This window comes from Hemicordylus capensis, chromosome 1 (genome assembly GCF_027244095.1).
Source record: "Hemicordylus capensis ecotype Gifberg chromosome 1, rHemCap1.1.pri, whole genome shotgun sequence".
Taxonomy (NCBI): domain Eukaryota; kingdom Metazoa; phylum Chordata; class Lepidosauria; order Squamata; family Cordylidae; genus Hemicordylus; species Hemicordylus capensis.
The window spans coordinates 138341354-138464358 of record NC_069657.1 but is presented as its reverse complement, the minus strand read 5'-3'; the positions used below and the strand labels follow the sequence as shown (position 1 = coordinate 138464358).

At 44.6% G+C, this 123005-nt stretch overlaps 3 protein-coding genes across 8 annotated transcripts; 1 reads left to right on the top strand and 2 right to left on the bottom strand.

The window, feature by feature from the left end:
• Positions 1-6481: 6481 nt before the first annotated feature.
• On the bottom strand, positions 6482-14337 carry FTH1 (ferritin heavy chain 1). The gene is made up of 4 exons (XM_053285281.1): positions 14086-14337; positions 11407-11553; positions 7627-7752; positions 6482-6793 (listed from the first exon to the last, which is right to left on the bottom strand). The coding sequence occupies exons 1-4, from the start codon at positions 14194-14196 to the stop codon at positions 6629-6631; spliced, it is 549 nt and encodes a 182-aa protein (XP_053141256.1). The 5' UTR covers positions 14197-14337; the 3' UTR covers positions 6482-6628.
• Positions 14338-41626: 27289 nt separating this feature from the next.
• LOC128339970 (inner centromere protein A-like) lies at positions 41627-89858 on the bottom strand. Of its 4 annotated transcripts, none has more exons than XM_053284526.1 (19): positions 88845-89858; positions 82577-82721; positions 81926-82042; positions 70666-71360; positions 70273-70321; positions 69127-69157; positions 67470-67560; positions 63865-63958; positions 62315-62450; positions 62095-62229; positions 61188-61199; positions 60867-60976; positions 60508-60628; positions 57559-57645; positions 56650-56750; positions 54492-54567; positions 53805-53909; positions 44643-44802; positions 41627-41951 (listed from the first exon to the last, which is right to left on the bottom strand). In XM_053284526.1, exons 2-19 carry the CDS (start codon positions 82711-82713, stop codon positions 41746-41748), a joined length of 2463 nt encoding a protein of 820 aa, XP_053140501.1. In that variant the 5' UTR covers positions 82714-82721; positions 88845-89858; the 3' UTR covers positions 41627-41745. The 4 variants fall into 4 exon arrangements, with proteins under 4 accessions (XP_053140501.1, XP_053140502.1, XP_053140500.1 ...); XM_053284527.1 differs by having other exon boundaries at positions 89633-89858; XM_053284525.1 differs by lacking the exon at positions 88845-89858 and adding an exon at positions 86059-86405.
• INCENP (inner centromere protein) lies at positions 89367-121878 on the top strand. 3 transcript variants are annotated; one of them, XM_053284524.1, is made up of 18 exons: positions 89367-89551; positions 94672-94816; positions 96776-96862; positions 98053-98840; positions 100862-100910; positions 101200-101233; positions 105526-105619; positions 110189-110240; positions 110878-110992; positions 111079-111216; positions 115045-115154; positions 115235-115355; positions 116947-117069; positions 117730-117905; positions 118914-119019; positions 119217-119312; positions 120664-120814; positions 121534-121878. In XM_053284524.1, exons 2-18 carry the CDS (start codon positions 94689-94691, stop codon positions 121737-121739), a joined length of 2574 nt encoding a protein of 857 aa, XP_053140499.1. In that variant the 5' UTR covers positions 89367-89551; positions 94672-94688; the 3' UTR covers positions 121740-121878. The 3 variants fall into 3 exon arrangements, with proteins under 3 accessions (XP_053140499.1, XP_053140497.1, XP_053140496.1); XM_053284522.1 differs by lacking the exon at positions 89367-89551 and adding an exon at positions 89613-90124; XM_053284521.1 differs by lacking the exon at positions 89367-89551 and adding an exon at positions 90697-90730.
• Positions 121879-123005: the final 1127 nt, after the last annotated feature.

The window sequence follows — 123005 nt, the reverse complement described above, 5'->3', positions numbered from 1 at the left end:
TTGGCCCTGAGACAAGATTCTTAAATGGGCCCCCCCGCCGAGAAATTTTTTAATAATAATAATAATAATAATAATTCGATTTCTATACCGTCCTTCCAAAAATGGCTCAGGGCGGTTTACAAAGAGAAAAAGGTGCCTCTTTGCCCAGTTAGCAGGGGACTTTTATTCTCACATTTCTGTCCTCATTCAAAACATACAAAAAACAGATGTACAAAATTGAGCAAATGAGAAGACACTAGAAACACTAATTATTAAAATGGGCCCCTTGCTGCAGATTAGCAAAGGAGACTTTCAACCATGCAGGGTGAGCCTATGTTTGTTTTCTCAGAATTCTGAACCAATTCAGTAAAGTTTGATTCCAGGAGGTGTTTCACAAGAGGCTTTTAAAGCCCTTTAACACACATCTCCTCTGGAATGGAGGTGCTGCATTCACATGTTGGCCAGATTTACCCTAAGGGGAAAAAATATAAAAGCACAACACATGCGTCACAGTTCTCACTTATGTCTCAGTTCTCACTCAGACCTGGGTTGCAAAACAACTTGAGCATAAGTGTATTTATGAATGAATGAATGAATGAATGAATTAATTAATTAATTAATTAATACATAAATAAATTTGTTCCAGAAGTTTTTGTAATTTCCTGCCATGAAACAAGCCACTTATAGGACTTTTTAGAGGGTTTTTTTTAAGCCAGCAAATTTTCCAATCAGTTTTAAATTAAATATTCAGAGACTTCTCAGTCTCCCCCACCCCCCATCAAAGCCCTATGGCAAGCAGATCCCTATATAGGGGGTGGGGGGAGTGTAACCACAAAAAGGAATTCATATTCTACCTGGCAAAGGCTGAGCTGTCTGGCCTGGGAAGAGGGTCTGCTGCAGAGAGCTGTAGTGGCCACTCTGACTGCCAGCCTTCTTCCCGGGGCTTGCCAGCCTACTTGAATTCAGGCTTTACTGAGGCCTACACAGAGGCCTCCCTGGAAGCCCCGCCCACCCGCCGATCAGCTGAGAGGCGGGGAGAAAAGCAGCTTGCCTGCTGCTTTGATTTCCGACCAGGAGGACAAGCATGAGAGAGGGCAAACAGCGCAAGTGGCTGAAGGGTCTTGGGGCTGGGCAGGGGGCAATGGGGAGTCATGTGAGGTGTCTCTGGGGGGCCCCTCAAGGCAGTGGGGCCCCGAGACGACTGCCTCCCCCTGCCTAATGGTAGTTACGCCCCATCCCCACTGCCTAAAAAAGCATGGTCCCAACCCTGAGCCCCGACTCATGGTGCAACAAGGGGGGTGGGAAGTAGCATTAACTGGTCCAAGATGCCTGCTATGGTTCTGGGAGCTGATTGAGAAATATATTTATATATACAATCTTTTGCAATGTAAGAGTGGAATGTGCCTCTAGTTTTAAAAGAAAAGACTGGCCAAAAATCTGAGAAAACAGAACTTTGCAAATAAATGTTTGAACAAAACATAAAATAAATATTGAAAGATTAAGGGTCATGGGTTAGAAACCTCTTGTCTGATGATGTTTAAATTATCAGTTTAAATTATCAGTTTAAAACTGTTTAAAAACAGTTTTACATTTAGGTCAGCAGGAGAACAGAAAAGTAAGCAGTTGTGCTGGATTAACAAACAAGACAGTTGGCTTGTATGGGGAAGCTTTTGCACTATATTCCTTGAGCAAACAGCCTAGCAAAGCAACTGTCCTACTTCTAATGCTCATTTGCCTACAATCTATTTCTAAGAATCAGGTGGCAAAAAAACCACTGAAGAAGAAAATGTTCCACTTCCTTCTTACTTAAATAGTACCAGCAGATGCCCCAGGCCTGAACAATGCCTTGCTGATACTAAAAACAGTTTAGAAGGTACTGAACCTCTTGTGCTTTCACTCTTGTGCAGTTGACAGAGCCAATAAACTAGCACTACCAGGAGCAGCTTGCAATTCCTATGACTACATTCAGGGATGAGTGGAGAGTTATCAGTTACAATTTGGGGTAGCAAACCTCTATCTACAGAATCCTGTTTTGTGATAAATACCCTACAATTCGCAGGATATCAGATTTATTAATTAATTCTAATTAATTTATTATTTTATTTTATTTTATTCTCTATATACCACCTGACTCTAAGGGCTTTAGTCAGTTCACAAAAATAAACACAAAAAAAGACAAAATAAAATAAATGGTTAAAATAGCAATTTACAACATTCAAAGATTACTAAAAGCTAGGCTAAAAAATGTCGTAAGGGGGGCTCTTTTGAAGGCTAGTAAAGATATTTTACCTCCAAAAATGATACCCCCCCCACTTATCACTTCGCCACTGCTATGCTATCGGCCAGTTGACTATAACGAACTAATTTGACGCTTGAAAGGGTAGGGCCATACACCAAAGAGGTGACATCTCCAATAGATAGCGTCTGTTCTTCAGCAGACGGTGGCCATTTTTGTGTAATCATAGGAAGCGCACATTTAGATGAACCTCCCACCTACAAGTTGTTTAGTAATGCAACTGTCTGGCCACAAAGGGGGCAAATTCTTCCACTAATACTAGAGAGGCACAAGACAGCTTATAGATCGAGAACAAGGCAGGCTGCACCCCACACACACAGCTTTCAATAGAATAGCCCTACTCATGCTGTATTCAATGCATGTGGTCTGTACAGTATATACATTATGCTCCACACATACAGCAGCCCACTTCCGATCTGTAGCTTGCATTTGCCGGAGCCTGCACCCAGGCTCACTTTTAAAAGGAATACCCATCAGTCCTTGACTTTAAAAGATGTGTACAGACAGAGGACGCTGCCAGCTACTTCATCAAACCATTGGTCCTCTTAGCTCAGTAGTGCCTACTGTGGCTCTCCCAGATTTTGTTGTCCACCGTGTGTATTTTCCCTAAACTGTGAGCTCTTTGGAACACGAAACCATCTTATTTCTCTGTGTAAACCACTTTGGAAACTTTTGTCGAAAAGTGGTATATAAATAGTAGTATCATCTCCCAGCCCTGCCTGGAGCTGCCACAGAGTGAACCAGGAGCGGCTTTCTGCATGCCGACACCTGAATGCACAATGCCTGAATAGGCAAAAATCAGTTTCCATTGGGGAGCGAGAAAAGCTTAGGCTCTCTGCTTATGAACATTTCCTTGAAAGGGTATGGGGCCCCACACAGGCTAAAACCCAAAGAGGATTTTCAGTAAGCATGATAAAATTTATCTTCCATGATAAAGCTATATGAAACAAGCAGACATAATTTAAACAGGGCCACACTTAGGTTACTGTGGCTCAGAATTCTGGCTTGTTTTGAAGCACAGCACAGAAGAGTCTGCCTTTATACAGCCTGGCATTTTACAACCCAGAAGAGCTTCTGAAAGGAAATGGATGCAGGTGTATCACAAAGACTCATGAAGCTGTGTGTCTCCCACCAATTCATTGTGGAGGAGTCCTTTTTACAGCAGTTAATCTTTGCGCTGAACTTCTATTCATTAGAAACCATCAAGATGTCAAGTAACAGCATGTTTTAGGAAACAATGGGACTGTGGATGAGGCAAAAAATGTTGTGCAGCTCCATTGCTTACAGATCCATAAGCAGTTCAAACACCAGCTTTCCTAAAGCATGGGTAATTACTCCACTGGAGCTGCTAGAAAGAGGCTTGAAATACTTGACTCTATGCCCTATTGCCTCAGGCTGAACATTTAGTATGGGTTATGTAAGCCAGTAAGGAGTATGTAGCAGCAATACTGCACCAAACAGGCATTAATTGCTAAATCAAGGGCATAAGAGTGTGTGTCTAGGGGGATGCTGAAACTAAAAGTTGGACTCCTCTTACAGACAGAACTACACATTCATGCCTTCTAGCAAGCTTTTGTGTATCTAAATAAATTGCATTAGCTCAAGTTCCACAGGAGAACCTTTTAAGAAAGATAAAACCTTGTCTTTGTCCTGAAACATAGTCTGGTCTATGGACTTCAGTTCAATTGTTTGAATGCTAGGACTTGTTTGAACCCAGTTCCCCTATCCAACAGTGTAGGTTGCTTCTTGGTGGGGAGCACACGCTCTGCACATTTAAAGACATGTGCTGCAATCCCATGCATGCAAACCCCATGAGAAATGTTTGAGTAGGCATGCATAGGATTGAATTGTTGGTGCTGTACAAGTCCTAGCATTCAAACTGTGTTCAACCCCTGCTAACTTGACTCTCTTTATTTAGCAGGGGGAGAGTAACTGGCCCTATCCACACCCAGCACAGTACCTCCAGTGACTGTTGCTGGTGTCTATCTTATGTTTCTTTTTAGATTGTGAGCCCTTTGGAGACAGGGATTCATCTTATTTATTCTTTCTCTGTGCCCTGAGACATTTTTGGAAGGGTGCTATAGAAATCCTATTATTTATTTGTTTGTTTATTTACACAGTCAGACAGGTGTTTTTGACTGGTTTGTTTTATCCAGACATCAAGTCCTTCCCAAGGACCTGGGATGCCAGCATTTTATTGTCAATGTTGTTGCTGTTGTTATAGATATTGTTGCAGAATATAGGCTGTTCCCAGTAAAATTGCTTTTTGTAATTGGCTGATGGTGATTTCTGTGGCCCCTATGGCATTGAGGTGCTCTTCAAGGTCTTTTGGAACTGCACCCAGGGCGCCAATTACCACTGGGATTACTTTGGTCTTTTTCTGCCACAGCCTTGCAATTTCAATTTGTAGATCTTTGTATTTTGTGATTTTTTCTATTTCTTTTTCTTCTATTCTGGAATCCCCTGGTATTGCTATGTTGATTATTTTAACTTTTTTTTCTTTCTTCTTGACTACAGTTATATCTGGTGTATTGTGTAGCAGATGTTTGTCTGTTTGTAGTTGGAAGTCCCATAATATTTTTACATCTTCATTTTCTACAACTTTTTCAATTTTATGGTCCCACCAAAATTATTATTATTATTTATTACGTTTAAAAACCGCCCCATCCAGAGGCTCTGGGCAGTGTACAATAACTTTTAAAAAGACATAAAACCCACAATTAAAACAATGCTAAAACAATATAAAAACAATTCAAAAATGATTAAAGCTATTTAAAACCAATTAAAATACTTTTAAAAACAACAACACTTTATAAGCCTTGGAAGGCCAGGCCAAATAAATAGGTCTTTAGGGCTCTCTTAAAGGCCAACAACGAGCCTAAACTGCAGATATCTGCCGGGAGTGCATTCCATAGACCAGGAGCAGCTGCAGAAAAGGCCTGGTTCCAAGTCGCCACCAGACGTACCAGACAACTGGAGACGGGCCTCTCCAGATGACCTCAACGAGCGATGGGGATCATACCGAAGAAGGCGCTCTCTAAGGTAACCCGGACCCAAGCCGTCCAGAGCTTTAAAGGTAATAACCAGCACTTTGTATTTCGCCCGGAAACATATTGGCAGCCAGTGCAGCTGTTTTAAGACAGGCATAATATGGTCTCTCCAGGTTACCCCGGAGACCAATCTGGCTGCCGCATTTTGGACTTACTGAAGTTTCCGAACTAAGTACAAAGGCAGCCCCACATAGAGCGCATTGCAGTAATCGAGCCTGGAGGTTAGCAGCTGATGCACAACTGTTTTGAGATCGTTCTCTTCAAGGAATGGACGCAGCTGTCGAATCAGATGAAGCTGATAGAAAGCGCTCCTGGCCATGGCCTCCACCTGAGATACCAGGGTGAGGCCTGGATCCAAGAGTACTCCCAAGCTGCGTACCCGTTCCTTCTGGGGGAGTGTAACCCCATCCAGTAATTGGCAGTGTTATACACTCAACCAACCAGATACCCATCCCTCAAACCTATGAAAGATCCAATTTTTAACAGCAACTACTCCTTTGTTTAGAACTATTTAAAAATGGTCTCTGGAAGATACCAACTTGTGCAATACTGTTTCTCGGTTTGTGGTGGTCAGCAAAGCATCTTGCCAGATTATATAATCTCATTTAGAAAAAGTGTTAGGTAGGTGACAATATAAGGTCCCAATAAAAGACAGCAAGCCTAGTTGAAAAAGCCATATTTTCAGCAAGCCAAGCCCCAACTCCATGAATTCAAGAATATGCCATGGGGTATGGCCTGGTTTCAAAATAAGGTAATGAGGTTCCGCTTTGAGGTCAAACTTGGAACCCAGTTCTTCTATCCAGCAGTGTAGGTTGCTTCTTGGTGTGGAGAACACGCTCTGCACATTTAAAGACACATGCTGCAATCCCATGCACGCAAGCCCCATGGAAAATGTTTGAGTAGGCATGCATAGGATTGCATTATTGGTGCTGTACCAGTCCTAGCATTCAAACAGAAGGAGCATTTAGGAGTTGCAGCCTCATATCATTCACTGTGAGCAGTAGACAAGTGGGGTGGTATTCAGGAGCCCAGGAAGAAGCTGAGGGGTAATAGTTGGGTGCCTTCAGAATGTGGGTTGCGAGCCACACAGTATCTTGTAAGGCTCAGCTTCCTGTACTTTGCATTATTCCTTATATACACACATCATACAACTGAAGCCAGTTGGAACCAAGTCACTTTATTGGGCATGAATTACAACAAAAGAACAAAAAAGTCTGTTGATTTTATACAGTGATTTAAACCAAAGAAACATGCACAGCTGAACAAGAAGCTAGAGTCCCACTGAAGCATTCACAGGAAGCTTTTAGTTCTCACTGTCACTTTCTCCCAGGGTGTGTTTGTCAAAGAGGTACTCTGCCATTCCATGTTTTGGTGCCCCCATCTTACGCAGGTTGGTCACGTGGTCAGCCAGCTCTTTGATGGATTTGACCTGCTCATCCAGGTAGTGTGTTTCAATGAAATCGCATAACTGGAAGACAAAAGGAGACGTATTAAACTTGCCACTATGGATCCAGCCATCAGCAAGTCAAGCAGTTCTCAAGGTGCCACAGAAGAATCCAAGTGTTACTGAAGAAACAATATGAACAAAGTCAAATACCAAGAATACATCAAGAGCAATGGCCATTAATTTAAGTCTGGTTTACAATTCTGAAGTGTTGCTCCACCTTCAGGTTATTTCTCCACACAGATGTACCCAAGTTTTACAAGCTCCATTAATAAGAGCAGCTGAGGCAATACAAGGATATCTACTATAGACTTGGGCAAATCCTGTACGCAGGCAAGCCAAACATTCAACCAATAATAGCTGAATTCTGCTGCTGCCTATATAAATAATTAACCCTGTAGTTTTTACTACTCATGAAAGGAGCAAGGACACCAAATGCCCCCCTGCAACTGAAAATATCTCAACTACTGACTTCTGAAATTTAAGTCAGCATTGCTTACATACTTTCAAGAATTTTTGCAGTCACATGGACTAGCAACTTGTTTAAATTTAAAGCAGAGATTCTCAGGAAGAAAATTTTGCACCAAATCTTCAGCAGTTTGTGCCAAAATTCTATGGAAGCAGCACAGCTCTATCAGCTTGATATTCAGTCTAGCTATTTTGCAGCTCTGGTTCCATTTACAGTTCCTGCCACTCTTCACAAACTCCTCTTCAAACTTGCCTCTTGTGGAATTTCTTTTTAAGGTTCACATGGCAGGATCACTAGACTGGTTTACAGTAGTCCAGGTACAATTACTTTGCATGCCAATGCCACAAATCTCTCTTTGAGCATGGTATTCTCATCAGCCTCCACTTACATGGGGGTCATTTTTGTCCGTTGCCAGCTTGTGCAGCTCCAGCAGTGACTGGTTCACATTCTTTTCCAAGTGCAAAGAGCACTCCATTGCTGTCAGCCCATTCTCCCAGTCATCACGATCTGGTTTCTATTAAGAAAAGGAAGCAGTTTTCACATTAGAGCCAAGTCACTGAAACAGCAAGGAAGCAAGAGCAATTCATTGGTATTCAACAGGACAGACTTAACCCGTTGAGGGCCTTGAACCAAGGTCTTTAATAAAGCACTTTGTATTCCAGTGTACTTGGTTACAGGGCATCTTCAAAGACAAGTAATCTCAGCAGTAGTCTTCCTGAAACATGGAGGGAGATACCAAGGATTGTTAATGTCCCCAAAGGGCACATATGCACTTCTAAACCCATCCCAAAGACTGCTGCATTCAACCCATCTCACTTCCTCCTATGGTCAGAGTTCTCCTCAAGCAACTCCTCAACCGCAAGGTGAGGAAGAGACACTGTACAAGCAACTACAGCAGCAGGAAGTGGGATATCAGCAGCCTGGCATGCATACCCTTGACCAGCCCAGTGCTCCAAGATCAAAACACTGGTTTGAGGTCCTTTCTACAGGCTTAAGCTCTTCATGAATGCATCTTTTCCTCACCAAGGTAACTCAGTATTTTTTTCTTTTCAAGACAAGGCACTTGCTTATCACCTAGTTAACTCTACAACTATATGGAATGCTTGTATTTGTTTATTAGAGAGGTTTCAAGCTTGTTTTGCAAACAGTAGAAGCTGTTTCCAGGACAGTCAGATTCTCGAATCTGCATTTTTGTTAAGAGCAAGGGTATGTCACTGTGGCACATATCCTTTAGCCCCACAATTCTGGAGGCACCAGTGTTTGGCACAACATTAGGAACATAGGAAGCTGCCATATACTGAGTCAGACCATTGGTCTATCTAGCTCAGTATTGTCGTCACAGACTGGCTGTGGCTTCTCCAAGGTTGCAGGCAGGAATCTCTCTCAGCCCTATCTTGGGAATGCCAGGGAGGGAACTTGGAACCTAGATGCTCTTCCCAGAGCAGCTCCATTCCCTGAGGGGAATATCTTACAGTACTCACACATCTAGTCTCCCATTCATATGCAACCAGGGTAAACCCTGCTTAGCTAAGGGAACAAGTCATGCTTGCTACACAAGACCCGTTCTCCTATCCTAAACATTGCTTCAGCCCCACTGAACTTTTAGAACTCAATGAACCATTTCCTAGTGAATTTGTCTCTCAAGAACCCCTGGGTGCTGCAGAGAATTCTGGAGCATTCCCACAAACAACAAGACAGGCCTGTTGGATCTCACTGTTGCTTATGTGCGCCAAGAGTAAACTCTAACTCTTTTTCCTTTGCAATCAGATGTGGAGTTAGTTTTTCAAAACGGAAAATTTTCCTTTTCAAAAAAATAATTCTTTCATAAGATAGTAACAATGAATGGATGCCAATGCAATATTAGGCAAACCTGGCGATTTCAAAGTAGTAAAAGTTTTCAGGTGATTATCCCTAGGAAGAGTACATATGAGTATTCCACTAAAAATTTATTTCTACATAATAATAATAATAATCTTTATTACGGTCGTTGACCAGCACAAGTTGTAAAACAGTAATACTATACAGTAAATGCAATATAAGGAAAGTGTTGCAGTATTACGGAGATTAAAATTGATGTAGCATTAAGACTGAGGGGGAGGGAATCTAAAAATACAATTTAAAAAAAAAACATGATATAAAACACAAACAGAATAGATAAAATGCATGTAAGCTAAAAAGGACTCAGGCAAACACTTTGTTTCAGTCAAAAAGCAGTATAAAATCAGAACAAATTTAAAAGAGGGGATAATCAGCATTCTATGGGGTCCTGCTCAGCACAGAGTCACTGAAAATGCTAGTAAAATACTAGTGAAATAGATTAAAATAAAAGGGCAGCTTATTCCTGCTTATTGAACAATTACAACTCCAAACACAGCTCAGCTCCCAATCTGGGAGGAGATATACAATTCAGGGGCTCTATAAAGTGTTAGCATTGAATTAGCTACTTTAAAGCTGGCAATACCTATCCCCACATGCCCAGCTACAACTAGCCGAGATATGAGTACAAATTGCTCTGGCATTGTGTCGTTTATTTGTCCATTTTTAGGCTCTTCCGAAAGCGAAGGGCTGCACTGCAAAATTTGGCTACCTGTCTAGTGGAAGAGGAATTACTTCCTTCCAGGAGCCTGGCAGTCATCTGAGGTAGATCGAGACCTGGGAATTTGACTGTCAGAGGGTGAATGAAATCCCGGCGCAGGTCTCTGTAGAGCAGGCATTCCAATAGTACATGGGTAACTGTTTCAACTTGACCCTCGCCGCATGGGCAAAGCCTCTCCCCATAGGGGTATTTCTACATAAAACTCTGAATATGTTTCAGCATAACATTTAAACTATATTAAGTGTCTATCAAGCACACACACCCTAATATTTCAGTTCAATTACTTGACTACCTGAAAGACCAATATGGTGGAGGTTTTTGTTGAGGGGGGGGGATAGAAAATATACAAGTCAGACAACATACCAATTCAAATCACAATTTATTTAGGGCAATAAGAAAATTTGTATAACATTTTCCAAGAAAACGTTTTGCAGAATTCTCCAGGAAACCTACATCTTTGTCTACAGTTCAGAGCTGCAAAGTGAAAACAGTGAGCAAACTGCTCCAGGAAAGCTCATTCACCATTACCATTTTCACTGATGAACTCCAGGACTCTCTCTAAAACATTAGTTTTGCTGAACTTTACTACTTCAGACTACCAGGGCATGACAACTGAACCTTAAATGCTTCTTCAGAGAAGTTCACTGAACATTCAAAGTTAGCACATCAAGGGAGAAGGTTCTAATCTTGGCCTCAACATGATCGTTATGAACACTTAACCCAAGCCTGTAGCAGTAAAACCCAACAACAATTACATGGGACTACTAATCATGTACAGACACCCTTAGGCTAGGCCTTGACAAGTTTTATTTGAATCTAGGAGCCAACTCAAAAATTTAGGAGCCAGATAATGGACCCTTGACAAAGTTACCAGACTCAGTGATGGACACTGTGGAGAAGGAGGACAAATGGGGTTTTTTTTAATCCCCTTTATAATAGAAACAGGGATGTCTGGGACAAATAAATATTTTATTTAAATAATTCTGCCTTTGAATATCCTTGTCTAGCACCACAGTTACATTTCTATGTCCCATGGGGTAACCAGAAAAAACACACACGTGAAAAAAGCCCACAAGAAAATTGTGCACAAAAAAAACCCCATCATAAAAGCGCACCAAAAAATGCGCACATGGAGCATTGCTCACATGGAAAAATGCCCATATATATACTGCGCTCCAACACAATAATTTTTCCGTGTGGGCATTTTTCCATGTGGGCATTTTTCCGTGTGAGCAATGCTCTCTGTGTGTATTTTTCTTGTGCGCTTTTATGACAGCGGGGGTTTTTCTGAGCGCAATTTTCTTGTGGGCTTTTTTCATGTGCATTTTTTTCATAGAACCGTCCCATGGCTCCCTGTTGCCTGGGGTCTGTCAAGTCCTGACTTTGGCAGCTTCTGCTTTAAGCAGAAGTATGATTAGCCTCAGACTAGTCATGAATTATGCAGCTTGTAATACATTGTCTCTTCTGTAACACAAGTTTCAGCAGATAGTAGTCCTAATCTGGCTCCCAGCACAAAGCAACAACACTGCCTCACCATACCCTTGAAATGGAGTCTTCACTGGTGCAACTCACCTTGATGTCCTGTAAGAAGATGCGGCCGCCCCTTTGGTTCTGCAGTTTCATAAGTTTCTCTGCATGTTCACGCTCCTCATGGGACTGGTGCAGGAAATACTTGGCAAAGTTCTTCAGGGCCACATCATCACGGTCAAAGTAGTAGGACTAAAAACAAAATTCAGATTCTTGGATGAGGCTATCATAGAGCCATTTATTTCAGCTATCAGTGCTCAACTTACACCGCCCATAGATGCACGTTTTGGAAAGGGTATACAAATACAGTCATCCCCGGCCAATCGCAGTTTTCCCAATCGTGGTTTGAATATCCATGACTGGGAAATTGTGACAGGTCTCACCAACCACAACCTGAGTATTCACTGTTTGGCAAGATTTCTTAGTAATGGTTTGTTTGTTCTGGGGGTTCCCACTCACTCCTCTTGCTAATTGTTGCTGGTTTAAAGGGATTCCGGGTGGTTTTTTGGTGATTTTTTTGGTCCTTTTGCGACTGTGATTCCCCATACCCAGTTTCCAATATATTTCAATTGCTCGCCAACCACAAATTCACCAACTGTGAGGTTTTCCCGGAACAGAACCCTCACGGTTGGCAAGGGATGACTATGGCAAATAAAATTAAGTAAACATTTTTACTTAATCTGAGGCAAGCAGAAAAACTTTCTGCTATCAGTTCGTGAACCTGTTTTCCCATCACGTGATGCTCACTGCAGTACATATTATCTTGGCCAAGCTTGGCCATGCTAAGAGAGTTCCTATGACGAGCATCAGGTGCAATATGCAAGCCTGAGGTTGTAGAAGCACTGCAAGACCAGACAAAATCATACATAGAATGTTTTCAATCCTATTCCTTATAGATCCCGTAGCAATTTAATTACCAAGTCACTTCAAGACAAGAAGTTTAGTTGACATTTTCCCCAGCAGTGCTGGCGCGAGGCTCACTGGCCGTTCAGGAAAGCAAAATACATATGGTCACCAGGAATTCCACAACTTGTTTCCTAGCTGAACAGCCCAATCCCATGCCTATTTACTCAGTTTTTAACACCAAGTTCAATGAGACTCATTCCCAAATAAGCATATATTGTTTGTCAGGTTTAAAAGGAGTTACCAATGTGGTAAAAAACAGCAAATCTATCTTGTCACCATGGTAAGGGGGTACATGTCCTCCGCGTGAGACAATACTGTCCCCAGAATCCAACATTATTCTGCTACACAGAAATTATCAGCTCCAGTCTCTTGCCTCCCTCAAATATAGTGTAGATCTTGTAAGATTAAGGAGAATTCAGTTAACACGAGAGCAGGGAAAGTTCCTTCAGTTTTAAGAGGCAGCAAGATAATAGACACTTGCAATTTCCCAACAATAGTTTGGAAACTATTTCAACTCCAAAGCTCTGTTCTACAGTCACGCTGACAAAAGCTCCAGTTAAAAGAGTTATTCTGCCTCTCTGGACATGACAGCCATGCTGAAATTTAAGCAATGAAAATCAAGGCAACAAGCACGCTAACTCATTTTTAATGTGACCATTTATGCAGAATAAAGCTTGTGCTAGGATAGTCAAGCATTAAGCAGTCTTACTGCCCTTTAGAATACTATCTGGGCCACCAAAGTTCCCCTTGCATCATTACACACGCAGTTTGGCCCGTCAAACAGTTCAGATGACTATTTATAAACAACAAAGTTTTCCAGTAGTTCCTGATAAATCCTTTCCACATCACCATCACTGGCCACAGTTCCCTAGAAAGAACCAAGAGATGCAGCTACCCTGCACTTTAGGAGGTTCAAACCGATCTAGGAGTCCGAAAGTTTCCCCCCCACAAATTCAGGACAGCACGTTTGCCAGGACTCCTGACTATGTACAAACAGTCGAGCACGAGCGCGACCGCCAAGCTTGCTTGGAGAAGTAAACATCGTCTCGGAGTTCGAAAGGCACCAGACCGATTCGAGGGCAATCAACCCTGTAGTACTACAGAAAGAGAAGCACTGAAGACTTTGCACACAACGTTTCGCGGGCGGGGCGGGGGGGGGGCTGTCTCCTAGCCCGGGTTTCTCTGCCACCGCCTTCGTCCTTCGCATTTGCAACGGCGCTGGCTACCCACTGCTTGGTTGCGTCACCAAGCAACGCCCCGCGGATCGTCCAAAGGAGGAGGAATCGTGGCCCTTGGGGAGAACGCAGCCCATGACCCACAAGCGATCGAGTCCTGGGCTGGGGAGGGCAGAGAATGCCAGTTCCCAAGGCCTCCCGTCCCCTTTCCAATCCGAATTAACATGCGCCACGCGGTGGCAACCCCACCCGCAGATGGGTTATGGAAGCAGAGGCCCCTTGAATGAAAAACACTTTCTGGGAAGGCAGTGAGCTGGGGGGAGGCCCGTCTGACCGCGTCAAGGGCAGCATCGGATCCTTGGACTGGAGAGGCGGGCTGCTTACTGCGATCCTTGCCGTTGGGGCCGCCACCTTCTTACACGCCCCCCGCGGGATGTCAATCCAGAGGGGCCGCACCTCCCGCAACAAGCAGGCCCGGCGGGCTCCCCAAGGACACGCCGCCGCCGCACGCACATAAACATACTGAGGCGGAGGCTTGTTCGCCGGCGCTTCCATGTATCTCTGCGCCTTCCAATCGGCAGCACGGAGACGCAGTACTCACTGCCCTTGGCCTGCCCGCCCCCTGACTAGAGATGGAGCTCACCATGCTGAGGTACACATACGACGCATACAGCTCCAAGTTGATCTGCCGATTGATGGCGGCTTCGCAGTCCTGGTGGTAGTTCTGGCGCACCTGGGAAGGAGACGAAGCCATGGCAGCCCGGCGTCGCTAATGGGAAGATGCGCGGAGACGAGGGGGCCCAAACAAGGGGACAGTTCCGTCCAATCACTGTTGAAGCAGGAACCTCCTCGGCTGGGTCACGCAGAACGTTCTAAACACAGCCCGCTACGCAGCGCCAATATATGCTCCGAGCCTACGTCACAGTCAGGCCGCGATGTCCCGCCCACCGTGCGGTAGAGTGGAGGCGGGTGACAGAAGGGAGTGGACTCCTCCCTGCCGCCGGAGAAGCGCGCTTCTCTGGAGTAAGCGTGACTCAGCGATTTACTTCTGGGTTGAAGACAGCGCTCGAGAGGGTGGACCAGAGAAAAATGTTTCCAAAACTGAAAGGAAATGATGAGTCTCTATTGTTTGAGTGGCAAGGAAGAGTTGCTTGAAATGAAATAAAGATCCTTGTGCATTATAGTATTTCTGAGAGATTTATCCATTTTTGTGAGCAGTTTGTTGAGTTTTTGCCCATTCTAGTAATAACTTTTATTTACTATTGTATTTTAACGTTATTGCCTGTTTTTATGGCTATTTAATAATTGTAATTACAAAATTGTAATAATAATAACAAAATTCCACTCTGATAGCTGAGAATGCAGATGATCTGCAAACTATAGTAATGAAAGTGAAGGAGCTCAGTGAAAAAAATGGGACTGCAACTAAATGTCAAGAAGTCTAAACTAATGATAACAGATACAGCAACCAGCCTCAGAATTGATAATGAAAACACTGAAGTGGTGGATAGCTTCTGCCTTTTAGGATTGACCATCAACAGTAAAGGATCCAGCAATCAAGAAATGCGCCGCAGACTAGCACTTGGTAGGGTTGCAATGAAGGCCTTGGGAAGGATACTTAGATGCCGTGATGTGTCTACACCTACAAAGATTAGAATCCTTCGGACAATGGTTTTCCCTGTGACACTCTATGGATGTGAAGCTGGACCTTGAAGAAGCAAGATAGAAAAAGCATTGACGCTTTTGAACTCTGGTGCTGGAGAAGACTTTTGAGGATACCATGAACAGCCAAGAAAACAAACAAATGGATCATAGACCAAATCAATCCAGAATTTCCACTCGAGGCACAAATGACCAGGCTCCAACTATCATACCGGACACATTATGCGAAGATCCAGCTCCCTTGAGAAGTACATAATGCTGGGAAAAGTTGAAGGAAAGAGAAGAAGAGGACGACCAGCAGCAAGGTGGATGGACTCGATTACAACAGCAATGAATGCACCACTGAGAGACCTCAAAGGCCAAGTTTAAGTCAGATCATCCTGGAGAGAATCTATCTATGTGGGTGCTAAGAGTCGACACAGACTTGATGGCACTTAATCAATCAATCAATCAATTAATAATAACATCAGTCTGGGTTCTTTTGGATTCTGTTCCATCTACACGGACTAGTAGCAGCTCTCCAAGGTTTCATGCAAAAGTTTTCCCCAGCTCTGCCTGGAGAACTTCTGCATGCAAAGCAGATGCTCTACCACTGAGCTATGACCTCATCCCTTAAGGCAGGGGTGGGCAAACTTGGTGCTACAGCTGGAGGGCCAGGTTTTCTCACCCTTGTCCTAAGGGGAATATTTTACAGTGCTCACATGTAGTCTCCCATCCAAATGAAAACCAAGTGAAAAGGAAGAAATCCAAATGAAAACCAAGGCAACTGCTGCTTAGCAAAAGGTTCTTGCTACCATAAGACTAGTTCTTGGGTTTTCAGAATAAGGTTAAGGGAAAGCAGCACTGCCCTGCCATCTGCCCTGGAAGAGGGCTATAAAGAAAAGACCGACAACAAGACTTGCAAGATATTTCTCTTTATTTATGCCTCAGGTGTACTGAGTCAGCCACCCATTGCCCCAACTGGCCCAGTATTTTGCATTGACCCCCTTCAGAGCCTCACCAATCTGCTCTGGAAACCTAGTGGCTGAAATATGGGGTATAAATACTGTTGCAAATAACCGTCAAAAAATCAGATAGTAAACCCTGGACTTGCTCTGTGCAACTCATGTGCTCTGCTATTAAGCTACAGCCTCTCTTTGTTACCAAAGCAGTTTTTAGAAGCCATGAGGACTAGGAATAGAAGGCTTTTTAACAATATATACTAAAAATTTCTCAGGATACAAAACAGCCAAGTCTGTGCAGGCTCAGACACACAATAGAACACACATAGAGCCCTGTAGTGACTGCTGGGTGTATCCTATGCTTTTAATTTCTAAGTAACTCTGCAAGGATGTTAGCCTGCAGATGCTCTTCCACTGAGCTACCCTATGCCCATCCCCTAAGGGGAATATGCTCACATAAGTAATCTCCCATTCAGATGAACAATTCCTGCTCAGTACCACAAATACCAGCTCTACTTTGGAGAAAATTGCCCCTTAATAGAAAAGTCGTAAGTGGTGTTTGTTGTTGTTGTTTGGGGGGAAGTGTGTGTGCTAGTTTGGATTTTGATTGATGTGTTGTTTTTGTTTGTTTGTTTGGCTGATGGAATTCCAGAGTGACTGGGCAGAAAATTCTCAAAATTCATATGGATGGTACAGCACATAAGGGCAGCACTGAATTTCAAGTAAATGGGTCGACCCGTCTATCAGTATTAAATGGATTTATTTACTCATGAGGAAAAAATACTGTTAACATTACACTAAATAATCCATTTCTTGTTTGCAAATTTAATCTTTCTTGCCTTCCAGCCAGCCACTCCAGAGTTGATTGAAAGTTATATACCAAGGAGGACACCCCACAGTCCCAGTCCAGCTCTGGGGTCTTAAGCTGCCCAGTGCCCCAGTCACCAGCCCACACAGTCCAGCATTTATTTATTGCTAGATCTATATGCCACCTTTCATAAAATTATTATCCCATACCATATAACTGCCTCCCCCTCAAAATTAATGTTGTGCAACCTAAGCACCACACAGATTAGCAAGGAACAATGCCTCCCCCTACCCAATGGTTTTGCCTACCTTGGTGGTCAGAGTAGCAAGCAGCACAGGTAATCTGGGGCTTAGGGGCAGCAGATGGCTGAATGGTTCTGTTTCCCCCACACAGGCACCGCACACAGGGTCACTGTCACTGGCAGGCACTGCAGCCGCCTGCTTCCTCGACGTCATGGTGGCTTTCCAGGCTTGTGTATCTGCTCTGCTGGGCATTGGGCAGCAGTTTGTGGTGGTAGAACTTGGGCTGCCTTGCCTCCTGTCTTCTTCGCCTGGCACTTATTCTGCTCCCAATCCCAGGATGCTGCCAGGTCACCAACCACTGCCATGCCAGTCTGCACTGACCCATACTCTTTTCGCACTGCCGTGAGAGTGTGCGCCAGGGGTGTGACTATAATAGGGCAAGGGGAGACTGTTGTCTGGGGGCCCACTGCCTTGGGGGGCCCCCAGAGGCAAGTCACATGACTGACTCCACCAGCCATGCACCCTCCCGGGCTTCCTCCAGTTGTATTCATCCTCCAAAATTGATGTGAGTGTCCATAATTTACAAAACATTTTAAAAAATAATTTAGGATGATCTATTGTGGCACATAGGATATATATATATATATATATATATGTGTGTGTGTGTGTGTGTGTGTGTGTGTGTGTGTGTGTGTGTGTAGATATAGATACACACACACACACACACACAAATACATACACGCACTATGCTTTTTGTTACCACTACTCAGCCTCATTTAAGATTTCTTTACTTCATGAGCTGAGCTTCAGGGGCGGGGGGCATTTTAAAATCTTGTCTCTGGGCCCACTCCAACCTTGCTATGCCCCTGGTGTGCGCAATTTAATTAAGATGCAGCCAGCTTCCCCGCCAGGCGCCAGCTGCCACTCACAGTCTGCCATCCACCACTGCTGCCTGGCATGGGGCACCTCTTCCTCACCCCCTTGCCAGCTGCTGAACCCCCAGGGCTCAGATGGCATCTGCACAGGGGCCTACTTTGGCCACTGCTCAAATGGCCTCCACACATACATGGAGGCCATCTGAGCCCTGGGGGTGGAGCAACCAGCAAGGAACACAGGCTTGCTGAGGCATGGGCCAAGCCAAGGCACTGGGTCAAGGTAAGGAGGAGGGTGTGCACCATGCTGGGGTTAGTAGTAGCAGGCGGCTGCCTCTTGACTAAATTGTGCACTGCTCTCACAGTCGTAGCGGTCCCAAAAATTAGAGTGAAGGCTGGCGCAGGGAGGTGTGGGCAGTGGGGGGGTGGGGCGTGACCTATTTATTTATTTATTTATTTATTTATATTTTATTTTATTTTTACATTTATATCCTGCTCTTCCTCCAAGGAGCCCAGAGCGGTGTACTACATACTTAAGTTTCTCTTTCACAACAACCCTGTGAAGTAGGTTAGGCTGAGAGAGACGTGACTGGCCCAGAGTCACCCAGCAAGTACCATGGCTGAATGCGGATTTGAACTCGGATCTCCCCGGTCTTAGTCCAGCACTCTAACCACTACACCACGCTGGCTGACCTAGCAGCAGCCCGGGACTCAGAGAAGTGCTGGGTCAACAAACATGCCCCACCCCACCTCACCCCGGCTCCACTGTACCAGTGGTCTTAACAGTGTGGAAATATGTTTCACATATGCCACGCTGCAATGTGAGAAGCTATAAGGAATGAAGCCACTATTGTGCACCATACTGTGGCACAATATACAAGCTATGCACAATACACATGCATTGTGTATTGCTTTTAAAAGGCTAGAACTAATTTGGCAATGGTTTGCCTGCATTTTGATGAAGAATTCTGTGTAACCTGAAACATTGAAACTTCTACAAGCTACTAAAGTTGGTCCCAAAACAAATAATAATACACCACCTAATTTAAGTTTCTGAAAAACTGGGCGTGTTATACATTGTAACTTCATATGACAAATCACAGGTTATATGAAAGTTAAATTCCTGCTCAGAGGGTGGAAAAATACAGAGACTGGAAAAATACTGACATAACGCTGTTATCTTCTCTTCTGTGACTGAGCCTGATCTGAGTGCAATGATCCTTAATGTGAGAAGCAGGACTTCCTAGCAAGAGACAAGTCATTGTCAAGGTAATCTTGGACCCCTCCAGGTGGGCATCTTGTTGAGTCCTGAAAACAGAGTACCAACCCACTTCCATTCTTTACAAACAAGTATACTAAAAGATGCTGTATATGTTGTCAGTTCAGAGGGGTTAAAGAGGCAACTGCCTATTTTTCATCAGTTGTTTGCTCCCCTGAAAACCAGGAAATCACTCCATTAAACATGTAAGTTTGGTTCTAGTTCATGTGGATCAGTATTTCTTAATTGTCCAGTTCCATTCCAGTTCATACAGAAACTGAACAAAGTGATTTGGTAACAGGTCAGACGCTCTGAAGCACTTTAGATACATGGAAGGCAGAATAATATCAAACTCTCTCGCTTACAGTGCACCTGTAAAATGAATACCATTATAACTATTGAACTTGAGAAGATTTATTTTTAAAACTATTTATTTTAGAAATGTAAAGGCGTTTACTAACAGAATTACAAGAGAAACCCATTTTTAAAGGCTGCAAAACAATCATACAATTGAAAACTGAATGCCTGAATATTTAACCACTTGTTTTGAACTAGCCGTTACTATTTTGTGGGGTTAGGAGTCTGGTTCTGGTTCATATTCAAGGTGGTCAAAAGAGTTTTGGTTCCGTTTCAGTTCTGGTTTAACTGGGGAAAAGAAAAACCCTATGGGCTTTGGGGTCTTAACAGGAAGGAGTCTTAACAGGTTAGCTTAACAGCATACAGCAACCTACGGTAGCTGCCAAAGAAAGCATCCTCTGGGGATCCACTGCTGCTGAGTACCGGGAAGGACTGAGGCCAGCAATCAGTGGCTGCTGACTTGATAGCGCCCCCCCCACACACACACACACCAACCCTTACTATGGCAACCTGTGCATGTTTCTTTCATCCTTGGTGACTGCAGCAGCAGCAGCAGCAGCAGCCTTCTAGCCAACAGCTGCTGCCCTCCATGTTTCCCCACCGCCTATAGTGCCCCATGTAGTGTTGTGTTGAAAAACCACATACAAAGTTATCATTGTGTACACATAGGCAGCAAGCTGAAATGAATGAGTCACTGCTGGGAGGTCTGGTGACATGCTCCATCAAAGTTTGTTTGTTTGTTTGTTTGTTTGTTTTTTGGTGTTTTTTTTTAAATATTAGCTTCCAAAATATATTTTTTTCCTTACATGTGCCAGAAAGCACATTTGCTTACTGATGAGTTGTAGTTTTGGTCACACATCGTTCTCAATATGCTTACATTTCCAGAATTTTGAAATCCTGGACACACTCCTAGCAAAGTTCTGAAATGCAGTTCCTTCCCACATGAGGAAATCTGTGTTTTAGCTAAACTGATAGGGTTAGCTTAGCAGGAAAGCTACAGTATTGGGTATTAATTCAGTAATAAATGGTAGAGCAGGTATAGATAGTCAGGAAACAGGCATTGTACTTATTACATAGATACCCTTGGGGATTAGAGGTACCATTACATTCCTGCACTGCCAGAGTTGCCAAATGTTTGTTATTCCAGAATGTCCCAACTGGATAGCATATAACGAGTAAATTTACTTTCAGAAACAAAGAAGGAGAAATAGACTCTAAAAGTATTTACAGTCTCTAAAAACAGAGACTATAAGAAGCAAACCTAAAGTGGGCACTGAATGGAAAGGTTTATTCTTGTATAAGAAAATAAGAGGAGGACCAAAGCGTTTCAGTAAAGTATTTGTCGTGGGCAATGGATTTGATCCCTACCTCCCACCCACGCCAAGTTATCTTGTTGGAATTCCTTTCTAACATGATCCCTCTCAAAATAGTTGCTTAGTTGAGAATCTTTAGTGAGATGGTCTTCTTTCCTTAATGGGTGCCCTTTTACAAATCTCTTTTTGGAGCTTGTGTTTTCTTGTTCCAAGATTTTTTTAAAAATCAGGTCTACAAACTTATTCAAAACTAACTCCAAGTGTCCATCTATGGGCTGCTGGTACTTCAAAGTTTTGTCTAATGTTACAGTTTCCAACATGACATTCTTGGTTGGAGATGAAGAGCAGTGTGATCTTGCCCTCTGCTTCAAGATGGAAGCTAATGTTTCAAATCAGTTATATGAATCCTACTTAAGTGAATGGTTTCAGAAATACATTCTGAATGCTATTACATTTGATAACAACAGGAAATGAAAACCAGATTCACGTTGCTGAGACTAGCAGGCCATAGTGGAATAAATGGATGAACAAAAAGCATGACTATTGACTTGAGGCAGATTTTACTGATACAGCATTAGCAAGGAAAGTCAGGATAATCCAGGGGCTACATATTTTGGCGAGATCTGGATTTCAAGCACCAGTTCAGATAAGAACTCCCAAGTTCACTATCTCTTTGGTTCAAGTCTCCTTATCAAAAATAAGTATGAATAATACAAAGTTGCTGTGGAGACAGGAAATCAGAAGTAAACCACCTTAAATTGCTGGTATAAAGAGAAATTCTGGCTGTCACTTGCCTCTCTCCAAGATGTCCATATTATTGATTGAACTGCTGTGATGTCATGAAATTTTCACAAACAGCTTCCTCCTGAGGGGGATCAACAACAGAATGGTTGCAAAATGCTAGTGTTTGTAAGAGAAATGAAAATTTGGTTAGGAAAATCATACACCTAGGAACAAAGGACTGGAGAGGCTGTGCCAGACAGGGAAACAGAGGGCTAGAAAGTAGGAATAGGCACAAGTAGGAAAGCTAAGAAACAGAGAGGGAAGAGAGAGAATCACTGAGGGCCAAACCACATTACATTATATGCTAAGTTTACCTTGACATGCTTAGTTTTTCTGTGCTAAATAGTAGCAATCTGAATCAGGAGGAGGATTAACCCTTTCCCCCTGCAGCCATCTCAGTCTAGATTCCACGCCACCCAGCTGCTATTTGACTTGTCCACATAGCAGCCACAGGAGTGAGGTTGGGGAAGGCAAATGGTTAAAGCACCCCTGACTTCCATAGTCCCAAACTAGAGGCCTTGGCTGCTAAGTACAGAAAAACTAAGCATGTTGGACAAAGCAGTTTATAAATGTAATGTTATTTGGTCCTAAAGGAAGTTAGACAGAGTAGGCACTGGTAATGGGTCAAGAAAGAAAAATCTGTAGAAGGGGAAAACAGAGCTTTCAACAGAAGAAAAGCAAATCTGAAAGGAAGCTGAGAAAAGGAGAAACCAAAGTGTTGGCAGAAACGAATTGGCAAAGGAGCTCTGGAGGCTCTTAGAAGGCCTGTGGGTGAGAGAAGCCAAAGAATCTATTGGAGTGAGAGAGGCTAAATGTCACATAATGATTTGAATCAACCAGCCACAGCTTTGGCTGCCGTTTTGTGTAAACAACAACATTACAGCTACTCACTGAGTGGCTTTGAGCCAACAGAGCACTTCATGGACTGACCTTACAGGTGTTTTGAGAGGGAAGTAACTTTTTATGCTGCACAGAACTGCTATGCTGTTTAGCAGGATGTTTTGAAGTTGAATCTGATGTCATGTCACCCAAACAGGAAAGGAGTGTGGACAGACACTCCTTTGCACAATGAACAGGGCTTAAAAGTGTCATTGCAACAGGGAGTGACTTCATAAAAACAATGTTGTAAAGGAAATTCCTGTAATGATCAGGGGGAAATATACTGAAAAATGTCACCCTGATGGGATTGGCCTACAGCATACTTAAGGTGTTAGGAAAGCAGGCTGGGCTTTTTAAAGGCTTTTAAGAAAAATGCGCACAGCAAAATGTTGCATCATGTTCTGGTTTATACATTAGCCAACGAGACTATTGAAGAGTAAGGAAGTAAAGCTACCCTCACCATACAAAGACAAAACTGGGAATAGGGAAGTGCAACAAGGAGGAGGAGATCTGGTCTTGTGGTAGCAAGCATGACTTGTCTGCTTAGCTAAGCAGTGTCCGCCCTGGTTCCATATGAATGGGATACTAGAAGTGTGAGTACTGTAAGATATTTCCCTCGGGATGGAGCCGCTCTGGGAAGAGCATCTAGGTTCCAAGTTCCCTCCCTGGCTTCTCCAAGATAGGACTGAGAGAGATTCCTGCCTGCAACCTTGGAGAAGCTGCTGCCAGTCTGTTTAGACGATTCTGAGCTAGATGGACCTATGGTCTGACTCTGTATATGGCAGCTTCCTACGTTCCTAACAAATACTACTGAAAGAGGAAGCCAACAGTGTTGACTAACTGACTTGGTCAATTGCTCGCCTTCCATGACGCAGAGCGTTCCTGGTAAGAATGTGTACTTTAATTCCTGACACCGGTCAGGATTACAAAAGACAAGGCCTGTCACACTCCCATAGAGTCAGTGAGAAGCTACTGCAGCCCAGCTCCAAGTGTGGGCCCCTTTGGGGGCAGGCCCCAGAGGACTGACCAGGAGGTGACAGGCAGCAGTGCTCCTCTCAGAATCATGGGACCTTGGCAGGTTTACCAAATGGTGGCAGTGGTGGTGGTGGCAGCAAACCTACTCCTCTCCACACCGGTAGAGCTAGAGCTGCTATTTTAATGTCTTCATGATGGCTTCCATGTAGTGTCACATTGGAGTGAGGATGATTTTAATTATGAGGAAATTAGAGTAGTGGCTCTATTTGTGTCAGAGCTGTGAGGAGTGCCAGGAAATGGGGGAGGACATATTTAAAGCCAACACTAGGCCTGACATGGAGGAGGAATGTGATGGGGGGAGAAGTGCATGGTGTAGTGTTTAGAGTGTTGGACTAGGACTGGGGAGACCTGAGTTCAAATCCCCATTCAGCCATGAAACTTACCATATAGCTCTCAGCCTAACCTACCTCACAGGATTGTTGTGAGAATAAACAGAAACGACATACTCTGCTCTGAGGTCTTCAGAGGAAGAGCGGGATATAGAATTTAAAATAAAATAAATAAAAATATGCCACCTCCTCACACGGTGGTCAATGTTTGCTCCCCACCCAGTCAGTCTCCCTCCCTCTGTCACCCTCACACACAAAATTCCCACCCACCCACCACCACCCAGCACATCATGACTGAATGCACACACAAGCCATCCTGTCCCCCCTTCCCCACTTACCGCACCCAGCAGTGCACAAGCCAGAGCCACCCTCCCCATCCTCTATGCCTCCACTCCTGCCCTGCATTTTGAAAAGCCAGGAAAGGTGGCAGCAGGAAGAGGTGCTTTGAGCCAGGTAGCAGTGCTGGCCGCAAGTGTCTCCACAGAGATGCTCTAGGGCAGCTAACAGCACTCCATTCGCGCAGTCCACCTCCTTCTCCTCTCTTTGGTGGCCTCTGCCTTTTGCAGAGCAGAAGTGGAGACAGAGGAGGAAGGCCACCCTGGGTAGTGTGGAGAGCTATCAGGGCAGGAAGGGGTGTTGGCACCCCAAAAATCTGTTACTCAAGGCAGCCACCTCAGCTCATGGAAGGCCCATCCCTGCTGATAGTTTATCATTTCCAGTACTGGAGCTGTTAAAGACTGAGATCAAAATACAAAGCCTTTCACGGATGAGAAGGATATTGTGCCACTTATTTACTTACTTACCTACCTACCTACCTATCTATCTATCTATCTATCTACCTACCGCCCTTCCAAAAATGGCTCAGGACAGTTTACAACAAAATTAAAACAAAACAATAAAAATCCACTCAATTAAACAATTAAAATCATTTAAAACCAACATTAACATTTAAAACCATAGATCTAATTAAAAGTCTGGGTGAATAAATGTATCTTCAGTGCATTTTAAAAGTTGCCAGAGATGGGGAGGCTCTTATTTCAACAGGAAGCACATTCCAAAGTCCCAGGGTAGCAACGGAGAAGGCCTGTTCCCAAGCAGCTGTCAAATGAGTTGGTGGCAGCTGCAGGCGAACCTCTCTGGATGATCTTAACAGGTGGTGGGGCTCATGGTGAAGAAGACATTCTCTTAAATACCTAGGGCCTAAACTGTTCAGGACTTTATAGATAATAACCAGCACCTTGTATTTTGCCTGGAAACATATCGGCAGCCAGTGTAGTTCTTTCAACACAGGAGTAGTATGGCCTCTCCTAGATGACCCAGAGACCAACCTGGCTGCCGCTTTCTGGACTGGCTGCAGTTTCCGGACTATGTACAAGGCAGTCCCACATAGAGGCTAACATATATACATCATTTCCAGAACCCTCATGGACTTGCTGATCAAGTGAACAATATCTTGTTCTCCGGGCTGGGCATATTTCTAGAAATGCTGGCCTTGCACTCTAGCTTACCAGAATATACATTTCCAAATTCTTACTCCCCCTGTTGTTCCCACATGAATACACAAGGCACTCTTGATAAAACTGAATGTCAGGTTTACTGTTGACTTTCAGTTTTTACTTGTGCAAAAAAAATATTTTTTTAACTGTTTATTTACAAGTATCATAACATCTAGCAAATGTGTTCTATTTTGTTTGTAGTGTTCAAACAAAAAAGGAAAGAAAACCCCAACAGTTGCTTTGGGAAATTATTTGATGGAGTGCCATACCAAATTAAAAAGGAACAAGTCTGACATAGGAGAGCAATATGCCATCATATTATTACAACTCATGATCATTAATCATATAATTACAATGCAAACTCTAAGATAGCACTGCTTTATCTTCATAAATTACCAGATATATATGCCATTCAGGCATTCTGGCCTTTTATATACATTTTTGTTCCTACTTATGTAATTCAAAAAGGGAAGCCATCTCTCCAGAAACCAATCTTTATAACGTGAACCTATCGTGCTCTTGATTATAGCAGAAAGTTTGTCCATAAACATTCGTTCCCATATTTTGTCTAACCAAGCTTTGATACGTGGTGTCCCTCTGTGAAGGGAAAAGTCACACTGTGAAATGTTAATTTCTATATAATATTCTTAAAAATGCAGTTCTTTCCATTACTGAACAACCCCAAGCTAAAGCTTTTCACTGGACTACATCCAATTTGGTATACATAGGCCCCTCACATTGTCCACAAACCTGTGATCCAAATCAAATAATTTGTGATATAGCTCTGTTTCTGGATGCTTTTCCTTTTAATTTTGCTATGAGCCCAGCTCTTGTGTTAACTAGGTGTCTATAAGGAGCTTCAGCCAGTATCTTGATCTAAGCTCTTTTAATTGTATTTGCTACAATAGGCTGTATGCTCACTCTTGGCCTTTGTTCTTTACTAATTTGTCTGAAACCCTTATGTGAGCTAGAGTATGGGGGCTTTTTCTCTGATTGTTTTTTAATACTGTTATGTTGTGAAACTAATTTGGAACATGTTTTTAAAAGGAGTTCACTCATTAAGGAAGTGATTCCCCTAGTCATTTGGGCATGCCTGCCACTTGCTTGAGCAGAGAGCAAGCAGTGATTTCTTTGTGTTTTAATCCTTGTGGTGCATTTTCGTCGCTATAAATAACTGACAATTTCACACTTGGAAGTTTTGTTTTTGGTATAAGGAACTCACATCATCACATGAACAGAACAGAAAATAACTGGCTATGTTTCCATCTAACTTGAACTGCCGTATCAAGACTCTAAGTCACCTTGAGCCCTTTCACACAACTATGTGGGGGTGGTTTGGGGGTGGGTGAGTAAACATCTCAGACCCTGGTAGGGATGTGCGAAACATTTTGGGTACAGAACGATCTGTACACGAATCTGCCTGTTTCGGGCGATTTGTGCACAAAACAAATTGCCCCTCTGCAAGTCCCAAAAGATTCAGCTCCAAAACAAATTGCCTGAATTTTGGAGCCAAATGTTTTGTTGTTTCAGACTTCCATTTTGTGGCAATCTCCGTGTAGTCTCCATTTTGTGTTTGACATCTATTTGAATTTCCCACCCTTCCAAGCTTCAGATCAGTGAACGAAAGCATGGGCTGATCTGCTGCCAATTCCCTTCTGGTTCCAGATTGGGTCTTTTGGCTCTTGCCACTCCTGACTGACCCCACATTGGCCAGGGGAAGGGTTGAAGAAGGGGCAAGGGGGGGGAGTTCAAGGAGGGATTTTAAATTAGATTTTAAGAGGTAGCAGCCACCATTCTGCCTTTCTGCTTCGTGGGAGGAGAGAGAGAGAGAGAGAGAGAGATTTGCTTTGCTTCGCCATGCCATGTCATGCCTATTGCCTTCTGCCTTGCCAGCCTGAGCTCAACCTGCCTTGCCACCCAGCCTGCTTGCCCCTGCTGCTGCATACCAGCCTGGGAATTGATTATATCTGTTGCATTGCTTTTTTGTTCCTGAGAAATATTTTTTCACCCCCTTCCTGCTGCTGAGAGAATCACTGCCTGCTGTGTCTGGACCAGCCACTGGCCAGACACCCCCTCCCCCCCCCCCCAGATTTTCCAGGCTTTTGTCCCAGCCACCACCATCCCAAAATTTGAAGACTGAAGGAGAAGAAGATTGAAGAAGAAAGAGTAGACTCAGAGACCAGTCCACAGAAGTGAACTGAACATGGGTGAAGCCCTAGATTGAGTGAGTACCGTATTTTACGGACTATAAGACGCTACGGACTATACGACGCACCTTAAATTTAATCCAGTTTTTGAGAGCTTTCCTTCTCTGAGCTTTCCTTCTCCCCTCGCCTCCATCTCCCCTCTAAGCCCTTCCACCGCGCCCCGCTCTGTCCTCTTGCTTTCGTTCTCTTGCGGGGTGAGCAGCAGCCAGCCCACGTTGGTGACCTGCGGCGGCGGCAGCTGCTGGTTGTTGTTCATTGTGGCCGCTGGTGGGCAGCAGCCTCCCTCACTGCAGAAGCATCGGAGCGGTAACCGGAGGGAGCCTGGGGAAGGGGGCGGCGGGCGGGCTGACTAGGACGCTCCCGGCAGGCCCCAGTGAGAGAGGAAGGGAGGTGGGAAGTGAATCCTCCCTGCTTGCCCTTCCTCCTCCTCCCCCCCCCTTTCCCGATAAGCCCAACTTCCAACTTCTCCCCGGAGTTCAAGACGCACCTGAATTTGGGCGGTTGTTTTTCAAGGAAAAAAGTGCATCTTATACTCCGTAAAATACGGTATACCCATTTTAACACACACACACACACACCCCTCTGGAATTGTGTATTCTTAGGGCCTTTTTCCTGTTTAGAGGGAGGTTTTGGGTTGCAACTGAATTTTTAAAGTTGTGTGTTTAGTTTACAAGAAGTTTAAAAAGAGGTTCTGTATGGGAGGGATCACCACTACTCGGTGGTTAGAAGAGTAGAGTAACCTCGTGGTTTTAAAAAACAATTCTGTCTTTTTTCCCATTCCAAAGATATATATTTTTTTGGCATTTTTAAAAAACAGAAGCCTGTCCTCCAGCCCTCTGTGCCCATAATATAGCAGTATTAATATTCTCTGCCCAGCAGCCTACAGGCTCTGAATGGGCAGGAAGGTACAGACTCTAGCCTCCTCCCTGCGCCCATTTAACTCCCACCCCCAAATGCAGCCCGTGTAGCCACAGCACTCTATTGTCAACATGGCTGCTGCTTCCTGAGACTTACTAGCAAAACCACATGCACCCAGATAACCAAAACATCATGGTAGGTGAGCTCTCTTTCCATTCTACCTGAGTAAAGAGAAGGTTAAGGAACCCTGATCTGGGATACCCAGATTTGAGTGAGCTGGGTTGGAGGAATTCCCATGGGTCCACATGAGTATGAATAGTTTACTGCTTTGTACTCACTTCATAATGGTTGTGTGAATGGGGCCCTTGTGAATCTTTACAAGTCACATATGCAAAATAAATTACTCAAGAAATAGCTTCCTTCATCACTACAGCTCTGTGTTCTGAAAAGGCACACCTGATAAGATTCTGCCTTCAGTACAACTTCAGTATTGGAGACCTCCCAGGTTCTATATCTACACAAGAGTGCTTGCATACAAGTCTTATATACTGTGCTCACACAAGCACTTTACAGTGGGAGGGTAAATCCAATGGCAAACCAGTAACAGCTGTAGCACAACTTACAACAGATACTTTTGTATTAAATTTAGCAACCACCACTAAATCTAACAGAGATTCTGAGTGTCCCAGATAAAATACTATGAAACTAGCCAACCCTGCACAGAACATCTATGCAGCGCTTTGGGGCCGGCTGTTTCCCCCTCCCTCTTCCTCCTGCCCTGGCCCCCAATCTCTCCTCTCTTTCCCTTCCCTCCAGCCCCGCGCTCTCTAGCCCTCCTCCCCTCCCATTCCTCCCCCCCACACAGAGCCTCACCGGGCGGTGGGCGGCCCAGAAGGGCCCCTGCCGTCCACCCGCCGCCATTCTTTTCTCCCTCCTGTCCGCCTGCCACCACGGCTTTTCTCTCCCACATCCGCCCGCGGCGGCTTCTCTCCCCCCCCCGTGCCCGCCCACCCACCCGCTGCTGCTGCTTTTCTCTCCCCCCCTCCTCTGCCAGCTGGCCAGCCGCCACTTTCTTCCCCCTCTCCTCCTCCCTCCGCCGGGCCTCTCGCCGGAACTCTCGCCGTTTGTCGTGAGAGTTCGGCCACCAAATCCTGGACATGCATGCCGGATAAGAGAATTAGTTCTATAGATGGAAAGTTCAGTGTTGTAAATAAATAACAATAATAGCTGACATACTAACACAATGTTCTGTCTGTTTTATAATGAAACAAGCGTACAGTTGTGCATGAGTGCCATTGTGCAAAATGCAAAAATCACAGTTTCACAATGGATGGCCATTGAAATTAATGGTCATCCATCACACAACTGGCTAGATTCATATAATAGCACTCTTGTGCAACTGTGCACATTCCGTTATAAGGCAGACAGACCATTGTGCAGTATATCAGCCAATAATAATAAATCCACACAACTACCACCTCACTCCCAAGCAAAAATTGTTGGCAAAATGTGCTTTTCAGCTGCAGCATTTTTCACATTCCCTAGGTCAGTGAGTTATGCACTGTATAGTATAGCCACAGCATTCTTCTCAGGTTTGTGTTTATATTGGGAGGGTGGGGGGATCAGTGGAAAATGGAAACAGTTAGATCTCTGTGTGTGGATACTACAGAAACTGAATTGTTAATTCCAAAGTTACTCCAAGAGCAGAAAAAGGCATATAAAAAGTGCCACACAAATATTTGTTGCTTTATTGAAGTGTTTTGAGTGATGCTGTTTTATTTCAGTTTTAAAGATGCTTTATTTAGTCGTTGTAGTTGCTCTTAAGACATAGTAAGGTCATTGACATAACCCTGATGCCACAGCAGGGAGGGTTGGGGGTGAAGGCAGGATTGTACCTACCTCCCCCCCCCCAGATCTTCATCTTTCCTTAGGCTTCATTGCTTGCACGCCCACACAAGCTGTGCTACTGGGAGTAGCACAGCCATCTGGAGGCCAGGCAAATGAACCCCGGCCTCCAGAAATCCCACAATGCACTAAATGAGGAGCATGGTGTACTGGGGGACTTCCATACTGCCAGACACTCTAGCCACCCAGCTCTGTGGCTTCTTGGGCAGCCATACGACCAGGGACTGGGGTAAAAGGGTGTGAGCATGCCATTCTGCCTCAGTAAAAACCCAGGCAAAGGACTTAGGCTACTCAGTGGGGAAGCACCAGGATTGAGATTGATTCCAGCACTCCACACGAGCAGCCCTACCCAGCTAGGGCTGTGCAAGCCCAGGTAGGGCTGCTCACATGCATGCCCTCAGTGTGCTGGATTCCAGTTAGTGTTTGTGTGAGCCAAACAACAATTCTGGCCACACAAGAGAGGAGTGGGATTTCTGCCAACTCCTCCTCGCCCCCCACATATCCCAGCCTATTCCTGGGGAGGTTCCCTGGCCATTAGGGTCATTTTTCAGGGAGACATTGGGGACTGCAGGGTGGAGGAGGAGGAGTAAGGAAGCTCCATTCACTCATGGTTCTCTGGATCCAAACAATAATCTTTAATTAGGCTAAATTTTTCTAAGTTTCTGATTTTGTTATCTTGTATCATATTACATTAATGCTGCTTTTGTTCCAGATTAAAAGGTAAAGATTTGAAATAGGGATACAACAAGAAACGAGGGTTTCACTGACACAGTGGCGTGCCAATGAGTAACAAGTATATATGGGTAACATGGAATACAAAAACCCGTTATAAGCTAGTAAAGTCCTATGACTTGTTTGCAAGCCAAAATTATCTCATTTCTGCTTAGTCCTACTTTACTTCACACAGACACACAATATATATTAAGCACTCTCCCCCTCCCCCCGCCAATCTTCTTCTACTCCTGTATTTAATTTGTATATTTACTGGTGCTGCAGTGTTTTCATTTTGCTCCTTCAGTGGTAAGCATGTCTGGTCCTCACCCAGAGACTGTGTCCATACATTTCAATCCTTTGGGAGGTACTGAAAGCAGGATGCCGATATTTTACCCTTACCTTGTTCTTCTGCAAGTTCCTCTCTTGAGGCTTGCTGCAGATGGAGAAGGTGAAGACACCACTGAGAAAATAGATAAGAAGAAACCCCTCCATGCTCTCTCAGGCTTTGGAGCATTGAAAACGTACAGGCATCTCTTCAAGGCAAGGACCAAGGAACCCTATACTGGGGTTCTTAAATTGGGTTTGTAGATGCTGTTGGACTACAACTTCCATCATCCCCAGCCACAATGGCTAAAGGAGATGATGGGAGTTGTAGCTCAACAACATCTGAGGAACCAACGTTTGAGTACTCCTGCCCTGCACATCACAGAATATTGGTCAGCATTCAGTCAGTAGTAGTAGACCAGATGTCCTTCAGGCCTAGTGATGAGACTGTTTAGGGGGAAATTCTAGAATTGAATCCAAGAACTCAGCAAATGAAGGGAAGAGACTTCCGTTGCAACGCCATTACAGAGAGTTTCCACTCTCTCTAACCAGTGCTTCAGTCCCCTTACAGATGCTACACCAACTCAAAAAGTAAACAGTGAGGCTGACTGGCTCGTTGTGTCTGTGGAAACCTGGACTTCACTGGAACACTCACTAGTTATTCAGAGCAAAGAACTGGGGCCTCTTCTTGTCTATACAGTTAGTCAATCAGCAGTTCCAAGTGCCAAGAAGAGCTACACACACACACACACACACACACACTCTGCGGGGGGGGGTCCTGCTAAAAACCTTAATCTAAGCCCTTCTAGTTCCCCCACTCTACTTGCACACAGACAAAAGACTCCCACCTCAAGTTTGCTGACAATTTTTATCAATTTTCTGCCTTTTTATCCATGTCCTTAAAATTTGGGGACCCTGTAGGCATTCTAAGGTTCTGCACCTCTGAAATACAGGTTATCCTTGCAATGAGCGGAAAGCAAGTAGTAGTTTTTTAAAGAAAAAAGAGTAAATAATTGCAACTCTGTAGAAAAAGACAGCTCACATCACAAACAGTGCTGTCATTTTTCTACAATGCTGCTGTTTTCCTTGTTATTTAGGGGATCCATTGCAGGACATGAGAAAGAGACACACAGACAGACAGACATTCATCAACCACCATGGGCAGAGTCCAGTTAGTTGCATCACACAGAAAGCCCCAGTCTGGCCAAGGCCCCACTTCTGTAATTTACCCATGAATTCTAAAACATCAAGTCTTCTATCCAAAAGCAGAGTATTGTGGAATTTTAATAAATTTATTATGAACTAGATTTGGACTTTTATCATGGACTTTATTATGGCTTCCATGGACTAGAGCCTATTTTCTTGATGTAGGTTTCATACAAAGTAAATTCATTCTTAAACAAAAGTGGGTCTACTGTAAGAGTCTAATCTTTATATGAAAGGTTGTTGTCTCTCTTCTGTGGGGGAGGGGTGAGAAGGGGCACCATTGCTCATTTAAATATACAAGCAACAGTGCTCAAGTGGGGTGTGTGTGTGTGTGTGTTTGTTTGTGTGTGTAGAGGGGATTAAAACCTTCTCAATGTAATTACTAATTTCAGACATCTAACTGAGGTGGGAACTGGAACAATAGTTTAAAGAACTGTCTTATTCTGATTATATTGATCAAATATAATATTTTGATTATATCCAATTACACTGATTATATAGATAGTAGCTTAGACCGCAGATACTTTTACAATGGCTTACTATTTATTTAGTTTTGCCTGTAGTGCAATTAGTGTTTGTTGGCTTGGTACTCTTTTGTAAGAGATGCTTGTTATTGCCTCATCACACTGTTTTGGCTAGAATTTGACTCACGAGAGACAGTGATGGATCCTAATTCACCATTTGGAAAATACTGCTCCAATGTCCATATAGTATAGAAGTACAGAGGCGGTCCCAACACCCACAGCTTCGCGTACCCACAGTTGGGCAATGGAGACCCGACCTTGGTATACACAGTAAAACAAAGGATTAAGACCTGTGTATCCGCAGTTCCTAGATGGCTAGAAATGACCTCCAACGCCATCTTTGACCACCATTTTGCTTTAAGGAGCCATTTTGTGGCCATTTTTTAAAATCCACATTTAAAAATGGAAAATTAGCCAAATTGGGAGTTTGGGAAGTCATCACTGGACAGCTGGAGACCTGGAGAGCATGATACATTGCTTTTTTGCTCCTATTTCTGCCTTCTTTTGCTCTCCAGGAACACAGAGAACGCAGTTTACACAGAGAAATAACAAACAAATAAGATGGCTCCCTGTCCCCAAAGGACTCACAGTCTAAAAAGAAACATAAGATAGATACCAGCAACAGTCACTGGGGGTGGATAGGGCCAGTTACTCTCCCCCTAAATAAAAAGAATCACCATGTTAAAAGGTGCCACTTTGCCAAGTTATCCGGGGTTGTAGGGCAGAACAGAACCCCTGCGGATAAGAAGGTCAACCTGCACTAACACACTCTTCCACTGGTTTTCAGTCTTCTTCAGGGGCGTAGCTAGGGGAGAGGTGGCCTGTGTTTATCCCTCTTTCTGGCAGCCCCCCAGACTGAGGGAGATAATGAAGAAAATAGGGAGGGATGGAGCTGGAGGGCCCTCAGGAGCTGGGGGCCCGTGTTCTTTGAACCCTTTTGTTCAATTATAGCTACGCCCCTGGTCTTCTTACACAGCAAGAATCCTTTCTACACCTACCTTTCTGCTAATAAATCCCTATGTTCTAGAAGATTGTCTTAGATTAAAGAACACACACACACACACACACACACACACACACACACCAAAAATACATGGTCTAACCGACCTTGGGATACCTCACCCATTCCCACTAAGTGCATATTCTAGAAGTGTGCTCACTTACATACTGCAGTAGGTATCAGGTTTTAGCTGGCAGCTCAATTTTTATCAGGAGATTCATTGCATAATTGAGCTGACAGATACAATTAGTATCTTGTTAGGTGACGAAGGCTGGTAAACACAGTCACGCAGGTACTGCCTCAAGTGAAATGTGCATAGAAGCAATACTAAAACTCTGCGCATGCAAACACACACTTTTTAGTTAATGGGGTACACTATAGAATCATTAAATTGAAAATGCAAGTATTGCCAGAAGGACAGAGGCGTATCTAGGGAAAATAGCGCCTAGGGCAAGCACTGAAATTGCGCCCCCTGTCCAAACATATGACACCCATCTTTCAGATAACTTTACCATAATATCAGCTCAAAAATACAAGTCAAGCTTGTTAATCTTTTAATATTTCAAAAACTATTTAGCAGTGGACGTAGCCAGACCAAGAAAATGCTGGAAAACTACAAATTTCAGTATGCTGGGGCTCATGAAATACCCAAATATTATGCGGCGGTGTACTTGGAAAAACTAAATAGAAGTACCTGTCTAATTCTCTGCTATGCATTGTAGCATCATGATTACATAAGTTTTAAAAATCAATGGAGAATTTGACTTTTCCTAGATACTCTGAAAATAATTAAACGATATGCAGAGTAAACTGTGTCACTGCTTGGAATATATTCAAGTATTTCAGAAAGATAGTTAAAATGAGAGAAAGAGCAAGAAACTCCCAGTGGGCCTTAATACTAAGGATTTCACATTGATTCAAAGACAAACTCACCATTAATAGCCATATTATTAAGACATCACATTTAACTCACTTATCACAAGAACCAAAGTAAGAGCAAATGAATACAGTCTTAGCTCATAAACTTCAGCTCAGTATTCACAAGCCCTGATTCTCTGTACATAGTGGCAATCTGAATATGTGTACAGTGACTTATATTATATAAATTAAAAATAAATAAATCCTGTAGCCCCTTTGGGGGACTTCCTAAAGGCTGTGGGGGGTCTGCAAAGTTTTCCCCTCCTCCCACTGGCCTCTAGGGCCTCACAGGCACCATTTGAGCATATGCGGTGGTCATTTTTAATTTTTTTTTTTAAATGGCCGCTGAAAACAATATGGCCACCACGCTTGCTCAAATGGCCTCTGCGAGGCCTGGCATGGCCTAGGGCCTCACAGAGGCCATTAGAGCATGCCCAGTGGCCATTTTGTTTTTGGTGGCCACTTTTAAAAATTTTTAATTTTAAGAAATGGCGCCCCCCTTTAAGTGGTGCCCAGGGCACGTGCCCTGCCTGCCCCACCATAGATACGCCCCTGCAGACGGACACTTCATATTCAGGAAGAAATGCTACAGAGAATATCATTCCTGTCTTTTCATAGCAGCTTCAAGAGAGAACAAATGCCCAAGTGAGAGGCTTCATGGTGGAGTGGATAATGTAGACTTGGACAAATTAAGCAGATCTGAGACTAGGCCTTTCATGTGCTTAATCCTTCAGTAGGAAGACAAACGTTACTTAGATCTGGGTAATGTTTGCTTAGGTTTCCTATAACAGTAACTAAGCGTAAAAGAGGCTTAAGCCTGGCTGGTCTCCTACATAATGAAAGATTTCAGATGGAGAAGTCCATACTATGGCTTAAAGGTGCAGCAGGGAGAAAGGAAGAGATTGTACTCATCCCTGGGTAAGATGGCTTAGCCATTGGAGTTACTTCCCTCGCTCCCAGTCCCCCACCATCTCATGCTCAAGATCATTCACAATCATTTCAAAAACCTCAAGAGCTACCACTTTAGTTGCTCACCAGGAATTAAGTAACAGAACAAGGAAACACCCAACATCTGTAGTCTTAATGCAGACTAAGTGCAAATTACATCTGAGCCTCTGTGGCACAATGCTGAACAATTTAGATAGAAAAAACACACTGAAGTCAAAACAGGTAATTTATACAGACGTCAAAAGAGATTCAAGGCATTAACAGGTCACCATGTACAAGTAGTAGGTTTCAGTTCACATGCCAAAGTTGTCTCATTGCCAAGTCAGCTTCCTTTCATTGAGACCAATTCATCTTTTCCTTCCCTCTGGCTCCATCAATAGGCACTCCCAAACCTAAAGCTGATGGGGCAAGATACTTCTGAGGTAAGAGATGCAAACATTAGCTTGACTTGCGGGCTCCCTTTCAACAAGAAGTCACTTAAATAGGTTATTGTGCCACGATCTTCATCTTTGCAAATACCCATGTTTATGTGCAAAAAGAGGTTGGGTTTAGGTGTAATACAAAACCATGGTTTTATGCCAACCACTGTTAAAACTACACTTCACAATGTGATTGTCCAAAGTGATGCACATTGGGACAAAAAACCCCAACTTCAAGTATATTTTGATGGGATCTGAGCTGTCGGTGACTGACCAGGAGAGGGATCTTGGGGTCATAGCTGACAGCTCGTTGAAAGTGTCGACTCAATGTGCAGCAGCTGTGAAAAAGACTAATTCCATGCTAGGGATCATTAGAAAGGGGTCTGAAAATAAAACTGCTAATATTACAATGTCCTCCCCCTCACATAACACTACAACCAGGGGTCATCCCATGAAATTGATTACCAGGAAATTTAGGACCAACAAACAGAGGTACTTTTTCACACAATGCATAAACAGCTTGTGGAATTCTCTACCACAAGATTTGGTGACAGATAATAACCTGGATTACTTTAAGAGGGCTTTGTATAACTTCATGGAGAAGAGGTCTATCAACGACTACTAGTCGGAGGACTATAGTCCTACTCCAGCCTCAAAGGCAGGATGCCTCTGAGTACCAGTTGCAGGGGAGTAACAGCAGGAGAGAGGGCATGCTCTCAACTCCTCCTATAGGCATCTGGTGGGCCACTGTGTGAAACAGGATGCTAGACTAGATGGACTTTGGGCCTGATCCACAGGGATCCACAGGCAAACCATGCTTTAGAGTAGTGATGTGCACGGACTGGTCCGGAGGCCATTCTACAGGCCTCCGGACTGGTCTGAGCATGGGGTGGTTTGAGGTTCAAACGGCACGGGTGTTTGTGTTCCTTTAAGGGCGGGGGAGGGTGTACTTACCCCTCCTGCCGCTTTTCCCCTGCCGGCATGCCTTTTTTGGTTAGCATTTGGGGCAGCAGTATACCTCCCTGCCACCCCTTCCCTCTCTTGGCTGCAAAAGGCTTCAAGAAGCCTTTTGCGTGTGCGCACGTCATGGAGACGTGACGCGCGCTAGTGTGGGAAAAGTGGTGGGAGGGGTAAGTACACCCTCCCCCCACCCTTAAAGGAACACCCACCCCAGTACCAGACTGCAGCTCCGCAGTTCTGTGCACATCTCTACTTTAGAGTGTCTTGTCTGCTTACAACTATTTCATAAGGGTTACTAAAAGACCTGTGCCCCCTGAGGGGAAGGCAAGAAAAGAAGCCTACAGGACAGAGAGATCTTGTCCTTAGCTCCTGAAAAGACAACACCGCTTTTTAAATCTACTGTAGCATGTTTTTTAAACAATTCCTTGACCATACCTGTAACCATGTGAGTCATAAATGCCTGCTTTTAAATATTTTAAATTGTCTAAAAATACATACTTGTCTCATTTACTTGACTGCAAGTCTACTAACCTCCTGGTGAAGTTAACCTGTATGTTCAGATCTGGGTAAGCCCAATGGGCTTTTTGTCCATTTTTAAAAAATAAAGCAGTGTAGCTAATAAATAATAAAACTAATAAAGCAGGAACAATGTCTCACGGCTAGAGATTATGGGAGTTGTAGTTCAGCAACATCTGGAGTACCAGTTTGGGAACCCCTGGACTAGAAGGATGGTCTAGTTTATAAATGAAGGCAAGAGAGATATTAAATAGTGAGAGATCCGAGATTGGATCTCCAACTTTTTTAAAAAGAAGGTCAAAGGTGCCATATAGGAGAGAATCTGACTAGGGCAGCAGTGCTGGAAGACAGGGACTGGAGCATTGGTTACTTGCCATGAAGGCTGCTTCTTGCTGCTGGATTAGAGGACAAGTCATGTGGGTTATCCTTTCCACATGCTTCAGAGGGAGGACTATGCAATTCAGGAAACTGGAGTTGAAGTCGAAAAGGGACCCATGGCTTCCTTCTCCCAACTCCGGTTCCGCAGCACTAGCGTTGCATCCAAATGTTGGCACTGCAGTTTCGGCCCCATGGAGCTGGAGTTGAGGGAGGCTCCTCCCTCACTCTGGCCCCATTGGCTGCACAGGCTGTCCTGTCAAGAAGGAAGCCCATACAGCCAGCTTCTCCACTTCTCTGCTGTCTCATTGACTGCATATGATCAAAAGTGGATTTGTGGGGGCAAACCACGGGTCCATTGGATTTGCATTACATCTGAAGGAGGCCAGAGAAACTAGGTTAAGCCAATCTAGAGAAGGAAAAAAGAAGTATTTGTGTAAGGTGCTCCCTCCAGTAACCCAGGCCACCATGCGGGCTGAGATGTCCTCGAATACAACAGCAAGAAGTTGCCTTCACGGTAAGTAACCAATGCTCTGTTCTCTGCTGCTGGATCAGAACATCTCGTGTGCATGCCACAGTCAATCTCAGGTGAGAGTGCACTACTCTACTGAGAAAGGAGAACCTGCTGCCATACTCATCTGCTGAAGGTGGCTTGGGCAGAAAAGCGTGTATCCAGCTTATAATGTCTGGTAAATGTTGAAGGAGATGGCTAGGTTGCTGCTCTGCAGATTTCCAGGAGAGAAGCAATGGTGAAGAATGCAGTTGACATGGCCACTGTCCTAGAGAGTATGCAATTATATGAGGTGGTGGAAGGTTTTGTGCTTCATATGCAAGGGCAATACAAGCTTTAATCCATCTAGCAATAGTAGATTATACTTCTTGATCCATGGAGGTGGGCAAGAATGAGACAAATAGAAAGTCTGTCATACAGAATAAAGTGGTATGCTGCAGGTAGATCTTGAGGCATCTATGGAAGTCCAACATGAGCATAAGAACATAAAAACAGCCCTGCTGGATCAGGCCCAAGGCCCATCTAGTCCAGCATCCTGTTTCGCACAGTGGCCCACCAGATGCCACTGCGAGCCTACAGGAGGGGTTGAGAGCATGCCCTCTCTCCTGCTGTTACTCCCCTGCAACTGGTACTCAGAGGCATCCTGCCTTTCATGCAGGAAGTGGTCCACAGTCCTCCGACTAGTAGTCGTTGATAGACCTCTTCCCTATGAAGTTATCCAAAGCCTTCTTAAAGTCATCCAGGTTGTTAGTTGTCACCACATCTTGTGGCAGAGAAATCCACAAGTGGGTTATGTGTTGTGTGAAAACTTGTGCCATGCCTGTTTAGATAGATGGGCCAGTTTTGGACAAAAAGCAGCCAATATTGTGTCTTGAGAATGGTGGAAGACAAAAGGTGTCTTTGGAATGAAAGGATGGCCAGTTTTTTTGGGAAATGCAGATACTTGTTTATTGATAGAACTTGAAATTCAGCTACCCACCTTGCAAATAATCACAATCAAAGAAGCTAGTTTAAACAACCTGAGAAATAATAGATCAGATAGGTTGGAATGGAGCTTAATGGAGTGTACGTAGAACTGTGTGTAGGTCCCAGCTTGGGAAGCGATGGGTGGTTGCAGGAGAGAGGAGTGTGGTTCCCCTGAAGAAGTCTTTTAAATGAGGGTGAGAGGGAAGTCCCCGTTTAGTGGAACCAGAGAGGAGACCTACCAGGGAGGCTGCTTTTCTCTTTAGTGTGCTGGCTTTTAGTTTTTTATGCAGTCCATCCTGGAATGAGAGCTTATTGATGCCACAGCCACCTTTTGGTACATTATCCCTTTTACACCATCAAAGGAATATGCTCCAAACGTATTGATAGATACGGTTAGTGAAGGCCTTTCTGGATGCCAGTGCCAAGAACTTTAGGGGAGTACCAGTGCTGACTCAAGAGGTTCCTCTGTGTCTCCAGGTGCCTAGCATGAACCAAGCTGGATCATGGTTGAGTATCTGTTCTTGATGTAACAGGTCTGGGGTGACATAGGAATCAAGGATCTGATACTGTAAGATTTAGGATTTTAGGAAGCCTTGGCAAGTAAGCTGTTACCAGGATGAGCTCCGCCTTGAAGAGATGTCCTTTGCGAAGAAGTTGGCTAAGTAGACCAACTGGAGGAAAAATGCATAGCAGCACTTGTGGCCATGGTACTGACAGGCATTGACTGCTTCCACGTCCTCTCAGGGAAAGCGAGCGAAGAATCGGCTTAGGTTTGCATTGTTTGGCACAGCGAAGAGGTTGACTTGGGGCTGTCTGGAGCATATTGTCAGCACTGGATAGCAATGGTGAGGGCCTAATGGCTCTTGGCATGCTCCATTTGGAGCTGGCCTTCCTGGATGCTATTTTAAAGGTGACATTGTGTAGTGGAAAGGCAGTCCATTCTTCCTCTTGGGAACAAGGACGTCCCTAACTTTTGGTTCAAGGCATTCCATAGCTAGCCAAAGACAGGGACATGAGAGGGCTGAAGGGCAAGGGGGAAGAGAAAAAAGCTCTCTCTCTCTCTATATATATATGTATGTATGTATGTATTTTAATAGCTGCAAGAGAAAAAGTGGATGAAGATTAGCAAAGGTAAGAATGGGGAATGAATGAGGTGAGATAGGCCTGGGTGGGGTTCCATTAGCTTTTAGTTAAAGAGAAGGGCCGTCTCTGGAGCTGGGTGCAGGCCTGAAAGAACTGGGTGGGGTTTTCCTTCCCAGGCTCTTAAAAGCTTCTAGCTAATTTGCATAGTCCTGCCTCTGGAGAAAGTAGGAAGGATAACCCACATAAGATGTCCTCATCCAGCAGCAGAGAATAACCCTTCTCTCCCCCTTTGGGGGTGGGTGGGGGGAAAGAAGAGCCATATAGGTCTATTTCAACTTGGCAATGTCTACAGAATTGCAAGATCTAATTCAGACAGTTAGGCCAACTGACTCCCCCCACCAGCTTTCCCTCTAACAGGGATTCCCAAATGTTGTTGACTATAACTCCCATAATTCCCAAGCAAAAGCCACTGCAGCTAGGGATTCTGGGAACTGTAGTCAACAACATCTGGGAATCCCTGTTAGAGGGAACACTGCTCCCCCCCCCCAATTGCTTCTGACACAAGAACAGAGAGAGCACCTGCAATTCCACATACAGCAAGCAGATTTCAGTTACAGCACTGTTCATACCAGTTGCTATCATGGGAGGAGACAAGTGCAGCAGTACTGCAAACCACTCCATCTTCTTCTATCTGCATAAAAACAAATCATTGCAACACACACCTTGAGCAGAAATACACATGGCAAAACTGTCCTAATTAGAAGAGGCCAGGGGATTTTCAGAATTTAAACTTTTATTGCACAAGATATAAAATATTAAAATTGTTTACAAATGTGTCTTGCATAGAAATTACAAATAAAACCAGTTGCCAGCAGTAAGGAGTCTACCCAGCCTTTAAATCTTCATGCTGTTGGATGCATGCAATGCCGTTTTGGGATCAGGTGGGGATTGCCAGACAGCTGAACTTGTGCGCTTGAAATACCTTGGCTTACTTTTGTAGAAGATATCCTCGAGCTTAGGGCTCAAAATTAGCCCAAACATCAAGTTGATGTCTGGAGGATTGTAGTATTGGTATGTGACAGCTTCATTCAGTTGAAGTCCTGAGGAAGAAATAATTATCGGGCTGTAAGTAATCCTTTCAAGCAGAAGCACACCTCCCCTTAAAATGACTAAAACACTCTACATAGGAAAGAATATGGAATCCACCCATAGTCTGGACTGCAGTTAATTCTGTTGGGACATTTGACTAAATTTAGGTGTATCTTTGGCTACAATATTACAGTTCTAATCACTGAATGGGCTCCATCATGCAAGCACACCCCATCCCCATCCTTTATTCTTGCATAGAGAGACAGGCAAGTAAATATTAGTTCTAATATGAAAAGAAAATTCACCAATGCATTAATTAGAACTGAAGAAATTATTCTATCCATTCTATTAAATGCACTGGAGAATATTCTTTTCTAAGAGAAAATTTGCCAGATGTCCAAAAAGAAGATGAAGAAACGCAACAGGGGAGAGAAAGAGGCACTATAGAACAGGACAGTTTAATGACTCCTCATGGTGGCAGCCTAACTATTAGGATTCATTTTCTCCATTCAATTCCAGTAGTGAAACATCTCACTGGCTCTGGTTTTGCTCTTACTGTCAGCACTCCAGAAGACTGTACATAGCTACGGATACATAAGCCAGCCTAGGCTCCTTGGGGAATTCTTCTATATTTCCTTGAGAAGAGAGCAACAAGGCTAACATGGGGTGCTATAAGGTTTCAGCTCACATGGTGCTGTGTGATCCCAGAAATACACACTACTAGGGATGTGCAAAATGTTTCAGGTACAGAACGATCTGTACCCAAATCTACCTGATCCGGGTGATTTGTGCACAAAACAAATCGCCCCTCTGCAAATCCAAAAGATTCGGCTCCAAAACAAATCACCCAAATTTCAGAGCTGAAGGTTTTGTTGTTTCGGATCTCCATGTAGTCTCCATTTTGTGTTTGACGTCTATTTGAATTTCCTACCCTTCCAAGCTTCAGATCAGTGAACAAAAGCAATGGGCTGATCTGCTAACGATTCCCTTCTGGGTCCAGATTGGGTCTTTTGGCTCTTGCCACTCCTGACTGACCCCAAATTGGCCAGGCGAAGGGTCGAAGAAGGGGCAGAGTTCAAGGAGGAATTTTTAATTAGACTGAAAGAGGCAGCCACCACCGTTCTGTCTTTCTGCCTCATGTGAGGAGAGAGAGCAAGAGAGCTTTGCCTTGCCATGCCAATTGCCTTCTGCCTTGCCAGCCCGAGCCCAGCCTGCCTGCCCCTGTTGGCTACTGCATGCCAGCCTGGGAATGGATTATTTGCTACATTGCTTTTTTGTTCTTGAGAAGAATTCTTTTTTCACCCCCTTCCTGCTGCTGAGAGAATCACTGCCTGCCTGTGCCTGCTGTGTGTGTGTCAGCTGCCAGCCCCAGCCCCTGTGGCCACTGGCCACCTGGCCAGCCAGCCCCTTCCCCCCAGATTTCCCAGGCTTTTGTCCCAGCCCGCCCCCCTGCAAATCTGAAGACCGAAGGAAAAGAAGATTGAAGAAGAAAGAGTAGACTCAGAGACCAGACCACAGAAGTGAACAACTGGACACACAACATGGGTGAAGCCTTAGACTGAGTGCCCATTCTAAACACACCATATACACACACACGCATACATCTCTGGAATTGTGTATTCTTGGAGGATTTTTTCCCCCTGTTTGGAGGGAGGTTTTGGGTTGCAATTGAATTTAAAAGGTTGTGTCTTGTTTAGTTTAGAAGTTTAAACAGGGGTTCTGTGTGGGAGGGATCCCCGTTAGCTGGTACTAGTAGGTGGTTAGAAGGGTAGTGCAGCCTCGTGGTTGTTTTTTTAAAAAAAAAACACCAATTCTGTCTTTTTTCCCCATTCCAATTTTTTTTGGCATTTTTTAAAAAAACAGAAGCCTGTCCTCCAGCCCTCTGTGCCCATAATATATCAGTATTAATAACACTGAAAGTGAATCCACTCTCATTTGCTACCAGGGAATCTATACTCAGAGCATCTCAGAAACAACAAAGCCCAGTACCCCATGGGGGTGGTTGAGGGTGGTTGGCACCCTATGTGCACTACACCACCACTTGCTCTGGGCCACCCCAGTGCCCCCCAAGTGGAGTTATGGGGCTGCTGAAACCTCCATTATTCCCTATGGGGGAAAAGCTTAAAGTTGCACAAACTTCACAAATTCTTTAAAAGTCAGCCCTTTGCCCAATTCCTTTGAAATCTGGGTGGTAGCTTCCTTGCATCCATTGGGCACTGCCACCTACCACAACCTGCCCTGGGCCACCCCAGTGCCCCCCACGTGGAGCTATAAGGTTGCTAGAATCCCCATTATTTCCTATGCGAAAAATCTTAAAGACACATAAACTTCACAAATTCTTTAAAAATCACCCCTTTGCCCATTTTATTTGAAATTTGGGTGGTAGCTTCCATCTGTTGGGCACTACTCCCACCCCACTCTTTTGGCCCCAGGACCCTTAAAAAAAATTTGAATAGATTCAGATTTGGAAATTTTAGATACAAATCAAATCTGGTGTGATTTGGGGGTCAGATTCAGACCCAAAACAAATCAGGGGTGTTTCAATTTGGGTATACAGTAAATCGAAACAAAAAACAGATTCATGCACATCCCTACATACTACAGCACCAGATGGAAGTTCCCAGACATGTTCAGTCCCCATACAGAATTCTTTTAATTACAAGGATATACGTTTGCAGCATTAAGGAGAGATCCACACATACCACTGGCCCAAGGAGGGATGGGCTTACGGGGCTGGCTTTCATCATCTGTGGAGTCATCACTATTCAGATCCATCCCATAGTCATTGAGATTGACCTTGAGGGACTTGGTATCCTTCAGATCTTGAGGGCTCACTTGGCTGGGGCTGTCAACAGGAGATTTCTGAAATAGTAGACAACAACTAATATTTATATACCGCTTTTCAACAAATGTTTCCAAAGCAGTTTACATAGAGAAATAATAATCAGACAAAGAAAGATGGACCCCTGTCCCCAAAAGGCTCACAATCCAAAAATGATTATAGGCAAAGAAAATGAATAGTTAATATTATATGTGCAGCAGTTTTGGCAGAATAGTTTGCATTTCTAAGATCTAATCCTGTGGCTGTTCCTTTAGTTTGCTATTATCTGTCCCAAGATCACTACTGCCTATAGAAGGCTTGTGGTCCCTATACTAGTAGTATTTAATATGGGAGATAAATACTCAAGTGAATTTGAAATTCTTTGCCAATAATATACAAATGCCACACAAAACATATACTGAAAAATAAATAGGTAGGGAGAGACAGATGACTGTGAGCCAAAGACTGTGAGCCAAAAGAGCCCCTGGTGGCGCAGTGGTAAAACTGCCGCCCTGTAACCAGAAGGTTACAAGTTCGATCCTGACCAGGGGCTCAAGGTTGACTCAGCCTTCCATCCTTCCGAGGTCAGTAAAATGAGTACCCAGAATGTTGGGGGCAATATGCTAAATCATTGTAAACCGCTTAGAGAGCTCCGGCTATAGAGCGGTATATAAATGTAAGTGCTATTGCTATTGCTAAAGAACCCAGAAGAATCAGCGGTGTAAGGCAAGTTCCTGAAATGAAGGGAGAAGGGATTGGTAGAGGCAGCTTTTCCACCCAAGAGGCTGCTTCAAGAATAAAATGACTACATAACATGAAGACAGCTAATTATGCTATGTGTCAGAACACAGCTTGTTCTAACATGCTGAGTTTTGGACTGGAGAGATGCATGAGTGCAGAGCAATAGTATTTACCTATGCACATTACAGTTTCCTCCACATTTCTTGGTTTCAGTTATTTCTGAAACCAAGAAATAACTGAAGGTCTCACTAGAACTATTTTTGACCATCAGTGATCAATCCTTGTCTTGCATGTGTGCAGAGCACTTTCTTGTGCCGATGGCCCATCCTAGCATTCATAACAAGGAGATAGAGGGATAAGACCTGAAACCTGGATCTTGCCGTTACCAATCCACCTTGGAATACAGAACTGCAGGCTTAAGATCCCATTTTCATTGAGTGGCATCTGATGTTAGATATTGATCATTTGTTAATTATACTAAAAATTAAAATTACATGTACAGACTTTTCTGGCATTTGCCAACCAGCAAAGGGCCACCTGAAACTGGATCAGATAGGAGCACTGGTTACTGACCACGAAAGCTTCTTTTTGCTGCTGGATTTGGGGACATCTCACATGGGTTAGCCTTCCCACATGCTCCAGAAGGTAGGACTATGTAAATTATGCAATGCCTTAGAGCCTGGAAAATATAAACCCCACCGTTCAGATGAGCCAAGTCAAAGGTACAGAGGAAAAAAAGATGTGAGAAAAGTAGAAAGATACACCAATAGATGCAGACACCCTGACAGGTGGGTCGAGATGTCCTAAAAATCTAGCAGAAAGAAGCAGCCTTCACGGTGAGTAACCAATGCTCCTTTCTCTGCTGCTAGATAAGGGCATCTCATGTGGGACATGCCACAGCTAAGAACCCCAGTGGGGGCGTCAGCATCTACTGGGGCAGAAGAACCTGTTACAGGACATGCCTGCCAAAAGGCTGCTTGAGAAGAGCAGTGAATGTTAAGTTTGTAGTGGATGGAGATGCCAAGGTGGTCTCTTGGCAGATTTCATCAAGGGAAGCGTTTGTGGAAAATGTGGCTGACATGACTGCTGTTCTTGTAGAGTGTGCTGTGATGTTGATGGACAGTTGTAGGTTCTGTACTGCAGGTATCAGATAAACAGAGTCAGGCAAAAAGAGAAGCAGCAAAAATTGGGGGCAGCAGAAAGAGCATGCCAGCACAAGAGTGGAAATACTGTAGCTTAAGATGAGGGTATGAGTGTAGCCCTTGTGTTGTAGATGTGAAGAGCAGGTTTGCCAGAGATGCTGCTAGATGTTTTAGCATGTTGGCCTTGAGGCCTTTATGCAGGCATCCCATAAGTAAAAGGAGCAACGCAGGGAGTCTGCAGTCTTCTCCCGAGAGCTTGTGACAGCACAGCAGCACCAGCATAGGAACAGCTACCATGTGGATTGGTATATGGAACATAAGAAGCTGCCATATACTGAGTCAGACCATTGGTCTATCTAGCTCAGTATTGTCTTCACAGACTGGCAGTGGCTTCTCCAAGGTTGCAGGCAGGAATCTCTCTCAGCCCTATCTTGGAGAAGCCAGGGAGGAAACTTGGAACCTTCTGCTCTTCCCAGAGTGGCTCCATCCCCTGAGGGGAATATCTTACAGTGCTCACACTTCTAGCCTTCCATTCATATGCAACAAGGGTGGACCCTGATTAGCTAAGGGGACAAGTCATGCTTGCTACCACAAAACCCGCTCTTCTACCAGTTTACTGAATCTCTTCTGGATGCAAGGAGAGTGTCCAGATCCTTCCGTGTGTATCTTGGCTCAGAATGTTCCACTCAGTCACCATGTGGCTAGCTTGAACTGCACTGGATCATAATGTAGCATGGGACCCTGGTGGAAGAGATCTGGGGATACTGGTAGGAACCAGCTACCAGCAACAGCCAGGTGTACTTCTGTGAACCACGGCTGCCATGGCCAGTGTGGTGCTACTAGGATCACGTGAGCCTGCAGAAGACGAATCCTGGGAAGTAGACAGCTGGGGGTCAGGATTGGAGAAAAGGCATACAGAAGTCCCACGGACCATGGGGAGGACAGATCATCCACAGCCTCTGTCCCTTCGCAGAGAAAATCATGAGAAGAAACTTGGAAGCTTTGTGTTGAATGGGGAGGCAAAGAGATCCCCTTGAGGCCTACCCAGGGTCTGGATCAGCAGTTCAAATGCATGGTCATGTATACTCCATTCTAATGGGTGTATCAGTCCTGCTGAGCCAATCCATTTGTGTATTCAGAGATCTGCTGACATGATGCACAATGGAAGGAGGCCAGGTGAGACCTTGCCCATTGAAGTAGGAGGGTTGTTTTTGATGTAGGGATCTGGATCCTCCCAGCCAGTTCACATGTGCCTTCACCATAACATTGTCTGTACATACTAGTACATGCTGGTTCAGCAAGAGGGAATGAAAGGTGTGGAGGGCAAAGCAGATGGCTCTGAGCTCCAGCCAGCTGATGTTGTGGGACTGCTCCTGGGGTGTCTGTTTTCCCTGAGCCGAATGGCGTAGGCAATGGGTCCCCCAACCAGACAGACTGGAATCCATCGTCAGTATAACTCTGGAGGATTCAAGGCAATCCTGCCTTGGGAAGATGTGACAGATGAGTCCACCAGTGGAATGAGTGGTGGACTTGCGTCGGTAGCTTGACTTTTGGTAGGGCTTTTCACTGCTATGTTGGCCTGATAAGGCAATAGGAACCACTGAAGTGTGCATAGGTGGAAATGGGCCCAAGGCACTGCTTTCAGAGAAGTCACTATCGAGCCCAGCAGCTTGGCAAGTGTGAAGACCGGCACTGTGGTGGTGGTGGTGATCTGACGGATCAGCAGTAAGATCTTCTAAACATGGTCTGGAGAAAGAATGATGTAGTCTTGAGAGGTATCTATTATCACCTCAAGGTGAATCTGGTTGGAGGAGATTAGACAACTTTTGGCCTCATTTACTAGAAATCCATGATTGGAGAGCACCTGTAAAGAATTTCGTACATCAGACTCCACGTTTTTAAGGGAAAGAGACCTGATCAGGAGGTTGTCTAGGTATACAAATAACTGGATGTGCTACCAGGAGGGGCCAGGAGCTTCATGAAGATCCTGGGTGCCGATGAGAGACCGAAAGAGTTCTGTACTGGTAATGCGCTGGCCCACACACTGGAAGCAGAGGAGTGGCCAACTCATGGTATGAATGGGTATGTGTAGGTATGTTTCTGTCAGGTCCATGGATGCTAGGAAGTCAGAATGGTGTAGGGACTCTGCAATGGATCCAAGGATCTCCATTCTGAACTTTCTGTGTTTGATGAACTTGTTTAAGAATTTCAGATTTAGAACTGCTCTGAGCATACCATCTTTATTGGGCACAGTGAATAGAGTAAATGCCCTTCCCCTTTTGCTGAACTTGTTCTATGGCATTGATGGATTCTAGATGACAGATTGTGTAAACCGCCCTGAGCCATTTTTGGAAGGGCGGTATAGAAATCGAATGAATGCATGCTTGAAGAAGGTTTGAGTGTTTGGTAGGTGAGTATGACTGGGGGGTTGGTAAGAAGCAGTCGTTTGGGAGGGAGGTTAGCTCTATTTTGTAAACGTGCAAGATAGTGTTGAGTACCCATTGGTTAGAAATGCTGGCTTCCATGCTGGGAGGTGATGAGTCAGGATAACAGCCTGGGCTTGTATTGAGGAGCCAAGGCCTGGCGTGGCTGGTTAGGAGGCCTATTGTTGCACTGTTTGTTCTAAAAGTAACGTTGCATCCTAGAGTCTTTATCCCTGGTCTGAAAATGTGTTGAAAGGACTGGAGGGGTCTGTGTGGCCAATGTCTGACCCCCACCCTGCGAGGGGCTCAAGGGAGTGCCTTCCTTTTGTCTTCAATCTTGATGAGTACCTCTTGAAGTGCTTCATAATTTTGAAAAATTTTTTGATGCAGTATACAATACTGCTGCGAGGTTAGTGTGTGGGGCTGTGTCAACTTGCCAGTGTTTAAGCCATAGATTCCACCTCGCATCTTGCCATAGAGTGGGAAGCAAAATGGATCGAATCTAAGGTAGCATCAGCTACGAAAGCTTGAGCTTTTGGGACTTTTAGTAGTGTCTGCTTTTGGCAGGTTATGTCTTATTGGGGGTGGAATGACAATTGTAGTAACTCATCCACCCACAGTAGAGATGCTCTTGCTATGATGCAGCAGTAGAGGCACATATGGATAAGGAAGCTATCTTGTGTCCCTTCTTTGGAGCTGACTCTATCCTTTTCTCATTGGGGCCTCCCAAGGGAGTTGTCCCTGTTGAGGGAGAATTGTGGCAGACAGAAGGACTGCCACAGGCCCATAAGTGGGGTGGACCTGAAACAGATCTGACGCTTCCCCAGAGAGATCATAAAGCTTGTTGATGAGGGGAATTTGCTTCCTATTTGCTGCTGGAGCTTTCTATTTCTGTTGGACTATATCAGCAAAGCAATTGGGGAAGGGAAAGAACAAGCCTTGTGGCTTGGGCATTGGGAAGACCAGGGTTTCCCCTGGACTGGGGGGTATGTGTGAGTTAATCTTGTTGGAGCCCCAGAGTGTGAATGGCTTTGTGAAATAGCTACAAGAAGTCATCTGGCATAAAAAACCTGAAAGATTTGGAGGACGACATGAAGTTTTGATCATCCAGCCATTCTTTTTCTTCCCTAGAATCTAAGTCTAATGCTCAAGAAATTCAACCAGGCTCTCAACATTATGGTTGGGTCCCAGGTTTGGTGGGTCCAGATCAAGCCCACTGGGGTGGGAGTCTGGTAAGTCATACACTGAGAGGGCTGAAGAGTTGGAAGGAGAGCCCCAATCCCATCTAGTTTTGCGGTGTTTAGCCCTCTGACTTGTTTGGGATTTTCTGTGCTTAGATTTATCTCCAGCCCTTTTAGGGGAGCTGTTTGAGGATGAGGAGGAAGATGAATTCCTGTCCGTAGCCCGCTTTTTGGAACTTTTGTCATGCTTATGTTGCTGAAGTGACTGATTCAACATGCCCAGGCTTGCCATGCAGTGGGAGCCTCTGAGAGAATGGTAGGCATGGGGCCAGGTGCTAGTATTGTTCTGGTATCTTTGGCCCTGCGGGTGAGAATGGCATCTCACCTCCTGACTCTCTCCTTAGGTAGGCAGGCCGGCTGCAGAGGCTGAAAGGACCCATCCATTCTTTCCTTGGAATGCCCATGGGCTTCTTCATTGGCTTTTTTGGCTAGCGGAGGGGCTATGCCGCTTGGGACTGGGATCAGCCAGAGGAGCACTCCCACCGGAGGGCATCTTCTGGCAGTCTGGGTTAGATTGAGAAGCATTCTACAGAGCCCCCAAAGGGGGCACTGCGTGTGTGAAAGGCTCTGCCAGCAGAGATGAGGCTTCTCGGCACAGCTGTTTAGAAGGCCACATGGAGGGCAGGCCAAGCCTGTGGCAGTAGAACAGAGGGGTCCGTTGCTGGTGTAGGATGGCCTGGCACCAAGGCTTGTTGTTGCTTCCAGCTAGGCCTATCCACAAAAGCTGATGGACCCAACAGCCCTTCAGGAAGATTGGACCCACTCCCTCCATCAGAAGGCACCGGTGAGGACCTGTTGGTTGTCGGCAGGGATGTGGTGTTGGAGCAAGTCAGCACCACCTGGTGATGAGGTCTCCCAGCTGGGAGGAAGATGGAGGTGGTCTTACTCTTTGGAAGGAGTAGGTTTCTGATCCTGCGTAGCATTTGGGCCATAGAGGTGGAGGGACAGGGAAGAGGAGAGAGAGAGGAGGGTTTTCTTTTTAAAAAGATAGAGAATTAAGGAGTTAAGATAAAAAGAAGTAATAATGAAATAAAAGAGAAAGAAGGCCTGGCTATGAGTGAAAATGGCCATCTTTGGAGCAGGATGCTGGATTAGAAGAGCTGGGTGGGGTTTCTCCTTTCCAAGGCTTTAAGGGGCTGCATAATTTACATAGTCCTGCCTTCTGGAGCACGTGGGAAGGATAACCCACACAAGATGCCCACATCCAGCAGTAGAGAAATGATACTTCTTACCTACAACCCCTCCTCTCCCTGAACATCACTCACGATGGTCAGGGTTTCATAACATTCAGTTTGAGTTATTGATTTTGCATAGCAATCTTAAACATGCCCATTCAGAAGCAAGTCCTGTTGAGTTCAATTGAACTTAGGAACACGGGCAGCTGCCATATACTCAGCCAGACCATTGGTCCATCGAGCTCTGTATTGCCTACACAGGCTGGCAGCGGCTTCTCCAAGGTTGCAGGCAGGAATCTCTCTCAGCCCTGTTTTGGAGAAACCAGGAAGGGAACTTGGAATCTCAGATGCTCTTCCGAGAGCAGCCCCATCCCGTAAGGGGAATATCTTACAACGTTCACGTTGCTCACTGCCAGGTAAGTGTGCTTAAGACTGAGGTCTTAACTGCACCTTTTCTACTTTGTCAAATTTCTGATTTCCCTGCTCAATTATCTTAGACACACTTTTCATGTATATCCAATTTGTATCATGAAGCCACCTAATGGTGCAGCGGGGAAATGACTTGACTAGCAAGCCAGAGGTTGCCGGTTCGAATCCCTGCTGGTATGTTTTCCAGACTATGGGAAACACCTATATCGGGCAGCAGCAATATAGGAAGATGCTGAAAGGCATCATCTCATACTGTGTGGGAGGAGGCAATGGTAAACCCCTCCTGTATTCTATCAAAGATAACCACAGGGCTCTGTAGTCACCGACTCAACAGCACACTTTACCTTTAATGTGTATCATGGGAGGAGAGCTGGTTTTGTGGTAGCAAGCATGACCTGCCCCCTTTGCTAAGCAGGGTCTGCTCTGGTTTGCATTTGAAGGGAGACATGTGTGAGCACAGCAAGATTCCCACCCTAGCATATCCAAAATAGGGCTGGCTCAGTGAGTCTCCAGCCTGCAACCTCGACAAAGCTGCTGCCAGTCTGTGTAGACAATACTGAGCTAGATGGACCAATGGTCTGACTCAGTATAAGGCAGATTCCTATGTAGTTTTAGCCACTGAGAAAAATGGAAAGACAGCTAGGTTTGCTTGTTAAGGAGCCCCATGCCTTCACACTCTTTGGGGGCAAGAATAGAAGTTTTTAAGAAATGAAGGATGACCGACAGAACTGCAGCAAATCTACTTGTGTTGATTCCACCTGCATGTCAGAATTATAAAGTTATACCTACAGGGTAATACTCTCTTTTACATTAATAAATAGCTTTGTTCAATACTTTGGTGAAACACAAACAGCTCTGGACTAATGTTGGTTTAAACACCCATATAGACACTGCCTAGAGAGATCTGTTTGAGGTGGTATGAACACATGATAATATAGAAGGATTACTGCTTCTGTCTCTCACTCCTAAATGCTCGCGTGTGATTTGTAACACATACTTTTAGTAGTGAGAGGTGTGGAAAAACAAAAGGAGATTCAAGCATTCAGTAGAAGTATTCATATCTTGTTTGCAAAGTGTATGAAGTGGACTCCAGAAAAACATTCTTTGGGATGTATGTTCTCTTGGCCACCATTGTGTGACTGGCCTCACCAACCCTTCTCAGAATTCCAGCAGTGCCTGCATCAGGTTCCACAAAGTTAGGGACCCACCATCTATAGAGTATATGCTGTCCAGCATCATCTGTCATGCAATGATGCCCTCTTGTGACCATTTACTAGAACTGCAGCAAACTCAGAATGCACAGCATGAAACTGGATGGAGGTGTGCAGTCTGAGGAACTGTTTAATTAGATCACTGGTATAAGAAATACTGTATACCAGTGATTGCCAACCTAATCCCAATGTTTTGTGCGCATGGGCGTGCTTAAATAGTCACCTTGCTGGAGGCACTCAATATCACCACTATACCTTTCAGAATAGGCAGACCAAAGGCAGCATTTATCCCACTGCACCATTCATGGAGTATGAGGCTAGAGCTGCTTGCACTACAGCTGACACCTGCAGGGAATCCCAGAAGCACCACCACTACTCTGAAAACATCAAGTATCAGCTGACTAGGCAAAGTGGGGGGCATGATGATGGACGACAATATTAATTGGGCTCACTCCATTGTTCTGAGAACTAACCAGAGAAAACATTCCGGGGAGTATGAGAGGGAAGTGTGCCTCCAGTTTTAATACTGGGGGCAACTCTGCCCCAGGTTTCAAAGGTTTGGAAAATGTCAACTTTGGCATGGAAAACACTTTCTATCCAGACATAATATTGGACTATGGGTCTCAATCATTTGGTTATGTTCTCCTCTCATGGAAGAAGACTGTGAAACCTAGCACTCACCTGGGCAGTTATATTCAGCCATTTACTGGCAGCAGGAACTACTTCCACCTGCTCAGCTTTGTTTCCCTGCTGCAGCTGTCCCAGACAGGCAAGACTGCATTCCTCCTGTGAGCGAGAACAGATTTTTAGCTTCTCGTTCTACAAGGATATTCATTTCCATTCCTGTTCTTTAGCAGCATGAGCTTTCCATTTAAAGCTAGCAACAGGTATCTGCAGTCAATAAAAATACAAAACTTCTTCAAACCAATCTCTTCTTAGAACTCCATTCCAGTAGAGTATAGGAACAAAAGACATTAGCCTCATAAGCTTATAACTGCCAATTGTGTGCTGCAAAGAAATAACTGCCTTCTCTTGGCTGCTTTTCTTCTTCACATTTACTGTAGGACAAAAAGAATTATGATTTTGAGTAGCAGCACAACTGGACAGCAGGAGTTAATGCATCTTTGTTGGTTCATTATGGTGGAAACATAACTGCAAGTCTGAGATCCAACTCAGAGTGCATACCATCCCCTTTTCAAAAACCTAGGACTGTGTCAAGTAAAAATACTACCCATGCATGCCGTGGTCATAATAAAGAGATCAAGCAGATATCCTGCACTTTGAAAAATTGTTTACATATTTGCCACAAACACATTATTTCCTGTTCACCCCTTCTTTGAATCTTGGCTTCCCAATTCTGTATCACACCTTCAGATTTTCCTCTTCTTCTGAAACCACTCCCAGGGGTTTCACCCATTTCTCTTTGTCTTGCTGTCTGTGGACCCTAAAACAACATCATAAAATGTTAAGAGTCAGAAGGGACCTTGGAGATCTTGTTACCAAGAGAGCCTGTTTGAGGGCTCCCAGGAGCACCCCTATACCTGGTTTGGAACTACAGGCTTGTAGTTTCCATTTTTGCTGTTCAGATCTCACAGGACGATGAGATCTCCATTCAGGTCACATGAACTCACTCATAGGGCATGTTGCTTGGCGTGTAGCCTGGGAAAAGGTGGTTCTCAAGTCAAGTTTAACCTGGGGCTGCAGGAGGACCTTCCCTGTGCTCGCCCCCTTGATTGCTTTCACGTGAGGAAGCCAGAGTAGGCGTGAGTTAATCAAGCACTATTCTTTTCAAGAATTAGCCTAGTATTATCCCTATGTTGGCACATCGGATCAGGTCAAGTTATCACCTCCTCAGGAAGGAGCGATAAGAGGTAACACGTCATCTCCTCTGCTAACAAGCGTGCTAATGGCAGGCTGGAGCACAGGAAGCTAGCTTTTTAAAATTCCTAATCACTCCCAAGGTATTCTAAAAAAACACGAGATAAGCCTTTATGTGCTCATTATGTTTCGCCCTACACTGGTCTCTCAGACCTATTCACCCTTTGGACTGAAAGGAAATACAGTCAGCAAATTTTAATAGGATGAAGATGTATTCTTTGCCCTGTCCCTTTTGTCCACCTTTTCAGAAAGGCGTGGCCAGCATGTTGCCTCAGGGCAAGATAATGGCTATTTCTAGTTAGGATACAATCAATCGGTGTGTCTCTTCCTCGGATTCACCAGCTGCCTATCGTCATGCCTTGGCACTGGCACCTCCATCTTGCCTTGACTGGACTTTTGCTCCTGTCCTGTTTGTCACCTCCAGACCAGCCCTTTTTCCTAGCCCGGTCTGCACAGCACTCTCAACTGCGAGATCCTAGTCTCCCAAGATCAGATCCCCTATGGATTTTGTCTGGTTCCTGGACCCCTACCTGCTCCGTGGATTCCTGTTCCTGCTTTTTGCCTGCCTGCCCTGGAGGAGAGAGGTCCCTCAGTATTGACCGAGATTCAAGGGTTCAAATACTGCAACGGAATTAGGTAGTATCTAACCTCTGCTCTCAAGTTTCTCACTCCCCTCCTTTCTTGCTCCTTCCAAAATCCAAAGCGGTTCTCTCCAAAGACCGTTTCTCTGGTCGGCCTTGAGTGAATTGCATTCAAAACTCAAGCCAAATCGTCTCTTTGTGAGCCATAACATAGTCATATTGATTCATTAGTTAATACTGTGTTGCTCATTAATCATTAGTTTCTTTTCCTGTACCCCTCAACGCTCAAATAAATCCGATTCTGTTTTTGAACTCAATCTCTCTATCAGTTCTTTCCAAGACTGAAGCTTTGAACAAATTTATTCTGAGGTGGCCTGCTCATTAGTTCCCCCCACACAAGCCATTTATTCTGAGGTGGCCTGCTCATTAGTTCCCCCCACACAAGCCCAGAACATAGCCAGGGGTATCTGCCAATTCCCCAAGAGCAGGACCATTATCAGTTTTCTAGTCCAACATCCTGTTCAACGCAGGAAACTACTACAGCCTCTCCCCGACAGCTGGCTGTCCAGCTTCTGTCTGAAAACTTCCAGCAAAGGAGAGTCCACCCCTTCATGAGGCAGGCTCTTGCACAGCTACTACAGTTAGAAAACCCTTCCTAATGTCTAGCCTACATGCACTTTTCTTGCCATTTCAACCCACTGGTTTTAGTCTTGCCCACAGAAGAGAATGTTGAGCCCAAGAACACACACGTAGCACAATCCTATGCATGGTTACTCAGAAATAAATCCCACTCTGTTAAATGGGACATGCTCCTTAATACGTGCGCTTAGGATTGCATCTTAAAGCAGAACTCAGTATCAAGTAGATCTCCTGGAAGTACATAATGCAGAGAATAGCCCATTACAAGCTTTATAGTCTTAGGATTTGCCATTCAACATTTTTTTTCAATTTTGGAAGCTGACAGTGTATTCACCTCCCATATTCCTCCACAGATTTCCCAAACTCTGCACTACCCACAGTGCATTTCAAGTTCACCATTCTTGTGAATCAGGGAGTGAAGACCTTACCTCTCTTTTTCCTGTTTGGAGCTATTGTGCTCTAGCATTTTCTTAATTTCCCCAACTGTCTTCCATTTCTCTGGCTGCTCTTCACGTTTTGGCTCCTCTTCCTGAAACACAGAGAATGAATCAGAGCTCTCCATAAGAGTGAAGAGCACAATGTGGTGCAGTGAGAAGCAGTCAGCTCCTTAGCTTGCAGTCATTGTTGCATTGCACACGCATCTGTTCTACATGGACTAGGACAGTTCATAAGACATGGAACTGTCCTGGATGATGTGATCAATACGGTAGTAATTTGCATTTGGGATGTTCATGTCAAACAAGGGACACATAAAGGCCAATTGTATTCTCAAGCATTTCTGGAGAATGGTACCCCAAAGAAGACTTTAGTTGCCATGACAAGTTTTATTTAAACCTGTGCATGATGTTGATATCACTTATCTAATCTCATCCCTTTATGCAATGGAATCAGAAGCAGGACTTGTGTGCTTCCTCACTGCACCAAGGTATTGCCTAAGCTAGGAGATTCCGTATACATTATATCAGAACATGCCCATCCAATATACAGAAGGGACAGAAGCCATATGGATTCAAGAAAATTGGCTGCAAAGGCATTCTGGTGGGTTAAAAAAAAGTTTTGTTCCGCCCACCCGCCGTGAGCTAGGCATATTTGCACTAACCTCCATCTCTTAATAGGATGAGGGTAGAACTAAGTCAGCAGGATTTTATATGCAATCTTTCACTAGCCAAGTAGTCCTATTCACTTCTATATTTCAGCCGTTAGCAAAAGTGTTCTCAGAATTACAATCCAAGTTTTTCAAGAGGTTACAATTGCTTTCCCTAGCACACAGAGCCTTCATAATTGCATTTTATTCGGCACACCCTTTTACCAATAACCAAGTTTAATGCAGTGCTTACCATTTGCTGCACTTTCTGTTTTCGAGTTTCCACTTCCCCCATTTTCTTAGCAGATATTTTTTTCTTTGTCTTTTCTTCCTCTCGCACCTATGTGAAAGATCTTTTAGAATTCTAAACATTCTTGACAGTTTTTAGGAAAAAAGTAAAGATGTGGCTCTTCACCCAGGCTTGTGAATGAGAGTATTGTTTTTTTACTGCTGCTGCTTTGTGTTATGCATTATATTTTATGGGTTATTTCATTTTTATATAGAGATTTTTATATTTATATTATCTGTATTTCTGCATTATGTATTTTAATTTTTGAGATCTGTATGATTGTAAATTAATTATGCATTGTTTTAATTATACTGTAAAATACTTTGATATTATTTTAATGAAAAACAATATATAAATTGAACAAGTTCTAGCTTGCCCTATTCCAGGAATCAGTATAGAAAGCCATACATCATAACTGCCCATAAGTTCAACGAACAGGAACACTGGTACTTACCATGAAGGTTTCTTCTTGCTGGTGCTATGACAGTCACCCAGGATGGATTAATTCCTCCTAAGCCCTCCAGAGGCAGGACTATAATTCAGTATGCATTTAAGAGACATTTGAAAGACAACTCTCCCAGGTTTTTTTTTTTTTAATGAAACAGTCAATAGAAGGACAAGCAAGGAAGAAAATAAAACCAGAAGACATAGTGTTGTGTCAATCTCTCTGTGAGTAAAGCAATCCCAGTATGAAATTGCCCCCAGACCTGCTGGGTGGGTCTGATCCAGACCATCCTAGAGAAACTGCAGGAGCTCCCCAAGCCTACTATCATGTAGTGGAGGTTATTCTTTTTGTACCATGTCATGAATACCTTCCACTTGGCCTCACAGATAGACAACTGTGCTTTGCTAGAGCTCATTGCTCAACTGCCACACAGCTAGACAGAGCCAGGCTAGGTTGGAAGGGATGGGGGGCAGGGGGAATCAAGAGGGCCCTGAGGAAGTGATCCTGTGGCTGGGAAAGGGCCCAATATGGCTCCATAACCAGCTGGACTAGGTCTGAAAACCAAGGCAAATAAGGAGCTACTAGAATTAGGTCTGCCTGTTCTAGAGGTGCCTTTTTCACAGGCCAGGCTATGAGCTAAGTCTGTGGGGACCCATGCTAGAGACCTTATGGCCGGGGGACATTGAAGGAGTTGTGAAGATGTGTGGAACTCTGCACTTCTGTGGAAATGCAAACGGTTCCATCAGTGTGTTTCAGATCCATTCTAGATGGTCTCAAGGATCTGGGAACAGAAATTGCACTCAGCTGGGCCCAGCTCTTGTTGACTGGCCAGGGTGCTTGCTTTTTTCCTGCAACAGTGTTGTGGGGATCAGAAGAGTTACAGAAGAGTGTACTCTACATGCTGTATTGTTGGCTGTGGACTTTGCCCTTTTCTTCCCCCTTTCCCTTCTGAGAGACGTGGGCAGAAGCAGGAGAAGAATAATGCAGAAGGGGGATGAAGAAGAAGAAAGATGCCTCCAGTGTCTTTTTTGGAGTGGGTTTTAAGGCCTTTACCCTGCAACTCCTCTTTAATTCTGTGGAGAAGCAACCTTCAAAATCAGGGGCTTTAAGCCCCTGGAGATCTGGGTCTGTTATCTTCATTGTGGAGAAGGGGGAAGATTGCTGGAATGTGCAGGAAAAGCAATCTCCTTTGCAGGAACCTTTGAATTAGCACCCTCTGGTGGCCTGCCTGGAAGAATTACAGCTAGAGATATTATTACCATTTCCCTCTGTAGTCCTGCCAACACCCAAGGAAGTGGGAAGGAGGTACTCACTCAATCCCAGGGGCCTTGGCTGGTGGCCTCTTTATGCTTTGCAGGCCCAGGGGCTGGTGATGAGGCCAATAAAACTGTTGGGATGTGTGTTCCTGAAGGAAGAGGAGCATGACCAGCTCCAAGCCCCTCAGAACACGGGGAGCCATTTGCCTGTTGCTGATCTAGTATGGCTGCCCTTTGCCCTTTGGTGTGCCTGTGCATCTCCTCATACTGCTTCTTGAGAGGCTTGTAAATGGCTGGCCCTAAAGGGCTCTGAGGAGGAACGATCAGGCTCCTCGTGGGGCAGCAAGAGAGGCCAATTTAAAATCACTGGTGATTGCAGAGCGCATCACCCCATTATATATGCCTGTCCTTGGGATCTCGTGTGAAGATCTAGTACCTCCAAGTCAAATCAATGAGTGCTGTGGGAGGACTTAAAATTTGAGAACATGAAAGACGACAGCATGTCTTGGGTCCCAACCTCCTTCAGGGACCCAGAGGGCACATGGTCATGGCATTCCCTACAAACCCCAGTGAAGGCCAGTATTATGCGGGCAGGGATGGGATGGTGACTACCATAGAAGAGATGCACCTGTTTCAGCAATGATCCTGCGTGCGTCTCCCCCCATCTCCTTTTTTTGGGGGGGGAGGAAAAGTGGGAATAGGACTGATATTGGGGGAAATTATTTTTCAAAAGTTAAAAATACAAACAAGGCAGAAGCTGAAAGAAAAAAAGCACAAAACAACTCTAAAGGGGGAGCTAATTGATTTCTTTCCTCCCCCAAAGGCCTAGCAAAGAGGAATCCACAAGTGAGGCACCTCTGGAGCAAAAGGACAGAAAAAACTGAGAAGGTTCTCCTCCAGCAGTCTCATAAAGGGTTACTAATTTACAAAGTCCTGCCTCTGAAGCAAGTGGGAAGAGTTTACCCATCCTGGACGACCTCCTGAACCAACAGAGAAGTGTGGGGCAGGGAAAAGAAAACCTTAGGCTTTGTCAGATCACTTATTACCTCTCATGAATTATATAACCTCACAATGAATCTATGACTTTCAGGCGAAGGGGTGCAGTCTCACCCCTTCACCTGCAAGGGGTGAAATATCACCTGTCTGATTGCTCTGTCAATTGTCATGAGAAGTTTCTGCGGCCATGTCACAAAAATGAGAACTGTGTCCTACCTTCTCAATCCTTTCCTCGTGTTGAGAGAGCTTCTGTTCCATTCTCTTCCTCTTTTCTTCTTCTATCTGCTCCAGTCTCTCTCGAGCTTGCAGTGCCTTTCTTAGCCGCTCTTCACGCTTTCTATGGGGCGTAGAGACCCCTTCGTTTACACAGATCAAACACCCTTTTACTAGTGTTAGCAAAAATTGATAAGTCCTCCTGTCCTATTTGCAATCAGGGGTTCTCTTCATTTAGTGCCAACTGGGGCTGCATCAGTCTATGGTGTGGCTTCACAAGTATTAGCTAGCATTACAGTTGGTTGACTAGACAAACCTTTACCATAACCCCAGATTCAATGAGGGCACAAACGACTACTCACAGTCTTATCTCTTCCAACCGTAGTCGCTTTTCTTCCTCCACTTTCTGCTTTCTCTGTTGTTCTGCTTCTTGTTTTTTCCGCAGATTCTCAAGACGCTGTCGCTCCTTTTCCTAGGGCACATAGAATGTTTATAATATCCCTGCAATTATTTACTGCCCCAGTGGCCAATAACACACACGTTTATCACCAACCCCACTGCCTCAGGGCACGTAACACCATCCCTAGGAATGATCAACAGTGGCGAGTGCATACAGAGCAGTTCTGTGTTTTAAACAATTCACTTGTGGAAGCTCAAAGAGAGAGAAAAAGATAGCTACTTACAACAAAATCCCCCTTTGTAGGATGAACATGAAAAGAAGAAGAAAAGACAATTCAATTACAGGAAGCTGTTCTAATGTAAATGCTTGCTGATTAACCAATTGATTAAAACAGCAGTTTTCTGCCACTGTGAGCAAGTGTGACTTGACACCAGTGCCAGGCAAGTAGCTTCTTTTGCCTACCTGAACCAGAGTAAAAGGCAGACCAGACAACTGCCTTAATGTGGTTCAAGATCCCTAGTCATGTGGCAGATACAGACTTTTAATATGAAACCTGCTTGATTTCCCCCAAGCTTTAATATAAGCAGATAGACAAGCTGAATTTCAGAAGAGGCAGAAGTCTGAGCAGCACACTCAATTCCAGCTTTGAAGGGACCCTGGATACAGACCTCATGGGCTCGCTCCTAAGTCAATGGGCTCTTGTGGGCTTACTAATAATGTCTGTAACATAGTATTGCTCTAGAGCAGTGCTACACCAGGGCATTATGGGCAAACCAGAGTGGTGGCTCCAGCCACTGAGAGGAGCATTAGGAGTCCTGGATAACCCCACTTTGTCATTTCATCAAGTATCACAAGATCAGAGTTAGTCTTGATCAGAGCTCTATAAAACCATCACAAGCGACCTAACATGGAGTCAGGCCCTCTGGTCCAATGCTGCCTACTGTAACTAGTATTGCCTCACCAAGGCCTCAAGCCGAGGTCCTTCTCTGCCCTGCTACATAAGATCTTTTAAAATCTAGAAATGCCAAGGACTGCCACTAAGCTAAAGCTTTCCCTATAGATCCGAGACACAATTTCAGTACTTGGACAACATTGCTGACATTTATTATTCCTAAACATACATGGGAAAATGTAAGTTTGGGGCAGTATAAAAATATGTTAAATAAATAAAACCACCCTCTTCCTCTTACCTTGGAGTCAGGTCTACTGCGAGTGTTACGCTTGATAAAAGATTTCATACCACTAGTATGCCCCGTTGGCCCTGGGGATTTGAGGAGTGGGCTCTTCTGCATCGTCTGGAAGAAGTTTTTGAATGGCTGTTTGATCTGAGAAGAGATAACAGATGTTCTGGGTGCCTTGCCAGTGGTGGACACAGAAGAATGCATGCCTGTGTCCTTGACATTTACTTACCTTGGCAGAACCAGATGTGGGTAGTACTTTGTTTACAAGAGGGGGTGGGGTTTTGTTATCAGAAAGGGAATATCCTTCGTCTTGTGCATGCTGGTCAGCGGGCACTTCATCCAGTGCTCGTTTATAACTTTGTCTCCTGAGAAGAAAGAGCATGAGGTGTACACAGTGATTCCAGTTACCAAAAAAATCCAGAAATCTAAAGGCTCTTCTCCATGTACTCAACACAACCAAAAGGACAGTCATCCTTTTAAAAAGAGTTGCTTTTCCACAAGCCCTTTGTTCACCAACAAGGAGAGGAAAAGCCACATACACACAATCTGAGATCATAGCAACATTACATTAATGCATTTTTTTAAAAAGTCCATCAAAACATTTCTACAACAATCAACCAGGAAAAAAAATCACCCCCATTCACAATAGCAACAGAACAAGACATCACCAATGTATAGTATAGGAGAGGGATCTGGTGCCTTTACATCAATTTCCCAAGCCACTTTCTAAAGTAAAGTCCACATGCTCTTCAGAAGCCAAGGTGACTCAAAAGCTCTCCACAAGGACGTGAAGACCCAAAAGTAAAGATGAAAAATTGCAGGGGACTTCTCCACAGGGCAATATTTTTTTTAAAAAACCCCACTGGTCAAGACCTTAAAAATATCCTCTGTGTGTGTTGAATCCAAATGTAGGAATCATTTCAGCAGATTCAGATTAGAGAAAACACTTGAGAGAGTAGTAGTTTTCAGTAAGTATTTCTTATCCTCTGTTTAAAATGGCATACTAGTGGGTAGTTTTTTACCTACAACATTTTAACACTGAGTTCAATCCCTTCATTATGTGATCTGTTAGTTATATTGTAGGGATATTCATTTCAAGCTTGTTCTGCTAAAAATCACGAGTCTCTTTGGTTTCTGAAGGATAAGGCTGAGGTCCCCACAGCAGAAGTTTGTCCAAACACAAACTTCCCTTTTTGTTTACCACAACGTTATTTCTGCTTTCAGCTTTCATTTATCTCTCACTCCCATTGGACAAGCTTGGAAAAGGCTTAGGTAGCTTTGGGTACAACAGCAGCCAGCTCCATCTCAAACAGTAGGAATGTGTGAAGGAATTCAGCATTTCATAAACAGAGCCATATGGTTTGTGTGCTATAATTCAGCAAGAATTTCCATTCTTCTCAATTTTATTTTGGGAAGTCTCTAGTGCCTACCAATGGGGAACATCTACCCTTCCGAGTTGCCAGAAGCTTTGAATTTACAACTCTCCACACAATCCAATACTTAGGGAGCTGGCCACTAGCCTTGTAAAATATCCTCAATGCCCTATGGCACTAACCATCCTATACATACTGCTAGAATAGAGGTAAACTTTTGGACGTCCTTGTGCAACAAAGCCCCTGATCCAAGAGAATGAGGGTTTTTTTTAAGCTAATGAAGCTTTTGATGGCCACACTGATTGGATATAGATGTGTATCTATCAGAAGCTGAAAAGAAAAAGGAGCCATTCAAGCTTTTCCCACCTCAAGAAGAAGAAGAAATAATGTGTTTAAAGCGACGTACCGACTATTTTGTAATTGTCCATGCAGGCAGTGGTTCTGGGTTGGATCTTCGGACCCATTGACCTGGGAGTCAGTAATTTTAGTTTCAAGTATTCCTGCAAAGAAGGTACAGTTAGTTCTTTGAGGGGTATTTCCTCTAACAGAGACCTTACACTACTCTATACATTATGACAGAAATCACCAGGCAAATAATTACAGCTAAGCTTAAGCGAACCTACCATAGGCACAACCCGAACTCCAGGTAATGCCAACTAGTGTAGCAGATAAATGGTGAAAATAAGATCACTTATGCACTTTGGCTTACAAACATGAGATTTTGGCAGAAATGTTGTCCTATGTGTGTGGTTTTAGAAAGTAAATCAGGGCAACCCAAATATCCAATATGGCAGCAAGAAATCCAATATGGCACCACAATACTAAATGTTTAAGATCACCAGAATCATTCAAAAAGTAATAAAGACCTGAGATTTGGCAGACATGTTGTCAGAGGTTTATGGTTATAGAAAGTAATTTTAGGTACCCAGTAAAACCAATATGATGGTTAAAATTCCAATATTGTTAAAAATAAATATGGTGTGACAATGTTGAAATATGCAATTCCGTGCATATCCCCAGTCAGGGAACATTTTAGAAAAACAATGTGCAAGACATTTGCATCTGAAAGGTTTTACAATCTGTGCTCCTGGCAGAGATACAGTCAAATCCAAGTCATCTAATTCTAAACCTGAAGTGTACTGTTGGGCAAAATTAGTTCTAGAGCATAAACAGTGTACAAACCAACAAGTTGTGGGGGGTGGGGGAATAAAAATATCTATTAGGAACATAGGAAGCTGCCTTTTACTGAGTCAGACCATTGGTCTATCTAGCTCAGTATTGTCTACACAGACTGTCAGTGGCTTCTCCAAGGTTGCAGGCAGGAATCTCTCTCAGCCCTATCTGGAGATGCCAGGGAAGGAACTTGGAACCTTCTGCATGCAGATGCTGTTCCAAGAGCAGTCCCATCCCATAAGGGGAATTAGCTTACAGTGCTCACATATAGTCTCCCATTCAAATGCAATCCAAGGTGGACCCTGCTTAGCACAGGGGACAATTCATGCTATATGAAGGTTGATGGAAACACTTTGAATAAAATTATCCTAGTGCATTCAGACATGCAAAACAGAAGGAAAATGTGTTCTCTCTTCATGTGGCCATGTTATCATAGCAATGCCATATTTATTTTCAGCCACCATGTTGGATTTTTGGGGTGCCAATCTTTACATTCTAAAACCATGCATATCTGACAATATGTCAAAACTCAGGCCTTTATCACTATCTGAATGGTTCTGGATCTTAAACATGGAATATTGTGACACGATATTGATTATATTGGCTCAGACTTAATCCCTCCAAGACTGAGTTGCTTTTGCTTACTCAATGATCTGGCCAATTGCCGAATCTGAGTCTCTCCCTAGATGAGATTGTGCTGCCCCTGAAGGAGGTGGTCCGCGACTCAGGGGTCCTCTTGGACTTGCGGCTCCTGGTCGAGCAGCAGGTAGAGGCCATGGCCAGAGGTGCCTTTGCCCAGCTTTGGCTGGTCCACCAGTTGCGGCCCTATCTCAACTGGCAGGGCCAGTTGCGGCCTTATCTCGAGTGGCAACTCATGCCCTCGTCATCTCTCGTTTGGATTACTGTAATGCGCTCTACCTGGGGTTGCCTTTGAAGACAACCTGGAAGCTTCAGTTGGTCCGGAATGCGGCAGCCCATCTGCTTATGGGCAGATAATTTGACACCTCTCTTGCGGTCGCTACACTGGTTACCTATTTGCTTCCGGGTCCAATTCAAAGTGCTGGTTCTTACCTTTAAAACCCTTCAGGGCTTAGCACCTGCTTACCTGCAGGACCGCCTCTCCCGGCCAGTGCTGTCCCGTCCTGTGAGATCTTCTCAGATTGCCCTTCTTTCGGTCCCTGTTCTCAGAGAGGTCCGTAGTACTAGGGCCTGTGGAACGACTTTCTCTGTTGCTGCCCCTTCGCTTTGGAATTCTTTCCCCACCCCCCGATTCAGTCTGCCTCCTCCCTCTCAGCCTTTAAAATCTTATTGAAAACATTTCTTTTCCTCCAGGCATTTGTCTTTTAATTTTTGTTATTTATTTTCTGGTGGTTTAAAAAAAAAAAAATCTCAGATGCTATACATGTTTGTACACCGCCCTGAGTCTGTGGATTGGGCAGTATATTAAATCTCTAAATAAATAAATAGATAAATAAATAGCCACCAGATCTTGGAGAGGTTTGTGATAATCACATATGACAGCCATGCATGTGAGTGATGCAAGACTGGATCTTTTCACAAAGAAACAAAAAACCTATTTTGAGATTCTGCCAATGCTGGATGCACTCTTACTGCACTCAAAGTGAGTTTCAGGAAAGGTACCAGGCAGAAATAGTATGGGGCCAACAACTACATTCCAACTGAACCTAGCAAGTCCCACTGAGTGGGGATGGGGAAAGGGGGTGGGAGGAGGGGAGAAAGAGATGGAAAATTCTTTCAACGCCACTTCCACCTGCCATGGAATGCAGCAAGGAACTTGTAAGATGTGTCTGCAAAACTGATAGCAAAGGAAGATGTACATGTTTCAGAATTATACAAGCAATTATACATGCTTGGATTAGAAAGTTATCATATGTTTTTGTTTTATTTCATTAATCCATTAAGTCAGCTTTGCCATTTAAGTACTTTTAAAATAATTCTAACAGATCTGCTCATAATCAGTCAACTGAACTCTATAATAATGTAAGCATTATTAATGATGGTAAAGTTATATTAGCTCAATTTCTTAGGAAATGTGCTCTGCTGCAAATATGTATGCACCATTCCATCAAATGAAAATCTATTCTATATAGTCTGATGGATATTTTTTCAATCTGAATGATTCTGAAGGTTTTCAACATTTAACATTGTGATGCCATATTTATGTTTAGCAACAATATTGAAATTTCAGCCACTATATTGGCTTTATTGGGTACCTAAAGTTACCTTCTAAAACCAAACACATCTGACAGCATGTCTGCCAAATCTCAGGCCTTCATTATATGGTGATCTTAAACATTTAGAATTGTGGTGCTATATTGGATTTCTAGCCACCATACTGAAGTTTTGGGTTGCCCATTTTACTTTCTAAAATGACACATATCTGACAACATTTCTGCCAAATCTCATGCCTGTAAGCTAAAGTACACAATAGCATCTACTAGCTGCCCCACTAAACACTAACCCAAGAAAAGAGGGTGCTAACATTCAGTACCATTTTATTATTAACTTTTTAAGGCTACTTCTCAGCATTGCTTCCAAAGCAGCTTACAATTAATGATTCAAAAAAGATATTATCCAGAGAAGCACATTAAAACAAGAACAGAGCCACAAAAACCTAGTCAAGGGATACAAATCAGCTCAAACTGAAGATTCATCCAAATACAATGGTCTTCCCAAACTCCAATTTCCTTTATTCAAAACTGCAAGACTATCCATTTCAAATGAAACTTACAAAGAAGAAAGATGGATTGAGGGAGACTTAAAACAGTTTTCAAATTCTGTGTTACACTTGTAGTAGGAACCATGTATGTCATTTACCTTTACTGTACACCTCCCCTTGCTCCATCATTTCCACAGCACAGCTAACAACTGGATTAGGGGAATCCAGTTTTTGCTGCACATTCAAAACCTGTAGGAAAAATTGTTTTAGCACAACTAGAGCGACAGGCCTCCCAAAAGTTTCCAAGCTAATTAAATCCTTTAAGCATTAGTTATATTAAGGTTGTTTCACATGTTTAACTTTTATTAGCAAGTACCTGTGGGGATCAGTAGAAAACATTAACAGAATGCTGGAAAGTGTCATCCTCTCAAGCACTTTCTCCATAGAGCTCTGGTGGAAAAGAGCTGGAAGGACTACACTTCCCAGCACTCCATGTGCACTTTCCAAGATGGTAATGGCACTCAATTTCACTTAAAGTCCTTCCCACCAGTGCTGAGAAATGTGCAGCACAGTGTAGGGCTTGGTGTGGTGGAAAATGGTCCTCACATTGAAGGTTTTCTGCCCAAGTGGCCCCTGCTTAAAAAATGTGAAGGCCACTGCTTTAGCTGCTACATGAACAGAACACCTAACTGGTAAGTCAGAAACAACATTAAGGCCCATCCACAGAAATATCATGCAAGACCAGCCACTATTTTACTTCATGACATATTAACTTTGCACACTATATAGAAAAGTGACTCATCTGTTCCATTGTAATGTATGGTGCCACTCACATCTGCAGCAGAATGAGCATCCATCCTTCTCCATAAAGAGAAAGAGGAGAGGCAGAAGAATCTTAATTTTTCTACTTCCAAGAAAGTAGCAATAAATTTATACCTCCCAGTGAGGGTACCCAGTCAAGCACATAGGAATAGTCAGATAGCAGATTATAGATTCAGTAGATCAAATACAGTTTTTTTCCCTGGACTGTTGCAGGCAGTGAGAGTATGTGTGGACAGAGAAGGGTTGCATGTTCAAATGTTTCCTTGTGAGCTCTCATGCAAAAAGGCTTGAATGTCAGTGCAAAGGGTTCCGTCTAGCTGTATACACTGGCCTTTACTCAACAAGCATACAATGCTCAGAGAAGACCTGCTTTGCTTTATATTTACACAATATAGGGAGGTGGCATCTTGTTTAGGCAAGCAGAGATTAAGCTGATTATCCCAGCACAAAAGCAACTGTCAGACACCTTACAGACTTTATTACTTGCCTTAGCATAGATGCATGTCGTTAGTTCTGCGCAGTAGGGCTACTAGTGTACTTTAATACACATTCCTGGAGCCCCTGTAACTACTTGTAAATAAGTCTACTCAACACAAAATGGAAATATCAAACGGAATGTAACTTTTCAAGCTCCAACCCAAAGTGTGTTAAAAAGCTGAGTCGAACCCACAACCTCAAACCAACATGCAATGACTTAGGTTCTCTTTCTATCCAACTGATCCAAGGCAGAATGAAGTGCACATAAACCCATTTATTTCAGTAGGCTTAAACATATCTAATTCTGCATAGAATTGGGCTTGCATGCATTCTGATATTTAATTCAAAGCATCAGCAACTTGCCAGCAACCTCAATAAGACTGTCAACAGAGTAGCCCCATCATATTTTTCAAGTGACAGATGTTTATGAGTTTATCAACTAGTATCTTGAATCCAAGGAACAGCAAAGGTAGCAGATGGCAATTCACCACGTGTAGCCTCCCACCAAGACCTTACCTCACTAGATTCAGCATTCCGTATCAAAGGCCTAAGGAGAGGCATTTTGACAGTGTTACACCCATTCCAAATAAGACCAAAAAATACTTTTTAAATTTTGTTTATGTCCCCAGAACTAACATAATTTATGTTATTTGTGTCATTTATGCCCCCTAGGGAATGAATGCCTAAGTCTGAACTTAAGACCTTGTTTTTCTCATTATAAATGCCTTCTTTGCTTAATTTTCAACCTCTGCCAGTGAAAAAAGGGCTTTTGGCTTGTTTCAATTACACAGTTGCCATAGGTAGCAGAGGAAAGGCAAACCTGCAGGTATTTTGCTTACTGTAAGTGTCTACCTACAAGACAGTAGCAGCAAGCACATTTTAACATGACAGTGGGAGCACAAGTTAAGGGATGTCCTCTACTTAATATTTTGCCCTTCGAATGAGCTTGCAAATCCCCGATCTAAACAGGTTGCAGGAGGAATCCAGACTGGAGCCTTGCAAGCAGAACTGGTCTAGTATACCCCACTAATGAGGCGGTTGCTTCAAATACTGCTTAATCCATCTAGCAATTGTAACCGGGGGGAAAGGGTACAAGGTAAAATAATTTCTAAATAAAATCATATGTTTAGCAATGAAGTGGCAGCATGCAGTGTGGAGGAGAAATTTATAATATGTATCCAATTATATCTGTACCACCTCTTTCGTAACCCAACATTGGTGAATTGGTTTTGCAGAAATCCCACCCTGATAAACTCTGTTGGTGCCACTGAAACCCCTTAAACTAATAAGCAGTCACCAAGGAGAGGCCAAATCCAGCCTTCTACATTTTCACCCAGAATAACTTATGTCTGCTGTGATCTTGTTCTGAACTGTTCCACGCAAAGCCAATTTCGTCTGCCACCTTGTACGTGCCAGTAGAAAAGCAGGCTATAATACAAACAGCTTTGCTTATGTCACAAGCTACCACAGGGGTCTTCAAACTTGGGTCCCCAGATGTTCTTGGACTACAACTTCCATGATCCCCTGTCACAATGGAAATTGTAGCCCATCTGGGGGCCCATGTTGGAGGACCCCTGAGCTACAAGATTGAAAATGTGGCTTAAACAGAATCCTCCAACGATTTTACTTTAAGTTTCTGTATAATGGCTCGTGGTAGCTCACCCGTGTTTGCTGATCTCATCATCCAGAAAAACTTCCAGAGAACTGCAGCCTGGGAAATGAGAATGTTAAAAAAAACAAACCATCAGTTCATCAGCTGCTGAAGAACAGTGGCCAACACCAAACGTAGCATCTTTGTGAGGAGCTCTCTCCCCTTCAACATCAATTTTCTCTTCTGTGCAGTTTTCTAGTCTACAGAAAGATAGATACACTATCTGCACTAGGGATAGTTATCTGCTTTTAAGGCACTGCAGTTAGGAAGCAACCTAGTCCCTTCCATGCAGAGAGCATATTGAACATTCCTACTTCTTTCACACTTGTCACAACCCAAGGCTACATACTGATAAAGCCAACAGAACCTGCCTTGAAGAATTGTTCCACTGTACCATTACTTACAGCTTACTTGACTAGAAGCAGATGAGGAGTCCTGAGCTGCTTTTTTCTTGGCAATGGTCCTGCTGATTGATTTCCGAATGATGCTTTGCCTTTTATGCGTTAGTGAGTACCTCTTCGCAAGTGACATCCTCCTGCTTTTATGTGGTCTACTTACAGGAGGTCGGCCCAGTTGGGAAGCTCCAGAGATTTCAGCGCTCTCTCTTAAGTCATGGGGAAATTCTTCTTGCACCAAACTGTTATTGGGGTTTGGGGGTGGAAGTTCCTCTTCTCCACACGTGGATTTCCCATCTAGAGACGCTTTTGGAGTGGATGTATTGATTAATCTGGAGGCATCCCAGTCTCTCTCAGTCTTTGCTGGGCCAACAGTTCCTGGCACCAACAATGCAGAACCATTCGTTCTACCTGCAGTCTCTGTATCCCCAGTCCCATCAACAGAGCACACAGTGAAGATTTCAGGGATTCCACTCATCCCTTTAGTCTTTAATTCAATGTTTTGGCTACAATGGGTACCCAGTACTCCTCCTGCTGTGGGAAGCACAGCTGTCCTGTCACACTGGAATCCTGATGCTTCTTCAGCAAGAGGGCTTGTCTTTAAATTAGATGCTGCTACCCAAACAAGGTTGTTCAGTCCATCTTTGTTTTGGGAAAGCCTCTGGAAGGATGTTGGCTTTATATGGCTTTGTCTTCCTGAGAGTCTTAAATACAAACATCAATGAAAGCCATTTTAGAGGTCAGAATAATCTTAATACAGTAATCAGATTACACAGTTTCAAGTCACAAGGGGGCACCAGAAACTGCAGAACAAATTCCAGATATTCTTTACAGAAGTGGAGTCAGTTTTCATGAAACACACTCACATTACAACTCCAAGTGATCATCCCTATATTTCCTCAGTGTCAGTATTTTCCATTAAGGATGTGCCCGAATGGTCTTCGGCACCGGCGGGGGTAGTACTTTAAGGGCGGGGGAGGGTGTACTCACCCCCCCTGCCGCGTTTCCCCCACCGGCGCTCTGCAAATTTCAAGACCCTTGGGGCGGCAGCGTTCCTCCCTGCCGCCCCGTTCCCCCCATCGGCCGGAAGTTGTGCGCGCGCGTGTGTGCGCTCACAACTTCCAGCCACTTCCAGCCGACGGGGGGAACGGGGCAGCAGGGGGGAACGCTTCTGCCCCAAGGAGCTTGAAATTTGCAGAGCACCAGCGGGGGAAACGCGGCGGGTGGGGTGAGTACACCCTCCCCCGCCCTTAAAGTACTACCTCGGCCGGTGCCGAAGCACCGAATCCCGCCCCAGCGCCGAAACGTTTCAGAGGCCTTTACAATGGCCTCCGAAACATTTCAGGCACAAGCCTATTTTCCATTGCAAGGCCTCCCTTATTGTTTATTAGGTCTCTGTGAAGCTTTGGCTGAAGCAGAATACTCTACATTCCCCAACTCCCCGGTACTATGCGAAGGCAATAGTTCTCTGTGCTGCACTTTACCCAGTGCCAGTTAGGGATGTATGAACCAGTTCAAATTCAAACTGACTCAACATTGAACAGGCCCAGTTCAAGGGCTCGACATAAAGCTGGCACGGTTTGGCTCAAACTCAAGCCGAAACCCACCCACCTAGGCCAGTTTGGGGGTGCACAAAACTGAAAATGCCCAGTCCAGTTCGAGTCCGGACCAGACTCGAACTGAACTGGGCAAACCGATTTTGTGCACTCCCCTAGTGCCAGTAGGATTCCTTTAAAGGAAATAGAACTCTGTTGAACCCCAGCACCATCCTAGAAGGCACTCACGGAGTGCTGGAAAGTGTAGCCCTTCCCAGTGCTTTCTCCATAGAGCTCTGCAGGGAAAGTGCTGGTATGGACTACACTTTCCAGCACTCCGTGCATACCATCCAAGCTGGCACTTGGGCTCAATTTATCCTGAAGCTCCTCCCCTTGCAGCACTAGGAACTGTACAATCCCGCATGGGAGTCAGCATTGCCAAAGTGGCCCCCACCTGAAAAGTAGTGAAGCTCATTCTAGGTATTATTCTACTGCATAGTCACTGGCATTACAATCAATAACTGGGCACAACATGTTTGTGCACACCACTACACAAATGAAATTATGCTTAAATGTATTCTAGGATATAAGATAACTAGGCAAAAGAGATTAGGATTGGAATTCTATGCACATGTTTTAGCCTGCTTTCCAGTAGGCTTATGGAGATCACCCAGCATTCCATGTTTGTATGTGTGTGTCCGTGTCCCGCACTATCAACTTTGCAATTCCTGAACCAATATGAACCAAATCGGGTACACTGTAGGGACACCTCAATGGCATAGTTTGTGATGTCATCCACCCCAATTCAAGATGGTAGACTCGTGAACCCCAATACTATAAAACACTATAGAAAATGCTAAACGTTGAACTGTAAGACCATGCATTGTGTCAGGTCATGTAGCAAAACTGAACCAAATTTGCTACAGCTGTAGGGACACATAGAGATGCTTCAACTGGATAATTTGTGATGATGTCATCCATCCCAGTTCAAGATGGCAGATGCGTGAACATTCGAGGCTCAAGATGGCTAACTTGTAGACTGCCTAATTGATTTGAACCAAATTTGCTAAAGGTGTAGGGACACATAGGGATGGCTCAAGGGTGTAGTTTGTAATGATGTCATTCAACCTGATTCAAGATGGAGGACACATGGGAACTGATTTGTACCAAATTCAGTACAGTTGTAGGGATAATGAAAGAAAGGTAAGCAGGTTAGTTCATACTAGAACTTTTTTTTAAAGCAACAAGTCTCTGAACAAAATGGATATCCCAAATCCACCAGGGACATTTGGGATATCCAAATCCACTTGGTGCAAACAAAAACATTCCAATCACCCCCCCTGAAAAGGATAAATGGTAGGAGTCTGCTCTTAACAGCAATTCATCCAGATATAGTTTGACTGGTTCACAACTTTATCTAGAAGGTACATGGGAGTTTTATAAGCATAAAACAGTATTTTATTTATTTATTTGACATATTTTTATACCGCCCAAAACTTACATCTCTGTAAACAAAAATGCCAATGCAGAACATTTCAGGGGAGAGAGTGGGGAAAAATGCAGGAAAAAAGCACAAAGGACCAGGCTGCACAATGCGTTAAGCCCATCATTAAGGGTTTGGGTACCCTCTGCTGGGTAGAAGCCCAGCAGAAAAGAGGAAGAGACTGTCTGCTTCCCATCCAGTGCTGCCTGGGCTGAGAGACTGGGTGGGTGCTGTTGGCTCCTTTTGATGCTACCTACCTGCTCTTGCTTCCCCTGTGAGGCTGTGGCCTGCTGACTCTATGTAACATCTGTGGTGAGTGTGTGCAGGACTGGGGCCAGTTCTTGAGTGACTCAGCAGAGCCTCGTCTTGCTCCTTTGTAATGCCAGGTCAGTCCAGAATAAACCCGAAATCATCCATCATTTGATTCTGGATGAAGGGGCTGATCTGGTATGTATTACAGAGACTTGGTTGGGGGAGTCTGGTGGCCTGGTCTGATCCCGGCTTCTCCCTCCAGGGCACTCTATTAAGGAGCAGAGGAAGGGATATGGGCAGGGAGGTAGAGTGGCTGTGGTCTCTAAGAACAAAATCTCCCTTGCCAGAATCCCTGTCGAAGTGTGTGACCATATTGAATGTGTGTAGCTAAGTTTGGGGACCAGGGATAGACTGGGACTTCTGTTGGTGTACTGATCACCTCACTGCCCAACAGAGTCTCTAACTGAGCTGACGGACTTTGTCTCAGGCTTGGCGTTGAAGTCTCCCAGGCTTGTGGTGCTGGGGGACTTCAATTTTCACTTTGAGACCAATTTGTCCAGGGTGGCTCAGGTGTTCAGAGTGGCCATGACGACTATGGGCCTATCCCAAGTGATCTCAGGACTGACGCATATTGCTGGTCACACGCTTGATCTGGTCTTTCTCTCTGAACAGGGTGGTGTTCCATGGGTGGGGACTCCTGTGATTTCCTCATTGTCATGGATGTACCACCATTAAGGTTGGACTCATGACCACATATCACCTCCGCAGGGGCAAGGAGCACATTAGGATGGTCAGCCCAAGAAGGTTACTAGATCCAATAGGATTCCAAGAAGACTTGAAGGGATTTAGTGTTGGCTGTGCTGGTGACCCTGTTGACACTGGTGGAGAATTGGAATAATCAACTCATCAATTCAGTGGACACAATCGCTCCTAAACATCCTCTCCAAGCCGCTTTGAAACTGGCCCCTTGGTATACAGAAGAACTACAGGGGCTGAAGCGGCGAGGCAGATGACTGGAGCACAAGTGGAGAAAAACTCAACTCCAATATGACAGATTATTAGATAGAGTGCATTTGAAGGTCTATGCTCAGGCGATACATGCAGCAAAGAAGCAATTCTCTTTCTCCGGCACCACATCCGCAAGTTCATGTCCAGTGGAGTTGTTCAGGGTTGTGAAGGAGCTAAAGTGCACCCCTTCCCCCTTGTATCAGTATTTGGAACCAACAATTACTTGCTGTGACTTTTTAAATGTGTTTTTGTGGACAAAACCTCTTGTATTCGGGCCAACTTAAATTCAAACTCCACAATTGTTACAGGGTCTGATGACGAAGAGTCCAGCAGCTCCTCTTATGTGATGACCCTGGATCAGTTTCAGTTCATGACTCGTGAGGATGTGGATTATAAATGCTTCTCTGATGGCAGGATGCCTCCTTGTTTTAAGGAGGCAATCATTAGACCACTTTTGAAGAAGCCTACCTTGGATCCCTCAGAGTTAAGAAACTACAGGCCTATCTCCAACCTTCCATGGCTGGGCATGGGGATTGAGAGGGTGGTGGCCTCCCAGCCCCAGACAGTCTTGGAGGAAACTGATTATCTAGACCCATTTCAAACTGGCTTTCAGGCGGGCTATTGGGTGGAGACTGCCTTGGTTGGCCTGAGGGATTATCTCCAATTGGAAATTAACAAAGGGAGTGGGATTCTGTTGGTCCTTTTGGATCTCACAGCAGCTTTCAATACTATTGACCATAGTATCCTTCTGGAATGTCTGAGGGGATTGGGGGTGGGAGGCACTGCTTTGCAGTGGTACTGCTCCTACCTCACGGACAGATTCCAAATGGTGTCCCTTGGAGACTGTCGTTCTTCAAAATCTGAACTTTCATATGGTGTCCCTCAGGGCTCCATATTGTCTGCAATGTTGTTTAACATCTACATGAAACCGCTGGGAGAGATTGTCAAGAGATTTGATGCAGGGCGTTATCAGTATGCTGATTACACCCAAATCTATTTCTCCATGTCAAAATCATCAGGATAAGGAATAACCTCCCTAAATGCCTGCCTGGAGGCAGTAATGGGCTAGATGAGGGATAACAAACAGGATGAATCCGGAAAAGACAGAGGTACTTATTGTGCAGGGTCGGAGCTTGGGAGACAATTTCGATCTGCCGGTTCTGGATGGGTTCATGCTCCCCCGGAAGGAACAGGTATGCAGTCTGGGGGTGCTTCTGGATCCGAATCGCTCCCTTGTGTTCCAGGTTGAGATGGTGGCCAGAGGTGCATACAGTAGTACATACACTGGTAACCTCTAGGCTGCATTACTGCAATGCGCTCTATGTGGGGCTGCCTTTGTACGTAGTCCAGAAATTGCAGTTAGTCCAGAATGCGATGGCCAGGTTAGTCTCTGGGTCATCTAGGAGAGACCATATTACTCCTGTGTTGAAACAACTACGCTGGCTGCCGATAAGTTTCCGGCCAAAATACAAGGTGCTGGTCATTACCTATAAAGCCCTAAACAGCTCAGGCCCTGGGTATTTAAGAGAACATCTTCTTCGCCATGAGCCCCACTGCCTCTTAAGATCATCCAGAGAGGTTCATCTGTGGTTGCAGCCAACTTGTCTGGTGGCTACTTGGGAATGGGCATTCTCTGTTGTTGCCCCTGGACTTTGGAATGCGCTCCCTGTTGAAATAAGAACCTCCCCATCTCTGGCAACTTTTAAAAAGACACTGAAGACACATTTATTCACCCAGACTTTTAATTAGATTTATAGTTTTAATATTGGGTTTTAAATGATTTTAATTGTTAATTGGTTTAATGTTTTAAATGATTTTAATTGTAAACCGCCCAGAGACGCATGTTTTGGGCGGTATAGAAATATTTTAAATAAATAAATGAAAAGACATGGGATGGTATCAACAATCCCCCCACCCCTTCTGTGACATGGTCTCAATCCAAGTGCTTGGGTGCAGGGGCGGGAGCAAAGTTGCTGTGACTGCTTTTTATGAAAACAGGACAGTCCCTCTCTTTAATTGTATATTTTGGCCCAAAGATATCCTTGACATGGCACTGTAAGAATCAAACCCAAACATGGCATTAAACACACCCTTATTCATAAACTAGTAGCTATGGGGTTTGTTCGCATGGAAATCTGGACTGGGACTGCAACATGCAGGGAGGGAGCATTTAACACTTTCCCTCCTTACATCCAAAGAATACCCCCACTACCTGTGACTGCTATTATCCCCAGGTTAAACTGACAAGTCCTAAGATAATTTTCAAGATTCTGCAGCGTTCCAGTGATGACTGTACAAGACAGGTCAAAGCATGTTTCTGTTTGTTCAGGTTTTCCTGGCTGAAGGGTATACTTATATAAACCGGGAATGTGTCCAGTATATACAACTGACTTTTTCAGAGTCTAAATACTACCAATCTGGCAGATACCCTAATCAACTTCTGTAAGTATACCATGTTGCACATTAAACAAATGTGTTGTGAAAACCTTTTCCTAGCTCCTTATTTCTTGAGCAAACCAAGTTGCATCGAAAGAGAGCCCACCTACAGTGATACCTTATGCTGGTCAAGAAATCAGGGGGCAGAGGGAAAGATAGCAAAACACAAAAGAAAACTACTTGCACTCGGAAATAAATTCTGAAGCAAATGTCAGCTATCTCCAGCTCTATAAGCCAAATCCAATAACGCCAGGCAGAAAACAAGTATCCATGTTGTGAAACAAGGTCATATTGTGAATTCAGTCAATGGCTGGCCTATAGCCTTGGGACTGCCATCTCCCATCACTGCTGTTGTGTATAGCCTCTGTGTCTATCTTTTTTTTAGATTTAACTGCCCAATTGTACCTCTTGCACTGTATGGTCATTTAACACACATACCCGCTTACATACAAGTGTGTCTGCTAACTGAGAACTAATCTCATGCTAACTGGGCAAAGAGGCACCTTTTTAAAGTGGTGATTCTCTTTATTTCGCAGGGGGAGAACAACTGGCCCTGTCAACCCTCAGCACAGTATCCCTCTTACAGCTGTTCCTGGTGTCTATCCTATTTTATTTTATTTTTAGATTGTGAGCCCTTTGGGGACAGGGAGCTATTTTATTTATTAGTTCTCTATGTAAACTGCTTTGGAAAGTTTTATTCAAGGCAGTATATAAGTATTTGTAGTAGTACAACATTCATTCATCTGATAAAGTGGGCTCTAGTTCGCAAAGCTTATGCTATGAGAAAATGTGTTATTCTTTAAGATGTTAGGAGATTCTCTCGTTTTTCCTACAACCTACATCTACCCTTCTGCAAGTGCCTTATATTGACACATCTGCAAATCCACATAAGCACCACTTGAAACTGTGATTTGCATGGGCTAAGCAGCACCATTAAAAAAAACACCTAAGTACACTTTTCTAGTAAGTGTTAACAAGATCTTTAAAAAGTGCAAGGATGGGCACTACTACTACAATATCCTTGAACAGAAGAAGGGGGGCGGGATGTTGAATAAATAAAAGCTAGCCTGGGCTTGCACACTCTCTTGCCTAGTCTGCCTTATAGATTTTGCCAGATCATTTTGCATACATGATGCTAGAATGCCAGACAACCACATTGCCATTCTGATCCCAGGTTTTCTGCTCAACTGCCCATCTGAGAGATAAACAATGATTGATACAATTTTGAAAAACAAAGAAGCATGGGGGTTCTTACAAGGGGGGCAGACAGACAAGCAAAACCAACAGGAGAAAAGAACATAACATAGGTAACACCTGGGGGCAAACACTCTACAAGGGTCAACAAATGTGGGCTGGTCTTTGCAGTCAGGAATTTGCAGGCACAAGAAGTGATCTTGCCCTTCCCCCAAGGGACAGGATCTGCTTCCTGACCTAGTGCAGCACTAACGTTCCTTCTAACAGGGAAACCCAGATGTTGTTGACTACAACTCCCAGAATCCACAAGAAAAAGCCATTGCAGCTGGGGATTCTGGGAGTTGTAGTTAACATCTAGGAATTCCTGTTAGGGGACTGTGCAGCACCTCCGAAATACAGCACAAGGCCAGGGACAATCCCCTATTTAAGCTGAAGATGGGGACAGGGAACATCCCTATGCTGGCACTACAGAAGGCCTTCGGAAGCTATTACAGGGACCATCTTGCCTCTCCAACTAGAAGCTAAAAAAGACAGACATGATGTGAAAACTTGATGTGCAGCTTTGGAGAGGAAGGCTGGACCTTGCAAGTTTGACTCCATGCTTCCAAGTTGCTCCAAATACCTCAGAAACAAAGTGGTCATAGAAACGTAAGAATAGCCTTGCTGGATCAGGCCCAAGGCCTATCTAGTCCAGCATCTTGTTTCACACAGTGGCCCACCAGATGCCTCTGGGGAGCACACAGGCAGGAGATGAGGGCATGCCCTTATCTGCGGTAGCTCCCCTGCAACAGGTATTGAGAGACATTGTGCGTAAGAGGCTGGAGGTGGCCCACAGCCACCAGACTAGTAGCATAGATAGACTCTTCCTCCATGAACTTGCCTAAGCCCCTTTTAAAGCTATCCAAGCTACTGGCCATCACCACATCCCATGGCAAATAATTCCATAGATTAATTATGTGGTGTGAAAAAGTACTTCCTTTTGTTGTTCCTAAATTTCCTTACCTTCAGTTTCATGGGAAGACCCCTGGTTCTAGTGTTATGAGAGAGGAAGAAAGGTTTCTGTGTCCACTTTGTGCATAATTTCATACACCTGGATCATGTCTCCCTGTAGTTGAGACATGATTGAGAAAGCTAAGGAAAACTAAAGAGCCCCAGATGCTGTAGCCTTGCCTCATAAGGAAGGTGCTCCAGGCCCCTGATCATCTTGGTTGCCCTCTTCTGCATCTTTTCCAGCTCTATAATATCCTTCTTAAGACACGGTAACCAGAACTGTACAGAGTGTTCCAGATGTGGCCGCACCATAGTTTTGTACAGGGGCATTATAATATTAGCATTTTTATTATCAGTCCCCTTCCTAATGATCCCTATCATGGAACTGGCCTTTTTCAGCTTCCACACACCAAATCAACACTTTCAAGGAGCTCTCCACCACAACCCCAAGATCCCATTCCTGATCAGTCACTGACAGCTCAGATCCCATCAGCATATATGTGAAGTTGGGGTTTTTTGCCCCAGTATGCATCACTTTACACTTGCTTACACTGAACTGAATTTGCAATTTTGTAATCCACTCCCCCAGTTTGTAGTGACCCTTTTGGAGCTTCTCACAATCTGTTGTGGATTTCACTACCCTAAATTGTTTAGTGTCATCTGCAAATTTGGACACTTTGCTGATTACCCCAATTTCTAGATCATTTATGAACAAGTTAAAGAACATGGTCCCAATACCAATCCCTGGGGGGTCCCCACTTCTTTCTTCCCTCCATTGTGAAAACTGTCAATTTATTCCTATCCTCCATTTCCTGTCCTGCAACCAGTTACTGATCCACAAATGACCCTGTCCCCTTATGCCATGACTGCTAAGTTTACTCAAGAGCCTTTTGTGAGGAACTTAGTCAAAAGCTTTTTGGAAGTCCAAGTATATTATGCCAACCCAATCATCTTTATCCACCTGCCTCTTGACATTCTCAAAGAACTCCAATAAGTTAGTGAGGCAAGACTTTCCCTTGCAGAAGCCATTCTGGTTCTCCTTCAGCAGGGCCTGCTCTTCTTTATGTTTAACAATTTTGTCCTTAAGTATGCTTTCCATCAATTCCCCCAGCACCTGGCTAAATTGGCCAGCACATATTTTTGCTAGGAGTCAAACAAGTCCCTGCCAGCAGGGTCAGAAAGAGTGATGATGACTTGTCAGTTTGGGTCTGAATTTCACCCAGCAGCCAGAAAACCCATAGGCTTCCTCCAAGCCTTGGAGCTTAGAAGAGGGCAGGAACCTATTACAGGGTTCCAAGGAGCTCAGAAAGTGGAACAATTGTGGGACGATCCACACTCTCCCTCTGTGTTCTAAGATTAGGAAAAATACTGGGGTTCATCATACTCAGAGGGCAGGACAGCGCATGCACAATGGTAAATAAAAATGCAGAACCCGGCTCTCTAACATCTTATAATTCTATGCCAGACAGGCACACAATCAGTGTAGCTCTTCTATGCAGGGATAAACACTAGGGGTGTGCACGGAACTGCCACACTGCGGTCCGGCACTAGGGTGGGGGGTAGCTTTAAGAGCGGCGGGAGGGTTTACCTACCACCCCCGCCGCTTTCCCGCTCTGCGGCCGTAATCTTCAGAGTAATTGGGGCGGCAGGATACCTCCCTGCCGCCCCTTCCCCGCTGCTGCTCGGCAAACCTTCCCAAGAGTGCTTTGCGTGCGCGCACATTGTGCACGCGCTTCACGTCTCTGACGTGCGTGTGCGCGCAAAGCACTCTTGGGAAGGTTTGCTGAGCAGCAGCAGGGAAGGGGCGGCAGGGAGGTATCCTGCCGCCCCAATTACTCTGAAGATTACGACCGCAGAGCGGGAAAGCGGCGGGGGTGGTAAGTAAACCCCCCCGCCGCTCTTAAAGCTACCCCCCACCCCCGAACCGAACCACCAAGGTCCAGACCGGTCCGGAGGCCTTTACAATGGCCTCTGGACCGGTCCGGGCCCATCCCTAATAAACACACAGGTAGCAGGAAACTCTGCAAATAGGCTGCTGTATACACAAATCCACATGTATTCATGGATCTGATATTTATAGGACAGTGAATCCAAATTACAGAGCTCAAGCTCAACCCCTGCTAACTTGGCAAAGAGGCACGTTTTAACGTGGTGATTCTCTTTATTTAGCAAGGGGAGAGTAACTGGCCCCATCCACCCCCAGCACAGCACCTCCAGTGACTGATATCTATCTTATGTTTCTTTTAGATTGTGAGCCCTTTGGGGACTGGGAGCCATCTTATTTGTTTGTTATTTCTCTATGTAAACTGCCCTGAGCCATTTTTGGAAGGGTGGTATAGAAATCAAAGTAGTAGGAGTAGTTTCTATTTACCTTTTCCTAGTTAATTCCTTATTTTCATCCCTAAAAGATGAAGAGCGCTTCTTTTTCTTCCGCAGCTTCTTCTGAGATGGTGTTCTGGGCATCAGCTCAGGCTCAGCACTGAAGTTGCTGCTCAAAAAAAACTGAGTAACAGCAATTAACCAGAACATGGGGGTGAACCAGGCAGCACCTCCCTGGTCTGGGAGCAAATATTATTTTAGCATCATTACAGCAGACTAGAATATGTAACAATACTAGCCTGCCAGCTTATTGAAATTACATGTTTACTACAATAATAGCAACAAAATACACATGCACAAGGGTGGTGTTTTTTTTTTAAAGCTCTCAAAAACCATCAATCCCAAGTTCTTGATGCAAATCCAGAATTCATGCCAAAGGCAGGATGGAGAAAAAGGAAACACATGTGCCATAGGTATCTTTGCTTTCCCCACTGTGAACTATGCAGTTTGCTGGTCACTTCTTTGGCAAAAAAATTAACAATTTGCAAGGAATTAAACATATTATTCCATATAACCTCCATACGGGAATAAAAAAGAAAGCTTCAACATCATTTATTGCACCAGTGCAAAAATCAATCTTTTTGTTTTGTTTTGGAAACCTCATAGAGAGTTAAGGGCCACCCTCTCCAAATCCTGAACCTACCTATCAAACATCTTCAGGGCTTCCTCCTCAATCTCCCGCAACCATACCAAACTTTTATGTTCCACATTGAAGAGGAATTCTGAGAACTTCTGATTACAGACTTCTAGAAGGTGACTGGGACCTCTTGCCTCTGCCATGACACTGACTAAGACACAAGAGAAGAAAAATAAGTGAACCATTTCATTCTACATTGTTTTACAAATTCCCCCTCATAACCTCAATAGACACAACTGACAATTGGACTTTTAAAATATTCTTAACTTATTTATGTACAACAAAGCTAAACTAAAACTAAGCTAGACAAATTAAGTTTAAAAATTGGGTACCAAATACATTCGTATAAGTGCATCATAGCATGCAAATTAAAAATATTTGGGGGTGGGAAAGATCAACAAGCAAATGCAACCCCCACCCCCGGGAAACAAACGGCCCCAGAAGGAAAGAACCTCCCCACAGATATACAGGGAACAGAAAGGATTGGAAATAGCTGAAAGCGGACAGAATCACCGACAAACGAGCGGGTGGGTCGGATGCCATCCACACTTCTGAGGAGAATGACCATTCAAGTAAGTGCCAACGATTCATTCTCCCTCAGAAGAGGATGGCATCCGAGACTATTATGGGACATACCATAGCCGCTAACACTATTGGGCAAGAAGCAGTGAGTCTGGTCCTACATAGGAACTACCCGCTGCAGTACGCGCCTGCCAAATGAAGCATCAGCAGAAGCCCAATCATGGATTTTATAGAATTTTATGAAGGTAGAGAGGGAAGCCCAGGTGGTCACCCTACAGATGTCAGCCAATGGCGCCATAGTAGCAAGGGCTGCGGATGACGCGGCGCTACGGGTAGAATGAGCAGTGATGCCCTCTGGCTTTGCCACCCCAGCTGACGTATAAGCTAGACGAATACATTGACAGATCCAGCGCGCCAGCGTAGAAGTAGACACCTTCCGTCCCAAAGTGCAATCCTTGAAAGAAACGAAAAGAGATTCAGAGATTCTAAAATCCTTAGTACGCCGCAAATAGACGCGAATCGCTCTGCGGACATCCAGAGCATGCCATTCCCTTTCTTTAAGGGAAGAAGGCTTAGGACAAAAGGAGGGAAGAACTAACTCCTGGGACCTGTGAAACAGGGAATTAACTTTAGGAAGGTAAGTAGGATCTGTGCGTAAAACAATGTAATCTGAAAACACTAGGCACAACTGCTTCCTGACAGATAAAGTTCCCAGGTCAGACACTTGATGGGCCGAGGTAATGGCCACCAAAAACAAAACCTTTAGAGAGAGAAATCGCAATGGTATCGACCACAATGGTTCAAACGGAGCTCTGACCAGCGCTCGGAGAACCAAATTCAGGTCCCAGGTAGGAAAACGGTGGACTGGAGGGGGCTTAATGGCCACAGCCCCTTTAAGGAACCTCTGAATATGAGGGTGTCTTGACAAAGGAGGGATGCCTGGGACCTGAAGAGTAGAGGAGATGGAAAACATCTGCTGTCTGAGTGTGGTGGGCCTAAGGCCCTTATCCAACCTGGCCTGTAAAAGCCTCAGAACCTGACCGACCAACGGTGACAGAGGGTCAGTGCCGGCCGAAGCACACCAGGTCGCAAATGCCTGCCAGGTAGATTGGTATACCCTGAGGGTTGACGGACGTCTGGACACGAGGATGGTGTCACGGACTGCAGGAGAGTAGCCGCAGGCAGCTAACGCGCTCCGCTCAATCTCCACGCATAGAGATTGAGCCATTGTGGGTCTGGATGGTACACCGGCCCCTGGCGTAGAAGATGAGGATGACAACCCAGTGACATCGGGGGAGCGAGAGACAAGGTGATCAGATCTGAAAACCATGGGCAACGCAGCCAATGCGGGGCCACAAGAATAATCTCCGCCCGCTGTTGGAGGACCAAGCTGATTGCCTGGGAAAGGATGGGTGGAGGGGGGAAAGGCGTAAAGCAGGCCCTGGGGTCAGGGTGTTAACAGCGCATCCACTCCCTCGGCCCCAAGCAACGGGTACTTGGAATAGAAGCGCGGTACCTTGGTGTTTGTTGGAGTCGTGAACAAGTCCACTAAGGGTTTTCCGAATTTTCTTACGACCCCGTGAAAAACCTGCTCATCCAGCACCCATTCTGCTTGGTCCAGCTATGTCCGGCTGAGCCAGTCCACTAATGTATTGGACACTCTGCTGATGTGCGCTGCCTCCAGGGAACCCAAGTTCTCCTCCGCCCAGTGCAGGAGCACAAAGGCCTCGCGCATTAGGGACCATGCCCTTGTCCCCTCTTGTCGGTTGACGTGGGCTTTGGCTGTTGCGCTGTCGGTCCTTACCAGAACGTGACGGCCGAGAATCAGAGGAAGAAATTGGACCAGGGCATACCGAATCGCCCGGAGCTCCAGCCAGTTGATGGACTGGAGCTGTTCCTCTAGGGACCAGAGACCCTGTGCCACTTGATGTTGACAGTGGCCTCCCCACCCCTGCAGGCTGGCATCTGTCGTTACCAGGATTCGGCTTACTGGCAGAAAGGAGACACCCCTGCCCAGAGCTGGAGATAGCCACCAGTCCAGAAACCTCTGAACCAGGGAAGGCAGATGGACCTTGGCCCGGGACTGGCACACCACCAAGTCCTGGAGAGGCAGAAGTAACCACTGGAGTGGACAAGAGTGGAAACGGGCCCAAGGAACTATTCCTATGGTCGAGACCATCATGCCCTGCAGCTGGCTCAGAGTGAGAACATCGGACTGGACACGGAGACGCACCTTCCGACATGCAGAGGACAACCTCCGTCTTCTCTCCTGGGTTAAGGAAACAGTGCCCCTGATGGAGTCTATTATGGCCCCAAGATGCTGGATCCAGTTCAGAGGAATAAGGGAGCTCTTCTGGTGGTTCACCAGAAACCCGTGGGTCTGAAGAACCAAGAGGGTCTCCCCAACATTCCCCAGGGCCTTTTGGTAAGACAGCGACCTTACCAAAAGGTCGTCCAAATAAGGATACAGGTGGATCCCCTTTGTCCTCAAGTGCGCCACGAGTGCAACCATGATTTTGGGGAACACGCATGGCGCAGTCGACAGAATGAAGGGGAGGGCACGGTACTGAAAGTGGGACTCGGCATAGACAAACCGAAGGAACTTCCTGTCCTGGGAGTGGATAGGGATGTGAAGGTAGGCCTCCTTCAGGTCCACTGATGACAGGAAATCTCCCCCCTGGAGCGCCATCAAGATGGAGCAGAGGGTCTCCATCCGGAAATGCCTTGCCCTGAGGAACCGGTTCACAAATTTGAGATCTAGTATGGCCCTCCATTCCCCATTCTTCTTTGGCACCAAAAAAAGAATAGAGTACACGCCATACCCTACATCTTAGGGAGGAACGGGTTCGATCGCTCGAATATCGGCCAGATGGTGGATGGCTGCCAACAACAGGGCGTGTTTGCCCTGCTTGTGGGAATGTGGAGATGCCAGAAAGCGATCTGGAGGTTGAAAGAGAATGTCCAACCTGTAAACTTGAGCCACCGTCTGGTGAACCCAGGGATCCGTGCAGGTCGCTGTCCATGCTTGGGCGAAGAACTGCAATCTGCCGCCCACCTGAAGTTCCGGAAGGCAGTCATTGTGTCACAGGCCACTTGAAGGCGGGCTTCTGCTGGTGACCGGGCTGACGAAATCTCGGCTGAGCGTTGTCCCGGAAGGAGTTCTGAGGCTTTTTCAAGGAAGTAAACCTGTCCTGCCTATCCTGATGGAAATGAAAGGCAGACCTGAAGCCCCTATAAGAAGAGGAATTGGGAGTAAATTGTTTACGTTCCTGAAGCTGCGCCGAAGAGGGCATTGCTTTTTTCTTATCTTTGCCCTCAACCAATACAGGCTCCAAAACTTCCCCAAACAACTTGCCCCCTTTAAAAGCTGATTTAGCCAAATTGGATCTGGATTTCTGGTCAACTTTCCAGGTTTTTTAAGCCATAAATGGCGCCTGACTGTCACATCAGAAGCCATCGCTCTAGCTGACATCTGTGTCACTCACATCTAAGGAGCTGTCAGCCATGAAAGCGGAGGCCTTGTGCAACTTGTTGAGGCCTTGCCTCAGAGCAAGCAGCTCAGGAGGCACCAGGGGAAGAAGCTCCTTAACCCAAAACACTGAGGCGCGGGCGAAAATGGAATTAGCAATGGAAGCCTGCATAGCCAGGGAAGAAGCGTCGTGTGACCTGCGCAAGGCAGCATCACATTTTTTATCATCAAGGTTTCGCAAAACCTCATCCCCGTCCTTGGGCAAGACAGCCCCAGTCACCAGAGCTGCCACCTCGGCATCCACAGGGGGCACCTGAAGTTTATCCATCACTACCTTAGCATTTGTGTACAGACTCTTGACCCTTGCTCTCGGTAGGGCGGTCCCACTCAGAGTGAATGATGTCCAAAAAAAGTTGAGGACAGGGTACCACAACCTCAGGCACCTTCAAAGAGGGCAATACAGCGGGATCACCTTCAGAAATATCCTGTGGGTCGGGAACCCCCCCCCTCCAGTTTCAAAGTTTTACGGGCCTTGTGAAGAAGGACTGGGAAATCAGAAGGTGAAAACAGGCGGTATGGGGCATGAGGTGCGGGAACAGCCTCATTCTCATCCCCCAAAAGCTCGCCCTCCTCCCTATTGGACTCTGAGTCCTCAGACGGAATGCCCCCCCCGATGGGGGATTAAGGGGCTGGTGACTCCGAGAGACAGTGTGGCACGGGACACTCTGGAACAAAACCGGAGGTCTAAGCCCCGTGGGGCAGGCAAGTGGTAAGAGAGCGGTGACCGTCCCGACTTCCCGTGCACCCAAAATGGCGGCCACCGCGTCTTCCTGCATGCCCAAAATGGCGGCTGCACCAGCTTGAGCGGGAATATGCCTTGCTAGGGCGGGAACCAGCCTCCCAAACTCCTCTGCAACAACACATCACAGCAGGGCGGCAAAGCTTGGAGGAAACTCCTCCTAAAGCGCATCCACGCTAGCGGGGCACGATTGCTTGGCGGGAGGCTCTGCCGAAAGGGAACGGGGCAGGGAGACAGGAGCGGGAAACACTTGCACCGCAGAACTTGATGGCTCCATTGGCCTCGCCAAGAGAACAGCCAATCGACTCCCTTCTCCCTCTGCCGACGCGGTAGACTTTGAACCACTGCCCTTGGCCACTTTGGCTGCCACCGTCCGCTTGTCCCTTGAGCTTTTCTTGAGCTTTTTTCCCTTAGGCACATGAGTGACGGGCATGGGGTAGGTAGCCGCAGCCCACTCGTCGCGACAGACTGCCAGCGCCATGGAGTCCTCTGAGGGAGAAACCTCCCTCTCAGGGCGTGCAATTGTTGGAGCTGGCAAAGATGACATTATAGCCCCGAGAACTCCAAACCGCTGTGGGAGAAGAGCCGCGAGTGGCGTGCGCGATCTAGGCAACTTCCCTGACCCCTTTGTTAGAAAAGTACTGTCCTGACTGGAACAGCCCAGCCAGAATATGGTCAAAGGTATAGCCAGAAGATAGACTGATAATCAGGCTGTCCCAACTGGAACAGCTCAGGATAGATTGGTAGATAAACAAACAGAGAAATAGAAGTAAATAGAAATACTAGCCAGAGCAATATCCAAACAACACCTGCCGGAGCAAGACAGGGCAAAGACTGAAGCCTGAGGGGATTGCCCCTCTCTCCAGAGAGGAGAGTAAAGCTCTCTGATTGGCCCTGTCTCAGAGCAGGAGGTCGTGGCAACCCATAATAGTCTCAGATGCCATCCTCTTCTGAGGGAGAACTTCTGATTACAGACTTCTAGAAGGTAACTGGGACCTCTTGCCTCTGCCATGACACTGACTAAGACACAAGAGAAGAAAAATAAGTGAACCATTTCATTCTACATTGTTTTACAAATTCCCCCTCATAACCTCAATAGACATAATTGACAATTGGACTTTTAAAATATTCTTAACTTATTTATGTACAACAAAGCTAAACTAAAACTAAGCTAGACAAATTAAGTTTAAGAATTGGGTACCAAATACATTCGTATAAGTGCATTACAGCATGCAAATTAAAAATAATTGGGGGTGGGAAAGATCAACAAGCAAATGCTGCCAAGGGTGTCAAAGCAAGGAGGTGGTGGTACCAGTTTTCACATAAACTTACTAGACTTTATTTAAAATGTTTTTATCCCATCCTTCCAGTACACTGCCCTCAAAACAGCTTGCAATAAACACAGTAAGATACAACAAGCACAAAAGGACACCAGGACAGATCAATGGACAAAGAAGCTGTTGTATACATTTAAATAACCATACCTAAAAGGAGTAAGCAACGTTTTCTTGTTTATATGGGGTTTTCTTCGGCGGAGTGAGAAAACCTTCCGCTTCCTTTACGAGGAAGAAAGGAGAAAAACCTAGTACTACCTCGTTATTACTAGCGAGATATAATAATGGAAGGCAAAAGCAAGGAGTAAAAATGTTCAGAAAATACGACTAAGAGCAGTTCTAGCAAGATAAAGAGCCCTTTATCTTTTCCTTTGTCAATAATCGGAAGAAGAAAACCAGATTTCAGTCTACCCAAGACAACCTTTTACGCTATAAAAACAAGGCTTTCCAATAGCTGAGCAGTGCTCTCTCTATTAAAAACACACGCCCCACCCAAAGTGAGCGCCCGGAGTTCGAAATGAGCAGCAGCCCCGCCCCTTTGTAATCTTCCTCTTCCCAACTAAAGCGAGTAAGGGCGGAGCATGAGAATAGACTATGCTAATTGGTGGTGACGCTTGCCATTTAAGTCCCAAGCGGTTCTTAGGATCTTGTTCTTCAGTATATCATTGTAGATGAAGAGGAGTACGCACTTTTTTGTTCAAGCCTCGGCCGCGTTTAGAGTTATAAAATGGCTTAGAGTAGACCCACGGTTTCTTTGCCCGTGAACAGGGTTAGATGGGTATATTTGGTGCCACGTTTTTGTTTTGTTTTTCTCGTGGAGTTTTGGAAAATAGTGAAAAAAAATCCAGGACTTGATGGTAATGATTACGCTGTAAACCAAGTTAAACTGCTTTCTGCATTGTACCAATCTCCCCCGCCTCCGCGTGGCTTTTACTCACTCTCGGGCTGCAATCTTTCCTTACTTGACAGTATGCGCCACTGAATACAGTAAGACCAAGTAAACGCACGGAATGCACTAGCAGCGTCCAAAACGGAGATTGCGAACCAAACCTAACATCAAGGAGAAGCGTTTCTGATCTTTCTAGCTCTCCTGGAATCACCATTTCCCTTTGCCTTTTAACGCCCTTTCAAAGAACACCGGGGGGGGGGGCTGCGTAGCCCTCTGCCTTTGCCTTCTCTCCCTCTACCTAGCTGTTCTCTCGATGACGCCCGTGACGCCTCAGCCAATAGCAGGCATAATTTCTAAACATTGCGCCTCTGATTGGAGCGCGGGGAGATGTCGAGATGACGATTTTTGAAATCAGAGCGGGCGCCGCCGCTGCTTCGATCAGCTCGGTGCGTTGCTGTGTGGCCGGTTCTTAACGTGCTTCGACAGATCGCGCTGCGGCTGGACGAGCCGGACACCGTTTCGAGAGAGGCCGCTGTGGCGAGTGAGTCGCGGGGAGGGGGGCGGAAATCTGATTAGGCTGGGTGGCTGTTCGGCGTGCGTTTGGCCAGCAGCGGGCAGCGGTCCGGCGGACCTTTGTTTCTGCAGCCTCAACGCTTCCGCTCTTTCGTTTCCTCTCGCCTGGACTCGGGCCCGTAGCTACAGGGTGGTATGAGCTCTCTCGCCCCCCTGCCCTGGCCGGCCGATTTGTTCCCAGTGCTTCTCCTTGGCTGAAAAGAAATGCTTTCTGTCTCTGCTGTAGAGTATGTTACAGCTTTCTTCTACTCAGACAGCAGAAGAAACAAAAGGTGTTTTCACGGCGGAAGCGCATTTGTATGCTAACTAAATAAAGAAAGAGGGAGGAAGAGGCCAGAGTGCTCAGGAAGGGCGGCCCCGCCGCGGTCCTTCAGTAAGTAGGGAGCAAGCTGGCAGGAAAGAGAGTGAGCGTGAAGGCTCTCTTTCTGTTGGCTTTAAAAAAAAAGCCTTACATTTTGTACTAATTACTTTTCAGCTCCTTTCAGTATGAAACAGTTTTTTGCTTTAAAAATCCATTCATTGGTGCAGAATGCTGCATGCTTTGCTAAAGAGAAAATGGGAGCTTTTTTGACTGGTGAGTGCTGGCATGTATTGTCCCATTTTGCATTTGTAAGGTATTCTCCCTCAAGGCAGAGCTGAAATATTCTTTCAAAAAGCAACAATATTGCGTTTGAAAGCCCAATCCTGCACAGTGTGCACGCACTCAGAAATAAATCATATTGAATGGGCATAGTTGCAGTCAAGGAAAGCTTCATATACTGTACTTAAAAGCAGAACCAGTTTTAAGTTCAGCTTTATTAGCTGAGACCAGGCTGCATGGCTCCGTACAAACAAAAAATTAAAACCTTTTCCCCAATGTTTCCTGGTGTAAAAAGTAGTGCCGTCAGCTAATTTCGGTGGCAAGGTTATTTATTCAAAATTTGGTATCTGGAACTTTATTTCACACAAACATACTCACAAACAAATTCTTAAAAACATATAATAGATGTCTGTTGCTTTAGAACTTTTTGTGAAATAGCAAATCCTGTATAAGAACATAAGAGCCTTGCTGGATCAGGTCCAAGACCCAGCTAGTCCAGCATCTTGTTTTCCTGAGAGGCCCTCCTGATGCTTTTGGGAAGCCTGCCACAACCAGGAGATGAAGGCATGCCCCTTGTCCTGTAGTTGCTCTCCTGCAGCTGATATTTGGAGGCATGCACTGTTCCCTCTAAGGAGTGTGCACTTGTGGGCGCTTACACATTCTCTGATGTCCACTCAGTTAATCTTAGTTCCCGCTCAGGTTGAATCAGGAAGGCTGCACTCTGAATGCTAGTGCACACATATTGCCTTGATACTGCTGCCCAGAATAAAACTCATTCTGCACACAGATGAAAAAAATTAGAGACCACTGGAGGCATCCTGTCTCTGAACCTGGAGGCAGCCAATAGCCTTCAAGACTAGTAGCCATTGAGTGACTTGCCCTCTATGAGAAGGACAAGTCTTCTGCTCGAGTTTGGAATTTCAAAGTAGAAAATCTCTTGGCTTATTTGTGTTGTATGGGAGGAACTATACACTTCTTTGTTCTAAAACGTAAAGCTACAAAGATGTCTACAATAAGAATGCTAAGCTTGCCAGTTCTAGCCACTGCATGTTGCTTCTGGAAAAACGCTAGGGCTCTGGCAAATCACCAGTTCTTGGTATATGAGCTTCTAAGGGCTAAGCTGAACCTGACTTTACCACTAGTACATGGATGATGCACAATAGGGGTGTGTGAGCCATCTCTGATTGAGCCAGGCTAGAGCTCGAGATAGCTCAGATTGAAGGGTTGGAGTCAAACCAAACTGGGCCCAGTTTGGTCCAAGGTAGAATTGAACCAGACCAGGATCAACCTGAGTCACCTCGGTTGCCGCTTTGCCCAGGGGGAGGGGAGCATCTGTTAGAGTGGGTGGGAGGGAAGTAAAAATGTACCATAGATGTGCCGCCAGAGTGGTGGCGGCTTCACTGAGTAGCCTGGGCTGGTTAGGGCCTCTGTGCAGACATGGAAGTCACGAAAACGGCCTCCATGCCTGTGCAGAGGCCTGAATTGGCCTGGGCTACTCGTGTGGGGGGCAGGTGCTGCCCCTGCCAAACACACCTTGCTGCTGGCAGCACTTCTAAGGTACACTTTTACTTTGCTCCTGCCTGCTCAATTTTAACAGAAGCTCTCCTGGCGTCTCACCCCACCCCGCTTACTGGTAAAGGGGAATCCTTACCGGATTCCCCTTTACCAAAAGGCCTCCAAGTCTTTTGAACAGGCGTGGTTCGAACCTGGTCTGGTTTGAGTGTGTACAGGGTCAGGTCTTTTCCGGTTCAAATGCACAATTAGAACCTTCAGCAAGATGCAGATCCTATGAATGTATACTTGAGAGTAAGCCTTTTCGTAGTTGGTGGCAATTTAATTCTGAGTAAGTCAACACTGTTTTCATGCATTACAGTCGGTCTCCTTTCTGCCCTCTAAAATATGATGTGACTGCATGCTTTTTAAAAGCAAGCTTAAACTGTATGTATGGAATTCAAACACTTACCAGGAAGCTGTAATTGAACATATAAAGTAGTTTTACACTGAAGCAGACAACAAAAAATGCATAACGGGATCTCAGATCTGTACAAGACAAGAAATAAAAAAGATCCACCAAAAATATAAGCTGTACATTTAGTACCTCGTATTAAAACAGACACACAAATAGCATTTCTTGGATAATTGGACATTTATGTTGTGAGCAGTTCATTCACTTGGAAAAAGATATTACCTTTCAAAACAGGCATACATGGGGTTACCGTTGTGGATGTTTATGGATATTCATTTATTTGTGGATTAATGTGCTTATATTTGTGGAATTTTTTATTTTCATGTATCCATTTTGGAATTATTCTATGTACATGATGTTGGTTTACATATCTTATTTGGGTCTATTTTATGAGATTTTAAATGTACAGTTTATATTGTTGGTGGGTCTTGTTTGTTTCTTACACTTAAACACTCTTTCTAGCTCAGAATTATCTACATGGCCTGGTACCTGCTGTCCACAGTTTGACAGGGGTCTTTCCCAGTCCTGCCTGGAGATATTGGGGATTGAACCAGGACATGTAAAGCAGGTGCTCTACCACTGACCTTGACTGTCTGATGCACTATACTGTATATATGACATATGTGCAAGACATACAGCCCTCATACACACTATGGCAGGATTCCCAACAGGGGTACTCAGAACCCTTCCTATGCTGCAGTCTTGCTGTTTGTTCCCCATCTAAAGATCACTGTCCACTGTGGAGGGAGGTATGCGCCCCTTCCTTCAGCCTGACTGACAGGTGTTCAAAAATTAGCACAGAGTACTCCCAGTGAAAATTGTCCCATTAATTTCAATAAAACTAAAGTTCTGCCGTCGAGTCAGTGTCGACTCCTGGCGACCACGGAGTCAAGTGGTTTCATAAGACTACTTACAAGTAACTTAGTCTGGATATAAACCAGTGACTGTAGTACCTGTTCTCATTTGTGCTCACTCTCTCTCATTTATTTATACACACATTACACTTATGAAACAGGCTACTCTAGCCATTGTTCTACATCCAGATTAGGTTACTCATAAGTATTTTTATTGAAATGGATTGGATAAATTTACTTGTCCTATTAATTTCAATTGGAATACTCATGAGTGACTTAGTCTGGGTGTAAGCTAGTAGCCTGTCACATAACTGTAACATGAGTGTGTATGTGTGTGCAACAGAGAATAACACTTGCTTTATATAGGAACATAGGAAGCTGCCATATATTGAGTCAGACCATTGGTCTATCTAGCTCAGTATTGTCACAGGCTGGCAGCGGCTTCTCCAAGGTTGCAGACAGGAATCTCTCTCAGCCCTATCTTGGAGATGCCAGAAAGGGAACTTGAAACTTTCTACACTTCCCAGAGCAGCTCCATCCCCTGAGGAGAATCTCTTAGAGTGCTCACACTTCTAGTCTCCCATTCATATGCAACCAGGGCAGACCCTGCTTAGCTAAGGGGAGAAGTTATGCTTGCTACCACAAGACCAGCTCTCCTCTTTAAAAGTTTGGGAACTCCAGCACTATGGAGTACAGGTAGGTGCCTACTGCTTTAACATGTAAAATGGGCCGTGAGGGAAGGGCAGCAGGAAATATCTAGCTGGTCAAGTCTTGATTTGTTGGTATTTGTACCCTGGAGGCTCCAGGAGTGCAATGTGATTTGTGCACTAAATAAAGGCAGAAGTAAAGTGCTAATGCCTGCTGAATTACTTGTGCTCTAAAGGCTCTTCCATACAAATGCCTTGTGGTGGTTACTTTTGACTTGGGTTGGAATGAATGCAACTGGATTGTTAGGGTTATTTTGCTATGTTGAAGAGGAATGGGGGAGGAGATGGGGCTTAGAGGAGTCCGGCAAGTGCTGTGACCTGATTTAGACTGAAGCACAGGAACTGCCATTGGGGATAACAGACATCTGTTCTGTGGCTTGGGCAAAAACTCATTGTTGCCTCTTGCAGGCCAGGCCATCCTGAAGATGTTGGACTTGTTAAACTTGGAAGTGCTCTGCAAGAAGAAAGTCTCTGAGTTCTTGCAGAATGTGGACAACACAGACCTTGTGTGGCTGGAAGAAATTAAAGTAGAGGCTTTCAAGATGTTCAGTGGGTAAGAGGTTGAGATCTGGAAATGGTGCTGAACAACTGTACAGCTTGGTCTATCTGTGTAGTGGAAATCTAACCATTTAGAAGCTGCATGTAAGCCCTGGATAGATTTAAATCAAGATTATCTAAATAAAGAACAAATGCAAACTTGATTGAAAAAAATCCTATTTGAAAATGTATATGTGGTCTAGACAAGCATGCGTAGTAACGACTTGTTAGAAAAACAAAAACATAATTGGTTTGCAACTAAACAGAACGCATATAGGACATAGGGCCTAATCTAGAACCTTTGGCCCTGTACCTTTTGCACATGCTGAATAACATCTGCTTGGAACAAAGTGCCAGATTTCTGTTTAGCTCTTACTGTAGATATATACAAGGATACTAAGCAAGATCATTTATATGAAGGCAAAGGCTAGAATCCTATGTCTATTTAATTGGAAGCAAATCCTATTAAACAAAGTGGGGCACATCTGATTAAAATGTATGTGATCAGGTTGTAAGTGTCCAGAACTTTCACAAAAGCAAGGGCTGGTAGTTACTGAGCAAAATAGTCTACTATATTAGCCTGTTTGGACATTATGTTGTACATGTACCTGTGAATGGATGTTCATTTGAAAAGTGGGCCTGTGTACAGGCCCTCTCCATTGTGGGGAATAGAGAGGAAGTGTACTATTGTATGTGCATTGAACATAGGTGTATAACTGCACCTGTGTACTGATCCGTATGTGCATACACTATACACTGTATGTATGTGTGAACATAATGTACAAAAAGGACTTGTGTCTGAAATACCTGCTTCTAGTTGGGTTTGTCAAATTTTCATAGTTTAAAGCCTGAAAACTGAAGCCCACACTAAGAAATACAATGCATGCCTTAAGATCTTTCACCAAAGCTGACATTTGTATAGAAAAGCTGCTTTGAACTCAGTGACTGGTAGATGAACATAACTCGGTGTTAAAAAGATAAATGTAGCATGATTGTATTAGCATGATTGTGTTTACCTGGTTTAAAAGGAATCTGAATTTATTGTTTGAGATATTAACTATAATAGAAGCTAAAATTTAAAAAGTGTGGCTTAATTTATTGCTTCTTATTTGCTGTGAACAGCTGTTTCTGTCCTAAATGGGCTCACAGTCTTAAAAGAAACACAAGGGAGGCCCCAGCAAGAGTCCCTGGATGGACATTATGTGGGGATAAAACAAATAGTTGCTGCTTTTCTACTAAATATGAGTCTCCTCTTTAAAAGATGCCCCTTTACCTAGTTAGCAGGGGTAGTTATTAATACACACATATGCTCTCCAGACACGCATACAGAGACATGTGCGCTCACAGCATCTGTCAAATGAGGGCAGTATTTTATGCTTCTAACAAAGTGAGCTCTTCTTCAGGAAAGCTTATGCCAAAGTAAGTGTTAGTCCTTAAAGTGCCGTAGGATGCCTTGTTTTTTGTTCTGGCACAGTGGTGTAACATGCTCCAGATTGCAGCATAGCTTGTTCCAGTAGTGGGCCTAGTTGGGCACTGGCCTATGGCTATGAAAGGTGCCTCCTCAGGAGCAGCCAGACTCCAGATGGATGGTACTGGGGAAAGACAGCAAAACTGGTATGCTTTTCATCTCTGCTGTTGCCTTCTCTCAGCTGGCAGCCATCTGCAAATGGAAACATTGCCCAGAGGCCCTAGTTCTGGCTGAACTATCTGCAATTTTAGGTTGTCAGTAATCTACCCCACCCCCACCCCCAGCAAAGTGTTGGCAGTCAAAGCCAGAAATAGTTGGCCTTCAAGGGCTTGCATGAGGGTGGATCTCCTAGTTGTTCAACTCTTGGGGCATGCAGTACATGAGTTCCAATTCAGAAGTGGCTGAGCTTCCTATACTGAAGATTTGGCAGTTTAACTAATGCTCGGCAAAGGTATCTAACCATTCAGGGATTAACCCATTGCTCTTATCTCTCATGTGTCAAAATAGTAGTTCTGATGGAGAACCAGAACTGATGCCAAAAACACCATCACAGAAGAATCGCCGGAAAAAGAAGCGGCATTCTTCTGCTAAGAGGTAAGCTGAATGGTGATTTGAGGTCTGTTCAGCAGCTGTCGTAAATGGCAGTGCTGCAGTTTCCCGGTGGTACATAAGGAAAACGTCAGGTTTAGGGTTGCAATGCTTATTGAATCTGTCTGTTTAAAATGTTTTCATCATTAAAAGGTCCCTGATTAACTGAGCAGCAGTTCATCAAATTTTAATTTCTTTTTCATAAGCGGGAATGTGCCTCTGGGATATGTACATGAATAACCTGCAAATGTGCTTTTTTTCCCTCCAGGGTTAATTTTATTTATATATAAATGTGTCTGAATGGTGGGTAGCATCTAGACTTCTGCAAACAAAAGAAGTTCCACTCATACAAAGGAGGGGGAAGGGTGATTTTCACCTAGCTTCCATTCCTCTGCTGCCCCCCCACACTTGCTGCCACCCGCCTCCATTTGCTTCCAAGGGTCCTTCAGCTCTGTGGGACATATATTCAGAGGGAAGGGGTTGGATCTATGAAAATCACACACATACCCCACTTTGCACAAACAGAATGTTTTTGGTTTGTGTCCTAGTCTGGATGCTATCTTGGCTATTCAAAATATATTAAAGCAAGTTAGTTCTGAAGGCCTGAGGATCTCCCTCCCCCCTTCAATTTTTTTTAAAAGTTCCACCTTGGCACGAAAGCTTCCCTTGGAGATTAAAGTTGGTTTCCACTGATAAATCAACTAACCAGTTAAATATTGCATCCCTAATACTTATGCTTCTGTCTGTTTGTCCAGGGTGTCTTCATTTCAGCTACACAATTGGCCACAGCAACATAGGATGGTAGAAGTCTTGTAGATCGGTTTGTGCATGTAGATGTGAAGAAATGTTTTTCTTTTTGTACTAAAGTGTTGGCTTCCTATGGTATGAAGGAGTAAATAGCCATTTGAATCTGTTTGTCCCCTGCTAACTAGGCAAAGAGGCAGCTTTTAAAAGTGGTGTTTCTCTTTATTTAGCAGGTGGAGAGCAACTGGCTCTATCCATCCCTAGCAAAACATCCCTCCAGATGCATTTGGGGACAGGGAGTGATTTTATTTATTTATATCTATGCAAACCACTTTGGGAACTTTTGTTGAAAAGCAGTATATAAATATCCATCATATTTGTATATTTCTGTTATTCTGGTCTGCAGTGAACTTGATCCCATTGCATTCCTGGTAATGTGTTTCTGTTATCAGATTCTCAAAAAGATGTAGTAACCAGTCGCAGACTTCCATACGCAGTTCCCAAAGACTTCGCAGTTCCCAAAGACTTCAGCGCAAAAAGGATTTGGAAACTGGAAAGGCTGACAAAGACAAAGAGAACGTCTACCCTTATCGTATGACTAGATCTCGGGTTGCCATGTCTACCGGGCTGCCAAATACTGCTCTTAAGATCCCAACTATTGACTTGGCCAGAGGGCAAATACCACTGGTAGAGATCAATGCTGATGAGAGACACAGTGCAGAACTGCATATGGAAAAAGCAGCACCTCAGACAGAGAAGGTTGCTTTTGCCTTTGTATTGCCGCCTGATGAATCCCACAATAAGAAATCACAACCTTTGTCTAAAGCTTCTTTACTTGTGGTCCCAGACACCCCTGAAGCAAAAATACCAAAAGACGGGCGGGAGGCATGCAAGTTGAAAATAGCAAATGTAGCCATTGCCAAGCCCACTGAAAATGAAACTTTGGGCACTCCCAAGGAGAAATTACCTGCTCCGCAACAAGAGAAGAGCCAGTCTCCCAAAATGGAAGCAACTCACAACTTAAATGAGAATCCACAGACTCCCACAGCTCCAAAAGCAAGCTGTCATTCTGTACGTCGAAGTCTAATGGGCAGGAGCTCCATGTCTACTCGAGCCTCCCTGAATGAGAGATGCTCACTGAGTTACCAAAGAGAAAGGAGGACTCTGAGATCTATCAGCAAGACTCAGTCGAAGAAGAAAAAAGTTCAGGAGTCACCGCCTGCTTCTGGGCATGTGAACTGTAAGTTTCTAAAGTATGCAAGACAATGGTTCCCTTTTCTCCTCACTTGCCCCACCTCTTTTTCTGACTGCCCTGTTTTTAAGACAAGTTATTCTGGTAAGAACTAATCTGCCTACTTTCCTTTCACTATAATCTTAATATATAATCAACATCCTCACAAGTTAGTCCACTTGCGCCTCAAACATTCACATGTCTGCCATCTTGAATTGGGGTGGAGCCCCTCTCTCAGATTAATCCATGATGACATTACAAACTATGCCATTGAGGTATCCCTATGTGCTGCTTACTACAACTGTACCAAATTGATTTCAGATTGGTTAGACAGTTCAGGTTAGCCCACTTGCACCTCAAACTTTCACAAATCTGCTGTCTTGAATTGGGGTGGATAACATTTCAAACTATGTCATTGAGGTATTCCCATATGTCCCTACAACTGTACCCAGTTTGGGTCATATTGGTCCAGGCATTGTGAAGGTGATAGGGACATAAACACAGAATGCCAGGTGATCTCATTACCTCAAGGAGGAAAGTAGGCTAAAAAGCACTGTGGATATGGACATAACAAGTACTCTGTGGGGAAATGGGTTCTTAATGGGAGAGAAACAACTAAAATACCCTGCTTAGGAAAGTTGATACCTTTTGCTGGTGTCCAGTGAAATTGATTTTCAAATCAATTTGCCTAAAATGAGTGAGAGGTAGAAAGCAACTCTGGAGCCCAATCTTTGCATTTTTAAAATCTGGAATAAGTTCCATTTTGTTCATTGAAGTTTACTCCGGAATAATCTGCATAGGATTTCAACATTTGTAAGATAAATGTAATATACTAGGAATGTTATGAGTGTTGCCCTTGAAGGGTAGAGACGATTCGGAGGTTATGTGGTGGAAAGGATTATAAATTTGCTGTGGTGGATAGTGAAATTGTAGGGTTCTAATGGATGCTCTCAGATCAATGTAACTGCAACATATGGCCGGGGTATATGTTGGTACCCCAAGTATCAAGTGCTAACTGTGGCCCACATGATGCGCAAGGCAACACCAGTATTTGTTCTGATTGTTCTGATTATTTGTTATGAAATTGTTCTGATTATTTAATTGTTGTTTTATGATGTTTTTAATTGTTAATCATTGTTTTATGCTTTATAATTTTTGTTTTAATTATTAACTGATTTTAATGGTGTGTTAATGTAAACCGCCCTGAGCCTTTTGGAAGGGCGGTATAAAAGTTTTAATAATAATAATAATAACAACAATAATAATAATCTTGAACAGGTGGTGCTGCTATACATATGAAAGCCAGCCCTGGCGGAGTTGTGCAAGTTCATAGCTGCGCAACTACATAAAACACCACGCCTGCACTTGCATAAGTGGTTGTGCAGCTGCACTCTTGCACAGCACCATCAGGACTGGCTTCCCAGCTGGTTGAGAATGTCAGCATCGTCTTGCACATCATGAGGGCCACAGTTAGCCCTTGACACTTGGGTAACAATACAGTGTGGCCCATGCCTGATTCCACAAGAAGGCACATGGGCAAGAGATGTTTGTGGTGCTGACTTTGATTTCCAAATTAATATTCGATTGGATAGTAGACACCACCAATTTGTATCCAAAGGGCTACAAGAAACCAGTGCAAACCTATAGACAACTGTGTGAAGCAGGCTAATTCTGTGCAAGCGACAGTCTTCTGTGTTACAGACATTAGGGATATGAATTATGGTTGCTAGGTATCGGCCTGAGAAGACATCCTAGCCTTCAGGCCACATAAACTGCAGCTTGGAGGATTTGTTGCAAACTTTATCCTTCTAGTGCTAGAGTCCAAGATGCTGCACGTGCTCTCTCTCTCTCTCTCGCTCTCTCTCTCACTCACACTCACACACACACACACTCTCTCTCTCACTCACTCACTCACTCACACAATACAGGGTACAATAGGAGACTAGGCCTGTCCACAGATATTTGATTTATATTATGGTTGCATATGCAGTGTTGGAGATATCACTTTATTTGTGTGTTCTTCCCTTCAGGTGAAACTGCTACTGATGAAATAGAGGGTGAAGAAATAATTGGATCTAGGTGAGCTTATTTGATTAAAATCTTAGCTTTCTTACTGGTGAATTTCTATTTGAAAGCAATAGCAATTGCTGAAGTACCTCATGGCTGACTTGAGTCTAATACTGAATGGGGTCGAGTGCTGCTGACTAAAGTCAAAGGTGCAGGACCAATTGATATAATAATATGATAGTAAGATAAAATCAATCTAGCTTGATAGAAGAAGATAAAAACATATCTAGCTTGGTAGAAGCTTGAAATGAGTTTGGTTTTGCCACTGAAGAACTATGTGACTCTTCTCTTTTCGTTCTAGGCCAGTATTGGAACCTGTTTCTCATTCCCAAGAGGTAAGTTATGAAAAGGGCTAAAATAGTCATAACAAAACTAGAGGTATTGATTGTGAAAGCCTTTATAGTTCAATTTCTGTATCTACATCTATTTATTTATTTTATTTAACATATTTTTATACCACCCAAAACTTGCCTCTCTGGGAGGTTTACAACAAAGTAAAATAAATGACAATAGAAAATGTTAAAACATTAAAACAATGTAAAATTATATTTTAAAACAAAGTAAAAAATATTGAATTAAAAGCCAGGGTGAACAGACGTTCCTTGAAAGACTTTTAAAAAGTTGTCAGAGATGGGGAAGCTCTTATTTCAGCAGGGAGTGCATTCCAAAGCTTCGGGACAGCAGTGGAGAAGGCCCATCCCTGAGTAGCCACCAGATGAGCTGGTGGCAACTACAGATGGACCTCTCCTGATGATCTCAGTGGGTAGTGGGGTTCATGACCAAGAAGATGTTCTCTTAAATACCCAGGATCCAAGCTGGTTTAGGGCTTTATAGGCAATAACAAGTACCTTGTATTTTGCTTGTAAACCTATCTGCAGCCAGTGTCGCTCTTTCAATACAGGAGTAACATGGTTTCTCAGAGATGACCCAGAAACCAACCTGGCTGCTACATTCTGGACCAACTGTAGCTTCCGGACTACGTACAAGGGTAGCCCCACATAGAGTACATTGCAGTAATCCTGTCTGGAGGTTACCAGCATATGTACCACTGATCTGAGGTTGTTCATCTCAAGAAACGGTTGCAATTGGCATATCAGCCAAAGTTGATAGAAGGCACCTCTGGCCTTCTCCTCAACCTGGCACACCAGGGCGAGGCTTGGATGGTCAGCCTGATGGATGATCTCCAATTGAAAATTGTCAGATGAAGTGTGACTCTGTTGGTCCCTTTGGACCTCTCTGTGGCTTTCAGTACCATCGACCATAGTATCCTTTTGGAGCGTCTGAGGGGGTTGGGAGTGGGAGGCACTGCTTTGCAGTGGTTCCACTCCTACCTCTCGGGCAGTTTCCAAATGGTGTCCCTTGGAGACTGTTGTTCTTCAAAATCTGAACTCCGGTATTGTGTCCCTCAGGGCTCCATACTGTCTCCGATGTTGTTTAACATCTACATGAAATCGCTGGGAGAAGGAACCCAGAAGGAACATGTATGCAGTCTGGGGGTGCTTTTGGATCCAGTCTGAAATGGGTCTAGATCATCAGTTTCCTCCAAGACTGCCTAGAGCTGGGAGGCCACCACCCTCTCAGTTACCTTGCCCAGCCACGGAAGTTTGGAGACAGGCTGTAGTTGCTCAAATCTGAGGGATCCAAGGCAGGTTTCTTCAGAAGTGTTCTAATAATTGCCTCCTTAAGACAAGGAGGCATCCTGCCTTCCCTCAAAGTAGCATTTATAATCTCTACCAGCCTTCTACAACAACCCCCCTGCCAGATAGTATAAGCCATGTCGGGCAAGGGTCAAGAGAACAGGTGGTAGGCATCATCGTTCCAGTCAGCCCGTCCACATCCTCAGGAGTCACAAACTGGAACTGTTCCAACCTAACTTCACAAGAGGATTTGCTAGACACCGCCACATCAGACACTGAAGTAATTGTGGAGACAGAGTCTCACAAAGAATTCATTAAACATGTCACATTAAACATGCTTCTTGAAATCCTATTGGATCCAATAATCTTCTTAGGCAAACCATCCAAATGTGCCCCTCGCTCCTGCAGAGGTGGCACATGGTCGTGAGTCCAGCCTTAACCAGACATGGTGGTCTATCCATGACAATGGAGAAATCACAGGAGTCCCTACCCACGGAACACCATCCTAATCAGAGTGATAGACCAAATCAAGCATGTGACAAGCAATGTGCATCAGTCCCGAAACTACTTGGGATAGGCCCATAGTTGTTATGGCCACTATGAACTCCTGAGCCGCCCTGGACAGATGGGTCCTGAAATAAACATTGAAGTCCCCCATCATCACAAATCTCTCCAACACCAAGCCTGAGACAAAGTCCGTCAGCTCATTTAGAGAGACTGTTGAGCAGCGGGGTGAGCTACGCCAACAGAAGTCCCAGTCTATCCCTGGTCCCCAAACTTAAGTACACACATTTGATATGGACTGGCATTTCAACAGGGATCTTGGCAAGGGAAATGGCCACTCCATCTCCCCGCCCATGGTCGCTCACCTACACCACAACAGAGTACCCTGGAGCTGGGACCAGACCGGCCCACGAGCCTTCCCCAGCCAGGTCTCTGGTCTGTTCTGGACCGAACTGGCATTACAAAGGAGCAAGGTGAAGTTCCAAGGGTGTTTGGCACTGTTCCCCAAGGTCAAAGAGCTGGCAGGATAGCTGGAAAGGGAAACAGCTATTAGGTTTCCAATTTCCCTTCTCCTGTAATGGCTCACTGACCTGCCAACATTACTACTTTTCCCCATCACCACCAGAATAATGTAGAACACGGTGTATTAAAAATGGTGTTTAAAATGATTTTTTTTTTATTAGGGCTACTTATTGGATGTTACTACTTCCTTAGCCTTCTAGATGTTTTATTATCAATCGAACTTTATACAATGCAACTTTAGTAACTGGCCTCTAAACAATGTTTAGTTGCATCGATGATAGAAACTCCGTAGAAAACATATCAGTAATTAAGATTCCAAGAGGCCCATTAGGAAACACCTGAACATTCTGACCTTTCAAGTGTGAGTTTGTCACACATTCTACAAGCATGCCTATTCCATGTAACTATCCTACTCTGCTATTGGTCTTTGTCTCTCGTAACTTGCTAGCAATTGCTCCTTTTTTAAGCACCTCTAGACATAGAGGGAGCCCCTGGTGGCGCAGTGGTAAAACTGCCGCCCTGTAACCAGAAGGTTACAAGTTCGATCCTGACCCAGGGGCTCAAGGTTGACTCAGCCTTCCATCCTTCCGAGGTCGGTAAAATGAGTACCCAGAATGTTGGGGGCAATATGCTAAATCATTGTAAACCGCTTAGAGAGCTCTGGCTATAGAGCGGTATATAAATGTAAGTGCTATTGCTATTGCTATTGCTATATGTAAATCTTGAAACTGCTAGATGTCAGTGTTCACTAAACTTCTGACACTTGTTAAAATGGATATATTTCTGTTTGTTCAGCACAGTTGCTCTTTTGGATAACTCTCAAGTGCAGACTGTATTGCAGTATGAAAAAAGTTAGTCAGGATCCAGATGAGATTCTGATAGGATGGGGTCTATGTGCAGTAGAAGAGTAGGATGATAACTGCCCACCGGGAGCAGCTGTCCTGCCTATAAGCCTGCTTGGTGCCCACATATGTTATGATATGTTTGGATAGGCTCTACAGGCATGAAGTCCAATGAATGTAGGACTGATTTGCAAAGGTCATTCCCTATATGTTGTTAATCATGTCTGTACATATTAGATTCTATGTGCATAGCTCCTGTAGAAATTTATTTTCTGCTGCATAGACATCCAGTCCATTTTGTGGGCAGGCAAAAATGATCCTCTACTTCAGCTGAGTATAGGTTCTGTTAGAGGGAGCTTGGTCTGGTACACTTTTTAGTCCTGAGCAGCGATCAGTTCAGTGACACATTCTTTCCCCTTCTGACCAGATTAAACACAAAAGCTTAGTTATATGCCTGCTAGGTGAAAACCAGCCAGCTGTAAATCTGTGCTCTTCTAGTATTTTGAATGGAACTGTGTGTTCCTTTAAGTAATAGGGTCATGGTCATTTTTTGTTTGTCTTGCTGCACTTCTTTCCACCAACACGCTATGTCTGTTTTCCCAACAGCTGTGCTTGTATACTGCTGGATGGAAGGAGCTCTACAAGTAACTGAGCCCTTTCACAGAGAAGAAATCAGAATAAATGTAGCTTCCTGTCATTCTGGCATTAGGTTCCCCTGCTGCAAAGCAGTAAGACTGGCTGGTATAGAATGAGAGCATATGGATGCCAGGCAAAAGACATCCTCTTTCCACCCTGTTGGAAGGATCTTGTGATTGTGCATTACATAGTTACTGCTTATGCTGGAAGACAGTGAAATAGAGACTGCTTCTTAGTCATAGATCTGACAGCAGTAACATACGAAACATTAATGAACCAGAGGACCAACTTGGAAACACAAATGGCTTTTTTCCCTAGGGATCTTTCATTCACTAAAATATCAGTGTTGCTATCTTTAAGGCTACTGTATGGGGCTTGGTCTTTCTTAGAATTGTGTTTGTGTTAAATTGTCAGTGGGATCACTGGAACCATGTGTAGTCCTTAATCATTCATCTTGGGAGGGGAATATGTTTGCCTTTACTGCAGATTGATGAAAACCCTCAGATGTCCCTTCATTCTTGCAAGACCAGCGTGCTAGCTATCAAACCTGCAGAACAGCAGCAAGAAGAGAAAAGCAAAGGTGAGTATATTGGGGCGTTCCTGATTGGGTGAGTAGCAGGGAAGACGAGCTATGAGGCAGATGGAACATCTTCAAGAAAGAGCAAGCTAGATTAGATATAAACCTTTTGGTTTGGTTTGGTTTGTTTTTAAAAACAACCACCAAGATGCTGGCTCAGTTACACAAACAAGAATAATAGATACTCTGCCAGTGTGGTTTAGAGGATGGGGTGTTAGTCTCCAGGTGGGGAGGACCCAAGTTCAGGTTGCAGTTTAGCCATGAAGCTCAGTGTGGGCTGGTTACTATTTCTCAGTCTTGCCTGCTTGTTCTCCCCCCCGCCCCCCCGCAACTGATGTGTGCTTCCCTGATCTCCTTGGAGGAAGGGTGAGATTAAACAGGTCTAGGTATGCCATAAATGTATTCCCTTGGACATAGCTAGAAGAAATGATTGCTAGTTCAATGTTCTTCATGTACACAACTGATTCCAGAATGTGGACATTTAATGAAACTATAGTAATGTAAACCCAGTACATGGTGCTATGTATGAATGAAACAGTTCTTTAAAATTGGGATAGTACTATAAAATCAAATTAAGTTTAACATTTGAAGTTCTGGCAGGCCAAAATTAATTTAAATTGAATTGAATTGAACTGAATTAATATTCATTCTAATAAGATACATGAATGTATTTTTTTAAAAAAAATAACAGCAGAAGCTCCATGGATTCACATCCCTTCTTGATAATTCACAAACTTGAAAATAGTGCATTTGTAAGGAAAAATAATACAAGCCCCCATGGTTTCACACAGCTTATTCACACAAATCATCCCAATTAATATGGATCACTTATAAGGAAAAAATAGAACAGTTTTTCTATTCTGAATTTTTGAATAAATCACAAGGATTTATTATTTGATTGATTGAATTTCTATACTGCCTGGTATAGAAATCTTTGATCCTTCAGTACACACTTTTTGATCCTTCACAATAAACCCCTCACTGGGTGGTGGGGGCAGGGTGGTGGTGGGCACAAGCTTTATGAGACTGGGCGGGGGAGAAAAGGGGCAGGAAAGGGAAAAAGAGAGGATGGGGCAGGCTGGGCTTGGTGAGAGGGGGCAGAGTGATGGTGGGTGCAAGCTTTACGAGACTGGGAGAGGGAGAAAGAGGGAAGGAAAGAAAGAAAAATAAAGAGGGTGGGGCAGGCTGGGTTTGGTGAGAGAGGGGGCGAGGGGATGGCAGGCACAGCCTTTACGAGCCTGAAAGGGTTAAAAAAGTGGCAAAAGGGATGGGGCAGCCTTGACGAGGGGGTGAGAAAGGACTGTGGGGTGGAGTCTTCAAACAAGGACAACCAACTGCATTTCAGCCACACAGTGCAAATAGCACCATCCCACCCCCATGTAAAAGCCAAATCTGCCTGGCCCTCACCACCCACCCATCCCTGCAGCTGCTGCAACCCAACTCCCATGGGCCAGGCTGGCAGGGAAACAGTCCAGAAGGGGAGATGTTGGGGAGGAGGCAGGAATCATGTGCTTCACAGGACTCGCTGCTCGCCTCCCTTTGGCTCCTGAGCCCTCCATGGGGCTAGCTTTCTCCCCACTTACTTCTCCCCACCCTCCGCTCTGTACATGAAGGGGAGGGTGTGCGTAAAGGTATGGCTCCCTCCCAAGGCCATCCTGCCTCCCCAGGAGCCTCCTAAAGCCCCTGGAGCTACGTGTTCAGGGGCAGCTGGGAGATTCTTGGAGATGAGGGTGTGCGTGCATTCTGCAGCAGATACAGGGTACACGCATGCCCTCAATTCTAGGAAGCTCCCAGCTGACAGCAGCCGAGGGGCTCAGGACAAGCAAGTGGGGAGAAAGCAGTCTCCATGGGGGGGATCACAAGGGAGGCAAGTGGCGGGAACAGCCCCTTGGGCCGAGAAAATAAGCTTTGTGGGCTGGATGCAGCCTGTAGGCCATATATTGTACAGACCTGGCAGAAGTGGTTAAACATGATTTTACCTGCTGTAATGCTTGCTTGGTAAAATAATATACCAGCCCTGCTCTGATTAGTAAAAACTGAGGTGGATCAGAAGTTAGAAACATGCATCATGAATGGAGCTTTCCTCTCCTCACTGGGCAGAGTAGTTCTCTTCATGCTCTTTGGAGCTATGCAGTGGCCTCGGCAAGATCGCAAAACTGGAGAGGAACTCAGAAGCACACAAGAAGAACTCAACTCAACTCAACTCAACCACCACTGACAAAAGCTGACCCGTATAAGAAAGAATTTTGTGTTTTCTTAGTCTGGCAACTAGAACTCAGAAACATTACGTATTAATTAAAAAGTCACTCGTTTATCTATGCACCATCTGGCCTGGAGGTTGGGGAAATGGCTCAAGTCTTTTAAAGTCTCTAATAGGGAATAGGGTCAATATTTTGGAAAGCTATTGACTTGATGCTCACAGAGCTTGCTGGACACTGGTGAACCACTTTACATAATGTCTCACCTATTTGCAGTGATGGCTGAGTACTTAGCAGCAGTTGTGTTAGGTCTCTCTCCCCCAGTGTAGGAGGGTATCCTTGAATACGGGTTGTACTGCCCACTTGCTCCCATTCGACAGGACTGAGGCATTTAAGAATGGGCCAGAAATGCCCTCCTATCATATTAGGGTGGATTTGATTTAAATCAAATTGATTTAAGTCATGATTTAAATCACTAGTCAGTAAGACTAGATTTAAATCATGGTTTTTTACATAAAGACTCAAATTAAAAACTAATCCTTATTTCATGATGAATACCTTTGGACTATAATGTATCTTAAATAGAAAACTATCTTTACATAGATTTTTTTTCTTCAAAAAGCATTTTATTTAAAAATGATTTAAATAAAAACTGATTTTTTAAAATTATTGTTTTTTTAAATCATGGATTTTTATCCACCCTGTATCATCATGTCCTCTCCTGAACAGAGGAGGAGGAGAAAACAGCCTAGCCTCCGGCCTACAGGCCTGCCCTCGGCTCCCTCAGAAGCTACAGAAGGCAGATCAATGCTCTCTACGTTTCCTGTTGCTCAATTGGCTGGAGCCAGGGTGGTGCTTCAGCCTGAGGCTTCCAATCCCCATGCCCCCGAGGGTGACAGTGCCCAACCAGGTGCACTTCCCTGACTTTCTCCCATTCAGAGGAGGAGGAATTACTGAGTGAGGCTCATCATGCCCTGAACACGTTGGGAGGGGAGGTGTCGGCAGAAGATAAGTCAGTGCTGGAACCCAACCAGCGGCTAGATCCTGACTCAGATGCCGCCTCAGCAGCCTTGCAGGACAGCATTTTGCGGCCTGTCGATGCCCCCCCACCACCACGGCCCTGGTGCCCCTCGCCGGCCCTGCATGAGATCTTCCCACTGGCCCTGCATGATATATGCCCTGTCTTAATTCCATGGGGATAGACTGCTGCCAGATCTCTCAGCCTCTATTAGGGACATCGTGGCAGGAGAATTTAGGAGACGCAACAGGTACCAGGCAAAGACTTAATTCTCTACCACTACCAAATCGGGTCCTGGCCAGTAACCCACCACCGCCATATAATTCTGGGCCACCCAGACCTCAAACTATCTATTCTGATTCCATCTTCCAACATTGAGTCTGACCAGGTTGAGGCTGAGGCTATCCAAGAAACAAATAAGGAAGAGAGAGAGTGGTCAGTGGATGAACAACCAGGCTTCGCCAATACATACACACTTTTCAAACATGAGGACTTTGACATTCTGCTGGCCAGAGTGTAGGATTACTGCAAGCTAATAAATACATCAGCTAGCACTGCAGATCCTAGTTTCTGAGGTTTTTTCAAGGGATCCTGCAGAAGGAGTGGAATTCTCCTTCCAACTCAAAGGGGTTGGGAGTCTAACCCAAATGTTTTTACAACATGCATCAGGACATTATGTCTAAATTCTCTGTCCCTCCAGTAGATGCGTCAGTGGCCTTGTTGATCTCTGGTTCAGTCTTGGCTAAGGACTGAGGAACATTTAAAGATAGCTGAGGTTTTCTGCAGTACGCTAGAGAGTCCCAGAACTGGGAGCTGCCTGCCTGCTCCTGGTGTGTCTTGGACTCAATCTGATTTGTACTGGCCATGTCAAATGGGAGCAAGTGGGCAGTACAACCCACATTCAAGGATATTCTCCATATACTGGAGAGAAAGAGACCTTCACAATAAGTCTACCAATGTTACTTTTCCTGACATAGAATATCATATAGAAAGCAGGTTGGCTATGTGACTAGAAAACACACATACCCAGGGCTAGACGTGACATGAGGTCAGATGGCATCACAGTGGATCTTAGAACCAAGAAAGTTTTGGTATGTGATGCTAAATGAAGCCTTTCACCACAGGTCTATTCACCTGGGGACACCTGCTGGTTAGAAACCTGCTTCTTAAATTTAATACATACAGCTAAATTCTGTATCTGTTAAGACTTCATATTTGCATAGCAAATGTGCAGACTCACACATACATACATGCTGACCTGAAACATTAGAAGTGCTCTTGTATTTGACTGTGCAACTTGGGCCTTAGGTACCTGCCAGTATAACATTTCAGTCATTCCTCTTTCTCTCTCGACAGAGGGCTGCTCTGAAAAGAGTGATGAGGTTCCAAAACAACCACAGAGTGCCAGGTATGTCGTCTTTGGGTCTGTGGACAAAAATTCTGTGTCCTACTTGTTTAAATGAATATCTTTTGACACTTGCACCCACCTAATGTGCACTAATAACATGAATAATCTGAGTGCCTGTGAGCAAGAATGCGAACTGATTTGCGTACCTGAGTTTTGGAATCAGAATGAGGGGCCAAGGCGAGTTTGCAGTGCCTGGGCAAAGGGAGAGAGGCTGCCAGCTCTGAGACCAGGCATCTCATACTGGTGGAGAAAGGTGGTCCGAGAAAGCGGCTTCTCCCCCTCTGTCCCACCCAGGCCATGTACAGCATGTAGATGCTGAGGATATAAAGATCCAGAGGCGTAAATACAAAGTGGGGAGGAGGAGGGTATTCTTGTGGCCCCTTGTCCAAAGAGAGGATTTTGAAATTAGGCCCCCAAATACAGTGAGGTAACTGCAGGCGGGTCCTATGGTGACAAGTTGATAGACAGGATTAGCTCCTCTAGCAAGGGAGACTTATCTTACCTGAGCAGCTGTGAATCTCTAAACAGGGACTAAAATGAATTCTCCAATCCCTTTGCCCTATCCCTGAGGCAACCGGATGTAGTTTTCTATGCTGGTACATTGTGTGTCATAAGCCCTGTATTCATATTTTTGCAGGAGAAAGCCAAGCTACAAGAGAGCTGTAAACGAGCTAGATGAGGGACAGCAAACAGAAGATGAGCTCTCTCCACCAAGAAAGAAGATTTTCTCCCCTCAGTTTCCTTCCAGCAAGGTAAGATGAGCATCCCATCCTTGGGAGCGCACCAAATCCCATCAGTTGCTTTTAAGGACCAATAATATTCTGTGCTCCCTCTCCAGGTTGTCCGCCCTTTCAAGACATTCTTACATACAGTGCAGAAGAATCAGATGCTCATGATGACTCCTAGCTCTGTGAGCCGAAATAGCACCATAAAATCATTCCTGAAACAAAACACTCCCCTCCAAACCAACTCCAAGGTAGGGTTAAAATCCTTTCTTCTTTTACAACGCAAAAAACCAGGAGGTGGCTTTTGGGTTGAAAACTACCTAATGAAGGGTAATAAGATGACAGTGTGAAATGTGAAACTATTGTGCAGTGGTGTGTGTGGGGCGTGGGGGACTCCTGTCGCACAAAAAGTTTGTATTCTTTGTTCAGGTAGAGTGGTATGCTGCTTTGGGAGACCCTGCCAAAAAAATGCATAAAACCTAAGAAAAACCTAGGTTCATAAAACCTAAGAAAAGTGATGAGTATAGAGTCTGCTTGTACTTGATGAGCTTGTCCAAGCAATTAGGCTTGGACGACACTCCTGAGTCCATTTTGATTTAAGGCCTCTATCCATGAAAGGCTTTGAAGTCAGTCTGTATATAAATAAGCTGAAACCTGCCCCATGTCTTTCTGCCTTGCCACAGCTGAGAGATCAGTTGGGAGCTGGGGAAATTTTAAACTGAGTCAAGGAGCCATGTGGGAGGATGGGAGCACTCAGTCAGGGTAACAGAAGGACTTGAAAGAGAGGGCTGAAAGGCAGCGATTCAAACAGCTGGTGGAGGAAGCAAGGAACTCAGACAAGGAGAGGCCAAGGAGAAAGTGGGATTAGGCAAGAAATCTCCCCATGGCCTTTAATCGGGAGGAATGGTGTGCTGTTGGCAGAAAGAGAATGGATAGGCAGAAGTTTCAGTCGGGGGGGATGAAGGGCATGAGGATTAGGGTGGGTGGGACTGAAATTTGCTCATTGGCTTGAACTCCCCAGCCATGTCTTTTAGCTACAGATCTCTAGAATATGTACAAATTAGAAATGGAATTATTCTGCCCCCACCACACACACACCCTATCATGGCAGTTTAGTAGCTTTTTAGCATACCTTTCATGCATCCCGTTTATTAAGCCATTACTGCTTCTCAGGGTAACTAGACATTGTTGCAACAAAGCCGACTGCTTTTCAGCTGGTGTGGATGAGTGTGGAATTGGCAGTTAGCAAAGCTTGGGACCAGAAGGGCAGGTTCTTCTAAGGACATAAAGTCTTATTCTAGCACACAGTTGGCAATAAGTATTGAATAATGCTATATTTGGGTGCTAATGTCCAAAGGTATTAATTGCGTCTCTATCTTCTCTTCATACAGAGGGGGTTTGTTGTAAGTAAAAGATGGCTTTTTCAGTAGGTGCATTTGCACATCATTAATCCACTGTGTGTTCTAACCTGCATTGTGACCTAACACTGCTCCCTTTTTAAGGGGAGGTCCATTGTGCATGTACAGTTATGAATTAAATTGTACTATTCTTACCTCAGTACTATTTTTTTAAAAGCCCATCTTGACCATTTCAAAATATGATCAGAATTTCTTTCCTTGAGTGTCTCACCTTAAGTAGAAAAGGAGAACTGATCTTTGTCTAGAAGACTCTTCATAGATAATGCAAGAGCACAAAAAAGAACTGAGCCTACTCTCAGCTGTCTTGTGATTCTTGGAGCTTTGTCAAAGCTACCTTTTGAGTCACTTCATACATTACATTGTCAGGGATACACTTAAGTTGGTTTTTAAGCATCTTAATTTATATTTTTAGGTGTAAATATGACATGCAAATCCATGCAGCTAAGATCATCAGGGAGCTTCAACTGGTTGCAGTCCCTGTTGAATTTACATTCAGTGGCATACAGGCTTGCTGGACTGTAACTTGTGAAATGGTCCTCTGTGGCAACTGAAAAAAGCATTGTTTGCATTACAACTGAATTTGTGGCAGCTGAATTAATTGTTTGCATTAATTCAGCTCTACATTGGTGCACATAGACATTCATTCTGAATCAGAATTCCTTATTTTTACTTGTATTCCTTAAGCTAATGGCTGACATCCTGATTAACAAGACACACAAGTTTGAGGCAGCACATAAAGATGCTAAATAAATAACAAAGTACTGATGTGTCAGGAGACGCTGTACTGGTACTAGAGTGTGTGTATGAGAATTTCTATCTCCCCTTCCCAAAAGCCCTCTGTGTCACTCAAAACTATGTCCCTGCACAACTCTCAGGGACATATTTTTGGGTAACACAGTGCTTCGGGGGGGGGTGTTGAAATTTGCCCCCACCACTGAGCCAGCAGTAGAGCTGTATAGAACTTTTCAGGAACCCTGGTGTTCTCCTCTTGTACTAGTGCTTTGTTGGTAAAAGTGTCAGCCAGTATTTTAGTTCTTTCTACCAGTATCCCACAACCTGTGAATAAAACTTGCATTTATATACTGTCATATCGAACAGGCAGTCTGCTTGGGGAGCTTCATGATGAATAATTTTATTTTTTTTTCAGGTAGCACAGAGTGCTTCCTGGGGAAAGGGAGACTGTTGAGACACACACCCCAGAAATAATCGAGGGGGGAAATAATTTAATTGACCAATTGCTCTCCAGAAGGGGTATTACCTTGCTCTGGTGAGGAATTACATCCCTTTCAAGCAGTAAGTCAAGATATCTAAACACTTAGATATCCTGTTGCGCCACATTTACGTTTTTATTTCACAAAAATGTTATAGTTACTGGAATGAGTTTGAAATGTTGAGGGGTTACGATTGGAAATTAAGGCAGTGCAGTGTAGGGCTTCATGTGTCATCCTAGAATCAAGGAGATTTGGGTTCAAATTCCCACTCAGCCATGAAGCCCACTGGATGACTTTGGACCACTTGTTCATGCTCAGCCTACCCTATTTCACAGGATTGTTGTGAGGGACAAAATGGTGGGAGTGAGACTGAAGAATAACATACATTGCCCTGAGCTGCTTGGAGGAAGGGTGAACTATCAACGTAATAATAGGCATGCAGATTACAGATCTAGAGATACCAAGATGGAAGTGTGGTGTAACGCTCAGTTAAGGTCCCTTCTGCCCTTGGTGGCCTCTCTGTACCACAGATATAGGCAGATAGTATGAGGCCTGGTGTGGCCACCCACTGTGTTTGGCTGGTTAGTTCAAATCCATTTGTAGAATTTCCCCTTTTCACTTGGTACCTGTGTTTGCTGCACAAACCATAACAGACAATTTGCTAGCTTCATTCTCTTCCTCCTCCTCATGCTTTTTAGTGTACATGTAGCTTCTTTAAGATTGTTTTGTAACCAGGATTGTGCAATTCCACAGTGGGAAAGAGCTCTTGTGGCTTGATGGTTAAGACTTCTTTTTTGGTTTTGTTAGTGCCATTTTCTGTCAAAATAATGTGGTGGTTGCACACATAGGACCTGCTTCTACATAATCAAGGGTCTAAGAACCTTGCCCTGTGTTGACTTGAGCAACTCAGCTTGCTTTGGTATCTCTAAGCTGAGTTCTGGCTCTTTCTGGAATGAGTGAGCATTGTAAAGGGTAAGGTGCAGTACAGAAATGACTAATCTGGCTATGCCTTCATGAGGATCTTTTCTTTCTAGCCTACCTTGAGGTAAGGTTGCATCAGAGTCTTTCTGAAATGAGGAAAGGTGCTGCCTCTTCAGGCCTAAGCAGCCCTATTTTGTTGTAGACAGTGTAGCTTAATCGCTAACTGTTTGCCATGGCTTTCATCTGAGATGTGTGGAGTGAGGGGATGGGAGCAAAGTGTAGGATATGGCAAGGACTACCACATCCTGGTTGCTAAACTGGCCCTGCTGATACACCTATAGCCATTCCTGCCCAAGACTACTGTGGCAATTAGATGTATCTGGCAAAGGACAGAGAATCTCATTGCCTTGGCTGGAATTGTAGACCAGGTGCTGTCTTTCTGTACAATATGGCACCCCACACAGATGGAACAGTGTAGAGCAGTGGTATCTCTAGTAGTGTGCTAATACGAGCTTCCGATTCTGTCTAGGAAAAGGAAAAACAACGGTTGGAGACTCTACGGAAAAAAGAGCAAGCTGATCAACAAAGAAAACAGAAATTAGAGGAAGAGAAAAAGCAGCGGTTGGAAGAGATGCGACGGTATATGTGTGCCCTTTCCATTGTTCCTTTTTCTAGTCAGTCTTGGGAATGCTTCTAACTGGACTCCCCTTTGCCCTCAGGAAGCGGGAGGAGCGCCTCCGCAAAGTTCAGCAGTCTCGTGAGCGGGCAGAGCAGATGGAAGAGGAGAAGAAAAGGCGGCTTGAAAAAAAGCTTGCACAGCATGAAGAGAAGAATGAGAAGGTAAGCTCAGATGTGGCTGCTGAGCTTTCTGGAAAGACTCTGTCCCCATACAATAACGGGGACAAGCGCTGAGATGCAGATAATATTTTATCTTAGGCTGAAGTTGGTCCTGGCATATATGACGTTCTTCACATCAGACAGGTTTTTAAATTAACACGCTTAGGCTTGAGAGCTGCATAACTGTGTCCTTCTCAGCCCAACAAACTCTCCCTCCTTTCCCTGTCATCAGTCTTCCTGTTAAATTTACCAGGATCTTTGAATTAACAGTCTAGTATGAAAGTGCACCTCAAAACATGGAATGAGATGAAGTTGTTGCAGTATACGAAGTGGAGATTTGGCCTGTATCATTACAAGATCTGCACAACTTATTAAGAACATAAGAACAGCCCTGCTGGATCAGGCACAAGGCCCATCTAGTTTCTGACAGTGGCCCACCAAATGCCTCTGGGGAGCCCACAGGCAAGAGGTATTTGCATACCCTCTCTCCCGCTATTACTCCCCTGCAACTGGTATTGAGAGTCATTGTGCCTCTGAGGCTGCAGATGGCCCACAACCACCAGACTAGTAGCCATTGATAGACCTGTCCTCCATGAATCTGTCTAAGCCCCTTTTAAAGCCATCCAAGCTGGTGGCCATCACCACATCCCATGTTAAAGAACTCCATAGATTAATTATGTGCTGTGTGAAAAAATGTTTCCTCTTGTTGGTCCTAAATTTCCCAACCTTCAGTTTGATAGGGTGACCCTTGGTTCTAGTGTTGTGAGAGACGGAGAAACTTTTCTCTCTGTCCATCCTCTCCATTCCATGCATAACAATGTTGCCTCTTTTCTAAGGTAAAGTGCCCCAAATGCTGTAGCCTAGCCTCATAAGGAAGGGGCTCCAGGCAGCTGCTCTTTTTGGTTGCCCTCTTCTGCACCTTTTCCAGTTCTACAGTATCCTTCTTAAGATATGGTGACCAAAGCTGTATGCAGTACTCCAGATGTGGCCACACCATAGATTTGTATAAGAGCATTATAATATAGACATTTTTATTTTCAATTCCCATCCTAATGATTCCTAGCATGGAATTAGCCTTTTTCACTGCTGCCACACACTGAGACAACACTTTGAATGAGCTGTCCACCATGACCCCAAGATCTCTCTCCGGGTTAGTCACAGACAGCTCAGATCCCATCAGCATATATGTGAAGTTGGGGGTTTTTTTGCCCCAATGTGCATCAATTTACACTTGCTTACAATGAACCGCATTTGCTGCCCACTCACCCAGTTTGGAGAGATCTTTTTGGAGCTCCTCACAATCCATTGTGGATTTCACTACCCTAAATAGCTTAGTGTCATCTGCAAATTTGGCCACTTTGCTGGTCACCCCAACTTCTAGATCGTTTATTAACAAGTTAAAGAGCACTGGTCCCAGTACCGATCCCTGGGGGACCCCACTTCCTACCTACCTACCTTCATTGTGAAAACTGTCCATTTATTACTACTCTGTTTCCTGTCCTTCAACCAGTTACCGATCCACATATGAACCTGTCCTCTTATTCCATGACAGCTAAGTTTACTCAAGAGCCTTTGGTGGGGAACTTTATTCTAGGCACGAGAAGAAAAAATGGCTGAAGAAAAGGTGAAAAAGAAGGTAGCTGCCAAGAAGAAGGAAGAACTTGAAGTCCGGCGAAAACAAGAAGAGGAAGCCTCTAAACAGAAGGCTCTGCAGCTGGTAAGAAGAAATAGTGTTGACTTGCTTATGTAGGAGACCAAGAAAAAACCAGAGTGATAACTTCAGTAATAAATGAGAAGTGTTGCCTCTAATTTTGTTTTCATCTGTGTGCAGAATAAGTTTCGTGTTGGACAGCAGTATCAAAGCAGTGTGTGCACGTGCATTCAGAGAGGGACCTTCCTGATTCAACTTGAGCAGGAACTAAAATTAACCAAGCAGACATTAAAAAAAAACTTGTGAATGGGCACACATGCGGATGCCTTAGAGGGAACACTAATGAGAAGATAAACTCAATGCCATCTGAATGGAAGAACTGAAGAGGGTTAATCTTTTTCTCGGAATCCTCACAGGTGTATATAATTTAAGGTGGTAGCTTAAAATAAGCTGCACATTGCCACTTTAAGAATATTTATGAAAGTTCTCATAGTTAAGATAAGCCTCAGAGCTAGTGGAAGACTGGAAATCTCATTCATTTCAAATTGTTATTGTTAGTCTCCCTCGCTCTCCAGACTAGTAACCCTAAGTGGACAGGATTTGGCTGGTGTTGTGGAGGCTCTTTTGTGCAAGTTTTGCCATGGCCTTTCATGCCCATAATTTCAGACCAGCTATCTCAGATTTTGCTGTGTGACTCCAATTTGATGCGCATGGCCTTCTTCTTAGGAGCTGGAAGAGCGTCGACACAAGGAGCTGCTGCAGAAGAAGAAGGAGGAGGAGGAACATGAGAGAGCCAGGAAGATTGCAGAGCAGCGCCAGGCGGAGCTGGAGAGGGAGAAAAAGCAAGCTGCTGAGAGAGAACTGGAGAAGAAGAGAGAACAAGAAAAACTCCAGGCACAGCGGTGAGAACAGATGTTGGAGCAACTCAGGAGCAGGCTTGCCTTGGACGGAGGCTTGTGATCAGTGTGTACAAAGGAATGGGGGTGGAATTGTGAGGAGCAAGTGACTAGAAGTTGACTCAAACTATAGCCCTAGCCAGACAGATACAAATGTCAGTACACTCATACATGTGTTTGTGAATAATTCTGCTTGTGCTCATTTTAAATGTGAACCTGTGTACAGGCCCCTCAAATACATGCTACAGGTCAGAAGTGTATTGCTGTACCCATGTTCAGTATAATGTGTGAATAAGTGTACCTGTGTACAGATCTGTATATATGTATACTTACAGTGTGAATAGGGCTTGGATAAAAAAGGGTGCTGTCTGTGACATTCTGACTAATGGTGGCTTCAAGTTGTGCTGCTTGCAGTCATGCTCCTTGCTCTGCCTGGAGGCTGATTGTCACACTTTGTGCCTGCTGTGGGCAGCTGGACCCTCATTGTAATGCCCCATTCAATCTCTGGGGCTGCTGGCCCTGTGACGTTTGGCCTCAGAGTCTCTGGCTGTGGCTCACAACGATTGGTGGCCTCCTAGAAGCTTGCCTGTTGCTCCACAGGCAGCCTCTTTATGCCTTCCTTCTCGTGAGCCACTTTAAGAGTCACCAGGCTCTGCTCCCTTGCAGCCCTCATCCTTGACTGGCACCTCATCATCGGCCGAGCCAGGTTTGTATAGTCCCTGATATGTGGTGCAACTCTTGCATGATTTCCTGGCCTCGCGAGATTTTGGCAGAGATCTCGCAAGAGCTGCTCCTAGTCTCATGAGGCTATGCCATCTTCAGGCAGCATGGTCTCATTGCAACTAGGGGGCCAGTGGCAATAGCTTGCAGCTATGAGCAGAGCAGATGTGCCCGGCATCGGGTCCAGGAGAGGCTATGACACCCAGTCAGGTAGGGCAATTCTGTCACCATCCTCTCCTCCTCCCACGTTGGGGCTGTGAATCTACAACACTGATGTGCTCTACTTGATTTCAGGGAGCATGAACGGCAAGAAAGAGAGAAGGCTGCTCGCTTGCAGAAAGAGCTAATGGCAGCTAAAGAAAAGCTCAGAAAAGAGATGGAAGAAAAAGCGAAGAGATTGGTAAGTGGCTTCTTCCTTACTCGGAGTGCTTGTTGTAACTTTAGCAGTTGTCACCATGTTTCAGCTTGGAAGGAAACTGCAAAATGTTGAAAAGGAAACCAATTGGTAGACCATGTGTACTTTTCTTCCAAGGTTACACTTGATTCTCCAGCCGGGGCACTGGCCCTCTGTGATTGCTGTGTGCTTTGTCTTTTTAGCAGGAGCAGCAGGAGCAAGAAGAGCAGCCGCAGAAGGCCACTCTGTCTCAGTCGCTAAAGGTTGCTAGTAAACTAAATGTGACAGTGGACATAGAGGCAAGTCTTGAACCACAGATCAGAAGCCAAAATGTGTAATGATAGATTTGCTTTGCAGAGGATGGTGTGGTGCAGTGATTAGAGCACCAGGCTAGACAGGGAAACCTGTGCACTGAACTGAATTCCAGTGCACCAAACATTATCTGCAACAAGGCTTCTCAACATCTTTTAGTTTTTGCTTTTCAAAATGGGGGAAATCTCACATAGAGGAGAGCACCATGCATTAAGTCCCCAAGTAACTGTAGTACATACTTGATCAAATGTAGAAAATCTTAGCCTCTTGCTTAAAGGTGCAAAAAAGAACTTGGCAATGCAATGTTAGACTAAAGAGAGATAAAGGATCCAAAGTTGTGAGAATCCAAAGTTTTCATGGATGAGGTGGCATTTTAGCATTAAAACAAAATTATTTTAAGGAATTTCTAGCCTGCAACAGTAGTTTTTGCTCCTAGGGCAGCTAATGCATAAAAACAAAATGGCCAGCAAATCAGTAAACAGTAAATGGATAGAAGCAGGACCTCTGGGAGGACTATAGCCCCCAGGCATCCCTGCCCTTCTTTCTGGCAGCCCCATGCTCATTCCCAGCCTCCTGTGCCCCCACCTGCCCCCAGATGCTCCACAGCCGCCCAGCTTTCCCCATGCCAGTGCTGGGTTGGCACTGAAAGAAACCACCACTATACTACCTGGGGCAATTGCCCAACAATTGACTGCCTCTTCAAAGCGGGGGGCAGGAATTACAACGTGGGCTTCCAATTCTTGCGACTTGCATAGTCCTAATAAGTAGTAATAGGATCTCTGTCTCAGCTAGGTCGTTGTGTCAGATCCTTTAGCAAGGTCTCTGAGCATTTGCTTTTTCCATATTTTTATACTAAGGGTTAAACACCACTCTTTTTAAACTCTAAAAGACCATATTAATGGGCACTACTTGAGTCCTGGGTGGAGGCTTTTTTGAGACCTTGTGTCTCCACATACCAATTAAGCTCTTAAGATGCCTTACTGCTGTTTTTGCAAGCAGTGAAAAATATTTTGGGAGTTTGCATGTGCTGGCTAAATACATGAGCTATGGAGTGGCCAAGCTGACCAATAAGTTGTGTGGTGCAGACTGCTTGGAAGCATTCTGAGACAGAAGGTGCACTTTATCTTACTGCAACAGTTGTTGTCTGAATACTGGTTCCTCTTGAAATGAGAGAAGGAAAGTTCTCACAGCAGTTCAAATGCGAGCGAGTTGCTCCTCTGAAAAATAATTGAATCCTCTCTCAAAGGCTTGCTTGGAGTTTTGGCATAGTACTGTGCTTTTTGTAATAGAACATGGCTCTAAATTCAGTGTCTTTGCTTTTCCTGATATCCTATCCAGAACTCACCTGCCTGTGAGTCGTACCAGATGACACCACAGGGTGCAAAACATCCTAAGGTTGACTTGAATAATTACGGGATGGATTTGAACAGTGACGATTCAACAGATGATGAGAGTCAGCCCCGCAAGCCCATCCCAGCTTGGGCTACTGGTATGCTTGAATCTGAGTGCTGCTTCCCTGTGTGATAGCTAAACATTCCTGAAATTTGGGAATTCACTGCCGTAAGATATGATGGCCACTAGCTTAGATGGCTTTAAAAGAGGATTGGATTGATTCATGTAGTTTGGATCCCTGAAGGCTTAACTAGAGCCTCCTGTGTTTGGAGGCAGTAGACCACTGCATAACAATTGCTGAGGAGCAACAGGGGAGGAAGGCTGCTGCCCCACAAGCAGGGCACAAAGGCTTCCTTCCTGGAAGCCTCGGAAAGATACAGTGCTGGACTGGATGAGCCTTTTGGTTTGAGACTTTCAGCCTGGTGCTGACCATGTCTATGCAATGTAAGTCTTAAGTTTAGCAGGACTGTATTTATGCTTAAGATTTCAACTATGGGTATCTTAGACCACAATAGTTTTAATAATATAGTTTTAATATAATATAACTGGTTTTGATGCAGTTTGTTTTGAGTGTAGTGGTTACTATTTGTTTTTGTACCATAATCTTTTTAAAAAATGAAATTTGGTGTTAAGGGGGGGGGGTGAGAGAGAGAGAGAGAGATTCATGTCCAGTGATGTCAGGATGAGTACACTCTTGTTGTGTCTCTGTCCTTATTGTGCAACGAATTGGGTTATTATCTCAGTAACATAACTTACTGCCATTTGGGCCACCTATGCAAGATGTGAGTACTTTTCGTTTCTCCCCCCCCCCACTAGGAAATCAACTAAGCCAAGCCATCATACAACAATATTACAAGCCACCTGACACAAATGCACTTTTTGGAGTTGTGAAGAGCCCCAAACTGGAAGAAATTTTCAATAAGAGCAAGCCACGTTACTTCAAGCGTACTAGTTCGGCTGTGTGGAACTCTCCGCCATTCCCAAGTGGCAAATCCATACCATATTCTCTCAAGGGATGCTGAAGAGGTCTTTAGAGTGACACTGTGTATGTGTGTGTGTTAGTATTTTTGTGCAGGGGGGAGATACTGCTTTTAAACTGTTCTTAACCTTATGTATAAATGTTCCTTATGAATAAATGTTATGCTTTCTTGGAGCTCTTAATGCTGTGTTTGTGTCTTTTAATGGTAGGGGTGGGGAATCATGTGGTTGAATTGCCTGATCAAGTTGGGCAGAAATGAATGATTATTACCAGCCTTATTAACCTATATCTGGTACAGCCAACTACTACAAACTCCAAAGATCAACCAGTACAGTATTGCTGGAACAACTGTATAGTGCACAATATGCAGAGTTATAAGCACCTAAGCCTAGGAACATGGGAAGCTGCCTTACACTGAGTCAGACCATTGGTCCATCTAGCTTCGTGTTGTCTACTCTGACTTCTCCAAGGTTGCAGGCAGGAGTCTCCCAGCCCTATCTGGAGATGCTAGGAATTGAAACAGGGGTCTTCTGCATGCGAAGCAGATGCTCTGCCACTGAGCTATGGCCCCATCCCCAAAGATGGCATACATGGGTCTCCCATCCAGGCACTGACCATACCAAGACCTGCTTAGCTTCAGCAAGATGGCTATATCATGTGCCCTTAGACCATGCTCTGAAACCAAGATATGTTGATGGGCTGAGGTCCACATGAATGCTCCATAGGATCAGGCTGCTACTGTCCTAACAGCTGGTGCTTCCTAGCATTTTCCTCACAAGCAGGCCTTTACATAAGATACTGTTGATTACCTGACAAGATTGACTGCTTCAACTTCTGTGCCAAGGCCTCAGGAAGAACTGAAGCAGCAAAATCCTTACAGAGGAGCAGGGGGCATGGGGAAAGAACTACACTTTGCACAGGATCTGCTTGCTGGTAAGGTCTTGCATGATAGGACTTCTGATAGGGATGCACCTCCTACCATGTCTTGCACTGAGTCTTTCACAGCACATGATCTGCGGCAATTGTTTGTTTTTATTTAAAAGATTTGTACCACCTTTCTCATTGAACCAAAGCAGCTAACCATAAATCGATAAAAGTAAAACAGCACCAAAGGTCCCAAGGCTCTTGCTTGGCACCTAAAGTAGTACAATGAGTGGGGTGTGGGGAGAGATGCCTAGTCTCCATGAGGGGAGAATTCCACAGGATCAACATGACTACTGGGGAGGCCCTGCTCCTAATATATGGCTGCTAGAATCCTGTTGCAAAGGCACCCAAAGCAAGGCCTCTGAAGACAGACAATGCAACAGCA

Bases quoted from the DNA above. Each gene is read 5' to 3' on its own strand.
- FTH1 (XM_053285281.1), bottom strand. From the start codon at position 14,196: ATGGCTTCGTCTCCTTCCCAGGTGCGCCAGAACTACCACCAGGACTGC. The intron at 11,554-14,085 runs GTGAGCTCCATC...TTTTGTTTTTAG, and splicing joins CGTATGTGTACCTCAGCATG to TCCTACTACTTTGACCGTGA. The intron at 7,753-11,406 runs GTGAGTTGCACC...TTTTCTTAATAG, and splicing joins TCTTCTTACAGGACATCAAG to AAACCAGATCGTGATGACTG.
- LOC128339970 (XM_053284525.1), bottom strand. From the start codon at position 86,170: ATGACTGCCTTCCGGAACTTCAGGTGGGCGGCAGATTGCAGTTCTTCG. The intron at 82,043-82,576 runs GTAGGTTCAGGA...TTTTTTGAGCAG, and splicing joins GCCCTGAAGATGTTTGATAG to CAACTTCAGTGCTGAGCCTG. The intron at 63,959-67,469 runs GTAAATGACATA...CCTTCTTTGCAG, and splicing joins AGGGGAGGTGTACAGTAAAG to GAATACTTGAAACTAAAATT.
- INCENP (XM_053284521.1), top strand. The intron at 110,993-111,078 runs GTAAGATGAGCA...CTCCCTCTCCAG, and splicing joins CTCAGTTTCCTTCCAGCAAG to GTTGTCCGCCCTTTCAAGAC. The intron at 119,020-119,216 runs GTAAGTGGCTTC...TTGTCTTTTTAG, and splicing joins AAGAAAAAGCGAAGAGATTG to CAGGAGCAGCAGGAGCAAGA.